The sequence below is a fragment of the Crocodylus siamensis genome, chromosome 1 (genome assembly GCF_052110815.1).
Source record: "Crocodylus siamensis isolate JL-2025a chromosome 1, ASM5211081v1, whole genome shotgun sequence".
Taxonomy (NCBI): Eukaryota; Metazoa; Chordata; order Crocodylia; family Crocodylidae; genus Crocodylus; species Crocodylus siamensis.
Window position 1 is genome coordinate 169,446,764 of NC_143395.1, and position 121,962 is coordinate 169,568,725.

Below are 121,962 nucleotides of genomic sequence, written 5' to 3' on the forward strand. Positions count from 1 at the left end.
ACCGTACACACATACACATGCATGCAATGAACAGACAATCCTAAAACCCTTTTGGCCTAAAAAGGGGCTTAGAAAATGGAGTTGTACTGATGTGGTATTTTGCTTTGCATATCCAAAAATATGTGACACAAACATAAAGAGACAAACCTTTTGGTCTATAGAAGAACTAACTTTAGCTGAGAATCCAACTGCTGTTGAAAAGTAGGTAGGATCCTTTTTTTAAGTGTGGCAAATATAGTAAGTACTGCTGTACTTAGTATGCACAGTGTAACAAAGTAGCAACTCTGAGACATAGTGGGAATTCCAAGATGATACTTCGGCAGTGGATTGTGTACACATTTCAGTCCATGGTTCTGCATAATGTTCTTTACTATCTTCCATACCTGTTGTTACCATTGCACGTAAGGAAAGAATTAAGAACATTAAAACTCAAAAGGCATAGTAGTTAATAACAACAATGCCTTTGCACTTATAAACAACTTGAATGCCTTTACAAATATTCATTAAGTAAATCTCAGAATGCTACACAACATTCCAGCAAATGCCTCTCAGGCAGACTACTAAAGTAAAGCAAAGAGTCACATGCATTCATAGGTGAGTTCTATATACTTCATTTTGTGTCTCTATTTCTTTTGGAATGTTGCTGGAAATAGTGACACTAAACATTAGGATATATTAAAAAAAGATAAGTAAAACATGTATCTGATTGTGCTGGAATAGTTTGGAAAAAGCAACAAATGGAATTACTGAAACACAGTTTCAGTGCCAGTATGAAAATTATACTTAAATCATTTTACTTTAAATCTTAATGACACTGGCGGGGCTAGCAACATCAATTATGGTACACACCATTGCCCAATGAATCAGCGAACACACTTGCCCTACACAAAGCACAGCATTCTGTATGTCATGAAACTACCTGTAAAACAAACATAGGAATAATTACGTGAGTGTGTTTGCATGTTTGAGGTACTTGCTCCACATGACACAAGCAACTTAATAGCACAGGTTTATTAGTACCACTGCATGTGAACTTTATAGTGGGTGGCAGGCAATCTGGAAGATAATTAAGCAAAGAGCTGTTCTTCCACTCAGCTTTAACTGATGACTGAATTCCAAAGGCAAAGTATGGAAAAGCATTTAGATACAATTTGCTGAAAGAACTACAAGGTATCTCAGTGCACACATAAGGACTATGTTGACATGGAAGAATAGCTGACCATTAGTCTGAGTAAACTATTACATAACAGCTAAGCTATAATAAAACCACGATTCCAAATCAAATAAGTCTCCCAGACTGCTTCAAATGAGTCACCAACAGCTTTATAAACATACAAAATACTTGACAAGGAAGTCTCTGATAATTTTTTAGTAATTATGTCTGTGAATTGTTCTCTGTTGACATCACTATTAGAAATGGTTTCCCATAAGTTTGCATTGCCTGTTAACATCTGCTCATTAATCACCAAAGCTTTGAATATTTCTTTCATTACAAATTTATTAGAATTTACTTGATTCTCAAGCTGGCTGCTCAGAGCAATTTTTAATTAGCACAGAAACAATGGTTGAGGACATGTTCTTTGTGTGTAGATGTTGCATGATTTGAATAGCTTCACAAATTTCACAGGACAGGGAAATGGTACAATTGCTATATCTCAGAAATGAGCAGAGAACAGAAAATATTGTGGGGGTGTGGGGGTGAGGGGGTGTGTAAGGCATTTTAAATCCATGCTCATAATTTAATTCCAGTCTTGGGCAAAACTATTCTAAGTTTTGCCTCAGTGTATGATTTGGAAGCAAATTCAGAGCCAATCTTAAATGTTAAATAGTAATTTCTTAATATGGTTTGGCACAACTGACAAGAGAAAAGAAGACAGCAACAATGAGTAGAATAAAGGAAGAGAACGGTCAGGGCCTGAGGAAATGGATTCATCCTGGGAGATGTGAATTTAGGGACGGGGTGTGGTACAATGTCTGGGAAGCAGGAAAGCCCTGAGTTTAAAGGAAGATTGAAGCATCATCACAGGCAAGTCACTTGAGCTTTTTTTCTACCTCAGTCAGCCCAACAGTAAAACTGGACTCCACTGAAAAGCAAAGACATATGTTGCTTCTGAATGGAAGTATCCTGAATAAAAAATGACAAGAAAAGCTCAATATTTTTTAAAATATTTTAGTCGGGCATTACTAAATGATGTTACTAATGATAGATGAATGAGGAGTATCAGGGATTGTTGCATTTGTACAAACTTCAGCAAGAGATACTACCTTAAATAAATAGAGACGGAAAATACAAAATGAATCGCAATGTAATTTGAACAAACTAACAAACAAAGCCACTCATGAAGCAATTGCTGAGGTAGAAACAAAATATGCTTTTAAATAAGAAAATATTGTGGCCACACTTAGTGAACTGCATTGACCAAGACAGCAGATGATACATAAGTAAAAGAAATCCTGCACCATCCATCTGTAATAGGCAGAACTGGCGTGACTCAGCAACAAAACTATGTAAAGAAGCTTTTTTTTTCTACCAGCACCAACTAAGCACTCACACTACTGAACTGTCAACAAAAAGGCAGATGCCAACGTGTTCAGTGAACAGAAGATCAAAAAGACTCATTGGAAACAACCCATGAGAAGACAAATGGGGAAAAACACTGACTATGTCTAGAGCTAAGATTATATCCCAGGGGACCTTCATATTGTTAGAGTAAAAGGCCATTTGGGTTATGTGCTGATAGTCCATTTAGTACTGCATTTAATCGTCTGTCTTTCATGCCATCTTACAAAGGGAATAACAGCAGCGCAAATGGGGAACCCCTGGAAGAACCCTGGAAACATGTTGCAATACCATGCCCCAGCAAGTTCGTATCTAAAAGTTCAGGGTATTTTCCCCCTCTGCACTTGTAGACATGCACTCTGGATCAGGATGTGGCAATGTGATACACAAGCCCCAGGAAGCCCTGCAGAGGATTCCCAAGGCATTCCCAAGACATGCTTTGTCCTGGGTCAGAGCATGGTACTTGGGGCAGTTGTCCCTCAAGCCCAAGGAGCAGCATGGGCCTGAGCCCATAGGACAATAGCAACATCTGTTCTTACTGATCAATTAGATCTTCAGTGCTGGTATACATCCTGACAGCTGATGCTGCAACAAAAACAATATCTCATTTTAGCCTTGTTTAGCTAATCTATAAAGTGCATATCCACCCTCCCTTTCTTACCTCCTTTCCATACCCCAAACAAAAGACAGAAAGAGAGAGAGAGAGAACAGAAAAAGAAGATCAGGAAAATAAAAGGTCAGCAAAAAACAATTGCAGATAATATATTTAAATAAGCCATTAATGTTACAAGTGAAATATTCTGGTAAATTAACTGTACCACCTAGAGCCATAGAACATACCAATGCATAACACTATGAAAACCCTGCATTACGAGGATATTTTGTGGAAATAATAAGTGAAATCCTGGCCCTTGAAGGAATTATCAAGACTTTGATTGACTTCTAAAAAGCCAAGATTGCATGCAGCCAATATATTTTTAGGTACATTTTATGCTCTAGTATAAATCAGCTGCATGGGAAAGTGGAGAGGATTAAAGGTCCCTTGCCCAATATGTCCTTGGCATATTAGGTCTGTCAGAATTGTGGCTCCAGGCACAAGGGGAGACAGAGGTTGCCTGAGTGAGACTTCCTTTGGAGAACAAGTTTTCAAGGAGGCTTGAGGATAGATGAGCAGAAGGTATGGCTGGAAGCATGGAGTTAGGAAGAATACATTGCAGACTATAAAGGGCTGTAACAGATTACTCCTACCCTCCTCAAAGCAACAGGGACCCAACAAAGGAACAGCTGATCCTCACAGGGATTTCTGAGAGACAGTGCTTTCTGAGGCACATGAGTCCTGGGGCAGAGACACATGTATCACTCTTTTCTGTAGGCTGTGTTTATGGGCTCGGCCTTATCCCTCTAAACATTTACAGAAGAAGGAAGAAAGCACGGAATGGTGGATTCTGATCCTATAGACTTCACTGAGCCATCAAATGTAACAGAACTGAGCTTTTATGAGTCTCTCTCAAGCACCAATGTCTGTCTTAAATGACCTTTCACTACCCTTACTCTTGAAATACGTCCATGAAGTGGCTTTTACTGTCATAGGTGCTACTTCGTGGGGACATCTACACAAGATGCTACTGAACAGTTTTTACTGAGTATATATTTACTACTTGTATAATCAGTGGATTATTATACAACTACTAAATAAATGTGCAATAACTGGAGTTACTGAGCAGTAACACTGGCAAATGCCTTTTTAGTGATGCTACTGAGCAGTAGCCTAACGATACTGTGCAGTAGCATATTAGCACTGTTAATGATGTGATGGGCTACTGCACAGTATTATTCGGCTACTGTGCAGTTAGTGTCTCATGTAGATGTGCTCACTATAAATCTGGCCCACTGCTTCTAATGCCATTTTTCTTCTGACACTCCTGTATTTTCAGCAAGTTTTGAAGCACTAAGCAGAATAGTACTAGTTAATTTAGGACAGGTTACTACACATTGGGCACGTCTACATGTGCTGGTATGTCGTCATTGCAATGAGCTACATCACTGTAGCTCATTGCTATGGCAACATAGCATTGGCGGGTACAAACCATGATGCTGATGCTACTGCGCAGTAGCAATGAGCTACTGCACAGTAGTGTGGGAAAAAACCCATGTGGCATTGGGACTGTGCAGTCATTTTGTGCTTGCTTAAGCAACTCTTCAATAACAACTGTACAGTTTGGGGCACGTGTAGACGTTCCCATTGCGTTGGGACTAACTACAGCATTTATATCTTCCTTCTATACAAGCTAGCTTAGTTTGAAAACATTCTCTAGTAAGGAACTGGGATTTTGCTATTTTTTATTACCTGCAAAATGCTAGGAATGTTTAAAAGTAACAGTAACCAAAGTAACAGGGAATAGGAAATAAAAGAGACATTTATCCCCTTAGAAACAGCTTTATTCCCCTCACATTTCCACAGAAGCATAGATGTTTTCTGTCTGCTTTGGCACTGAAAGATATTAAAACAACTTTTTCAAACATCAGGAATTTTCTGCCTTTTACAAGAGTTGCATATACTGGACATGAGAGCAAGAAAATAGAGTTCAGCCTTAGAATATTTTACTTCTGCTACCAGCAAGAAAATGTAACAAGTTTGAAATTTTGGATCATAGTACAGATTAAATCAGGAAGTATATAACACCAGACATCCATCAAAACCTTTTTTTAGTGAGTAAAATAGTCCATACTTAACATTATAGCCTGCCTCCTAATAGCTGTTTTCAAAGTTTTTGAGCAATGTAACATAGTTCTAACATACCACTACTACTCTCCTTTTGTCCCTTTCTGGTATTGGAATATAGGCAACTTAGTAGTAACAGTGATCCAATAAGTCAGTCACTTGTGACCAGATTCAAAGCACAATAAAATCAGTAGAAGTCTTTCAAGTGACTTCCGTAGGCTTTAAATCTGGCCCTAATACCTCTCCTAGAATCCACCATGATTTTTAAGACAAGATTAGCACAAAGCAACATACATACACACTGGCCATGTCTACATGAGTGGCAGACTGCACAGTTGTTACTGTGCAGTAGTGTTGGGGAAAAAATGTGCAAGGATGGTACTGCGCAGTAATGCTGGTTACTGCGCAGTCATTTAGTACTTGCAAGTAAAGTCCTCACATTAACACCTGAAACTAGTTTTAAGCACTCAGCTCAAAGCTGCCCCACTCCAGGGCAGGGTTATCTCTTGATTTGTGTTTCACAGCTCAATTTACATAAGGTGCAGGCATCTCCAGGCTACACTTTAATGTAAACACCCCACCTGCCCGTCTCCCCCACTGGCTCGGATGAGGCCCGCTACCTCTCCTGCCCTACCGAGCACCCAATATTCCTGCTCACTGCCTTCCTTTCCCCACCCCGCTCCCCTGCTAACTTTTGGCTGCCCATGAGGAAAGTTAACCTTCCCTGCCTACCACCACTGCCCAGCCACCACAGCCACTGCTGTCCTCTGGGTGGGCTCAGCCAGCAGCCCAGCAGGGGTGGTGGCTATGGCCAGGAAGGCAGATTAACTCTTCCCTGCCTGCTCCCCTGGAACAGACAACATGGGCAGGCACAAGTAAGCAGGGGCGGGGGGAGCCCTGGGGGCTAGGGAGGCGGGCAGGGGGAGCCCTGAGACGTAGGGGGTAAAGAGGAAAGCTCAGAATGAGAGGGAAGGGTGGGATTCTTCTTTTCAGTCCTGCTCCAACTTGAGCTAACACTCCTCCTCAACATTTGTGCAGCTTATAGTGCTATGTATAACAAGGCCCTTAGGTTATAGAGACACCTATGCATATGTCATTAGTGAATTATGTTACAAGCTGCTGCAATCTGATTGCAATATCCGCTCAAGTCTGGAGTGATACAAGTGTAGCAAAATCACTACAATTTAACTCTATTTCATTCAGGAGCAAGTTAGGGCTATTTTGCTAACTGGCATCTTTACAGCCTCACGCACATGTACCAGGTCATAACAGCTGAGATGCCTCATGAGCAACAGCCCACTCTCCTCACCCCCATTTAATGAGGCTAAAACATATAGTTGCCCACACCCTCAGTAGTAATAATTATAATAATTATAATTACAGTTTACTCATTGCAAGATCAAGGTTTTGAACTGCACATTTTTTCAGGCAGGAACATGTATTCAGAATTACCTGTAAAATGTTGTGTACTTAGTGTCACAGAAATATATACACATAATAGAATATTGTGTTATGCTCTCCCCAATTAAGTTAAGTCTCCAATACAAGAGTAGCAATGATTTACAATGCCTGACCATGATGGATTCCCTTCCTTGGCTGCAAGATCTCAGCTAATAAACTCTAATGTAATGTACCCCTTCCCCTCTGCCACCTTTCCTGAATTTGGCCCAGTGAAGATAATGTCGAACTGGAATTCAAAATGAATGGAAACCAAATAAAATCATTCGGGGCCAAAGGCTTATGTGGATCCACTTCTTTATATGTGTGAGAAAATGGGCAGCAGCTTGCTGCATGTTGCGGAGCACAAAAAGATGAAATGTAGGGAAGCTGCAAAACAAGATGATTCAATAGAGTCTTCCCCAAATGCAGGGACTACTGAAGTTGATGGAAACACTCCTAATGAGTTTTGGATCTTGTCCCTGATGAATTGTAACTGTGCTCCCTGGATAAGAAAGAGCCTCTCTTCGCCAGCTGAACAATGTACGGCGGTAAGTGAGAGCTGGCCTAAGCAATCCTGAAATGTTATTTATTATTATTGTTATTGTTGTTTTTATTGAAAGGACTATTGCACAGCAGCTAAAAGCAGCTACAATGATGACTCACTTGCACCACTGATCTACACAAATAGCATGTGCTACGATTACCATCTGGTATAGCAATCTCCATCACAAGACTCCACATTTCCTGTTACCCAGGGTAAGTAAATTTCAAGTGTGAGGGAAAATTTTAGCAAGTTTCCCGAAGTACCTTTGCAGAGGGGGGGGGGGGGGGGGAAGAAAGGGAAATTATGAGGTAAACGTTATTCCTCTCCCCCCCTCCTCACCTCAGAAGAAGAAAAACATATCAAGTTTGCAGTTCTCATTTCTATCGTATTTTAAGAAGTCAAATCTGTGTAATGAATACCTGCCTGGAGGGAGTCCAGCAGGATACTGACAGCCAGGCTTTCTGGACACTGTTTGAAAGGGATGGTGTACATTTCACTCTCCCTTTTTTACCATGAAGGCAGTATCACGTGCAACAATGATATAAGCAACTTTAGACGCTGAAAGAATTAATTAGTTTACGTTCGATGTTCCCTCACCGGACTACACTGGACTTAGCCTGGCCCTGAGGGAGAGAGCGGCCACCTTGTAGCAGAGCTGCTCTGCAAATGGGAGCAGCATTGCTCCCTACCAGCACCTTGTTGTAGTCCGGCTACAGGTGAAGATAGCTGCACGTCTAGATTGCTGTGTATAGTACAACCTCATTATAAAATACCCTATTTATAACAAAACCCCCATTTTTAAATAATCTCAACAGCAGGAACTTTTTTTTTTCATTACTATAGTGAACAACTCCTTTTAACGAACTTGGGATGGAGGGTGCAGATAGTGGAGGAGGCCTTGGCTCTAATGAAGCTACGCTCTACATGTAGATGGCAAAGCTAGCTGTGGGTGATAGCCAACCAGCTGGAGAAGTTTGAGGAATGTAGCCGTAGAAGAAGCAGATATTTCTATCCAAAAGCTCAGGTGCTGTAAATCAGCATCCCTCTATTGCCTTTGGTGTATTTATAGTAGCTGAGGGTCTGGCTCAGTCTAGTTCTGTATCATCTATATTGCATATATCTGAATAAAATGGTATGCACATGGATATAAAGGGTATTTTTATAATTATAGTCAATATGCAGAATGCTTTTGGGTACCTCTTATTCAGAGCAAAGCTTCTCAAAGCCTCACGATACTATTATTATATTTCCTTACACGTCCTCCCAATTGTGTCTCCCCACAGTCCTCTTTTGGAATGGGATCTAGGGGCCTAGGGGCCATTTGTGTGAAGCTGTGATATTGTTATGTGATGTCTCAGTGTTGCACTTTTAAACTTCTCACCTAGAATCAGTCTTACAACACCTCTAGCCAGAACGCCCCTGTCCCTCCATTGTATCTGCACTGCCCTTGGTCCAAGGATCAGAACTGGCCTCCAACACAGCCAGAGGAGAGCAAACACATTGCTCTGAGATTTGGCTGGAGCTGGAAGGAGGACCTTAATTTGTGAAGAAAAGCAGAGAAATCTTAGTTAGACCAAAAAAAAAAAAAAAAGGGAAAGAGAGAGAGAGATAAATAATCAAAATAAAAAATGAACAAGTTACTGAATGCCAGACATTGTGTACACAAATAAGGTGGCTAGGAAACCCACTGGGATTCTGGCAAACATCTTGCTTGTCTCAAGAGGTTGAAGAAGTCTTTCATTGTGACTCAGTGCAGCTCAACAAAGACAAGATGCTGAGGGAAAAAAATAGATATTCCATCTACTATACACATTTAAGCCAAATCTGACATTAAGGGGAATCATTCTTTATGGAGGCTGACAGAGCCACCCTTGAAGTCTAGTTCACAATGGAAATATCAGAATGCAAACAGATGGAGTAAAGTATTTTAGCACAGAAAAATCAGGGGTGGATGGATGGGAAGTGTCCTGTCAGTACTGTTCATTCTCCCGTGCTATCCTCTGGATTGGCTACCCAGATGATCCTTTTCACATTTCTCCTCCCCTCATAAGTCACTTCTTCAGAACCCAAACCACTGAGCCAGCCCCCTTATCAAAAATGCTGACACCAATCATGGCATAAAGAGAGAATATGGTAATCTCCCAGTCAGTAGAAATTGTCACAGCCCCAGCAAAGTCCATGGCCAGAGGAGACTTAGCCCATTTAAAGGCAACAGACCTTTGAAAATGTATACCAGTGGAGCTGTATAAAAAGGGGATGGTAATCAAAAGGTCATGAGGTGAAATCCTCCTTAACTTGTCTGATGATCACTTTAATAAACTCTGTTGTAAATGGAGCTATAAGGCTAGGATCATGATGCAAACACTGTGTACCCAAAGACAACTGCTCAGTAATTGCAGGAATGAGATTTTCTTTGTTATGCATGGGTCCACCTACTCTAACAAGGTGCTATTGATGTGGCTTTGAAGAAAGAAGGGAATTAGTGCATGTTGAAAAAATCTAATGTGATCAACTAAACTGCGAAGGGCCAAAATTTTTCTACTTTTTGATTTAAGGCACTCTTTATAGAAGCTTCAAAGAGCTTAGAGTCAAGAGCAGGCACTCACTCCCATGAGGCAACAACATTATATGGCTTCTCTGTGATATGTATCAGCTACCACATCTATGCTGAAATACAGGAAAAGTTTATCAGCCCAGTAGTTAATACTGAGGCAAAGCCAAGGCTATTCTTATTTCTTATGCTGTGTCAGCCAGCCCTGGTTCAGCATTTATCCTTAGGCTGGTGTAAATCAGGAATACATCTAGTGATATTACTGGAATTATGCAGATTACATGCTACTGTTCTAAGACAAAAAGAGCTTTTTTTTTATTTTCATATATAAAATGAACACCAACTTGTCTTCCTGAAGCTTCATTGCATTTCAATTCAGAGAGTGAGGGAGGGATGCTAGGGCTGTCATGTTCGGATTCTAACCTCCTATTGTTTTATACATTTGTGATGCACATGATAGATATTTTACACATTTTCCTACTTTGCAACAAATATTCTGCCACACTCTCTTCCTAGACCCTGCTCTGAAAAGTCAAAAAGCTCAGTTCCAGGAGTCCAGCCTCTATTAGCCACCCTACAATAATAAAGCAATGTGAGCTCTGCACCCTACAATAAATGAGCCATTGTCCAGAGCCCTGCAGTCCTTGAGCAGCTGTACCACAGACAATCAATGACAGAATGAAGAAAGGCACTGAGCTGAACAGACTTTGGTGTCAAGATACTAGGCAATTCTTTTATATTTTAAAAACAAACAGAAGTTGGGGAAAAACTTTGAAAGTCTTAGCACATTCTGGAATATCACTTTTAATAGTTCTACAGCACCTTTTTATTTATAGCAAAAAAATGAAAAAGGCAGTCTCCCTCAAGTCTCATGGCCTTTCAGGCTATGAGAAAACAAAGCATGATCAGAGTAACAACATTGTTCCCAGACTATATAAATGTCTAGTGCATTAAGCACATTTGTATCATCTATATGAGTGTCATATTTTAGTTAAGAGCTTGTTTGGTGTGGAGAGGACAATGAATTGTGTTCAGTGAATTTTTGTTTTTGTTTTGCTGATCTACTTTTCTGATCTACTTTGACACCATGAAATTATTCTTGACTTCAGGTTTTGTTCCCACATCAGTGAGAGTCATTCCACTGAGTAGGAACAGAAGCTGCAGCAGATGCATGGATCAAAATTTTTCAAAAGTCACTAATGATTTTATATGCCTTAATCTTTAGGTGACCAACTTGAGACACTTGAAAGAGGCCTGATTTTCAGAAAGTAATTCATATTTTTTCCTATGTAAATCACATTTTTAAACAAATCATAGTTAGACATCAGGCATCACTAGTCATTTTTGGAAATCTTGGCGTTCGGTATTCAAGTCTTGCTACACTCTGACAGGCATTCTGGAAGCCTTTTAGTTATTGCTATGGTAAATGACTTTATCACCATTGTATCTTTAGCCTTTAAAAACTTTGTACAGAGTAAATAAATACTCTCCTCTTACTAATATCATTTTGTATGAGAGCAAGCAGGAAATTGCCACATAAAGGGGCATTTAAGGATATGAAAAATTGTAAAGCCCTCGAGTTAGCTTGTGAGCAATCAGAATTATTCACATACATATCCAACCAGTAGAAAAAGGAGAGCAGGGGCCAACAGCTGGAGAGTTCGCTCTTCTATTTGTGGTCTCCAGGCCTTTCTGATTCCATACCCCTCCATTTTGTGAGGTTTCTTGCAAAACATATCAGTCCAAGTATGAAATCTTTGATTCCCATGGAGAATTACATTTCAAAATGATGCTCCGTGTTAGTAAGTAATATTTTTTTCTGGCCTTCCACATATGGCAGTATTTATCTTCAAAGTTTTCCTCCTTGGCTCTTAGACTGGTTTGTAAACCAGATGGTCTTGTGTGGCCTAATTGTAAGATGATTTGTTGTGTGATTCAGTAGCATTGTTTATTTGTACAGTGGTTTGATGGAATTTGTAAACTGCATAATATTGTTTTACAGTGTTTTCATTTATGGAAGAGTCACATTTTGCTCTAGCAGTTGTGGTTCCCAAGATACTTTGATCTTTGTCCGCTTACTATAGTAACTAGTGAGATTAAAGGAGAAAGGTTCTTATATAAGCAGGGAACTGGTGTTGAGTTTGAAGACTGAGTGAAATGCACCAAGTTTTATATTACAAAAACATTTATCAGACATATAAGGTGCGAATCTTCATGGTGGACATTTGATGGCTTGCTTCATGTTTCTCTAAATCTGGGGGTGGTACTTTAGTTGTCCTTATGGCAAACATCTCTTGTTTCTTCAGGTATATGCTTTTTGTCTTTCAGGACACTGATAGCTTTGTCTTATTGGAACGATTATTACATAATATGTAGCTATGAGTGTTCTTGTGAATATTTAGGTATGAATATAGGCTGCCAAGCCTATGAAAATTCTAAGAGCTTTTTGACCCTTGCACTCAATTTCCATCATTAAAGTTGCCTTTAGGAGTTTGATTTTCTAGTGAGCAGATTTCTGCCGGTCTGTCATGAATGTAAATTCAGGAAATGCTTTGAAAAACTTGGATTCCAAAGTCTCACTCAGGAGATTGGGATGGTCCTCTCACTTTTAGGTCATTGGACTGAATCCAGCCCACTTCACCAAGTCGGTGAACCTTGTGCATATTGGTAGGCTGTGAGATTGCCTGACAGTCTCAGTTCAATTCCTCTTAGACTGATTTCCACATCAAACACCAAAACCACATCATCACAACTAGCACATTTGCAGACAATCTCAGTAGAAAGCCCATAAACTGAATATACCTGAGGATTGGATTACTGTCTTACTTTCTCAAAGTGGTTCCCTTCAAATATTGGCAGAGTGGTTTGTATGGGGGGCTGGCTTTGCTGCCAGGCCCCTGGGATCATTTCTGTGAATAAAAGAATGACATCTATTTTCCCAACTCTTTTCACCCTCACTACATTTTTTCAAAAGTAAAATTTGCAGCACAGTTGAGCATTACATGGGATCCTGAGGGAGCTCTCCACTGAAGATTAGTGTCATTCCCAGTGTACTATGTCACTTTTTCAAAGGTTGCACTTGAGATGTGTTCCTTTGTTATGAAGTGTTTGTGGGGAACAGAGGGAAACTGATAAAAGATGGACTAATTCATAAAGGCCAGTTGCTTTTTCATAGGGTAGAAGAATCTACAGCCTTTGCTAAGCGTTTTATAGTAGAATTGAGTACAAGTAACACAATCTCTGTCTTCCAGATTTATGCTGTAATGATTCCAGCAGGAAATATGGGTGCACTGGTGATTCATACAGAAATGCTACCAAAGAGTCTGGCTGGCCTTTCATTTTTATTTGGTCATAAGCTGTTTTTCATCTCAGTGCTCAAGCAGGTACTGTGAGAGATTAACTTTGGCAGAGTTTCAAAAGAATATATCAAGACAAAGGGATAGGAGCACATAGGTGAATAACCCAAATCCATGGTGCAGTTTAACCTGAACTATGCAATTAAGCTACTTCTCCATAGTCTTCAGACAGGCTACCCTAGCTGGAATGCGCCTTGTCATCTTTTACTGCCTGGAGAGAAATATTTTTGCTTTACATTTCTCCATACAGATTCTCTTTTTTACACAGCAGTTTTTCCTCTGCAATATTTTTAATGAAAGCTATTTTTATTATTAACTAATTGATTTCTACTCTGGGAATTTGGAGACTCTCATTCCATTCCTAGCTCTACTAGCGGCCTTCTTTTTGCAAGGCATGGGTCTCTCTGCCTCAGTTATCCAGTCTGTAAAATAGAGACAATGTTATCCCTTGTAAAGCAGTATGAGATCTAAAGGTAAAAATGCTGCATCTCAATATGGTTAGTAGTAGCAATAGGAGAGATGGGTCCAAGTCACAAAATTTGTATACAAATTTAGAGCCATACTTTCACTCAAGTTGAAGGTGAATTTAATTCAGAGGTTTTGATCTGGTACAACAGGGTTCTAAGAGAAACTGGGCTTAATTTCCTGGCCTTAGTCCCATGACATGGATTAACTTTACAAAAGGACTTGTTGCTATCACATGGCATAGGTCAGTATCCACTATTTTTGTTTTTTGAAATCCCATGCAGATGAAACATTAGCTCCCCTTCTTCCCTCCCACAAACAATGAGTGCATCCAATGAGCAAAACACACAAACAGAAATGTCTCAGGTGGGGATCAGTGTGGATGACCGGGATCTTTATAATGCGGGGAGAGGTTAACAGATATTTAACAATTGTTATCTCTGAATCCCAAAGTTGTTCTTTCATATCACTGGTTCTTAGAGTATATCAAGCAGAACTAAGGAGACAGTTTCACCCCTATCTATAGCATTGGTGACACAATTACTGGATTATTACATCCAATTCAAATGTCCATATTTCAAAAAGGGCACTGAAAAATTAGAAAGCATTGGGAAAAGAGCTATAATAACAATTTTTGGTCTGATATGCCTGCCTTAAAATGAGAGAGGAAAGAGAATCAGTCTTTTGAGTTTCTCAAACAGAAGGTTCAGTGGTGACCTGTAAGTACGTATGTGAAAAGAAGATATCTGACACTGAAAGGTTCATCTATGAAGTGAAGGGACCTGGAATTTGAAGCTAGACAAATTAAAAACTGGAAATATAAGGAACAAGTTTTTAACAGAGATGGCCATTATCAATTGGAACAATTTACCAAAGAATGTGCTAGACTCTCCAGCACTTTGCAGACTCTGAATCACTACTGCATGTCTTTCTAAAGATAGGCTGTACTTCAGAAGCCATGGCATGCATTATGTAGGAGGTCAGGTTCAATCTTCTATGAGATCTGTATAATGATTCCTTTGATATTTAAACTGAAAACAGTTCATTCTGAAGCATCCTTTTGGACCATCTGCCTAGAATTGGAGTTTGCAGCCCCTTGAGCTTTTCATTGTCATTTATTACCTAGGTACATGCAAAGTTAGCCAATTTCTTTCAAGCCTGGCTCTTCCCATAGACTTTGTAGTCCAAACTTCAACACAATTTTCTAATCAATTCACTTGATTAAGACAATTGGATTAAGGCAATCTAGTGCCATAGGTCAGTGGAGTTCAAACTTTTTGGATCAGTGTGCCCCTGGTGGCGGGACACGGAGCAGTGTACCCCCGGCGCCAGATGTAGAGGGGGGCAGGCATGGCATGAGGCCAGACGCTGAGCATGCGAGCTTCCCCTGTCCCCAGCACCTGGCTGGGCAGGCAGCACCTCCGTGGCAGTGCAGGATGGTGCATGGCAGTGCTCCATCCCCGCCCACTTGCACAACCTCCCTAAGGCATTCTCAAGTGCCCCTGGGGGTACATACACCCCCAATTGACAGCCCCTGTCATAGGTCCATCTGGATACACAGGCTCCCAATGGCTCCACTCCTGTGAAACAGCTGAAGTCCTCCTCTACTTCTCTCTCCCCAAAAAGCAAGAGCTATGGCAAGGTGCCACTGGTAGCCCTATCCCCAAGAAGTGAATTGATTTCAAATTGTGTTGTAGCTTGGACTATGAAATCTAAGGGAAGAGCCAGGCTTGAAGGAAACTGACTTGACTTTGCATGTACCTAAGCAATAAATGACAATGAAAAACTCAACAGGCGTGTCCACACGAGCACACACATGCCTCTTGTGCAGCACCTCAAACCCCTGCAAGACACCCATGTGGGAACAAAAACCATTTCCTGCACTGCATATTTGCAGCGCGGGGGCAGAATTTGACACCTGGATATCCAAGTATCTAAAAATACCCTGGGAGAAAAAAAGCAGGGCAGGGCATGGTCCCGGACTGTGCCCTGAGGCAACCGGAGGCTCGGTCCTCCACAGAGATGCTCTGGTAGCCAGCCAGAGAGTCTCTATGGCTGGATCTTTTCTCGGTGCAGAAGCGAGCTGCCTGCTCCAGCTGCAGATCTGGAAGGCGCTGGGCAGGGTTATTTTGCTCCAAGTAGCACAATTTGCCCTACACCAAGGTGCATGCCTGAGTGCATGCACTGATGCAAAAAGCCCTAGCTCAAATTTGTGCCACTTCTACTTGAGCTGCTGCAAGCGCACATGCCTGCAGGTGTGGACACACCGAAGGAGCTGAAGCACCCATCTCTGCTGAAGAAAGATATGAGTTACGGTAATTTTCCACCAGCAGGCTGAGTATTTTGGGTGGGCAAATTAAGTTTGCTGCAGTCGTCTCCTTCTCCATGGACAGGGTTACCATACATCTGGGTATGTCCTCCTTTTTGGTCCCCTGTCCTCGTGTCCAGGTGGGTTTTTAAAATGAGAGCAAATAACCAGGTTTTTGCTGTTCCTCTGCTTTCCCAGGCTGACTGCTTGGGGCTGGGAGTACCGGGCAAGGTGATTGGTGTTCCCCATACAGGCCCTGACAAGCCACTCCCAGCTAAACAGACACTCTGTTTAGCTGGGAGTATGCACATGCTGCATGGCCAACAGGGCTGAGGGGGGCAAGGGGCCACAGGTCGGGAGTAAAGGGCACCAGCAGGACTGGGGGGCAGGGGACTGTGGGTTGGGAGTGGGGAGAGGCTGGCAGGGCTGGGGGGGCAGGGGCTTAGGAGTGAGGGGCAGAGGCAGGGCACGGGCATTTCACTGCCCCCCCACAATCATATGCTTCCCCCACCTCTCCTCTCCCCCTCCCCTGTCCCCCTCACTGGAAGTGTGGTAGCCCTATGACCACGGAAGCCTCTGCTGGGATGCGGTGGAAGAACCCCCACAGCAATGCATGTGTAAGTGATACCCTACAAAGATGGTCAGCAAGAATTAAATCAGTTTTATTTCTTCAGAAGTTTTCTTCAACAAAATCTGAGCACCCAACCACTTTCCACTTCTGTTTGAATATTTTTATTACTGAAAATGGAAACCAGAAATGGATGTTAAGGAATCAGGAATTTTCAAAAAAGAAATTGAACAAAAATCCAGTTTTGATGCAAAACCCCCCCAAAAGTATTTTGATTTAACATAGAGAATGACTTTATCATGTTATAATCTACCTGATACTTCCTAGCCACTACACTTCACGAGTGGTAACAACCCTTCTGAACAGTCTTTTACACAAGGTACTTACTTCTCTCCAGAGGCCTGAGGAAGGATACTATGATAACAGAAAGCTTGCTTATATCTATCCCAACTATGCAGTTGGTCCAATAAAAGATATCACCTACAAACATTCTTGCCTCTTGCATATTTGGATTGAAACATTTCAAACAACCCTAGTTCTTGCTCTTCAGAACTCTTGTTTCAGCCTCTCTACAGACTCAAACAGATGCCACTGTGTCACTTTTGTTCAGTTCATATTTTCAAGACTCTTTGTTTATGCTGCAAGGGCTAGGAACTTATGTTTTGTTTAAAATTAACACAGCCACTGAAATAATCATATAACCACAGAAACCCAGAAAAGCACAGGCATTGTAAGACTTTACCCTCACTGCTGCTTTCCTTTTGAATGATGATTTCACACTGTTTCTGATTGGATCACTTATTTATATTCTCTGAAGTTAAAGATGCCTGAACAAATTTTGCTAAAAGTTTGCCTATAAATTTATCGTTGGGTTCAAATATGGAAAAATTCAGCCTGAAAGCAATTTGAGAAAGTAATACTAATGAGCAACTGAAACGTGTGAAGGACTAATAGTCAACACTAGCATTAATATAACCTGTAGTACTCAGGTGCTCTATAGCTAACATACTAGATTAGAAGACAGTAGCTTTTATTTTCAACACTGTTGAATGCAAATAAGGTGTTATTGGCACCTACAACAGTTTCTAAAATGTTCCCTGGGGATGAAATTCTTTTCTTTCTTCAGCTCATCAGGGCCATTAGCACATAATTCAGATGCAGACCTTCCTGTAAGATAATGAAAAAGGACTGATTTTTCTTTTGTTTGTACCATCATTGTAAATCAGAACTAACTCTGATGAAATCAGTAGACTTCCATGAGGCAAGGACTGATGTAAGTGAGATTGGAACATGGACAAGCAATTCAGCATCCTATAGAAATTTGGGGTTCAGCACCACACAATTGCAATAGCAGCTTGTCTACTGCTAAAGCAAACCAAAAGGAATTTATCCTTTGTCATTTCCCATTTTTGTTGCCATATAAGCAATCCATACAAATGATGATGTGGAGTTGCTTTGGTGCTACAATCAGTGATAAGCCACAGATAGAGAGATAGAATTACAAATATACTTCAAACATTACAATGAAGTGCAGCTTTTGGGGAAGTCATGCTCTGGTCTCTCTTTGTTTGCATGTAGTAACATAGTAGGGTGCCAAGCATATGACCCACGGGCCAGTTCTGGCCTGTGGAGCTAGGTTATCCACCCTGTGGAGTGTCTCACAGTCTAGAAGTCCCATCTCTGGATCTGACCTGCAGGGCCAGAAGTTCAGCAGCAGGATGATTGGCAACAGTGTTACTTCCCAGGGCTGCCATTACTGCTGTGTTGTCAGCACCCAGTCAGCAACTGGAGGATGAACACTGCTGCTACCCATCCTGCTGCTGAATGTCTAGGTTGAGAACCTTGTTGGGGGCACACTTCCATGGCAGAAAGAATGAGCAGTGATAGTGTTAATCCCCAGGGTGCCAGAGCTGCTGTGTCACCAGTGCCAGAACGTAGTAGGTTAATGCCACCATTGATTGCCCTGCTACCAGAGGTGGCCATGTGGCCTGGAAGAGGCCCCATGGTTTGGATCTGGCCAGGGCTGACACAGGGTTGAACGTGTTTGTCACACTAGCTCTACACACATTCATGTACTCAGGCAATATATACACCCAGGCAAGTGCATCAAGCACAGTTACTTCCTGTGGTGATGCATATTTACAAATATGGGTTTCATACTTGCAAAATATTGCAATTTATTTTTGCATATGTAACGCCATGGGCAACAATTTGTAATGTCCTCCTGTACAGCAGATAAGAGATACTGATTCCATTTGTATTGCTTTACAAGGGAGGAGGAGGACATGCATCATATAATTCATCCAAGATGCCATCTCTCAGGCATTAGGATCCCTTGCCTCCATCATGTAGCAGCAAAGGTGAAAACAGGGACATTATTTTCTCTCTTCACTTTCACTGAATCATTCACAGAGCATCATTTGCAAGGCATGGGCACCTGGGCCTCATACTCAGCTTCCCAGTCGCAGGCCCCCCCACTACACTGTATCTGTATGGGCACCCTGGGCCATGGGCTTTGCTGGTGCCATAGGCTGTGCTGTGCCACCCTACCCCATGAGGCAGGGGCAAGAAATGGAAGCTGGAGGAGAGAGGGGGAGCCCTGGAGACCCCAGTTATAGGGGAGCTGTAGTGATGGGGAAGTCACAGCTGGTCGGGAGCCAGGGGCTGCAAATTAATCCCATGGGGGTTGTGGCTGTCAGTTGGACTGCCCTGTATTACAACATCATGTATAACACACATTAAGCTGTAGAAACTCATGCTTTCAGCTGTCAAGTTCTCCAAGTTAGTCTCATGTGTTAGCTAATACGGCAGATGTCACATAAGCATCCACTAGTACACCAAAAAAGGAAGTGTTACTAATCTGGGACTAAGAGCCTGAGGTTGGAGGGGCAATGTAATAACCAGAGAAGGTCCTTTGTAAAGCTTTTGGGATTTAGCAAGTCTCATAAAAGTTCCTTTGTGCTAAATCTATACATATTTGGCAACTTTTAAGATATTGGAACATACTTGTGATTTCAGCGATCCTTGAGTAAATTCTTACTTCCCTAAAAGTGTCTCTATCCCAAGGCAAAGGCATGGGAATTTGAAACAGCCAGAGGCAGGTTTAATAAATTGCATAGCAAAGACAGAAGCATAAATTGATACAATTAATTTATGCCTTGGTTCAAATTATAGTGTTTCACATTTACAGAGTTAATTTTCCATGCAAATCTTCCTTCTGCACCCTCATTGTTCTGCTTGATGTACGCCTGCCTCTTCCCACCTGAACTGACCAAAGACCTAGTGTGATTTGTGATCTATATTGCATAAATAGCTGGAGAATGGTGGAGAAAAAAATATTGGCTTAATATATTTTGGAAAAAAAAATTTAAATTCTGTCACAAAGCTGAAGGAAACAGCATATTCCATAATCTATCTGAAACAAGACATAACTCCCAAATTACATCGATCCAGACCACCTCTAAGAAAGCAGGTTACACACCACAATGGAATGCATACCTTGCCCATGAACTGCTGCATACTTTTCCTTCATAATAACACTTTTCTAAATGGGTGAGATAAATCTGTATATCCTTGGACTCTGCTGATACTGCCAACAGCTTTACACTAGAAACTAGAAGCCATCAGTTCATTTCATAGGGTTCTGTCTGATAGCAGTGACATTATCAGATAAGTACTAGACTGAGGGACTTTCAGTCTTTTCTTAGTGAGGTGACTTACAAGCCGATTAATGAGGTGACCTAGAAGCTCAGTATCTTACCACCAGTTATCCAGAAGTGCCATTATAGCAAATGGTTATTAGACAGGTAGATTGCTGTGCATCAAGAAAAACAAAAGGGGCCCTACATGGGATGTGGCACAGGAGAAGTTAGTTATTCAAGTGGGTCCAGAGGCCAGAGAAATGCTGGAGACTCACTGCAGTCACTCATTTAGTCTCACATAGCATTGGGGGAGCTTTCTGCACGGAAGCAAATTTCACCTACTGTAAATGGCTGCAACTAAGTCAGCAGAGTGGTGCCTGCACATTCCAGCAGTGACTTGCTGCTTATAAATCAGGCTACAAATGGGCGTCACATTTATCCTGAGAGAAGTTGTTTTATCCTGGGGCAAAGTGCAACTGTTTAGACATCCATTTCCAATGTCGCCAGACAAACCCTAAAAAGATTCATGGGATAAGTGGTGCTAACTGTTTGTCCCAGGACATCACAAAATATGTCTGAAGGGTTGTCCTGGGATTACATCATTGAATTAATGGCAAAAAAGTGGCAGTGCATTCAGCCGCTCGCTAAAACCTGATTGAATGGGTGATGTGTATACATGCCAATCCTGGGACTTCTCTATTCTAGGACAGGCACAGCGTGTCACAGGACACATGTAGCATCTGTTTCTAGTGTCAGTTTTAGAGACTGGCTCTGACCAAATGCCCCAAAATCTGGGAAAGTGTGGATTCAGATTTGAACATTACTTCCAACTGACCCCAGACTTGGAAAAAATTGTACCCTCATGCAAACTTTCTGACATGGACCATTTCTAACCCACGCTGTATTTCAAAGCATAACAAATTTGAAGCTCAGCTTGCCATTTGCATCTAAGTCTGTTCCTTTTCTTATGGCAAACATTTTAGGTGAAAGGCACAGGGATTGTTTAATTGGGTTCAGTATACAGTGTGTGCAACTAGTAGAGACCCAGGGCTCAGGGATCACTGACCCCCTCCCCTGCCTGTCAGCATCTTAGTTTGGTTTTAAATCACCCCATTCAAAGGCCACATTAGTTTCTTGGACCACCACAATATGTTTTAAGAAAGGTTTATGCCCATGGGGTGCTGTATTAGATTCCAACAGGTTACTTCATTAAACGAGCATATCAAATTTGATTGGGAGTTCTCATCAGTTTTCTGTTCCATTTAATATTATTTTCATACAGATGAAGAAATTACTGTTACACCCATACCCACTGACAAGCCAACTACATTACTTCACATCTACTTTATAACCACATATAATTACATAACCTCTCGGTTTATTTTCTTCCAGAACTCATGGCTCCTCATAGAATCTGTTCTGTCTGATCTAAGAGGCAGTTCTTGGCTGAAAAACTGATTTTCAAGACATTTACATGGTTTGGGTTTTTCCTATATTGAATATTCCACATTTATTAACCACAGCTTGATTCAAGCACAGCAGCAGGAGTTTCACTGATAGAGTTTGGAGAGGCTGTGTTAGTGAAGGGAAAAGACAGGTCCAACACAGAAATACTCTGCATGAAGTGTCTACTTTTAATTATGCATAGCTGTTTGATTACATCTCTTTATCATGGGACAGTGCTCATATTTTCAGCCCCACCTCATAAAATCTTTCCCCAGCACATTCTGTTCCCTCTATTCCATTTCTATCTAATGATATGAACCACAATGATTTTTCTAACTAAAAATCCCTACCAACATTTACCTCCTCCCAGCCCCAGTTAAACTTCCATTACATGTAAAAAATACAGGAACTAGGACTTCAAAGTGTTTTGACAAGTAGGTGCCTGACATGCAAAAATGTTCAAGGATTATCAATGGTATGAATGTGGTTGCATGGTCACATTGTTCACACTTTTATGTCCAAAGGCAGCGCCCCTTAGCAAGCCTTCTTTAAAATGGTTACAATGACAGTTGAAGGCCTAATAACCTTGCATTACCTCATTTTTATGCTGGCATAACTCTCCTTAAAATAAATGAAGATGAACCAGTGTAAAACTGGAGTAATGTAGTGAAGTGGGCCATAAGTTTATTTTTAGCATCGATAAATTGTCAGATATTTATTTTAAAAGATATTCACAAATTAATAAAATTGACTTAATAACTGTGCATAAACAGATGTTCCTTTCATTCCAAGTATAGTATGTACCTTTAATTTCCACTGAAACCAACGGGAATTACAATGGTCAGTACTTCCGTGGATCAGGGCCTGTTTTTGGAAGGCTTTTAACACAATATTTTCATCTTGGCATGTGTTGGTCCAACTTTCTGCAACCCTCCCTTACAGGAGTTATGTTTAGTTATGTGGCAATAGCTACAGAAGGTCTAGCCAGTAAAAGTTACAGTATTGATCTCCTTATTTGTTTGGATGATGTAGTTGTAAACTGCAGAACGGGGTTAGAAAACCTCTTTTCGTAACCAAAAAATTGGCATCCAATTGCTTGTCCAAAAGTCCATGAATTACTTCTTGAATGCTGTCAAACAAATATACATATATGGCGGTTTGCAGGTACAGTATCACACACGCTTAACCAACAAGTTATAGAAGTATTGGCCAGCAGAACTGTGACCTCTTAATGGGGCTATGTGGGAAATTGCACAAGACTTCACAAGGATTATGAAGTTCATGTTTGCCAGCATTGTCTGATTTCACTGCATTCCATCTGAGGTCGAGAAGAGCATTGCCCATGTGCACAGCTCTCCTTTGAGAACTGGATGCAGGTCACCCTTTCACTTCACATAGCAATACTGAACAGAATAAAGATGAAAATTACACTCAGGAACGACCAAACTGAACTTGTCTGGATTTCAAATCTGCAGTCTTGAAAGGAAGCCCACACATTTGTATCCTTGATGACATTCTCTGTAACAAATCTTTGGCCTGATTGTGCCTGGTACAAGTGATGAGGTGGTGTTAGAGCAGTTTGCAGTGCCAGTGCCTATGCTGTAAATGCTCTGTGCATACAGAGGACTTTGTTCTTCAGGACAGTCAATCCAGAACACATTTCACTGGCACTATGTTCATTTGAAAGAGCTTTCTGGGGATCAATATGCCTAGACTTATACTATAATGGAAGTGTGTGTGTGGGGGGGGAGCAGTGCTTAGATTATATAACATTTTCACTAAAACAGAAAGCAGAATATTAATATTGAGGACAGTTTTTCTTAGGCTGAGCCACCCAGAGTACAATATCAAGGTCAAGCACACAAAACCTGCTTTGTAAGACATTCTCAGGTTAGGCTGAGCACTGCACTAATTTCCTCTGCCAGAATACTGCCACATGAAAGCAACATCAGCATATAATTGAAATAATTTATTTACCACTAGAGCACCACAAAAACAGACATACAATGTGTTAAAATACAGAGTAATCGGTCACCAAAATACAACACAGCTGTTCTTAGGTTCCTTTTCGTTTTTAACCATGCCATCTATACAGTTGTATTGTTGCTAAATACAAAAATGCTGTCCTAACCCACCCAGCTAAATGCTAAGATTCTCCCTCAGCCCCACCTTTGGGTCTGACCTTTTGAGGTGCTGAACATCTCCTGTCAAGTGCTGAATGTCCTCGGTTCCCAATGACCTCACTGAGAAAAGAGTGGGATCAGCGGCTCACAGGGTGGCCTCACAATTCAAGGCCTTTGTATCACTATGTCCTACTTCCACCTCATTGTGAGGATTTACAGTGGACATAAGTGGTGCCCAGGTCTCATACCAACCCTCTGCAGAGAGGTGATTTTCACCCAGAAGGAGCTCTGCACTTTGTAGGATTGAGCCCAAGGTCCTTATCAATAAAAATGGAAATACATGCCTAATAAGCCAAAAAGGAAAAGGACGTTGGAGATTTAAAATAGAGTTTTTCAAATACTATCAGTGCCTTTCTGAGGGGGAAAAAACAGAAAAAAACCCCTAAAACTTTAACCAATTTGGAGAAAAATACCTATGGGTATTATACACAGACTTGCCAAATATATGGAAAAACCCAAACTCAAGCTTCTGGCTGCGTCCAGCGCATGATGAGTGTATTGGGATGCAAAGTGCATATGATCATATCCCATTCTTTCAAATCATCAAACTAGAAAATCAGTTTTTTGGGATATATTTAAATTGAAAATAATTTCAAGCATTACTTTTTAATGCTGCTTACTTTTGTTCCATTACCCTCCTTCCCTGCCCCCCGCCCCAAAAAAGTGTTTGTATTTAAGCTAATAAGAGAGATTAAGGCCATGTGAGACAAACACTAGCAGCTACAGTACTTCCTACCCAGAGGAATTTCTTTAATTTTAATGGATCTCTCCAATATGGCCCCTGAGAGTGTCTGTAGGATTGGCCCCTTAATTTGTTAAACTTTAGTTCACTAATTTAAAAAACAAAACAAAACACAACAATGCATGTACCTCCTCTGCATTGAGAAAAATGGGTGGGATTAGATTTTTCATAGGGCTATATTTTGGTCTTGGTAATAAATCGGGGACTCCAAATGAAATCCATAGAAGCTGTCTGTGCCAACAAAGAGAAAGAACCCACATCTTGGGCCTGCTTCTTGATTACGTTGCTTGCATTTTACACAGGTGTTACTCCACCAACACCAAAGCAGTTCCACTGAAGTTAACATAGTGGAAGATCAGTAACCTAATGTTTAACTGTAAGGCCCAAGTCATCTTCCTGTGTTGTAAGAGGGAGATGCGGTCTTCTTCCAATTACCGTATTTCTTTGCATAGATTTCTAGGTCTGCCAGTCAGAAGAGTTTATAATAGAAAATAAATTGAACTACTTACTTCACATGCTTTTACATACACCTGTCTAAAAATCTTTTTAATAATGTGTAGGATGCTGATATTTCTTGTTCTCTTTAGAAAATTATCAAAATTATTAGAGCCAAAGGGCATTTCCTAGTAGCCTGTTTCTTTGTTTTAAAAGATATGACAAAAACTGTTTTCCATGAAAAGAAGGTTTAAACAAAATTCAGCAGAACTCACAAATGTAGGGCCTGCCCCTGCAAATCTTTATGCACATCAAGACCCAAAAGGAGTTTAATTTGCTGTCATAGGAATCAATAGCAAAACTTCTCTAGACCTCAGTGGGGACAGGATCAGCCCCACAGGTCAACAATAGATCAGTCATTCATGTGCAAGAGGTCCAACACAAGACTTATACACTTGTGAAGTTCCACTCTAGTCTTGTGGGCTTCTGTGGTGCATACAGTTTGTACCAGTCCTTTACATGGTGGTAAATACTGCTTTTTAAAGGGTTTGCCTTCTGTCAATCAGACTGTGAAACCGTGTTCTATTTTTTTTTTAAAATCTAGCTCCCTAACCATCTGTTGGACTGTCTTTAGCCAGTATACAAACTGGGTTTAAAATTTTGCAAATGTGGATAAACTAGGGAGGGAAAAAAAAAGAGAATAGGTTAATCCATCCTCTTTGTAAAACAGAACAAAAAAACCCAAAACAAATGGAGTCAGGTAGCTTATGTCATAATGATGAACAATATACAAAGCACATGTATAGCAAATATTATAAAACATGTATTTGTAGTGCAAGTCAAAATATAGGGACTCTACTCATACTGGCCAGCTGGAGGGAAGCACATGATTCTGAGTGATAAAAAAGAGCCCCAAATTCAAATTCCAACTCAAGAGAGTTGACAGTATTACAGAATACAAAAATATGGTGAAAATTTACATATTACACATAAAGTACTTATTTTTTAATAGTTTACAATAGAGATCTACAGATATGTTTCCAATTAAGCTGGTTTGTACTACCCACCTATTGTAATACTCTAGGTATGGTTACATATACCAAAAGAACAAAAAATCCCATAGCATAGCTATACAGCAACATATTAAGGTCTGAAGATTAGACCAGTACATGTTAAATATTCCACTGGTTTACTAAACTGACATTTAAATCATTTACAGTAAAAAAAAATCTTAAACACTTGTCTTTGAGACTGAAACAGAATGTCCTTTATTAGTAAGTTTTCAGTATTTAAAACAAGGGTTTGAGACCTTACAAGAAGCCTCCCTAGGCAGCTGGCATGTAAAATATGGCAAATTTTGTCAAAAATGCAATAACTGACTTCTATTTTAATTGAACTAAACTAATTATATTTTCAGGACTTCTTGAGCTCCAGTTTCCTAAGCATTAAACATATTTCTGGCAGTTTGTTTGGTCTCCACTTTGTCCACTCCCCTGCCCCCCACCCCCAAGGGCAATGAAATGTTCGCTGGATTGTTTTTTTGTTTTTTGTTTTTTTTATACACAAATAAATAATGCACTGTTAGCTCTAAAACTAAAAAAGGAATGGGTAGGATGCCTATCATGTAACAATACAGAGAGATCAAGTAAGGCATGGGACAGATACAGCAACACCACTTAATAGGATTTTCCTGTTTTTTTCCTTTCACATAGTAACACTAACAAATTCTTCCAGTGTTTATTTTTTAAAAGGTTTTTTTTCTTTTTTTGCTTCTTGTCTATCTCACTAACTGAGTAGATGAAATGTAAGATAAAGGCCTTCAACGTTTTGCTTCAGATGCCAGTTTAACAAAACAAAACAAACTTTCAAACAGTTCAGACTAGTACCGCTTTTTTTCTTCTTTTTTTTTTTTTTTTTTTTTTTTTTAACACTGATGAACCTAGGTTTTCTTTTTTTTCCTTTTCTCTCTCCCTTTTTCTTTTATCCTTGGTTGGTTTTTTTTAATACACACACATCATGCCATTTCAGGGGTATCTTTTAGCTGCATTTGCATGACTTCACAATCATGTTGGAAAGCTGTTCAATTTTTGGTGTTTTGCCAATGTAGTACAGGATGGTGAGGGGTTCCAAATCTTGGGATACACAACATGGAGAGGCAGAGGCTTCTGGATTTATCGTATTATATAAACTCAGTACCTAAAAAGAGAAAGTGAAATAGTGAGATGAATATATTGATCTTTAACTTCCTAGCCTTCCACAAATCAATGTTTTACTCAAACCTCCAGCATCAGTTGTTCCAAAGATCAAAAACCAATTGAAGTCAATGGAAAGCCTTTCATTTATTTGTTAAAAGCTATATTGCAACTGCACATAATATATGTATCAGTAAAACTTTCCAAATAATCTGCCCCCTTTGCCAGCTCCCCATGCCTTCAACTTCACTTCCCCAAGATCTTTCATTTGTATATCTGACAGTATATGCTAAGATTCTAAAAACCTATTCCCTGATGCTCACTGTCTATCAATAGGACACCTCACTATTTGGTATTGTTCTGAAATTCTATCACTTTGTGCATTCTTGGCACAGATCATTTGCTCTACAATGTTATTCTATGTAATTTCAGGGCCACACAAAATGTATTTTATTAATTCATTAATTACAATTAGTGCTAATGCTCAGCATTCTTTAATTTTGGGGGTCTTACATATCCTTGATATATTAAGCCCTCTACCTACATTATTAACTTCATCCAATAAAGATCTCATCTTTTGGACTGCTTAAGATCCAGTGCAAGAAATGGTGCGTAACAAGCAAATATCACGTGTAACAAGCTAACAAGAAAGCCTTTTTTATTTTATTTTATTTTTTTTTCTTTTCCCCATCAAAACTTGGGTGAATGCTTTACACTTTACAATGCTTTAAAATGTCAGTAATATATAGTTAACGTCTAGAGAGAAAGGTATGATTCTTAAATAAGGTCCCAGCACGTAACTAAGAGAGGAAATTATATTTTCAGTTACTTATTTTTTGCCTATGAAATGATCTGATTTGAGCATGCATATTTTTTCAGGGTACAGAGGACATGAAGGTTCATTCACGGACACTATATTGAAAATTCAGTCCTCTAAATCAATGCAGAGGGGGCTGAAAGAGCGATATTTATCCTTTCAGATTTCAGGTCACTGGCTTTCAAAATGCATTAAAGAAAGGAAAGAGCCCATCAATGAACTAGCCATTCCTTTGCTTGTGCCCCATGCTGCTCCTTAGTTTAGTTCATTATTGCTGCCCTGTTATAAGGAGGACGTTGACAGCAAAATTCTTGTTGGGAATCAGCAAAAGAAAAGTTTGCGACTCTACAGTTTTCACACCAAATTAAATCCATGTGCAGAATGGTTTTCTCTAAGGGAAATATGTAGGTTGCCCACTGATGATACACAGGTATTTCTGAGGATGCCATTAATGTGTTAGTTAAACACTAAGTGACCTTTTTCCTAGAGCTTCAGCAGAGCGTTTTCAGCTGAAAGACAGAAGATCTGTTCAGCACAGCAACACTAGCTACTTTATTAAGCAATCTCTGACTTCTTGGGTTGCTGTCCAAACCACATATTTGTGACCATGACAGTTATTCTTCCTTGTTCCTTGAAAAACAAGTGCTGCTCCAAACTGTGCATACTACTAATGTGCATCACTGATGGAATTTATGTTCCTCTTTTGCAGCTAGGTCTTGTTGACATCACTGGTACATTATTGACAAGCCTGCCACCTACATAAAGAACATCTATACCAAATTGCTGGTGTCCTAGATGAACAGAGGATTCTATTTTTTTCTCATACTAGAAGAAAAATATTTATTTAATGTGCTGATACCAAATACCCAATGCCAATCTGATAAGTTAAAGAAGGTCTGAGGAACAGGAGCCATCATGCTTAGTGCGAATCCAGATGCTGACCACAGTGCTCCAGATCCACCAATTTGCAAAGAAGTTCCATTTTTTTTATTCTTCTGGAACTTGCAAGTAGATCAAGAGAGGGAATAAAATCTTTGATCATTTTTCATGGAACTTGCCATATTAATGAAGTAACAGATCTATACAACATTGGAAGCCAAAGTCCACTATAGACCAGGCAAAGTTCATGAAGTGGCAGTCTAAGATTCCTTCCCCTGTCTTGTGGGTAGAAAAAAAGAAAAGCCTTAGCAGAAGGACTTTCTCCAGTAGGCTTTCAACACTGATATATACTAGCTTCTGAAAAACATGGGGCTAGGCTTATCTTGTCAGCTGGACTAGGGGCCAGTCTCAGGCACTCTCCTCTTTGTAAGTGTGGAATATGTGTAACAGGTCATTTTCACTTGAAGTTATTAAAATAGCGAGTACCTCACCCAATGGAAGTTTTTGACATTTAATGGTGACAACAGCTCTGGAAATACCATTCAACATTCCTCTCCCCCTCCACCCCTTGTTCTAAACACAGGTACGCTAATTTAAAATCTAAAGTGTCAAAAGGTAGATCTTACTCTGCTGTGCTGAGTATCAGAGCTCCATAAATACGGGCAGGCTCCTGCACAGAAATTAGCATGGTACCCTTTGGGTTCATGAATCCATTTCCAGCCAAGATCCCTCTTGAAGTCAATATAAAGTGGACGCAAGCAGCAATTATCCTGCACATTTCTGGAAATAAAAAGAAACACAAATGTATCAATCCATCCAGGAAGCAGAGGGGGCAAAATCCATATGATTGCTTTCTGCTTTGCAACCTCAGAGTCCCAACAGGACTAAAGCCATGACTTCATTTCTGAGTACCAAGGGCAAGATTCTCACCCCATGAAGTCAGTGGGAGATTTCAAAGTCTTTCTCTTAGATGTCTCACTACTAATGTGTTCCCTGATTTGAAATATTATCCTATTTAAGGAGTAAGTACTAATTTAATTACCACACTATGTCAAAGCAGAGACATATTTTTTGAGAAACTAATCTACAAATTCCACCTGTACTGAACCAATAGTGTTCGGAAGATGTAAGATTTTATGAAAACGGGGAAATGTGGAAAAATAAGCAACTTCCATGTCACAAGAATCACTGTGACTAAGTAATTCTTTATCCCACGAGACACTGACCAAATCTTCAGTCGTGGGATACAGAAAGAAAGATGACTACTTGGCAACCAGATTACATATGCAGAGCTAACTGTTTGCCAGGTTTCGAATCAAGAAGGATTTTTTTTCCTCAGGTCATAGTCCAGGGACCTTGCCAGGGTGACTACCATCTGGGCTTGGATCAAATAAACCACAGATGGATGATCTTTTGCCTTTGATTATGCAACTGGTAGTGTTACTCATGAAGTAACAAGCAACTTTCATTAACTTCAAAGGGAATGATGAGCGTTCAAGCGGTGTAAGGTAAGGTTTTCATGTGTACATAGACCTTTCAATTTTAATTGCCACCAATGCAATATAGCTGTGAATGAGGGACAGAGTTTTAGGCTAGCACCTAGTAAAAAAGAAATATCAAATCATGTTGTAAATCACCAAATTACACTTTAAAGGGTTTAGACTTATATGAATACATATTTACATATATAAGCACATTGTGCATGTATGCGTATATACATTAGTATTTGTATTTACCTAAAACAATAGGCAGCATCTAGAGCACGCTTCTTCCGCCGACTGGGCTGTTGCGACTCAAGTCTGTAGGAGGGTAATAACATTAGCAGAAGATGTGGGGTCTTCCCACTGTATTTTTTCTTATTGGACTTTAAAGCTTTCACATCACCACTGGAATATGTGTAGGAGTCATCAATACCTTCAAAAAATACATTTTGGTGATAAGCATTATGTTGCTTTTTCTACACAAATTATAAAACCATCTCTTTAAAAACCCGCATCTCTTAGAAAATATGTGATGATGACATCACCTGAATATGTCATGGAGGGAAAAAATCCTAGTCTGAGATCTGCCCAATAAGACATTTATGGTCCTCTTGCTTGACATCATATTGGATCCCCAAATTATTGCCCATCTAAATGACTTGACAGTGTTATTAATGGAACCAAAGAAATATGTTAGAGAATGATAATTTAGTGATTTTAACGATCAAAGAGATAATGCTTTTGTTGCTTTTCTTTAGAGACTATTGCATACCTCCTTCCACAGACTGGTAATTTTTAAAGGACAAAAAGGTACCCTTAGGTCTGTTCTTGATATTTAATCCACATTTTCCTTAATTAATCCCTTTATCCCTATTTTGCCCTATTATACCACATAGGAAAATTCTTCTTCCTTATCATATTTACACCTCTTCAAATGCTTTTAAATGCTCTTATTTCCCACAGTCTTCCACTTCATTAACCAATATGGATCATTTCCTTTTACTGATTTTCCTTCATTATTTTGGCGCCTTAATTTGCACCTGATAATAAGAATTCTAAAATCCTCCAAGAGCAGATTTATTAAAGCATAATATTCTCTTGGAAGCCTTTCAAAATTAATTTAAAATCACTATGACTCTTTTTACTCTGGCAACACATTAATACAAAGGACCACAGCTATTACACCTTTCTTGAACTACACTTGCCCATATAACGTTTTTAGTAAAGAATCTTTAAAATTAACTGTCCTGCCTTATTTAATGTTTTCAAAATTATTTTTTCCTTGTATATTTCATGAGTGCAATGATCAATAACTACACTTGCAAATTGGACTTTATAATATAAAGGATACCATTTTTTAAACGTGATAAATACTTCTAAAGTCTTTTAATTAGTATAAACAATACAGCAAGCTACTTAGAATGAAATTTGAAACCAGTGATACAGGAGTTAAAATTATAATACTTGAAAAGGAATAAGGCACAGATCCCATTATAACAAGTGGGACAAATCTTCAATTGATGTATCTGGACAAATGAGAATTAACGAATACTAAAGAGGGAAACATCTGGTTTGGCTCAAAGACCTTTAAACATGAACTACAGACCCTTATTTTTAGTAAAAAAAAAAAAGGAAACAAACCCCGTAATTCATTTTGATAATGAAACATCAGGGGCTAGAAAGACCAGAGCAAGCAGAGTTCTGTCTCACCCCTGTTCGGAGGTTATCTAATTACAGCGTCTATTAACTAACTTGAGTATGCAAAACACATATACACACACATGCAAATGCATACACATGTACTGGTATTACTCAGCTTTTGGACAGTTTTTACCCCAGTAATTAATTTTATATTCATAATTGGTTATAGACATTAAAAAAGCCTGTGTGAAATCAATACGGTTCTTTGTGTGAATGATACTGTGATGCTTCAAAGATCAACTATTCTTAAGTGATACAGGTCTACGGACTTCCACTGAGAATCGGACAAATTATATTAGACTGCAGGAACAATTAGGCAATTTCTGTCCCTAGCACTCACAAGAAGTCATTGCATTGGATTTAAAGAATGCTGACATGTTATCTGGGAGCATGCAGATCCATTAGTATTGCTCAAATAACTGGTATTCACAAACTGTGGGATTTGGTAAAGCATTACCATCATTTGCAGAATCGTCACCATTCAAAAACAACCACTTGAGACCAGCCAAACTGTTTGGTGTCCCAGCACTCTTTACGTTTTGTGAGTGGCTCTTTTGGGAATGTTGCCCTTCAAAGTCAAGATGATATATTTCTCATTTGTTGGAGGAAGCTGGCAAGCAGAACAGTTGGCTATTGCCTTGTCTGTACTCGAAAAATCTGCCATGCTAAGAACTTCTTGTCCCTCTTGCACACTTGTAAAACACATTATGTTCACATAGATATGCTGCAAAAACAATTTATGTGTATGCCAAATACCATCTAGATTAGATTAGATTTACCTACAGCAGGGCTAAAAAAACTATCTAGCTTGAATTCTCAAAGCTGCACCATTTTAATGCCAGTGGGCGTGTCTACATGAGATGCTAGGCTGCCATAGTGATGAGCTATGGTGACGTAGCGTTACTGGGCAAGAACCATGATACTATCACTATTGCACAGTAGCAACAAACTATGACATGGTAGTTTGTTGCTAATGGGCAGCAGGATTGGAAACGACATGTGCAGTGACGGGACTGTGCAGTACCAGCAGTTTCTGCACAGTCATTTAGTACTAGCTAAGTAGCAACTGCACAGTCGGCTGTATGTGTAGATGCAGCCAGTGTGAACAACTACATTTTAGACTGAAACTGTTCAGTCTTCTCACTTATTGTCCCATACTGCACTGGTGACTTCTCAAGTTCTCCTAGAATTCAACATTTTTTGGAACCTGTGCTATGAACTCAAAGAGAGAAGCTAATAGAGCTTTGGGTTTAAAATGCTAGGCTAGGAGTGGATCAGCTGAACCATTAGTGCTCATATCAATGTAATCTTACTAGTTCAGTTTTGGAACAGGTCAAATAACATGGTTTGCAAACATGTCCTTAACATTATCTTTTTCTATCAATATGGAGACAAGGCTTTGTAGTTCTTCATCAAGCTTTAAAATTTGCTAAGTTTTTAATATTTTATAGACTGTTAAAAAGTGAATTATTCCATCTTTAATTAGCAAATATCACAGTTGTTTGTGCAGAAAAACAATACATTACTCTTGTTACCTGCAAATCTTGCTTCAAGCTCTTCACTTTTATTCGGGATGATATAATTATTTGAAGGCACAAAGGTACAGCATGGACAGTGTAAACTTATCTTAAATCCAAGATTCCTGTCTGCAAAACATGAAAGGAAAGAGAATCGTTTTCACACATAGTATGAACCTGAAACAATTCAGAGGTAATGGAAAAATAGATGAGATAGGAAGATGAAGAGGAAGAGCATTAGTCATCACCTCTGTGATGGAGCCATTCGTGCACAGCATCAGTGACATCAAAAGATAGCCATTCCCCTTCAGCTCTTGTTTTAACTACCTTGCTATCAATGTAGCGCTGTCCTGGTGATGGTAATTCTTTGGATTTAACAACCTGAAAAAAATAACAGTTGAGTCAAGGTGGCCTGTAGGTTACAATTTATCAAATTGGCCAACCTAAAAAGAAGTGATATTTAAACAAATAATCGCAACAATCTACGCCTATACACTAAAATATACACATTTGGGTAGTCTGCCAAATACCCAAATATATACTATTTTACCCTGCACCAATGAAAGCCTTTAGCAAGTGATTTCAGTCTGCACAAAAAACATGGATTAATTCATTTTACTATCGCAATCGAAGTAAAATTAAAGGTATTTTGCCAGCTGTGCTTTCTATTATTTGTTTCAGAACAAATGGTACAAATGATTTCTAAACAGTCTAGTTATTCCATAGCTCTCTGCTGTCCTGCTAGTATTCAGTCATGTCCCTAGCTCGACTGATCCAGCTTCTAATATACCTGATACTTCAAAAATGGATGATGAATTACCATTATCACATGTAGTCTTCCACAGAATTTTTTCACAGGCACATGGGAAAGCATTAAAGCAATCAGCTTATTTTCTGAAGCAAAAGGATTGTCTTCTATGTCATTTTCCAAGGGAAATCATACAGAAATAAGAGGAACAAAATCCTCTCCTGCACTAGAATACTGGAGAAGTGGTGGAGCAATCATATAAACTCCAACATTAAATGGAGTTAAAGAGGGCGTTCTACCAATGGTCATACTATGCATGTTGGATAAATCAACACATATACACCTGATCCTAAAGGAAAGCCTGTTTGTGCTTTGTACACTGACATACATTGTGCAAAGTAGTTCTTCTGAACATAAAAATTCCTTGCTAGTGCTGCCAGTGTCTACTCTGACTTCAGCTTACTGGCCAAATGAATGTTAATTACATATTTATAGCTTTCTGGGAGAAGATGCAACTCGAACAGCTCCTTTTTATGGGAGCAGTCACATAAACTGTTGCAAATCTCAGTTGCGTATGTGTTGTTTTTGTATTAGAGTGTTTTTTGTCAGCTAAGATTTATCAACTCACTTACAAGGCATAAGCACAACATTTCTTATCAAGAATATTCTTTTTTTTTTTTTCCCCCAAAGACGACACAGCAGCACCTTTTCGGATTCTCAAGTACAATTTCTCCATTAAATAATCACTTCGTTACATGGTTCTCACTGTGTCTAGGAATAAAGTGTTGGACCTCTGGCTAGCTATAACTGGATTCCAGTTTTCTGGCATTAACTCATTGATAGTCTTATGATGCAGAGAGCTGGAACCCCATGGCATGTTAAATACACTTTAATCAAGAATTAAAGATAACATCAATTTGGAACTGCAGATATGCCACCTCCATGAGTCTGCAATATTTTTTTTACGGGCCAAATCATCTCTAAATGAGTAACTAACAGATATGTCCCATTCTTCCCTCCTACATTTGCAATCAAGCCCACCATTGAATCTTTTAGAAAGCTCTGCTGCTATATAATCAGTAAATGGTGCAACTAAAAAAAACCCCAAGCATGGAAACATGCCATGTGCTTAAAATAGATTCTTTATGGTGAAAGCTGGGAGATCTTGTCCCAGATAAAGTTTCCTTACTGACTTTAGTGAAATCCCTGCATGCATCATAACTGGATTTAGATCTCTCTGCTGTCAAATCAGATCTCATGCAGACATTTAATTCTTGATAAGCAGCTTTGATTCCAAGGAAGAATCACATTTTCTTGCTGGGCCAGATAAACACCAAAGGGCTAGGAGAACAGGGAAACAGAAGATGTTTTTAAGTCAATGTGCACATTTTTAGAAGGGGTGAACTCAACGGAAACTGAGGGCACTGTGCACCTATCAGGTTTGGGGCCTCTTTTTTATGATGGATTCTTCAAACAAAGTACTCATAAACTTATTAGCAAGAGAGAAGAAAGGAAGGAAAGGAACACCCATTCTTTAACAGTGCCACAGGGGTTGAGGGAATCAGCATCTGCTGCTGAGAAAATCCCACAGACACACAAATATAATGTAGAATTCCCTTTTATCTTTACGAGGTCAAGGCAAGTGTTTCTGAGAAAGCAACAGAGCTGTTGTACTGCATGGATGAGTCTCAGACAGAAAGAGAGAGGGCCTAGCATTCCATTTCACTTCCTTCTCTCTGAGAAATCACACCTTCCAAAAGCACCCACATACCACACATTTCACATCAGGGTGGGTCTTCCATATTGCTCATCACATGAGCCTAAGGTACGTAACATGGGCAAGAAGTGATCTGCTCATGCACATAGATGTAATATGGTGGGTCTGAGATAGATTCAGCAGGGCTGTGGAAGCACAGAAGGGACTGGACTCAACTGTATTAATCTCATAAAAGCATGCCTTCCTGCCCTTTTTCTTCCCATCCTTTCCCCATGACATTCTGTTGGCTAGAGGAATGCTGAGAAAGGCATGGGTCAGAGACTGTCAGCATGTACCAGGCATGAGAAACAGTGTGTGCTTCATTCAGTTGGCGTATGCAGCAGTGCATGGAATGCTCTACAAACGGAAAGTATTAAAAGCATGTCCTTGCGTGGAAACAGTCGAACAGGACTGATTTGGTGCACATTATAAGGGTATGAGTTATACGACCATGATTACAATATCTGAATAGGAAATATAGCTCCATGTTGGATTTACAACATACAGAGGAAAAGGAGAAAGCGATGCTGCTTCAGACTAGGTTATAAAGTCACAAACAAGGCAGTATCTAGCTAACCCTCTGTAGTCACTATTTTAGGTTAAACCCTTGGACTCAAGTGATACTCAAGGAGAGTCTGCTAAGCACTACATTAAACATAACCGGTGAACCTGATGGTGTTCCTCACTTCCCTCAAGGCTGAGATTAGGATGACTAATCCTATTTTTGTTCGCAAGATGAGGGGTGTAGCCCAAGGGTATAGTCAAATGCTAGACTGAGCAGTTGTAGTCTATTTAATTGTTCCTATAGTTTCATCTGGTTAAAGCATTCTTCACTTCTGTTCTTACATTACAATATGGTACAGTACGTTGCTGGGCACTGTGAAGCAGCCAGTGTCACTTCATCCCTGTAGTAAAGGAAGCTATATCTCTTGTGAGATAGCGCTTTGCAACAGGGGTATGCGAAACAGCCTTTATTCAATTTGGATTCAGCCCAAATTGGGGGCAGTGATTAGATTAATTGATTTGGATCACTGTCCCCGATTTGATTCGGCCGAATCCGAATCTGAAGATTCGATGCCAATTTGGAGAATCAGTGATTTGGCCACAGACACAGCTTTAAATGTTTTTTCTACATACCTCAAGGTAGAAGGCACAGCTCATGAACTCTGAATGCTGGGGTGGATGAAGCATCCCACAGGAGAATAGGGCCACCCTCCATGTGCTTGGAGGCGAACTCGGAAGTGGAACAGAAGTACTTCCAGTCCGCTTCTGGGTCCACCGCTGAATGCGTGCCCCCTCTCCCCCTGCATTTGACCTTGGATGCCCCCCCAGACCCAGGCGGCACCAGTCGCTGGGTCGGGGGTGCATGCGCTTGGTGGCAAACCTAGAAGTGGACCAGAAGTGCTTCTGGTCCATTTCCAGGTCTGCCATTGAGCACACTGGGGAGCCTCCTACACTCCTGTGGGATGCACCTCAGCATCTCAGCATTCATGAGCCACCTGGTACCTTGAGGTACGTAGAAAAAGCTGTATCTATATCCAAATCGCCGAATCTTTCCAAATCAATTTGGAAGGTTCCAATTCTACTTAAAGAGATTAAAGGGTCTCCTGATTTGATTAGGAGATTCAGCCACCGAACTGGGCCGAATCGAATCAGGGACCGAAGCATCACATAGCCCTACTTTGCAATATGTACAGATGACAGTTGTACATGTAGACTGTATTACTATGTATATGTGTAATAAGATAACAATGGGAAACAGAAGTCAAAAGAGTCATCTGGAGCCGAACCCATGTTTGTTTTTGTGCATTATCACCTCCATGTAAAAGTGACAGATTCCAGTCATGTGCATAATCAGAATTTATTTCAAGCCAATCCATTCCAATTCACGCAGATGTCTACCAAGTAATCCACATCTACTAGTGCACCTCCAATCACCTGCACATACAGGTAGTTGAAGATGCATAAAAAGTGCACGCGTGCACTCACGCACATATGGTAATGTCCTACTTAATCCAATCATAAGGAAAAGCTCTGAAACTCTAATCCAGGATGTATGTAGGGAAGATGTTCAAATAAAAAAAATGCATAAAACTAGGCTTTGAAGGGACCTAAGAAGGTCACCAATCACCCCTGCTCAAGTACACAGGAGCCCTCTTTGGTTCAGTTGAGGGGAATCAGACAGCAATGTGATCTTTTAAAAAGGCAGTGAAAACTAAGAGCTAATATTTTCTGAGGGGTATCTTGAATTTCTCTAGGAGTACCTTGAGTATTAAAAGATTGAGAACCACTGACAGAAATGGTCTCTTGCCCCACTGTACATGATTTATATGATGTATGCTCATACACTGTCAGCACTCCGTGAAAGAAACACAGATGCTTTGTACTTAACTTGCAGTGAAGGGCTCATGAAGTAGCACACACAGAAACAATGGATAGTGTTGTTTGGATCAGTAGCGAACATAACACACATTTGCTCTTTGGTGGTGGGGGACAAATCTTAGACTGGGTTCTGCCATTTTTAAACCAATCTGTGTGTGCCAAATTTCTGTTCTGTTACAGGTATAGACTCATTTTGTGTGCTGAACTTCTGTCGTTATGGGCATCGACTGGCTTCTGCTCATTTATACCGGTAAAAGTGTAATGTCTATACCTGGCCAGACAGAGGTCCTTATCTGCCTGCAACTGTCAAGCATGCTTCATGAACCTTATTCTCACAATGATGAGGACTCATAGTAGACCCAGTGAATCCCCTGGGATTACTCATATGAATTACTCATGGATGCATACTCACAAATACCAGTAAAGAGTTCTACTCTTTGCACCTTTGCAGGTTATAAGAGCATAATTTCCTGCCTTCACATATTATACCCAAAGCATTTAAAAACAAATGGAAGTTGCACAGTTTACCTACTACAGTCCACAGCTATCATACCTTAGACCAAAATCTTCTGATGGTACCAACAACCCTAATTTTCCCTAGTATTCTTATCCATTTTCCCTCTCACCTAATCCTGTACTAATCCTAAAAAAAGGCTTCAAGCAACATTTCAATGAACCCTGAAATTTTAAAAAACTGTGGGTTCTCTGCTCAACAAGTGTGGGTTTATATTTTAATTTCCCCATCCATCATGAAGTGACTAGGCCCTTCTAAGAACCTAGACCTAGGACCCAATCAGTCGTGAAGAACAGACAGGTTATTAAATGGAGTAATGGGTTAAAATTTGATCATAAATAAAAATCAAAAGAAACTAGATATTTATGGTACAGACCACATTCTCAATTGATGTTGCAGCCGGTTATGCTTTATTTTCATAAAAGTCATAGTTCATTATAACAGTAAGGAAAACAAGTCAATTGTTTGCAAGCGTCATTAAGCTCTTGGGGAAAAACGTGTGTGTGTGTGTGTGTGTGTGTGTGTGTGTGTGTGTGTGTGTGTGTGTGTGTGTGTGTGTGTGTGTGTGTGTGTGTGTGTGTGTGTGTGTGTGTGTGTGTGTGTGTGTGTGTGTGTGTGTGTGTGTGTGTGTGTGTGTGTGTGTGTGTGTGTGTGTACACACATCTCTAGTTCCAAGAGAACACTGCATTTTTCAGTAAATAACAAAAAAGAAACAGATCAGATACTGGTACAAAAATTAAGGGGTGAGGACTGTTCGATTCTGTGTTTTCCAAAACATTGTACATTTAACTTACTGTGTAGTTAGTGGCAATAAACAATACTGGAAATTTTCTGATAGTAGCAGAAATATGACACTTTGTTCAAGATGGGCCAGATCCTAAGCTAATGCAAGTCAGGGTGGCTATTTTGCTTCACTGGAATGATGCTAAAGATCTAATTTTTCATTTTTTCATTAATAAAAACACAGAAATGCCATGCTTAGCCTTTTCAAATGGGCTATTTACCTTCTCATACAACTAACAGGGATGTATGAATGTGTAAATTCTAAGACAATAACCTTCCAAGACAGTACTTTTCTGTTCCTGCCCCTCATCACACATGTGAAAGGTGAAAATCCTACAGAATGATGCAAGCCCTCTTCAGATGACAGCAATTCAAACATTAACTTTGTCAGAGCAAACACAGTTAAGCTGCATACTAGACCCTTATCCTGCAAACACCTGCTCATTCGAGTAACTGTGCAAATATAGGCCATCTTATTAAGTTCAGTTGGACTGTATGAGCATGTAATATTATCTAAATGCACACATTTGTTCCGGACTGAGGACTCAGTGTAATCCAGGTTTGGTGGCTTGGCCAATAGCTATTGGTTTTCTTGCAGCTCCCACATTAAGAAATTACAAGACAAAAAAAAAAAAAAAAATGACAAACAAACATTCTAGGAACCTTGTAATTTACTGGTAGGTAGTTCTGACCGATGATCTCCTTAGAAAACAAACAAACAAAATTATTTGCAATTCAGCAATGACCACACGCAAACGCAGGCCCATATTTCACTGATGTACATGCATTAGAGCCAAGAAAACCCTAGGCACACATCAAAGACCAAATTTCAGCAATAATGAGGGCATTTTATAACAGGGGCTGAAAATTACAGTCATTAAGTATTAGGAAACATTTTTTGGCAAGTTACCCTTTCTTAAAAAAAAAAAAAGAAAGAAAGAAAGAGTTGAATGATTTTCAAAACACAGTAAAAGTGAAATGTACACTTCATTGCCATCACATTCAAAGTAGTAACCATAATCAATTAATGTGGGGTTTACAACAGTATTTATAGTGTTATCTTGCAAATGCTTGCCAATAATCTGTCTCTTGCCTCAGTCACGCTGGGCTCCCTGATCTTCTCCCTTCAGATACCCTTGGCTCCATAGTAAGTCTCTTCCTTCCATCCTATCCTCTGTCACTTGAGACCTCCTTAATTCTTTTGTATTACAGCCTCTCAGCAAACTCACTAATCCTTCCTTCACTTGCCAATTATTATCTACATCTCTACTAAGACTTCCTTGGAGGGCTTCTATCAATAATGAAAGTAACCTTTCCTTCTGCTTTTTAACTTCTGAACTGAAAAATCCAATGGCATATTATGTGCTGGTGTGGATCAAGGGAAGAGCATTAGAGTAGAAAGTGTGTGTGTTTTGTTTCAAATCAGTTCTGAATTCTATTGGGGAAAGCCGAATACTCAAGTTCCAAATTTTGACAGAGCAGAACTCAATCATTCAAGTCTGTGTGGCTTTATCACCATGCAAATATCCTCCCTCCCAAACCTATTGGTCTGGGGCTTCGGATACTCCCCAAATCCTAGGTGCAAGCCCCAAGCCTGGAAGCTCACAGGGGTCAGTGCACCTAGCGTGCAAGGACAGGCCTCACCCTATAACTACACTTGATCAGCTGAGAGGATCATGGCATCTCCCTTACCAGGGAAGAGCATTAAGAGTAGATATAAAATCACTATAACACAATGTCATGGCTGAAAATGGTTATTAAGGACAATTTCTTTTATAGTTCACCTGATGACAGTAGGTGAATTGACAAGATGTCATTACATGCTGTACAATATAACAGACACTATCATGTTTGGGTATATACAGTTTTAGGTTTCAATGAACTGTGTTGTTCTGTCTATGGAAGAAGATGTGTTCCTTGCCAAATCACAGAAGTTCACTAATTTCAGATAAGCCTCTCCAACTTCACGCAGCCCTTTCCAGGGATTAAGGTAGAAAAACAGATCTCCAGGTTAGCCCCCAACTTCTCCTCCTTCCACTGCTAAGTTCAGGAACTCAGATCAGATTCTTTTAATTTTAACAACCAAAAGAATCTGTATATTTGTTGAAAACCACCACAATCTTCCTTTCTCTTCAAAAGGCTTTGGATCAGGCTTTAGCTGAGGGCAGAATCTGATTCTCAGAAACTAATATATGAGGCTCAGAGTTCTTGCCAAAATACAAAGGTACACAGCCCTTGCCAAAATATATTAAAATACATAGCTCTATGATCCATTTGCTTAAAACTTGCCAGGCACGTTCTTCATGTAAACTTGCAAATAAAGGAACATACTGCACACAGAGCCCAGCCCACTTATATCAGGATGGGAGGTAGCTGCAATAGGCACAATTAATGCCTAGCTCCAGACTGCTACTATAGATATGGGGAAGAGGGAGGGCTAATGCGGATCAAACCTCTTCTTGTTGGAAGTGGTCATAATGGTAAGTCACTAACCATGTAACAGCACTGAATCATCATGTGGTGATAGGATAAGGCATGGGAAAAAGAGAAGGACTCCTGGTCCCCCAAAGAGGACCCTAGTCAATCATGTGAAGGTTTGTACAGGGGTGAGTGCATTGTAAACTGGGGAGAAATGCTGGGGGCTACTTGGATTCTGTTCTATACATGCATGATTCATACTTAACTTGGTGGGGAGAGTCTATGTTGTATAAACAACAGACAAGGATGTACAGGGGGTGGGGAGAAGGGAAGAAAGCCCCTTCTGTGGGATTTTAATATATATTGTATCATAAGAAAAATCTTGTGCAAAATGAAGCAAACAAAGAAACCATGTAAATTTACCTAGTATTTAACTATAACTGGCCAGCAGCAAGCTATGTTTTATTAAAATATTAACAAATGGGAGCCAAAGTCAATAAAACTAGAGCTGGTTTTCTACTCTCCTACCCTGTTTCTCAAAATCCTGGTGGGCCCTGTGTTCATCTCCCATCTAAGATCAGGTCTTTTCATTCCCTTTGTACTCAGCTGCCCCCTGATATCTGTATCTCACATTTACATGCCTTTTAGTGCACAGATTCATAGATGTTAGGGTCACAAGGGACCTCAGCAGGTTGAGTCTAACCCCCTGCCTTCGGCAGGAAGGAGTGCTGGGGTCAGAGGACCTCAAGCTAGGTGCATGTCACACCCAAAGCAAGAATCATACCCCTAGACCAACAAGCCATGTAGTGCCTTGCACCAAACTTTCTATCCAGTTTAAAATGTTTTGACTTATTGCATCCCCCAAGATGCTACCTTCCTCTCCAAAAATCTCTCTCAACTTGCCATGCACCAGCTTCCTTGCTCTGCACTGTCTTCAAATTCTCCTGCCTGGGAAGGATTCACTACACCAGTCAGACAGTGAGGAAGTGAGAGGAAAAGGATCTGTGCTCCCCACATCAGCAAAAAACTGGGAGCACTCTCTCTTTTCCCTTAGCAAGGGGCAAGTGTGCCCTCCTGCACACCTCCATTTATTTCTGCCCATACCTGGGACTGCTTGGAAATTAACAGCTTCATAGAAGCATAAACTTGTGTAGATAACAGGCTACTTCATCACATGCTTTCATTTGGTGTCCTGAATGGAGTAGTGTGGCAAAAGAAGTCATGTGTGAATCAAACAAAGCAAAAGACATCAGCTCCTTTTACCAAAGACCTTCAACATAGTCATTATTACCTAAAAGGCTCCATAACATGGCAGTCATTTTCCTAGTTCAGGACTTATTCAACAATCTTTCAACTTCAGACTGCTCTTTAATCAACCAAAGGACCATACTCCCTTCTCCACAGTACTCTCAGCCCCTGCCAGTTTGGAAACAAAGCCAAGCCAATAGTATGCAGGATCCCTAGATCCCGGAATTCATCCAAATACCATACAATATCTCTTGGTGCTTTTTGCATTCAAATGTATACATATCATTGACTACAGTAAAACTCAAATTAATGCTTCTATGCTCAGTAGTGTTTAGTTGTGAATACAGGCAGTCCTCGACTTGCAATGTTTTGAGTTACAATGTTTCGCACTTATGTTTGTAACTCGACACCTTGTTTCAACTTTATGACATCAGTCTCAACTTTACAATGATGCAACACCACGCCAGAGAACAAGTTCGCTGCATCATTCATCTCCCTGGAGAACATCTATCCAAACTTCCTTGGACACTTTCTTTAAGAAAGCAGACGAGACTCCAGAAAAGCCTGCAGCCAAGACTCCTGAGAAGACTCCAGCCAAAAACCCCTCAAATCAGGTACCGTTCAAAAAGTCCAGCAAAGTCACCTTGAAGAAGTTCTTCCAAATAAATATGATTGCTATTTACAATATAAATACATTAATGTAGCAATATTGCTCATCTATAATTGATCGAGAACAAAATTCTGGGGGTTTTTTGGGTGAAAACAGGGTATCAGGCCTTGGTTCAGGAACCAATCCCCCATTTATAACATTGTTTCTTATGAGAAAATTGGTACCAAGTTACAACATTTCAACTTAAGATCCAGTTTTCAAGAACCAGTTGTGTCGTAAGTCCAAGGACTGTCTGTATATTTTTGTGTGTGTCAATTTATTAATTTGGCATCATGTGTTTTTTAAGATTTTGTCCTCAACCCCTTCTGTGTTACAGCCAAGAGCTGTCTGTACTTCATTAGTAGATGACATAAGTTCCCAATGATCCATGTATACGGAATACAGAGACAATTTTTTTTCTTTTTCTTTTTTTAAGTATTTGCTAGAAGTACTCTTTATAGGAACTTGTGTGTACTAAACTTTGCAGAACAATTGTTACTTGAAAGAAAACGGCATTCTGGTACTAATAGAAAGTATTAGAGAGAAATACACTTCAAATACTTTTATACCAGCTTCTTACAGACGTACCAATTCTCTCTTTTTGTAATATTAATATTTGAAGATAGACTTCTGCAGTTTGCAGTTTCAGATTCTTCAGTATATTTGGCACAGTGTAGCCTAGATTTCATATCACCAGAGTATGACTCTGAAAACTGTTATATACATTGTGAGAACTATCAAAATAAGCTATTTTTTAATCTTACAAGACTAAGCACATATGAAATCAACACAGTGACATGCAGAGCCTCCAGTGATGCTTATATTTCAGACAGATTGCCCTGGTCTCAGACTCTCAAGTCCCGTTCTTCTGACCAGTACATACCATGGCCGAAAAAACAATCCTCAGAAAGCCTGTTTCATCAGTACTGTCACTCAAAAAAAGGAGAGGCCCAGATCTGCTCTCCATTATTCTGTGATGAAACAGAAGTAGCTCTATCCAAATCAGTTGAATTATTTCATATTGACACCAGCACAAATCAACCCAAGCTTTCAGTATCTTAACCTAGTCCCTTAACAGAAAAACAAGACAAAATCCTGTCTGAATGCTATGTGAGGTATTTGAAAGATGGACCGTGGTTTAAGTTTAAATCCCACTCATAACTGGGTAATATATTCCATGGCCTTCTGTACCTCAAAGGGATGAAGAAGGCCCTTAAAAAAAACCCCAAACCTTTGGGTGACTTTATTTGAAATGTGCACTCTTCTGTTTAGCTCTTACAGCCTGATCCAATGCCACAGAAGCCTTGGATTGGGCCCTCAGACACCAAGGGCCAAAACTCTGCTCCCAGTTTTTTCAAATTTTTCCCTGTAATCTGATATCCCACTTGGCCCCTAACCTGGTGCAGTGAGTTTTCCTCAGCTCAACTCTTTCTTCCTCTAATGTTTCATGTGGTGCATTCCTCAGTTCCACCAGCCTATCAGGTACCCATATATGTAGTGGCCTCAGATAACAACCGCAATAAAAACCAGCATTTAAGCTGCATTTTTCATGATGCTTTATGATGTGTTACCAAAACATGGCACTGTTTCCATAGGAAGTTATTTAAACATGTTATTGTTTGACAGTCTGTACCTAATAAAGCTACCTTAAAAACAATACCACAGCAACCTCTCTGTACAACTGGAATGGATAGGATTTTGCCTTGCTGTGCTTTTCACTTGTCCTGTTCTGCTAAGGTGCCTTTTTAATTTTGGAATGCTTATTTATAAAAGTCAGGCCTTTTCTGAAGGGTGCAAGGTATTTATTCATGAATACAGAAGCACCTTAATAAAAGAAAGATGTGCTGAAGCCTTCAAAGCAGACAAGAGCACTGATGAACAAAGACATTCATATAACATTTGAGCTTTATCTGATCAAATTCCAATAAAGCCTGCATTTGGCATAAATCTTTAAAAACATAGCAAGAGCCACTGGAAGATGCTAAAACTTGTTTATTCAAACTTCTTCCTTCTCCCTCCCCGCAAGTGCTTTATCCTCTCTATATTATCTGAAGCCTTGGTGTACATGAGAATGTGCATTGCATGAGTGTTCATAGATGAGAGGGCAGGGAAGGAGCAGGGTAGGGAGCATTCTCTTTGTTTGTGGCCAGGCTGGTTCATTTTTTTTCCTAGCTGCCTACCTTGCAGAGCACTGATGTTCAGTAAATACCATTAACAAAATGGCATTTTCTGTAAGAACAAACATTATGGAGTTTAAGTCTCTGTGGGTCTATCTATGACAGAAAGGGAAGACAGTAGGATTCCCAGAATGGAAGAATGCCTGGTTCCTGCTCCTGACAGCCTTCCATGGGTAACGCTCAAATGCTGTAGTTAGCATCTATGAAATGCTTCCTACTGTCCTACTAGGCAAATATTGGGCTCTACTGGGGCTGTGTGGGCATCTACTAGCTGATCCCTAGAACCCCAGTAGGAGGCTGGTAAATATTATCGCATCCCTTTGACTGATGGGAGCACAAACCTGATTCTGACCTCAGTTAAACTACTCAGTCATTGAACTTCAGTAGACTTGCTCTAAATCCAGTAGAAAGATACCAGGTCACCTGTTTAGAATCCCCCAGAAAGCTTATGATAGAGCAAAGGCCATGTTACCTTTAGTGGCCCTATAATTTCCTAAGGAAGAAGGAAAACTGGCTCTCATCCTAACAATCCTTAATCTAATTCAGGATTAGGCCTAGGCACTGTAAACTGGTAACAAGGGCCTAACTCTTGGAGTCATATTATTACATAAGAAATAAATTTTAACACTGTTTTGAACGTAATGTGTTTGCAAAGAAAACCTGGAAGACTGGTTCCTGATTTAAATAGCAAACTGGCATCTCTATGAGTCTGGAGAAAGACAGAAACTAAGTGCTTTATTCACCTTGATAGGGTGTTAACTCCAGGGCCTGTTCCCTTGAGTTCCTGCTAACATCATCCCAAGAGGATGTTGTGTTATAGGAGAACAATGCAGCAGACCTGGGTGACTTGTTCAAATGGCTACACCTTAGCTACTGGGGTAAATACAAATAGGCAGAGTTGCAACCAAGGCAGCCTATCTGGGTTTGAGAAGAGAGAAACCCTGAAAGAAGGGAGACACCTTATCCTGCTCTGAGGTTGAAAAGAGGGCTACACAACATTCATTAACACTCTCTGGGAAAGAAAAAAGAACACTAACAGTGCTACTGCAAACAGGGGATAGAGCCATGGGGAATTCATCTTCTAGTGTGATTCGGGGCCATCTTAATCTAAAACTGGAGTCAACACCATTTCTGGGCTTTAACAAAAAACAGTGCATGCCTCTTCTTCTGCAGAAGAAATAAGTAGGCCTTGTCTACAACACAACGTTTGCAGAAGCCCTCTCGATCAAGGAATGGGAAAGACAGGAAGTCACAAACAAAGTTTCTTATGACAAACCCCATTCATCAACCTGCTGGCTTTGAACCACCATGGCAAGAGTGATCCCTGCTAAACAGGTTCAAGACAGGCCAAGGCTCCTGCACAGCCAACCTTCACCACTGGGGTCTCACTGTTAACCGATTGTGCACTTGTGGAGAGATACAAACAATGCTTCACATCACTGAGGAGTGTCCCCTCCACAAACTAAGAGGTGGATTAATAACTTTGAACTCAGTTAATAAGGAGGCTATTGCTTGTCTTCACAGATTTGCATTTGCTAAATAAATAAATACTCTACAAGAGAGTGTAAGGGAACAAACTTGCTGCCTTCTACCTTTCCATTTTGAAGGAGTAGTTCTGAAAGACCAGGGGCCCATGTACAGGGAAAACCATAATTAGAATACAAAGCTGTTAACTGTGACAGTGACAGGTGTTAATTTCCTAGTCTCCTTGTCCATTTAGTCTTTATATTTTTGGCTGCAATTCTTCCTCCAGATGGAAAAACACTAAACTTTCAGATACCAGGATTCAGTCTTGCCATGCATGCTCTATTTATTTCTGGTTTCATATTAGAAAGTATGCCAAGTACCTCTGTCTCCTCTGGATCAATTACAACTCAGATAATTTTCTCTCTGATCCTATTATAAGACCCACTGAAAGGCAAAGTTAACAGACCTCTTAGTATTTAATGGTAGCTATCTCCTCCTTGAAGAAGCATTAGGGAAATTCCCCATCCCCTTGAACTGGCATCCTGCCTTTCTCTCTGGTTACCTCCACAGAGGAAGCAAGGGGGCTGGAGAAGCAACTCATTCCCTGAAACTGATGGAAGTGGGACTAATTTTAAAAATGAACAGAATCTCATAAATGTAATGAAACCCCATACATCCACCCCTGAAATCAGTGGGAGCAGGAGGCCAACAATAAAATAAAATAGTGCTTATGTTGGATATAAAGCCACATTGTTCCTTCTAGGCATGCTAGCACAGGTAAGCCCAGCATTCATCTCTCACAGAAAGGTAGGAAGTTAAGCTTGCATGGGGAGGAAATAAGATATGTGCAGGCCAACCCTACCAGCAGCCCTGCTGCTTTTGGGTGAAGCTTGCTGCCCATACATGAGATGCTGTCCTAGAAACAGTGACAGCTGCTAGCTGAAGACTGTTCTTCAAATAGTAACTTTCTTTTTTTGTTGCATTCTCCCCTCCTTCCTCTATTAAACCAAGGGATTTGAATACATGCCTGGCCACTATTTTACCTCCCCCATGCTGCTGCTTTCTTCACTGCTGGAAGCTTCTAGCTATAATGTCAGTCACTTCACAGATCCATGGTTCTACTCAAGTTCTTCCGTTCCTTTTGTTTCCATAAGCCCTACCTCTAACTGCCTCAGGTTCTCCCTGCCTCTGCCCCAACTTTCACTTCTGGTCAAAAAAAAAAAAAATCATGAGTGTGGAGGATCCTCAGATCTTTCCCCTTTGAGGAAGCCTCCAGATTCCCCCTATTTTACTACGTTCTCTCTGTTGGATGTGCAAGGTTTATGGTGGTGAAAAGCAGACATTTGAGATGTTGGTGCTCATACAGGGAGAGCCACTATTACAGATATCTTATAGGCCAGAGTCATTAACACATCTATGTGAATAACTGTGGCAAACTTTTGTTGATAAATGCATACATAAATCAGTAGAAAGAACATTAAGAGACATCAGAGGGAAAACTGACCATAAATATATAACAGAACTCCAGAAGCTTGTAAGTGAATTGGAAAAAAATCACTTCCACACCAGCTGGCCACACAAAGACAACTACGTGCACTGCAGGGAAACGTTGCAAAGTTCTCTCACACAGAAGACCTAACATTATATTAGGTTCAAATCCAGTGCTTGATCAATAAGAAGGAACCCAATTTTCACATCTAAAAAGGACCAGCTAGCTTTGGTCTATAGCTTCTTTGTGAAGAAATGATTTGATCTATTGCTGATGTGAAACCTCCCCTCTGTTGCTCTCCATGTTCCTCAGAAAAAATATAACCCTTCACAACACCAGTATATAAAGGCCAGAGTATCTGCCTTCTCCCAGGTATCTATAACTTACTAGGGCATACGTCTGCTCAAGGCTATGCTCTACTATAACGAGCTACAGCTGGCCATAATTACCAGGCAGGTACTCAGAGAAGCAAAGACACTTTCTACCCAGCTCTACGTTTTGAACCCTGTGTGTGCTTAGTTGGCCAAATGGGGAAATTCAATAGGTTTAGCCTTAGGATCCTTTTCAGGTGCCTGATTACCTACATGCAGAAGCACAAAATGATGATTGTTTTTTGGAGGAACACTAAACTGTCTTTCATCCTGTTAACTGTTCACTAGGCCTGAGAACAACAATCTGTCATATGCAAATCAAAAATGGTCAAATTTTGGAAGCTCTCTCTAACACTGCAAACCCAACTTTATGATGTCTGAGGCTTCATTTTCAGAGGTACTCAACACATTACACATCTGACCGATTTCAACTGATGTTGCTTTTATGCTGGGCATCCAAAATTAATAGCTACTTGTGAAAATGTGAATCTCCAATGCTTTTTGCCTGAGTTTGTTCACTTTCTTAAGTGTGTTTAATAATAATACTTGTTTACTTTGGAGAGTTGTTGCAGGAATCAATAGATTAGTATTTATGAAGCACTTTGAGGTCTTAAAATGAAAGGTGATACAAAAGTGTAAAGCTGTAGTATAATTGCTATGATGAAACTTGAAATTCGTTTTACAAATCGATAAGAATCTTATTATATGAAGCCTGATTTTCTCTTCACTTCCATGTGTGTAAATCAGGAGTATTTCCACCACAGTAAATGGAATCACATCAACATATGTCAGAGGAGAATCGGGCACATGGTATGTTATCATAAAGATTTGGTGCAAAAATCCAGAGTAAAAGCCAGAGCTTTACCTGATACAGTTCTATTCGTTGCTCAGATACCCGTGCCTTTGAATTCTGCAAACGGAAGACTCTAAACTCTGCCTTCACCAAGTTGGAAGCATTTTTCTCCATCGCTGAGACATCAAATCTTACAATTCTGTAGTAAAGGCTGTAATAGCTTGGTGGGATGGCATCTGCAAGAAGTTAGTGTAATCTTTTAAAATGATAAAATACATTGTTCTCTCAAATACCACAATGCAAGACAGTCTCAAAAACTAGTAAGGGAAATGTCTGTAGCATGATTCAGTTTCCAATGGCCAATTTAACATCATTAACAATTTAACCAGAAAAATAAACACATGTGTTTGATTATAGAAATAGCAGATTAATAGAGATTAACAAACCATTTCCAACTCTATTCTGGGCATGCTTTTAACCTTGTTGTTTAAAAGTAATGGTGGAAAATTCTGGATGCTCATAAACTGGAAGAAACTCATGACAATTGGATATTTGGAAAATGCCTTCATACTTTCATACACTTAATCATATTTGCCAAGAAAATAGACTTTAAATATAAGCAATTTGTCCTGTATACTACTCCTACCCTTCCCAAGTACAGAGTAAAATATTCAGCTCTGTAAAACATGTTTTCTCTTTAAAATGTCATGAAACTGAAAAAAGAATAAGAGAGGAAAAAGCAATAGACAAGTACATACAAAACTAGAATTGCATATACTATGATCAGTAACAAGAAATAACCAGTAACACATATTCATTTGAACCCTTGTTTTACACTAGTGAAGGGCAGGCACAGACATGGTAGCTATTTTAAGATTCAGATACGCTGAACTTGAAATTTTCAATAATAGTGTTAAAAGAAAAAAAAGATTTTGAAAGGGCCCCTGTTCCTACTGTAAATTTTGACTGAGTTTAACACACAAAGTACTTGCACATAATTCCAAATATGTATCCTCAAGGGTTTTGTGATCATCTTAGACTGTTCTACCTCATTTTGGCCACAAGCATAAATAGCAGACCATGTGTAGTGCCTCTGAACACACTCTGTATGTGTGACATTCTCCACACCCTCATGTCTGGCAAGAGGTTCCTCAAGTTGCAGAGTGGGCAAACAAGCCAAATTCTGAGATGAATCAAAGTGAATCTGAGGGCCCTATCCAATTCTTATTAATGCTAATGGAAAGTCTTTTTTTCTATATTTTTGAAACTGAAAACTCTACAGAAGAGGAACAAAGAAGAAACACACATCATCACAGGAAAAAAGACTCAAAAATGGACAAAGTGGACCCTGTAGATTTCATCATACTGACAGAGAACACCAGGCAACATTTTAAAAATGCAACATTCTCTCTCGCCCTTATCCAAGTTAGTACTTGTTATGCAATGGAAGCAGAGAGCACCCAGTATATTAGGACTGGGCCCCTAGAAAAAAAAATAGCCCAAGTCCGTATCCCACAGTTTCTTAAAAGACCTAGGGCAGCCTCTTGCACAATAAACAGCCTTTTCCAGCCGTATACAGATATATGGGACATTAATCCACTCTGCTATTGACTGAATAAAGACCTTCCTTCTGTAAACTTTTAATCACAATCTGGCTATTGCTGTGGAAACTCCAGTACCCATGGTTTTATTTTAAAGCCAGGAATAATGGAAGATAACTGAGACAAATAATTAACAATGAAAATCTATAGACAAAAACTATGTTGCATATAACAATGTTTTTAGGGTGCTTGTTTACAGCTGGCAGAACTTTAGAAAAGTCCTGTGGCTCTAACCATATGTAAGAAGTCAGCATTTTGAATTTTACATTTAACATCTCTGTAGCTGTTCTTTGCATCCATTTTATGCATTTATTCTGGGTTCAAATACAATAAAGAACAACTGTAAGTAATAGTAATGACCCATCAAAGAAAAGAACAGAAGCAGCAAAAACAAGAAATAACATATTTCTTCTATTCTTATAACTTTCACAACCCATTTCCTTTGGAAAAATGACCCGAAGTCTCATTAAAAAAGTGGTGAAAGTAGATGCTCTCTTTTAAGTAATCCTTGATAAACTTTCAGATAACAAAGAAACAATCTAGGCACTCTAGAACTCTGGATTCACTATACATGAAAGGTAACAATTTCTTGAAATATTTACTAGCACCTATGGGTATGGGTAGATGAAACGGGGGCCCTAAATTGAAGCAGTGGGTTTTTAAAAATACCGCTTCAATTTCAGGCCAATTAAACCCCTGTGTCCAGGACACGCCCGACTTACTTGCCTCTCCAGCACTGGGGAGGGGAAGGTGAGCTGCTGGTAGGCAGAGCGGTCCCTGGGCCATGGGGGCAGGGGGGCTGGTGCTTCCCTCCACGGCAGCGGCACCCCCCTCCTTACCCCCCCCAGGCAGCACCCACCCACAGGCATGCACTAGGCCCTTGCACAGCTCAGGCAGGCAGGCTCCCGGGAGGAAAAAAAAAGATCATGCTTACCGCTTTGCTTTTTTCCCCCCCCCCCCCTTCTCTTGGGCAGAGCCTGCCTTCCCCGGCTGCTGCCAGGCTGCCTGCAGGGCTTCCTGCAGAGCCCCTGAGCTGCATGGAGCCCCATACTTTGCTCAGTGGCTGGTAGGGCAGCAAACTAAAACTCTTCAGAGGAGTTTAAGTTTGCTGCACCCCAAGTTATTTAAGGTGCATTACGCTGCCGAATTTGCTAGTGGCTGTAATTAATGCACAATATGCCGCTGAGGCATGCAAACAGCGACACTATTAAAGCAGTGCAAAAGCATTTAGCCTGCTTTAAAGTATCATGTACATATGCCTGTTGTTCTGTCTACATATGGCCTGATTCAACATGGCAGAATACTTTCTTTCCAATCGTCTTTACTGATCCCATTAATAAAAAAAGACTACTCCAAGTTAGCAGATGTAATGTGCTATAGAACAAATCCTGAATGATCCTTAAGATGGGTGATATCCTTGCCATTCTGCTGGCACAATTTTTGCTATAATCTTAAAAACAGAATTCAAATGGGAAATTGGTCTCTAAAGCTTAGACAACGGGACAATTCTTATCTTACGAAAGTACTAAAGTAAGAACAATCTCTCCAAGTACCAGGAAATTGCCTTCTGCTAAGTTTCCCTAAACATATTGAACAACTTAGTCTTGATACATTTAAAAGTAAAAGGAAGCTGCCTGTGTCAAGGATTATATCCCCATTTGAGTAGAAACAGCCATTTCTTTTTCTGCTATGGAACACCCCAGCACTATTACTTGTTACTCAGCCAAACCTCATCCTATCAGGAAAAGAGAATCCTCAGTGTATCCCTTAGATTTCACATCATCAGGGGAACAGAATTTGCCCTAGCAATACATAATGGCATTACTGATGCATTCAGGATGAAATGCAAGATATCCTCCCTTGTCATTTATTTGATGCATCAGCCTACAATTAGAGAATCCCAAAACTATTACTTGTTCCTTAGCCAAACCTTATCCTGCTAGGAGAAGAGAATGCTCAATTTCACATCATTAGAGGAATATAATTTAGGATAATACTATGTAAATGTACGACTGGTGTGTCCAGGATGAGATGGAAGTTGTCTTCCCCTATCATTTATTTGAAGTACCAGCCTATAATTTTGTTCCCTGTGGAGAAGCCAAACTATGAGAGGACTATTCTTTTGGCTGCATACACACATCCTGTTCATGCACTTTATCTGACATATGTAAGATCCTGGTTCATCCCCCTGTGTCAGAATTAAAATTACATTCTAAACAATTTCCACCTTGTGCTTCTTCCATTTTTAACCAAATACAATCTGTTTGTTCACACTTTTTATCCCTTTTCTGTTTCTTATTACAGCTACAGTCTATCACTAATCTATGTGTGTATCTGAAAAATCTCACAGGGCTTCCTGGATTCACTTCTTCTCTATGTGTGTATACCTGTGCACACGCATTTTTTTCTCTTTACGGACAGATTGTATTTCACCTATCAAGCTTGTAAATGGACTTCAGCACCTGCTTGAGACCACAGTAAGCTGGGGCGTCTTCACCACTTTTTTGTGACTCCATCTTATGCCTAAGATGTTGGCATGCTCCAAAAATAGATGCACAACTCAAATAGGGTAGAATGGAATCACACTAAGGTGCCTACATCCACTTAAATGCCCATATGGAATGGAATCTGGTCCTATTTCTATTTCTCTCTACATTTTTTTACATAGATTTCACCTCTTTAAAAAAAAATGTAAGCACAGTTTTAGTATCTTACAACTTCTTAGATAACGTACCTGATTTACTCCTTCCCCACCATTTACTCTACTCCACTCCACCATCAGGAGTTCTACAGTCAGTCAATTTCAAAAGTGTAAAGTCATGGACAGCAGAACAAAATCAGCTCTTTACTGCCAGAGGCCCCCATCCTATAACTGACACCACATGGAACAGACAGAAGAATCAGGACCTAAATACAAACGCATCAGTCTTTAGGCTTTATAACTACAAAAAGTATCTCATGGACTTTAAAAGGAGTTGGGGCTGGGCCCCAAATGAATCTAAGATTCTGTAATTCTGGCCCCCCACCTTAGCCTATGATTTGCATCTGTCTAGACTCACTTGGGTTCCCTGGGATACCCCTCTCATTTTGGCCCAATGGATTCATTGTATGGATAGAATAAATCTGGATCGTTTGTTCTGTAAGCAATATTGTTGCTAAAATTTATGGGCCAAGTATTCTGTGAAAGAGAAGAATAAATGGGTGAATTCAACTAATTCAATATTGAAGGCAGGGTAGAGATGCACCTCACATACTAGCTAAATCAAAGAGATGTATAAGCTTTTGAGCCCATGCTCACTTACTTCATCAGATGCTATCCTGGTATTACAGCAAGAGCGGGATGATATTTTTTTCTTATCAGTGGTAAATTCACTGAAAAAATGTGGTTTTGGTTGTCTTGAAATTATTCCTGAATTTGACGCAAATCTGCAGGATAGTTTCAGAGGCAGGTAAAACTGGGGGGCTTGATTCACAAAAGCAAGGCAAAGGAGGTGAGAGCAGTGCCTTGCTTTTGCCCAGTAGCTCAATCATTAGGGCACACACCCAGCTTGTAGGAGATTACTCTCATTTAATGACTCCTTTTAACGAAGAGAATTGAAACCAGGTACTCCACTCCCCAGGAAATAGCACTCACTACTGAACTAGTATTTGGGGTGTTCTCAATCTCTCCTGTCAACCCGGTAGCATTTCATATAAATGATTACTCATTGGAGTAAATTCTGGAACTGAAGGGTCTCACTCACTTCCCAGGTAAGTGTTCTATGCTATAAATTCACTTTTCTCCACTGGCTCAGGAACTTTTTTAGTAGTTCATGTGAGGTGGAACAGCTCCAACAGGAGAGACCAAAAGAACATCTCAAAAATACCCTCCAGCCTGATGGCTGACACAACTAAATTTCAGTCCTAGCTCCAATGAATAGTTAGTTAATTATAGGAAGTAGAAGATGTAGATTACACTCTCCCCATAATACCCATTAGTCTGATGATTAGAGATCTCCTGAGGAAGAGGTATGCTCAAGTCCTCCCAAACTGAGGAGGGAACCGAGTCTGAATGTTGCACCTTCTGGGTGAGTGACCTTACCCAAGGGTATTGGAAAAGAAAAGAAGACCTCTCCTGGATGTGTTTTGTTAATCTAGCCCCTGATTTTTATTTGCTTTTCATACAACTGGCAAGAATGATGCAAACCCCAAAAGTGTTTCATTTAGGCTGACAGGAATGCTCTTTTTGATATATACATGTTTTGGTTTTTCATTTTGGTGAGAAAAAACACAACATTTAAAAATTTTATTTTTTCCCTCCCCAATTACTCTGTTCAGCTGCCGGACCAAGCATTCAATTATTCACACAGTCCTAGTTAGGAAACATAAACAACTTTTCTTTTCTCGTTGGTAGAAGCCAGACAGGCTGAATTCACACATACACCCACACTGGAAAGGCTGAGAGCTTCAATCTAATCCTTCCATGAAGGGCTTGTAATAAATACTCCAAAGATTTATTTTTATTCCCTTTTGTGTTTATTAAACTTTGGAGGGTTTCCTTTTTTCTTTTTTTTTCTGGTGCTTTGCCCATACTGTATTACAATAGCTACCAAACATGGAGTCCCCCCTTTTTTTCCTGTTCTTTTTCTTCCCTTTAGCAGATTTACATGAATGGCCATGTAGTAGACTTTGAAGTAGTATATGCAAATATTTATAAGAGTAGCATGAATGTTATTAAATGCAGTTGTTATGCTTTCTATGCTCTGGTGAGTTTCCCTAACCTGACGATTAGAACCATTTAGGCTGTTTAGATTTCAGCTTAATGATAGCAAAAACCTATAGAGAGAAAAAGAGAGAGAGATTAATATGCAGCAGTCACCTTGTGTAACAGGGCAGTGTTTCTTCCCACCTCCAGTTTATATTTTATTCCGTCTACATATGGGTTCCTGTCCATGGCATCTCCTCTTTAATAACAATGAAACATGACAACCAAAGCAGTATGTATTAAGAGGTGGAGAGGACGGCAACTCATAACACACATTTTCAGCACGCTTCTATCCTATCAGGCACATTCAGGTTACAAGTCCTCCCCCTATTCCATTAGAAATCTCTCCAAGAAACAAGAAACTTGCCTAACATCTGGATTAAAAAACCTCATGGCTAATTACTCTACTCACCCATGATGACCCTGACATGCCTGGAGAATCCTGCTGGAAGCACATTTTCCAGAATGCGGTTGGAATACACACACACATATATACACATGGGCCAAACTGGCCTGTGCAAACTCTGGCTACAGTCAGGTACTGTGAGTGGCCTAAATGGATGGTTCAAGTATATATCATCACTTTATGGTTGTTTGCTTCTTTTCTAGAGAAACCTGCTCCTGCTCTGATACTAGATGTTGAAGGCATCCACCTGTTGAAGGGGCCTTGAACTGAACTTGTTTTTCTGGCAGTGGTTTCACAAAGGCTGAATTATACCAGCACCCCAGATGCTGCACTCATTCCATGTCTAAGACTGGGTCTTCTTTAACATCCTGGTTTTTACCTGGCTCCCTCAGCAATCAGTCTGGTTCTGCAATCCTCTGATAACAATACTATCAACAAGGATTGTAGTTGATGAAGCCTAGGGGGAAATCCTTGAAAGTAGGGAGAAATCAGTTTAATGCTGTGGGCTCATGGTTATGGAATACCTTTCCCTGCAGATAAATGTGTGTCTTGTGCCTGTTTGCAGCTACTGTTATCAAGGAGGAGCTTGAACAAAATGGCTGGGCACCCAGATGCCTTCCATAGAATAATCTTTTGTTATGAACCTAATGATATAAGCTGAATAGATGGCCCATCCTTGACACTCTGAAGTCTTGCACATGGCATATATATACATAGAAATGCACGGATTAAATCTAAGCAGAAAGACAGGCAAAGAGATAGGAAGAGAAGGATTCCCTTAACATAAAGGCAACAAGGCAGAGAACAGGCTTGGGACCGGATTACTGAGACAGTGGAATAAATAGGGCCTGATGAAAATGGAAATCAAATCCAGCTAGAACTGTTGGCACAGTAGAATGGAGAAGGCCCAGTATGCCACCATTAAGAAGATGGTTTGTAAAGTCCTGGGAAATATTGCTATGGAACGCCCCCCCCCGCCTCCCCTCAACAACTTGTCCTAGATAAATCTTCTACTCTAATTACCTAAAACCCTGGCTTGCTTTCATCAGTTATACTAACACAAACCAATCATGAGTTTTGCTAACATGAACCAATCCTGAAGTGTTTTTTTTCCTTATATAATTAACTTATTGTTGTATGACTAAGATAATGAACTTTCTTTTACATGAAGAGCCTATATGCCTAATGTGCACCCAGCTGGGAATTTGCATATGTAATTTTCTTAATATTTTTATGAACTGATTTCTAGAACTCAGTGTAGGTCACATATCCTGTGATAGCTGCTGGCTAATAAAAAGTCTTAGCTCCAGTGGCTCATAGATCTATGCTGCTAGCCATACTATCTCTGGGAAGCTCAAGGTATCCACACCTTTTAAGCAAAAGTTTTAAGTAGCCAGATGTATAGTTACCTGATTTTGTTCTGAATGTTCTACTGTTGCACTGATAGTAAATTTTAACAATGTATAAACCAGTCTATGACAAAATAAGAAAAGAAAAAGATAAGTTTTCTTCCGTGGTCAAAACCCCACCCGTGCTGCAGAGCAGGGAACACCTGCATGTTTGGCATGTGTGGCATCACAGACAGATCTTCAGTGCTACATATGGTGTGTCTGTGCTCATTTGGATGCACCTGGTGTGTGCATCTACATGTGAAATTAAGGCGGAGCAATAAACTCCAGCGTAGTTCGCACCTTCTGGGAGTAGCGTATACACATGTGCCTGGAACCACAGCACTTTGAGCCAAGGTGGAGTAACCCCAGGCTGGTAGGGGGTACCAGGGGTCAGCTCTGGGCTCCAGGTGGCAGCATCAGGCCGGAGAAGGGCTGGCTGGGGCACAAGGGTGCTAAAATGTGGGGCTAGGTGGCAGGCAGCCCCTGCACTTTAACACCCTCATGCCCCAGAGCCAGTCCCTGTCACCACCTACACGAAGTGCAGTGCACTTAATGACCCCACCGTTAATTAATCTACTGCACCCTAATACCAGTGCATGTGTAGATGGTGATGCTTTACTGTAGAAATTTTTAGTCAACCCTGCAGTAAAGCACGTGTGAAGATGCATCCAATTAGACAAAGATTTAATTTACTGAGGGCATGAAAAGGCATATCTCATAATCTTTACATAAAAGGTTAGCCAAGAATTTCCTAATCACCAGCTACTAATGTTGATGCTTTGGCTCAGAGAAGTCTTTAGGTGCTTGTTCAAGCTCTGAGACCAGGAGAACTGTATCCTGAGTCATTTGGCTTCCAGTTAGCCTTCCAGTTATCAGAGTTACCAATTCATTTGCAAGCTATTCCCAATATTCTGGGGCTTCCACAGACTTTTGACACTGGGAACTATAGCTCTGTTTTGAATTCTTGCTTTCCACTTTCAATCAAAACATTCTGAACTTGTCTACAGGTTCAGCAGAAGACAGGCAACTAATGCAGCAGTAAAACAATTTAAGATTAGTTTATATTTGCAGAGACAGAAAACCACACAAATAATGACAACAACAACGTAATCTCATTCAGGAGTTGTCGTTTCCTGGCATTTATCTTGGCATATTAGCACAAGATATCATTTATCCATCAAACCTAGAGCTGTTCTGTGAAGTTAAGGATTCAATGCAATTCTTTTAAGAAGTTAACTGAGGATCAGTTTTTCAGTGGTTGTCATTTGACAGAGTGAATTCAATAAAGGTGTCTCAGTTTAAAGGAGATAAAGGTCTGGCCATGGGAATGTCACTTATCAGTGCCTCCCTTGAGTTTTCACTAAAGCTCAAGAGTGTTGCCGATTTTTTCTTGTAAACCTGTTCCAGGGGAATTCAAGATGAGTATCTGTCTTTGCCAGATAGGTCATCCTGAGGAGACAATGAGGCTAGCATGCACCCTGACACTCAGGAACTGTTTTCCTCAAGCACAGTGGACTTGGATACTGGCATTATCCCACACAGTTTTAAACCCTCTTATGGAAGTTTAATGTAATCCTATTTATGGGTTCTAACAGTACCAATTTGAACAAGCTATTTTAGAACCGTACTGAAAAAATAATGTGTTCTGCTTGAGTTTGGCCAAATCATGTTATAGCCTAACCTAAACTGTTTTTAGATGCTGCAACTGGAATTATCTTTAAATGGTGCTTCTTAACTTGGTTTGAAGCCCAGGGTAGAAAGACCTTAAATTTTGCTATGTGACAACAAACTATGTGATTAAGTTGAACCTGATAATCAAGCCCAACATTTCATTTTTCTTTTATTGTGTATATTTGTTCTGTCTCCTTTTCACTGCCATTCTTGTGATGCTACTAGTTCTTGCAGTCTCAGCTTGAAACATAATTCACTCTGGAAAACAACCAAGGCTGTGCACCCACTCTGTCTATACAGGACTCTCACATGCTGTGAAGGCCCAAGTCTGAGATAAAATAGTGCAACTCTACAGCTGATGCTTCTGTTATACAGGTCAGTGAGGTACTGCCCAGGCAAAGACCACCTCCGGAAGAATCCCACAACAATATTAACTGCAACCCCCAAGAAAAAGAGTTATATAACTTCATACAGTCAAAATGGCTCTTTCTTCTCTCCTCAGTTCCAACTTCCAGCTGATGAAAGACTGCTGTACCAAGAAGACAGGGCTGAAAGAATATCCATTTTCTGCAATAACAGTTAGCAGCCCCATGTCGCACTGATTTCCCAAAACATCTCGGCCTTAAATCCCAGGAGGAGATGGTGCAAAAGGAACTTCACTCCTCCAAATGCACAGAAGGATAGCAAAAGTAAATACCAAAGACTAAAGCTACAGGGATCAGGCACATATTTCTAGTTTATCTGAACAGATGCCCTGTGTCTGGTGATGGCCAACCACTGCAGACACAGCCAACATTATAATCCCTTTATCAAGAGATGCAAGCACTTGTCTGATATTCTGTAGTTAACAGCAAGTTAATACAAGCTTAGAACCCATGCCAGCATGCAGAGACTCAGGTCAATTTGCAAACTCTGTAATTAATGCTAACATGGTGTTGACAGAGAGGATCAACACTTGCTGGCACTTAAGCCAAGACTATAAAGACCAGACTTTAGTGTTCAGCAATCACCAAACAAGATAGGTTTGTAAAAAAGCTCAACTCCAAGAAAGAGAATGGAACAAGAGTTAGAGCTTCCAAAGATCTCAGGAACCAACAGTTACTACTGTGGTATTTTGGACCTGATTTTCAAAACAGCTCATTATGGTCTGTGTTCTTTTGAAAATCAGGCACATGTTTTAATGCTGAAATGGAATCAGAGCTCTTTTGAAAGTCTGGCCCCAATTGTAGGGTCAGATTTTCAGTAGGCCTTAGCAACCACATCTCCATTACTCCATGGCTCATTTCATGTCAAATGCCTAAAGCAAAACCTTGTTCCCAGGCCTTACAGATTGGATAATGGTATTAAAAATGCAGCAAGCAGACAAACTCCAAGAACACGCTAATTGTAAAAATGCATTGGACAGATCAGAAAGCTATCTAGGGGACTACCAAGAAATACAATAAATGAAAAGACAAAAAGTGTTAAGAAAAACCATGCATATACCCTCTCTTCCTTATCCTTCACCCGATACTGCTTCTTAGCCAAGCCTTGTCGCAACAAAAACATTAGTTAATATATCAGTGGGATGCTGAACAGCATGGTTGGGTTCCCATCTCTTCCTCTTTCTGGCCACTGAATGAACCATTTTAGGGGTAGGAGGGTGGGAAAGCTAAGCTCTGTCAAAGGAAAAATGAGCAAGAACAAAATAGTTTCGAGAAAGGAAACAGATATTGCTCATGCTTGTTTCCTTCCAGTCCACCAGTACCCACTGCCAATATCCACTGCTGAAGAATTTTACAAAAATACAGTAGAAAGCAATATTGAAAGGATCTGGGTAGCTGGAGGGCAAGGTGATATCAGAAGACCACATTTTATGAAAGATGGCCATCTTTAATGCTAATATCCATGAACAGCTACTTCTACAACAGCTATAATTGCTTTTCAGAGGCTGATCAACTCTGAGACAATTGCCTGTACTAAGTATGCCCCTAAGACATGTTTTCTGAACTGTAAAACTTAAGTCTTTGACATTAAGTAAAAGCCAAGAGGCTGATAATTTCAGAAAGAAACAAATTCCCAGAACAAGCAAGAACACCATTTTTTAAGTGAGAGGAACTGTGGGCATTTCAGCACTTTCACCCATTTAATTGTAGCCTAAAAAATTACCATAGGGTCACCCCTTTGCAAAACTGAATGAATAATGAGAGTCTGGTTGCCATTCAAGGAAGACAGCGAGACTAAGAACTCAAGATGCATTCTCACCAGTATGACATCCTCCCACGAACAAAAAAGAAACGGTTTCAAAAAGAGTTACGGTATAAGAGAGAGTCATTCTGAAAAGGAAATGTTCAATGAGTGTAGTGATAGAGTTGGGGTAACAGGTTAAGGACTGGTGTAAGTACAGTATTTGGAAACCGATTCAAATCTATAACGCAACAAAGTTCAGTGCACATAAAGTACTTTTAAAATGCCTGAAACTGGTTTAAAATAAACCTGGATGGATATGGTATCAGACTTAACTGATTTAGGTTAATTGGTTTATGAAGCCTCAGGCTTTTTGACTGTCTGTATTTAGTCTCACAGACAGGACATTAGCCATCAGAACTAAGCACAGATAGTCTAAAGTCTGAGGCTGAGTCAATTCAGTCTTCACATGTTGATCTAAGCTGCATAGATTGAACCAATAAACAAGTGAACAGACATTCATTTTTTGATGTCAGAAATGAAGCCACAAGCCTGCAGTGGCTCAGGCCAGAAGCTGAGGGGTGCTACAGCATACCTCCCTGCTCAGCTGCAGCAGACAGCTTGGGCCAAGGCTAACCCACCCACTGGGGGGTGGGATATTGCAGGTGATTTGCAAAGCATCCCAGGATGTTGGGGGGGACTGTAAGTTAACATGACTCTGGAGGGGATCTGGAACAGAAGTTCAATAAACCAGTTTACTCTAAACCAGTTAAGTCTGATAATTTGATCCATCCAGGTTTATCTTAAACTGGTTTTGGCCATTTGGAAAGTAGTTTATATGCAATGAACTTCTGTTGTGGTACAGATTTTAACTAGTTTCCGATCACTTATACCGGTTTGTGTAATTTCTATCCCTAGCCCAGGTGTGCATGCATAAACATACATTGTAGTGATTTAGCATACAGATTGCAAAGAACTTTTAACGTGTTATTACTTCACAGCCAAACACTGCCACTCAAGTAAATGCTAGACATGATCCTGGCCATTTATAATTGCTCTGGTCTTACGAGTGCATTCCACTGAATAAGACTGAGTTCCTGTGAAAATTACACTCCTCTCCTGCACAAGAGATGGAATTTTAAAGTGCCAAAGCCATACAGAACACTCCTACTATAAAAGAATTCATCGGTATTCACTACAACCCTTTTAGTGTGCAAGGGCTAAACAGAAAATCTTGAAGAAAAATCTTGGATCCAAATGTTCTTGAATGTTGGAAGTGTTCATAAGCCAGACTCAAACTGTTGAAACTTTTGGCTAGAATAAGAGGGGGAAACTGTTTGGTATCCTCTAGAAAAAACAGTGTTTCTGTCCCTGCAGTATCCATGTTTCAGTGTACACTCAGAACTCATCTTTCTTCACTTCTGTGCTAGACTACTATATTTGCTGTGTGAGTGATGTATAATATTACATCTCTGGGATTATAAAATGATTAATGAAGTTATATATTCCTGCCCAGCATACAAATGGGACCAAGCAATCACTGCTAGTGGCACTGGGACAGACTGGAGAAAGACTTAGTGTGACCAGCATTGAATACTTCACTTTTAAAAAAAATGAACATGAAGAATCTGCACATTATGAATCTGCTCCTCTAAATTACATTTCTCAGGATGAAACAGAACAGGCAGCACAAGAATGAAGAGAAATAACAATTACTTTCTCACTCTCTTTCTCTGTATAAAATCAGCCAGCTACTCCCTTGCAAAAATAAAGTAAAATAAAATAAAAAGAGGGCCAGCCAGCAAACAGCACATTAAAACCTGCACGTTTTTCAAAGATGTGTGGTGCTTTGCTATATGCCTTCTGCTGCTGCCTCTCAGATTACTTGGAAATGAATCTACTGAAGAAAAATTCAACAGCAAAAATTAACTCATCTCTTCTTTTCCTACTGCTTTCAACAAAAACTTCTTCACAGTTAGGGTAGAATAAACTCTCTCCAGAGGTGGTGCAGTCACCTACTCTAGAAATCTTCAAGAGACTGGATGATCGCCTTGCTGGGGTCACCTGACCACAGTTGTCTTTCCTGCCTAGTGCAGGGGGACTGGATCTGATGACCAGCTCCTTATAATCTATGAATCAATGAATTCAGTGCCTTGCTGTTGTTTTTCCTCTTCCATGCTGAAGCTGCAAGGCCCAGCACTGATGACAAAACTTGGTATCCCTGAAAAAAGCTATATTCAGATCATATATTGGGCTGGCAAATGATGTCTTGCATTACTTGAAGCTGTAATTCAGCTGCCTAAGATTAACTGGGTATTTGGTTTTCCTATCCTGGCCCAACTTTATGGCCTACAAAGATGTTGATAGTATTAAAAACAGCTAAAAGCTGATCTTCATTAACACTAACACCTTTATACACCACTGTGGAAGAGTAATGTGGCCTTAAATATAGGGCAAGTGAGAAACAGGGTCTTTATTTACTTTTTTAATTCCAGAGAGGCACCTTAATCTTTGAGGGTTAATACGTACAAGAAAAATTGAGAGATAAGTAAGTGAGTGGCGTGTGTGTATTTCAAAGCTTAAAGGGGGCTGTGCATCAAACTGTACTATGGTAATACTTCTCCTTGGGGTATTATAACATCTTTTTAAGGGTGCTGTGCAAAATTATCACTGTTAGGTTTGCAAACATCAACACGATTCACAAGATAAATCCAGAGATTTCAAACAGGAATCCATAATGCCAAAAATATTCTGACCTGTTGTGGCCTTTCACAGTTCTTGACAACAGAAGAATTGCTCTACTATTTGTCTATTGTCGTTAAACAAATAAAAGCTAAGAGCTGGCATTTTCTGAAGGGTGCCTTAAAAGGCTGCGAAACAATGGTCTAACAAAGCTGACAAACAATAAATTGCATACTACATTTATGACAGAGATGCAACCAAAAAACCAAACCCTTGGCTGATAAACTTACAATTAAGCTTTACTTGCTGTTGCTTTGTGATAAAATATTATTTTTCCCCATATGTAATGCTATTTAAAGGTGCAACATATTAAAAAGAAGGTGGCTGCAGTCATAATCTGGGGATCAGAGCAAGCCATGCAGTTTTTAAAGCCTCTAAAAGCTCTACGTAAAATTTTGGCCCCACGAGAATCAATGACAAAGCTTGCACTCACAGCAGTAGGACCAGGATTTCACTTCAGTTGCTCAGAAAACTAGCATTAGAATGGAAGGGTTTTTTTCAGTACAAGATGACAGTCTTCAGTCTCTCTGCTTCATGTTCTCTATTGAATTCGGTTGCCAACAAAAGGTCCTTCAAACTTTCAGCAGTTATTTTCTGAATATTCAAGGAAGACAAACCCCTTCCAATTCACCATCATGATCCTTTGAATGAAATCCCAGGTTATCATGTATCACCACTGAAATCAAATATGTAAATAGATGTATGTTGTGTTTGGAAAATTCTCAGGTATGCACTTTGCTATTCTGCTTACACTGGAATGCAAGAAAAAATACCCAGAATGGCTTTCATCTCTATCCATGAAGTGGTCTTCTTTCAGCTAAAATTTATAAGCAAGAATCACAGAAAAACTCCTTGCTCTCCTTAAGAAAATGATGAGGGAATAAAAGGAGACCCTTTTCCCTGGCAAAGTTGAGACCCTCTAACTTTGCTGAACTGGAGAGTTTGAGTCTGCCAATGTCCAAAACATACCACATGAATCTTCCCTACTGCTTACAATGTTGACCACAGTCATCTTCATTACAAGGCCTTTTCTTCTTTTCTTTCCCAACTTTTTTCTGGGTTGCAGACAGCTTAAATGATGTTTTCAAAGGGATCTGTAACAAGAGACATCCCCACTGGCAGAGTGAATCAGCAGGTACAATGCCGGCTGTATTACTTGTAAATCATATGGCTTTATAAGCAGACTACGTGGAGGTGGTGATAAAAAAAAAACTTGAGTGTTTTTTCCCCCCCTGAAAGACCATGTTTTTCTTTCTCTTATCAACAGCAGATTAGGTATGGTGCTAAGTTTTCATGTGCGTTTATTGTTATTATTTTAAATCTAGCCTTTCTTTGGCACCTGCCTCATAAATTTCATTTATACTGACAGCCTGGCCAGCAGGATTAAAATTGGCTCTGGGATGTTATCTCAGTGCCAATTTACTAATGAGCTATACTTAAAAAAAAAAAAAAAAATAAAAAAATACCATGCAGACAGTTTTACTGACTCCATCAGACTCCTTGAAAACATTACTTCTGTTATAAATCTATTCTTTTCTTCAGTATACGAGCCTCTTGGCAAATCTACGTATAGCTTTGTATGCTGTATATATCCCTTGCTTCACAGCTCTAAAAATTCTGAAGGGATTGGAGCCGCGGCCTAGGGTCAGAGACAGGCACGTGGGAATCATGGAATCTTAACAACTTCAATGGGAACCTGCCACAGACGGACAGGATGCACCTGCACTTGGAGACAGTGGTCTGATGCCAATATGGCTGCACAGGCCGGCTCCGAGGCAGCAAGAATGCCGTTCTCAACATACTACACCAAGTGCTAAAAGGATTTGTCACCACTGCTTGTTAATAAACTAAATACTAGAAATATAAAGTCAGGGGAAGAAAGTAATGCTCTTTCAGCTCAGTCTAAAGCCCATACTGGAGAGCTGGTGATATGTTTCAATGACCTCAATAGGCTCAGTGCTTGATGCACTGAGATGGCCTTAATGTTGTCAGATGCCTCTGTGGAGCAATTTTTTCCTACACCCCTATCAAATATAAATAATTTCCCTGTACACTGCTCATAGACAGCACTATGCTCAGGAAGGGCCAGAGAGCCGATTCTGTGGGGAACCTCAATGTGAATAAGACTATTTTATAAGAAAAGAGTCTGGAAGACAACATTATGCTGTTTTCCACTGGAGTAGTAGAGCCTCACTGTTCATGCTAGAGTTGAAACATTTTGAGTTATTTCTCATAGGGCAATTCTCTGAAGGAGCTTAGAGTCTAGGATGTGTAGGTCCCTGGTCCTGGATATTACCCCAGTCTCTAAAGAGGACACTTCACATTCCCTCCTGTCACCCACCAGCTGGCTCAGCTCTCGCTGAATTCCTATCTTAGCTAAGCTCACTGGGAATCTGGTACATTTAGTGCATGCAGAATCATACTCTAATGAACAATCCATATGCAAAAGAGATATGGAAATAAGTATTATTACTTCCACTCTGCAGACAGAACTACGGAACTAGGGGTGGTTAAATTATGTGACTGTGGCCAGCCTAAACTCACTGTTACTCAGTTTAGACTGCAGAAATCCTCAGGCTTATTCTTTTTAACGACATAGCCGTTAATGGTGCGTGCTGAGGTAGCCAGTCTCCAAGGAAACCTCAGATGCCACACTGTCATCATCTGTAACTCATGAGGCTCCATTACCCTCTGCCAAAAACTGGTTTGTGGTCCTCTCAGAACTGGAGAGATCCAGGCATGTTTGAGTTTTTTAGGGCCATCAAGGCGAGTCCTGATACAGGGATTGTTAGAATAATCCATGATTTTCAGAGAATAACCAAGGCACAAATTTTCAATGTCAGAAACAGCCTGGTAGATTTTTAAGACCATCTCCCCAAGGAAAAGTGGAAGTAGAAACTTCTTTCAATGTAAGCTCTAGTTAGCTTTGATACTTCTAAGTCCCTAAAATCTGTCCAGGGCTCAAGAAGCGAAGAAAAACCTTACAACTCTGGCAACATACAGGCAAACCCATTACCAATTGTGCAAGCAGCTGAGTTCTGCTTTTCAATGGCAAATTAACAAGACAGTGTTTTACCTCTCTTAACACATTTTAATACATATTTTAATTGCCTTTGTGAAAGGGCTTGTAAGTGCAAGTTCTGTTATGCAACTGAAGACAATGGCTGGAACCCCCTAGGATAAATCCTCAATATTATACATTGGCAGAGTGAATCAATGCTAACAGACGGCTCTCACAGCACAAAAATATGCCACTGCTGAACCAAGCTATGCTAGAGGGGAAAAGAAATTGGAAACAGTTTGAACCATTTAAGGAACTATTAGGAAAAGTTTCCTTACATCCTGTTTTCTCCAACAGTATAACAAGCACCCCAAAGCCATCATACAGGAGAAACGTGGTGCTGAATTCAGGGGAGTGGCAGTGAAACGACATTCTCAGGCAACTTCACAACTTAGTTTAAGTATTTCAGACTGTAGTATTTATGAACCCCCACACCTAGAAAAAGGTAATTTAAATATAGACATTTCTCTTTTTTTCACAGATTTTTTGTTTTCAGGTCCAAGATTGTATTTTCCCTTTACTAATTTGCAGGAAGATTAAGCTAACTGGAAATGTTCAAGTGTAGGATAAAAGATTAGTCTGTATCTTTTGTAAAGCACTAAGAGACAGAAGGCCTGTAGCTCTGGTTCAGAAAAATACCTAAGCATGTGCTGAACCTTAAACTTATCACCCACTAAAATTAAGAGTTTTCATGAATAGGGACAAACTCAGACATGTGTTTAACAACTCTTCTAAATGAACTCCACAAACTAAGAAAAAATGGTATAAATTTAAAGCTCATGGAAGTGACTAATAGCCCTTAGGACTTCTGATGCTTGCTGTTTGAATTTCTTCTAATGCCTTGCCATCTCATCTAATTCCTATGAGACCATCAGTTCTGGGACAGGTAAACCTTCCTATATACTTTAGTCTTACCCCCTCTAAGAGTCTCAAATAAGGGATAAGAATTAGGGACAACGATGGAGGGGTATTCTGTGTTGTAGAAATTTAGCTACTAGAATGAGCTAGCCACATTAATTTCAAACAGGCTAATGAACTGCTGGTAATCTGATGGTAATCTGATGGTAACCAGACAGTAAAGCTGGTGGTTTTTAACCCCTTCCCATCTGGATTTGATTTCAGTCTAAATGAAGCCACCTAGTCCCATGTAAACATCTAACTTTGAAATGTGAAGTGAAGGTTTTAAAACTCAAAAAGAGAGTATTGTGTTAACTGTCAAAATTAGTCTGTGGACAAATGCAGAGATCCCATTAATGCTCATACATAAGAATCCATAAAGAGATTTATACTAGAATGTCTGTGTCATTGGGATATCCTCTGTATTGTACTTTTCTATCTACTTTCCCCATATCTCTCATTCCATGTACTGTTATGGGTCTTACACCACAGTTGTGACTATTTCACTAACATGACTCTCCATTATCAGTGGGGGTCCTTGACCTGGAGCTCTCTTCTTCTTCCCTTTCTTCTGGCCACTGAGTCATTTCCCTTAAATCTTCCCTTTCTTTCTAAGCCTATGATTTATTACTTCAGTAAACAGTTTTATGATGCCCTCCATGAAGGACAACATAAAATTAGGGGGAACCCCCCCAAATGTACAGTCATATTCTGCATAGCAGGGTATATACTTCAGTAGGTAACAGAAATGGAGCATGATGCAAGACTGATGAAGACACTTGAGTTTCAGAATCTTTTGGAAAGCAAAAAAGAGTAAAATTAAATTCATGACTGAAAGAAATGCAAAGTTAAATGGGTTTCTGCAAAGTAAGTTGCCTAAGAAAGTATTTTCCAGAGCTGTGGTTTTAATGACTATGTAAATGAGTGGAAAATAGGATTAAAGGTTTTGCCTAATTGTAACGCATCATATTCGGAATTGCAGGGTTTTTTTCAGTTGCAAAGGCATGTAAAAACCAATCAAATGAAGTCTAATTAAACGGGATCCAGCTGCTTCTTAATATTCCATGTTACTAGACAGCATTTGAAATCATTCTCCACTGGCACCTCAGATAGGCTTATTTGGAATACATACATAGAGGATTTTACACTCCTATTTCCACTTTGTCATCTGCTCAGCTGAAAAATATTATTAGAGTCATTCCCTGAAACAGTTCAGCTCTCTTATTAATTAGCTCCGTTTATAAACAAGAAGGTTTCAAGAACTGAGAGACTGACCGAGATTCCCTCTAAGAGGAATCTTGTGGCCAGACAAAAATCTGGCTTGATACAAAAGTAAAGCTGATATAGGGATAACAATGTTAAAACTGTTGTTGTGGTATCATAAGAGCCCATTTACATTTGCAAACGGAATAAAACCCAAAGCTTGCTAAGAGGTTAGCTACTTCCAGAAACTCCAAAGTTCTTTTCATTCACAGCTAGAATGGTTCTTTAATTTTCTTCTTCCCTTTTCTTTCTTTATTTTTATTTTTTAACTTTCAGGCACAGAGATTTTATCTTGAATAAACTGCCCAGTGAGTGACTGTTCTTTACAATGTCTTCACAAAGTCAGTTACCCAATAAGAATTTAGCAAGCAGTACCAGCTCATTCAAGCTTTTCCTCCTCAAGCTCAAAATCTCTTTAATTCCCCCTCCTCCACAGGTCTGCTCTTCATCTTCTGCTGAACTGAAATCTGGTAAATATTACACTTACAAGGTAACAGGTTTGGAATGTCAAGCATCTAAAGCTCAACATAGTCTCTTCTTGGCACCTAAATGGATATAATTTGTTGCCTAGTGCCAGATTGTATTCAACTGGCTTCATACAATTCAAATAACAATATGGCCTATGCAAACATTGAGAATATTTATCAATCAAAACTTATAAGAAATGCTTCCCTAAGGGAAACAAGCAAGTGCTACTTAGCTTTTTTAGCATCCATACCAATTCTAGTATTTTGAATAAACCTGTCAGCTTGGGATACAGGAAGAAACATTTATATCCTTTTGGTATCATCTTCATAAATATATGACAAATAGAGAAAGAAAAATCAGGGCTGCTTTGCTCATTCCCTTGATGTGCCCATTCCCTTCCATAAAATCTTTCCCCACATCATCATCAGGACATGGAGTAGTGAAGACCAGAGGGTGCAGGAGTACTTGACATTTTTGAATGAAGCTCCTGGGAAAGTATTTTAAGCCAAGTAAAGGTTTTTCTCCAAGAAGGAGATGTAAAACATCTGACTACCACCCTGCTCATACAAAATTAGCCCTAGCGCTGTGCAAAGTGTGGTCCTTAATTAATTAGAAGAGCCATATTGGAAACATTTGCCTACAGTATCTCCCTGTAGCTGAAAATGTGTTATTTGGATGCATTAACCAGGCCTCTGCTGGCTGCCTAGGAGACAGTGTTGGTGCCACAGGGTGAAAATAGAAGCCTAGTGCAGCAGGCAGCTTCAGATACCTTCTTTTTATAAGCAAGCATTACCGAGAGGCAAACAGAATATTATATCAGCTGCATTCTGTATTGCACCATATGGCTTGCCTGGAAGGACCCTCATATCAGGCTATCAAAAAGCACATTCTTATATACAAATTTACAGCCAAGACTTGAGAAGTGCTAAGCACATGCAGTTCCCTTAGGCTTCACTTGAAATTGCCGGTCCTCCAAGAGCACTCAGAATAATCTGTGAATTTAGTCTATATGCATAAGATATAATTTCTTATATCCAGCACAGAAACAGGAATGGATTGGACTTTCAACTTAGAGTATTCCTCTGTTTCACATGAATGACACACTAAAAGTTCCATTTACATATATTATACAAACCACTAAAACCTATACACATTGTGTTGTTGGAGTATATTTTAGATGCAGTGCAGAAAAATCCAGAATGACAAAGAACTCAAACAACAGATAAAAATATATACTGTCCTCTCTTTTCCATAGCAGTCAATAGGCTCAGCACTTTCTCATTGGCACTGTAATCGTACTATAAGAGAATTATGCTGTTATTGTGGATTATAGAATCTTGCTGTGGAATGGTGGAGAAAATTGTAACACTATCCAAATGGTGTGTTTACGAAAAGAAGAAACATTAAACTATGTTAAGTTCCGTTACTTCTACAATCTAGTCGATGATAACCTTGTTGCAAAAAAACCCAACATCATAGTGAGTTGTATCAACACAGGGATGACTGGCAAAACAAGGGAAATGAACTTCCTACTTTATAGGCGCATCCCCACAGGCATGCATGTGCAGGGGTGTGTGTTTCCTGCAGGACATATAGCAACAGCACATATTTGTGATGCTACTATTTGTCCACAGGTGCACCCCTGCATGTCCACTCCAGCATGCAGCAAAGGCACCTGGGTGGGGGTAGGGGAGGCTGGGGCCAGCTTCTGTGCTGGCCCCTGCAGCTTTACCTGGTGGCCTGAGGGCCTCCTGAGGCAGCAGTGGTGCTGGGCCAGCCACTAGAAGCCTGGCTGGCAGCCAGTGTGGCTCTGACCAGCCAGGCTCCAGTTTCTGGCAGCACACATGGCTTTGCGGCACCGCAAACTGCACGTGCATGCTCATGGGGACGTGCCCTATGAGGCTTCACCTGAAGTACTGTGTCCAGCTTTGGGGCACACACCTAAGGAAAGATGTAGGCAAATTAGAAGTCCAACAGAGTGACAGAAATAATTAGGAAGCTGGGAAAGATGATTTATGAAGAAGGGCAGAAAGAACTAGGATTATTTAGTTTAGAGAAGAGACTGGGGGGGTGTGGATTTGATAACAATCTTCAAATATCTGAAGGACAGTAATAAAGTGGATGGAAATAATTTATTCTCTGTTCCTATAGGGAACAGGACTAGGAGCAATGACCTCAAACTGCAGTGGAGGAAATTTAGGTTGGAGATGAAGAAGAACTGTCTCACTATGAGGCTGATTAAATTTTGGAACAAGCTACCAACAGAAATTCTGTAATCTCTATTCATGGATTTTTTTCAAGGGCTGGTTAGATACTTCATGGGAATGGCCAAATCAGGGATGAACCTGCCTTGAGTAGGGGGCTGGATTAGATGATGTCTTGAGGCCCCTTCTAGCCCTACTTTTCTGCAATTCTACCATAAAACTTGATTTAGCCACCTAAAAATAAACAACAAAACGTTCCTTAACATCATATACCTATATAGTATCAATGTTTAGATAGCAGTCACATATCTTGAATTAAAGGGCAAATAATTTAATAACTTTACCACTTTAGGAATTTCTAAACATAAACCCAATCCCACCTAAAAAAAAAAAAAAAATTACACTGAACTGTGGTTAATTCACCACTCCAAATGAAATGCAAATGGTGAATTACCCACCAGCGGCCAGTTTTCAAGAGTTGTTAGGAGGTAGGGATGTGTACTGGAAGGGAATCAGATAAATGCTGACTAAAATCCTAAGCACTGTGGCAGGAGCTGCCCAGCTACAGCTTCCCCCCTGCCCAGAGCAGTGCAGCAGGAGGAGCCACTGGAGGTGGAGGGGAACTGAGCAGTACCTGGGTAGCTGAAGCTGCACTGGGAGCAGCTTTGCCTAGAAACTATGCACTGGCTGGGGCTGGATGGCATGTGTGAGTGTAGTGTGGACTGCCCCAGATGGGGCTCGGCTGTATCTTGCCTATTCCTGCCATAGGTGAATTAACCAGAGTTTAGGCCTGAAAAAGACCTGTCTGTCATCTGGAGGGAAGAGTATTTTTTAATCAAAATTGAAGAAAGAGACTACCCTGTAAAGATGTGGGTGTGAGAGGTCAACTTAATTTTGAGGCTTCTTTTGTTCTGAATACTAAGCAAGACTCTAAACACTGTTAGGCTTGAATATCCAAAAATGTTACATCTAAGAAGCTCTTGAAGCAACTACAAAGGAGTTGTGCATGGTAGCCCAAAAGAGCCATTATCTTGCTGTGGCCTGGAACAAACAGTCAGTATGAAGCAGTGCAAAAAGATTGTGTGGTCTTGGGTCTATACAGAACTTAGAAACAGCTGATGGGATTGTTGCACTATATAGTATGTAATTCTAGGCTACACAACTAAAGTAGCCTGGCCATCTGTTAGATTTTTTCATAGTTTCTATACTCAATATCCATTTGTTGAAAGATGAAAAGGCAAATCTCCTTCAAGATAGTCACTGAAAAACCACTGTGATTTTAACATATCTGTGAGAAGCTGACACAAGGCCAATTTGTCTGTGTGTTTCAATTCAGGGTTAAACATAAGGGAAATACAGAATACCTTTAATTAACTGCTGTGTTTTACTCTGCCCTCATTTGCAGCAATAGATCAACAGATCTGTCCAGAGAATGGTGAGTGTGGAATTCAGCTTTCACCATACAAAATAGAAATGAAATCACCTTGAATCCAAAGGAGGAAACTCCTCCTAATAGTAAGCACAGACATTTTTAGGAGCTTTTGTTTAAGTCTACTGCATTTTGTAAACAACCCCTAGAAATGCTGCGAATACTAACTATAAGTAAGCAATTTATAATTCCTTCTTGGCTTCCACTAAAACAAAACACATTTTCAATATTTTGGTCTAAATAATTCCTTTGTTTCAGAAATAGATTTGGAAAGAGCCTTATATATCCAAGAATCTAAACTATGTCTATACCGGCTCTGTGGCAATATCAAGCCTATTGCCAAGAAACAAACTCCTCCCATTAGTTCCTGTTCCTCATGGTCATCTTACAGAAAACGTCATATTCTTCTTGCAGACTGCTCTCAGAAGCTGAGTCTTGGGAATGCTCTTGGGCATGATCCTCAAGAGTTGAATATGCAGCTCTTAAGCACCAGGCTGAATATGCAGAAGCATCCAGCTGAATATGTAGAAGCATCTCTTTAATGGCAAATACCACAATACATGAGCAAAAACACGTTCATTTTAATGGAAGAATACAGAATAAGAGATACTAAAATATACCGTCATTTGCATGGCAACATTCTAGCTGTCTTTTATCAGAAAGGTCTATTAAGAACAACTAAGAGCTTGCCCAAAATTCTTTAAACTGGGAATAAAGTAAAGTAAAATAAAATAAAATAAAGAGACTTCTTCCACAAACACAGGATTCAGTGTTTGAACTTTTCAAACCCTAACATGTTTATTTTTCTATTGTCCTATACAATACTATTCTTTTTTAAATTTGAAAAACCACTCTTTTTTCTGAGATATTTCTGTCTAGTCCAGTGTACTGTGCACTTGATCGCCCTTTAAGGCTTAAAATTGCCCTTTTAATACTATTTACTGTATACCTGGAAAGATGCTTGACTGGAGTAAAATCACATAGAGCTTGAAAAAAACCCCACCTCTGTAGACACAGGCCATCACAGCAGCCTGCTACTCTGCAGTGTGGCTGCTCTTCAGTGGAATTAGTTACCAAAGTGAATTAACTTAAGGGTAGATTGCCAAATTAACTCTACCGAAGAAACAAATTCTTGTCCATGTTACTCCTGGTGTTTCCAGTATAGATTGAGCTTTCTGTTTTACAAGGCTAGCCTTGGTTTTCCCTGGATGCTACTGAAGCAGGTGAATGGAGCCAACTGGAACAAACTGAAACATATGACAAATGTCTTTTTCTGAGACATGCTCACTTCCATCACTTACACAGAAAGCTACTATCTGCTTCATGTTCATGGACAGGAAGTTAGTTTCTTGGTGACTTTCGGAGTGGGGGGGGGGGGAGGAGGAGCGGCGAAGGGCACAAAGAGGATTTAAATCATTCTCCCAAAACCCAAGGTTGTGGTTTCAGATTTTTAGAGCACAATTGAAAACCTCCAGTGTTCTGGTCCTACAACCAGAATGGTTCTCCAATGCTGAAAGCAAGCTGTAGCAATAGCAACAGGTCTGATGGGAAAAATCACAGACTCCACTATAGAAGGTACCTCAGAAATCCAATGATATTGAAATGACATCCACGCTTAATGACAGATCATCAAAACAAATAGAAATGCTGTTAAGGCTTGCAGGAAGAAAGCTAAGTTTTGACTGATTGCTTTTTAGTCCATTAACTGTCCCTGAAGTTCCACCTGTTTTGTTTTGTTACCCAGTCTGTTCTTTTCCTAAAAATAACACTGAAGTAAATGATCCTTGAAGCAACACTGGATTCACTTCTTTTTCAAAAAAGCTATTCTCCTGGACAAATATGAACTATTAAGACAAGAAGCAATGAAGAAATAAGGCAAACACACACACACAAAACAAACAATAAAATAATATATGCTTAAAACTAGAGATGAGATCCAGCTAAGTATTAGAAAAAGATGGTCTGACCATTTATGGATTCAGAGGGATCCAAAACTAACCCAGACTCCAGACTGTGGACAGAGCTCATATTCAACAAAAAATCTCCACAAATTGCATCATGTAACATAAAAGTGATTCCGAAAATGCAGATGTACAGCAATATGTGAAACTTTGTTTTTTAACATTAAAATAGACTTGCAAAGCACCTGTTGTTGCTAAGAATACGTCCTGGTGCTGATTATTTATAAATGTACACGTACCAAGCAAAACAACCAGAATGAAGGCTTTCCAGAGCAAGTTGTCTGATTCCTGTTATCAGTAGGGTAGTTCAGCGCTATGTAGTTGATTGGAGTCTAAAGAATCCGGACTGCAAGTAATCTTACTTCAGTCATATGATTCTGGCACAAGTTTCACAGGATACTGAAGGCTATTAAATACAGTATATGGTGTTTAAATTGGCAAGGGGTTTACAGAAAATAGGGAACGCCTCTCTGTAAACTAGGCTGTGAAACATGGAACTGTACCAGAGATTAGAAAAATGACTGGCCATGTTCCCTTTAGGAAAACAGTCCTGCATTTCTCCGTCCTGAAATGGAAGCATATGTAATTTTATAATTGTGAAGCATTGTGGATATCTACATAAAACAAAATATGTTGCAGAGCTGCCCAAAATTTGCCCACGTGAGGGTTGTTGTCATATCAAATGGAAAGGTGCACTCTCCAAGAACTGTACATCTGTACTGAAACGGAAGCCAGTACATACAGCAGAATTCCAACATGTACGTTTGGTTGGGAAATGCAATATATTCAGGTTGAGGTATCTGACATGCAACATTGCTGAATGATGCTTTCAAACAGGACAATAAGATGACTCATAATAAACCTGAGATTCTGTAAATACCCAAGCAAGCGATTATGTGAGAAGCAAGGACATCACCCTAATACTAAGTAAGGGTTTATGATCAATTTGCATAAATATTTCAGGAGGTTTTCATACACATCCCTACAATGAAAAAAGTTATGGGAACCTAATGAGAGTAAAATTCTGACTGATAATTAACAATGAGCATGAACTGTGATGAATCTGGGGAGAGATCATCCAAACTACTGATATTCGGTAGTTTAATGTAATCATGGTTACCAGTTTAATGATGTTATACCCCCATTATGTGAAGTACTGGAGGGAGAAGCCTGGGAAAGAGTAAGAGAGACAGCACTGAGAGTGGGCAGGATATCAGAGGTGAATTCTCAATGTGGCATTGGAGCAGGAAAAATACTACCCTCAGAGGCATCAGAGCACAGAACAAAAAGGGAACAGTCCTTTTCTGTGTGAACCAACTGTGATCCACCAAGAACTCTTCCATTCAGTTCCAGGATATCTTTACAAGAAATGTACTACTCAAATTGGAAAGAATTCAGAGAAGAGCAGCAAATGATTAGACAACTGGAGGATCTGGATTGTGAAGATGACGAGAACTAAAGGGCTTATCTGGGACACAGTACCATTGTTATCTGAAAACATCCCTCCCCACCAAGCAGCTGGTTGGCGGAGAACAGGGTAAAAAAACAAAACAAAAAAACCAATCATTCTCTGGGGGCTGGAAGCCTCCCAGGGCTCCAGGATGGCTCCCGCACCAAGCCCAGCTGCATCTTGTTCCCCACACTCCTCCAGGTTGACTTGGAGGAGTGCAGAGGATGGTGGTGGGGGGGGGGGGGGGGAATGGGGTCACCCTGCACAGTGACAACCCTCCTGGAGACCTTGATCCAGATGCCTCCCCCACCACCTCCTCTGGGCTGACCTGGAGTATGGCACAGAGCAGGGGCTATTCTCCTGCAGCAGTAACTGAGAGCGCTCCTACTGGGGGAGAAAGTGCACCCTGCTCCCATCCTGTCAATCAGCTGACTGGTGGGATGGGGCTGCATTCACCTGCAGCCTGAACCTTCCCAGGGCTGCCAACTACCTAGTAACAGCCTACCCACCCAGCTTATTCTTCCAGGTAGGAAAGATAAGCTGTCAATCAATGGGCTCCTAAAAAGGAGGCAGGCGGGTGGAGGGATGACCCAAGGAACAGCCCCTCTACTCTAGTGCTCCATGACAACTCATCTGTTTCAATGTTCAGCCAAGAGGCTGGAATGCTTGAACTCCCAGGCAATTTTCCTAGTGCTAAGAAGTGAACAGCCCAACGCTCCTTAATTATTTTAAATAAAAAAATAGTCATCAGTATTGTTTCACTACCATGACTTCACTCCTGACTAAGGAAGAGCAGAAAACTGAAAACAAGCAAATATCACCATGTATGTTATAGAATTATCTTGGTTTGAGAGATGCTATCAGATGCAGAAGATGATGCACTAGAGGTTAAGGACACTGACTTAGAGAACAATTAGAAAATTGTTCCCTGTACTTCTAGAAAGTGCTTATATATTTTATTTAGAGTTTCTTTTATCTTAACAATACCTTTTGCTGATTAGAAATGACCCAGGAACATTCTACTGGGGAAAAAAACCCCTAAAAACAAAATTCAAGAAATGTACCGTAAATAGGGTCCTTTCATGATTTAACTATAAATCTTGGTTGTCACTTAAGTGCCATACATATTTCAAGTACCTCAATGCACAGTTTGTCAGAAGGGGCCAAATTAAGTCTTGCTTCCTTGTCTCACACAGCTAAAATAATTATCAACATAGCATTCCTGATTTGTCTGAAGAAACTATGTATGCCCTTTGTAAAGAAAGATGTGACAACAGTAATTGAGACAGAAAAAGAACTCAAACTCCCCTTGAGGTGAGAAATGGAAGGCAAAATATAGCAGGCCCCAAATTGGGTAGGAGCAAGATGTGGAGACATGGAGTCAGGGAATGTCCTGGGCCCTCCCTTCATGGTTGACTCAAGGTTAATATTTCAGGGCTATGCTTCTGGGTAGTTCAAGCCACTCCTAATAGGCTGTTAGACTCTACTAAGTCAACAGCTGGCATTTCAAACAGCTGCTGTATTTGGTCTGGTCTCCTTGAAATAATATCAAAGCTGCACCATTTGTGCTGCTGCAAGGGTAAATGTGGACCTCAAATAAACATGTAAAACCCCCTGGATTCAAGTGAAAGTTATGCCCACTTACTTGAAGGGGCAAATTGGCCCACAGTTAGGTGCTAACACTTCCATATTAATAATTTCGGGTCTTCTGGGGTTAGAATTATGTTGGGCATATTCACCTTCATGTAAATATGACATACCTACCCCTGAGACTTAACACTTTTAAAAATAACCGCTTAGCAACTGATTTAGAGGAATAGAAAAGATATGGAGAAATGCAATCTAAATACATATGAACCAGCTTCTCATCTGGCATAAAGCAGCACTGAATTGACTGCAACTACTCCAGTTCTTGCCAGATAAGTATCTGGTTCAGAAGCCTGCTATTTCATTTCAAAATAAAGTGTCAATTTACTAACACTAAAAAGTTAGGCAAACAATGCATATGCCTGAATATGCCAGATCTAGATATGCCCCCTTGTCTCAACCATTCTAAATCTCTCTTCTCCCATTTTGCAGCCTCTGTCTCCCCTGCTCCATCCCCCACATCTGTTAAAGAATGAGAAGGGCTGGTGAGAGGTAGCAGTAGCACGTGCTTTAGAAAAAGAAAAGGAGGAAGAGATGAGGAGTGGGATAGGAGAGAGACAGAAGAAGGGAGGAGGAAAGATTATTAGCAAATTAATATAATGGCATGAAATGTAGAGAGATAATGAAAAGAAAAATTAATGAAATGGTACTTTAGCAATAGCTGCATTATTAGTACAATTATGTAATTATTTGAATTACGCCAGTTCTGGAGGCCTGAACCATAATATACCCTAGTACAACAGTTGGCAGCCTTTTGTGACTGTGGGCCGATTTGACCCACTTTGGGTCAGAAGTGGACAGGTGGGCGGCCACTAGGAGCCAGCCACCACCCCTGCCATTTTCTCCCCTGAAAGTGAGAGGAAAATGCCTGCAGCTAGTGCTTTTTCCCCCACAGCAGCACAGGAAAGTAACTGCAAAGTCACCCCCACCCCAGTTGCTGCCAAAAGCCCATGATTGCAAGCCAGATCAAATGGGTCTGAGGGTAGATCCAGCCTGCGGGCTGTAGGCTGCCAATCCCTGCCCTTGTAAATTGTGCAAACATATAAATGAGACAGTCCCCGCCTACAGAACAAAGTCCTGTGAAGATGGCCATTAGCATCTCTGCTAAGCCTTATTGATATGATTTAGTATGGTAATTCTTTGCCAGTCCTGAAGATGTTGCGGCTTGACTTTGATTTCTTGAAGACTGAAAAAATAGTTACTCTGGCCATTTCAAGGTCAGAGGCATGGGGAGGGGAAAAGAACTTGACCAAGGCTGAGTGGCTTTCAAACAGACCTTTAACTCCTGTGAGGGGAATTCACAAGTTTGTTTAAATCTATGGCAATCATGCAGTTGGTCCAATAAAAGATATCACCCACAAAAACCCTTGCCCCTGTAACTCCTAAATAGCTTCAGATTTTTTGAGCAGATATTTACCAGTTCCTAATATCATATCAGAAGAAACAATAGTAAAATTACAAAGTGGGGAGTGAGAGCTGTGGTCTGTTCTCCTCTCTGTTGATAGCTTCCTGCATGTGCCTCTGAAGTAGTTTGAGACCCTTGGACAAAAGACACAGAAGAAGTGCTAAGTGTTGCACTGTGGATTTATGTTTAAAACAAAAATGATGACGATCAGATTATTTACACTTGAAATAAGATACTGAACAGCAGCCAATCATGGTCAGTAACTTACTCCATTTCACTTGGTGCCCTGTATCTCTTTACAGGGGGATCTTTGTGCAGATGGGCTGACAGGCAATGGTTTAGTTGTGTGGGGGTAATCAGGGCAGGACACAGAAAGCCCACAGAAAGCAGCTGAGCTGAGAGAGGCAGGGGAACAGGGCACAGCCAGGAAATTTGCAGATTATTCAGCTCTACCAATCAGACGTACCTCTCTTGGGATATTGTATATCAGATGCAGAGGATGGTGCAGCATTAGAGGGTTAGAATGCTCAATTAGGGAACAATTAGAATATTGTTCCCTGTAATGTCTGTGCTCCTAAAATGTGCTTATATATTTTATTTAGAAGTTCTTGCTCTTAAGAAAATCTTTTGCTGAGTAGAGATGACCCAAGAAAATGCTGCTTGAGGGAATAAAACAAATGAACAAAAACAAAATTGAAGAAATGTACCTTAAATAGGGTCCTTTCATAATTTATCTATAATAAAAAAGAACATTTAGAAGCACTGTAGAGGCCATGGAGCAGGCTGGGTTTAGAAGGCATTTTGTTCCCTTTGACAACCGTTGCATAAATCTCCATTAGTCAGGCTTTGTATAGGGGCAAAGTTTGTCATCTCCTCATTGCTTCAGAATGCCTTGTATTAGTCCTAATGGGAATTACCCTAACACACTGAGAGAAGAATGTGTTTTTAAATAAGACTGCGGAAGTTACAGGAGATAAGGATACTTAATGCATAGATTATATGTACATACTTATACATACCTCACTTTTTAAATAATATTTTATAGCAGCAATTATTTAGCCAGGTATATGCACGCTGTATGTTTAAAAAGTTATTCTCATATAGATGTGTGAATATGCGAATTTGAGCATGAGGATGGACAACATGACCTCCTGAGGTTCCTTCCAACCCTAATTTTCTATGATTAGATATAGGTAGATATATAGGTATAGGTATAAGGCTAGGTTCTCAGTCAGAGCAAGCCAATATAACTTTACTGACTTTAATGGAGTCCAGCAAAGGATCTGACCTAATATCTAGCAGGTTAATAAATTTCTATTAAGGTCCAGGTGCTTTACAGAGACAAGAGGACTCTGGCACTGTTTTGTTTGCGTTATTCAATGTACATATTAGAAGCTACCAAGAGAAAGATGCATCTTTAAAGTATTCACAGTTTCCTGGGTAAACAAATCACTTTAAATAAAATCCATCAGTACTTAAGTAACTAATAAACTATAATAGCTTGTTAGATTAAAAAGATGCAAAAAACACTAAGACAGACAGAATGAATAATATGACATCCACTTTTTATGTTGCATCATATACATGTAGAATGTTTCCATTTCTCAATTAAGTTTTCCATTAATATAGAGAAATAATGAATCCCCACAAAAAATAATGTAGAAAAATCTACATTGAAACATTTGTATAAAGGCAACATAATGTCAAATTGACTGGTGTCCCACTCTAAAGCACACCATTCTGTCTTCATGCCAAGCACTACTTCCCTCCATAAGCAGGACTGCTTGTAGAGTAAGGTTATGCTCAAAATGAGTGATGGTGGCAGAGTTTCAGTGAGTTCATTATATTTTATGCTTTTTCACTCTTGGGGAGTTATTTCATCCTAGCTTTGAATTTCCTGTTTGCTGGTCTGCTATTACAAGCTTAAAAAGTAGAATATTTAAGCAGCTCAAACCAAAAGTTTGGCCAGCACTACAACTGTTACAGCAAATGTCCCACTATAGTGATGAGAAATAATAATTACTAAAGATGCGTATGGTGATAATTAAAGTGGTGCTTTACAAAAAGTGGTAACACTGAATGGTAAGTGAAACTTTTACCACACAGTTCCCCATCTGAGCTGTATGAGCAGTTACTAGGTAAGTATATGAGACAAGGACAGTCCGCAGAATGAACACTGTTGCCATAAAGAAATCTGTTAGCTGGTATTACAGTTCAGAGGATTGCCCAACAGGCAACTCATAGGTTGCACCTGTCCCATGAGGGGTTAACATGCAACTCACAGGCTGCCACCCAGCTGCTACTTCCCCCATTGGTCCTGTTGCTGTGGTGGAAGCTGGAGTCTCTGGGGCAGGGCAGCATGGTGGGAGCCAGTGTGCTTCTTGTACAATGGCAAAGTTGGGAGGCAAGGAATGGGGGTATGTTGTAAGGCTCTTGCAGCAAAGGTGGGGAGATTTATGCTGTCCTTGGCATGGTGGATGGCTCATGAAGTTTTCAGAGCTTGCATCCCCAAGCAGTTCAGAAAATGGACAGCCCTGGTTTAGAGTATACTTGTTTTTCTTACAATTTAACTGATATATCATGGAGCACTCGTTACCTGGCTCATCAGATTAGACTGTAAACTCTTCATTCAGAGCAGGGGTGGTCTCTTACCAACATCATGACACTGCCCAACCCAACTAGTCCTGATTTGAGGTCTGTAATATACACATTAAAGGAATTTTTCACTTTGTATCCTAAAACATCTGTCAGATAGCACTTGTAGATGGAGTCTGTGTACTCCTATCAAGAAGTCAGCTGCATTTAGGTCTGGTATGAAATGATCTCTATAAACACATAGCCAACATCTGACTGACATTCGGTTGTGCACATCAAACAATCCTCAGCCAAAAGATGAAATGCAGCATTGCAATCAGTTGTTTCCATTTTGGCCCATCTGAACTGGCAAACAGGAGATTCTCTGTGACACGGGCTATTGGAGGAAGTCTGCATACTCCCTCCCACAGTAGTAACTGATTATTCCTCTCCATTCTTCACTCTGTTAGTGGTTACATATAACCCACATCATTGGGAATCTTAATGAAGACCATAAATATCCAGAAAAAAAGTTGTTGTTTTTTTTCAATACATTTGTTTGGGACAGAGAAGTATGACTATTTGTAGAGAAGTTTAGATTTTTTCCCTGTGTTGATTAAGAGCATCAACCCTTAAACACTGATCTAAGTACTGTCAGGTTTGAGCTAAGTCTGACCCCTTCTGGCTAGGGGTTTCACAGACAAAGCCATGCTACTAAGGCCTTGTTCTCCTTTCCTGACTGTCAGCATCTGGGACCACCCAGTTCTACCATCCCTGCAAAATTAGGGTACGTATCCTAGCATTATAATCAGGGAAGCTAATTAAGTCTCTAAGGTTAAAAATAGACATTGCCTAATGAAGTAGATCAGCTAGGCTGGGATGTGTCCTGGCACAGCTGATCCACTTTGTTGGACGCAGCACATGCTGCCTGTAGCCCCATCTGTTGATCTTCTAGGATAGCGAGCAACACGTTCCCTGCTTCCAAAGAAGTGTCCCCAGCAGTCTCTGAGGTTTCCAAAGCTGATTGGCAGTCTCAACCCTGGGACTGCACTGGAGTGAGTTTGACTCTGGTGTGCCTCAAAGCTGGGCCACGAATCAGCTGATTGGCAAGCCCCAGTCCTGAGACCACATTAGAGGTCCCAGCTTTCCCCACTTCCAGAGATGGGCCCTGGAGATTGGCAGGGGCACATCTCTGAAAGTGAGGAAAATCAGGCAGTCACTCCCAGGGGTGAAGGGGCCTGAACCTGTGCCAGAATTTCCAGGGCATGAAGGACCAACCCCTATACGCCAGGATTGCCTGCCCAGACTGGCAGGAAGTCAGAGCTTTCCTTCCCAGCATTGAAGTGGGAAAGTCAGACCTTCCTTTCCTGCCTCCCCCCACCAAAAAAAAAGTAAAAGGACCACCACCGCAATAAAGCAGAAAATATTATTACTGCCTTTTGTTGCAACCATACTGTGCCACAACAAAAGGTGTGGACCTCTATTTGCTGTTGCTTTGTGCTGCCATAAAAAAAAATTTCTGGAAGCACAAAAGGTGATGTCCGTTTCCATTCTCAGACAAACGGGTCCCAGTCTAAGTGTCTTCTAGATTAGGACCACATACTCAAGAGCTTGGCACTGAAGCAAATGGGAAGAAAAGTAAGTAAAATTTGTCAAAGCACAGATAGAATGTGTCTGCACTCAGTATTTTTACTTGCAAGACATGCTGTTCTATGTCTTTTTGTAGCGGTTGTGTTCAACCAAAGGAGAATCTGTTGCAGTTGCCCAGCCTGGAGATGTCGAAAGCCTGACTCCCTGTGGTCAGGTCCTGACCCAGCATGTGTGGGTCAGTAAAAACAAAGGAGTTTTTTTTCCTTTACTACTGTAGCAGGGGAAGAGTGAGTCTTCTAGCTATCCCCCAGAGCTTCATAATGTCTTGACAATCAAAAACTATATATTCACGGTCACTGGAAGTGCCAGTGTATTGGTTAGTTGCTCCAAAGTGCTCCCAACTACCTACAGGCCTTAAGCTTGAGCCAACAACTCCTCATCCTTTTGTAGATTTCAGCTAAATGTTCAAGCACTTCAGTGACCTCAAAAGCTGAATCACCGTTCAGAGAGCTCTAGGGATGTCATGGACTTAAATCCATGTCATAAGTCTATGGCATCCATAGATCTCTCCTAACAGTCTTAGAAAAGAAGTTAAAATGTGTTGAACCGCTAAGGGATCTAATTATAAAGGCATCAAAGCCACTTTTATACTGTACCTACAATATGCTTGCAGAAGACTATAAAAATCATGAAGCATCAGCACCAGGAGCACGGGGTCATGATGAACATTGATGGGACTAAAGCAGGGGTGAGCAAAATGGCAGATCCGCCTGGCAGTGTACTCCATTTCCCAGTAGCTCCTGCCCACATCACTGCGTCTGATGTCCATGGAGACCCCAGCATCAGTGGCGCTGTGACAGTGTGGGGCTGGAGTTTCCATGGAGACTGGCCCCAGCACCGCTGGTAGGGCACACACCTGGGTGGGGAGCTGCTCCAGGGCTAGGACTGGGATCTTGCAGTAGTGACAGCATGGTCCAGAGCTGGGGCATGCAGGCAGCAGAGCGTGGATCTGCCCTGGCGCCAGACCATGCTGCCATTCCTGCAAGATCCCAGTCCCAAGCAGCACCCCACCTACTTGCGTGCCCTACCAGCACTGCTGGGGCTGGTCTCCACAGAAACCCCAGTCCCGTGATGCCATGGATCCACAGTTGCCGGGGTCTCGATGGAAACTGGCAACAGCAATGTGGGATGGGGCTGCTGGGAAATGGAGTCCACCATGGGTCTGATCCAAACCAACAAAACCAAATTTGCCCTGAACTTTGTGATAAAAGAAAAAAAAACAAAAAACCCAACAGGAATCTAAATTGTAGGGCCCACCAATAAACACAGTGAAGACAGCCTTGTTCATATTACAATAATTATGACCATATATATGAGAGATGATTTGGGTCTCGCCAGGTGATGGTACTGGTAAAGCTCACTTTCCCTTCAAAGCATTCAAAAATCACCCTCAATGTGGAGACACGTACTCCTACACAGGATGCCTACCCCTAGCACAAACCAGCTTATATTTTTACTACACTGCTATTTTTAAGAGCAGGTTGTTTTCTTTAAAAGAGAGGGCCCTGCTGCCTTGAAGTTTAAAAGTAGTCAGGAAATTTCAGCATTGATTTGTAGACAGAGGAGGAGATGAAAGTGAGTCCCACAGCATAGATCCTGTTCCTGTAGCCCCATCTCTGCCAGGAAGAGTTCCTGCTTCTCTGGCAAGATGTGGAGCTGGCTGGTTTCTGATGCTTCGCCAGGGGTCCAGGGAACAGAATTTCCAAACTATTCCCTGGCTGGAGAAGGAAATGAAAGCAAGTAATTTTAAGAAAAGCAGGTTGGACTGTCCAACCTTTTTCACTCAAGGGACAAAAAAAAAAAGAATAGGAAATATGCAAGGCAAAAATAGTAGAATAAAGAAGGGAGGGGAAAAAGTCAAAAGCAAGTAAGATCTTTTTATTTTTGTATTGCAGTGAAGTAGTAATACATGGACTCTAAGTGCAAATCATACATTTAAAAAGCTGAAAATGGAGATAAGGGCTAATAGGTAAGTATCAGACAGGAAGTCCAAGATGGTAGCTGCATTCAAATCCTGATGTTGCTAATTGTAGTTATTAAGGTGAGACATGAAAGTGAGGCTTATAAATTAGGAAATGATACAAAGAATGAATTGCCCTACAAGAAAGAAACTCAGAAGAAACTACTGTATAAAATGAATATTAGCTGTCGAATTAGTGGTATTCTTTACAGATCTCAAGCTCCAATAATCAGATGCCTTTCAAGTATAGCAAATGTGTTATTGAAAGTGTTAAACACAGACTTTCAAGTAGGCACTAGTCTATTATCTAATGGTACTATAATGAGAAGCCATTTATTCAGTCAAGGAAATAATGATCAAACCATTACAGAGCTAAGATTGATGAAGTACAGTTATTATTTGTGATGTCTAAGAAATTCTGAATTAAGCATAGGCATTCTAATTGTTGGCTTCTTCCCATCTTTTGTTGCATCTGAAGACATAGTCAGTTTGCAGATCAAATAATCAACACTCAACAATCAATTTGAAGTGTGGAGGTCTGGCCCATGTGGTCAAGAATGACTGGCCCAAGGGCAATCTCAGGACAAATCAACAGAAGCAAAACCAAAATCCAACTTTGGTTAATGTTAAGTATGTGTGACATGGGTAGCATATAAAACTCCATCCAATCTTACTCCCAATTAAAAGTCCCATAAAAGTGAATAAAACCAGGATTTTAGAACGTACCCAAGGTATTTGCCAGCCACTTTTAGGCCCCACTGAAAATCCTACCTAAAACATTACTTTAAAAACATATAGTAGTGGAAAGGGAATAATATCTAGCAAATTAAACAAATGTGCAGAATTCTAGTGATTTAGTAGTTGCTATTGCAGCCACTATGCAGAGAGGTAGTTAACCACGTTAGTCTGAAGTCTGGAGGAAACAGGAGTAGAAACACACCTTATCAGTTACCTAGATCAGAGGTGCATAAAGCTTTTGTGCGCCCAAGCTCACCGCATCCCAATGAAGTGAACTCTGGCTCCCAAAAGGATAAAAGAACCTCTGCTTAGAGGGATTCCCTACACCTCAAACAACAGGTCTGAGCCTACCCATTGTAGAATTGTGGTTGACAATAGGGCTGTGCAAAATTTCACTGTTTCATTTGAAACTGTTTCGACTCATTTTAAGCTTGAAACAGCAAAATCAAAATTAAATGAAGGCCTTCGAAACAGCCTTGAAATGAAACGAGGGTAGTCGAAACATTTCGAGTTTCGAAGCTGAAGCTGGGCTTGCCTGCAGGGAAACAAAAAGTAACAAGAGGGAGGGGCAAAAGGAGAGATGGCCTCCACCTCTCTCCCCTGGGGAGGAGGCTCTTCTCAGCCGGACTGGCTGACCTGCTCCACCAGGCTTTAAACTAAGCCCGTTGGGGGACGGGGGGACTACCACCACTGCTGGCCCACTGAGCGACCCTTACAAAGCCAGCAAGGCACTTAAGGGAGCCCACCCTGCCCCAGCCCTGGTACAATCTATGGGCAAGGCAAGAGCCCCCAAGAGGCCACCTGCCTGCCTGTACACAAATGCCAGGAGCTTGGGGAATAAGCAGGAAGAGCTCGTCCTCCTGCTCAGTGCAAATAATTATGATGTCATTGGGATAACGGAGACCTGGTGGGACTCCACCCATGACTGGACCATGGGTATAGATGGCTATACCCTGTACAGGAGGGATCATGTAGATAAAAGGGGTGGGGATGTAGCTCTCTCTGTTAGGGAAAAGCTACGCATCCCTGCAAGATGATCTTGGCAAACAGGGTGAACGACTGGAGACCCTCTGGGTTAAAATCTGTGGGGAACACGGCACAGGGGACACAATGGTGGGAGTCCACTACAGACCTCCCACCCAAAGTCCTGAGCTTGACCAGGAGTTCGCCCGGGAACTGGCTGAGGCCGCTTGCTCCAGGACCATGGTTGTCATGGGTGACTTCAATTACCCAGACATCTAGTGGGAGGATCACTCAGCAAAATCCGAGCAGTAACAAAGCTTCCTCTCATGCGTGGATGACCTCTACCTGACTCAAGAAGCCTATGGGCCAACGAGAGGCAAAGCGGTACTTGACCTGGTACTGGCTACTGGCGATGACCTAACTGGCGACCTAGTGATCGATGGGAAGCTGGGTGACAGCGACCACGAGCTGATCACCTTCACCATCTGCTGTAAATCTGGCAAGTCAGTCAGCAACACGGAAGTTCAGGAAAGCCGACTTTGACAAGCTCAGGAGGCTGGTCAGTGAGGCCCTAAGGAACCACGACTCCAGGGGGAGGGGAGTTCAGGAAGAGTGGTTGCTCCTCAAGGGAGCGATCCTCAATGCACAAGCTAATTCTATTCCATCTGGGAGGAAAGGCAGCAAGAAGGCACAGCAGCCCCCCTGGCTCTCCAGGGACCTAGCAGACCTCCTGAGGCTAAAAAGAAAGGCCTACAAAGGTTGGAGGATGGGATTCACCTCCAAGGAGGATTATTCTGCACTGGTCCAGTCTTGCACGGAGCAAACCAAGAAAGCCAAGGCTGCAACTGAACTCCAAATAGCTTTGAGCATCAAGGACAATAAAAAGTCCTTTTTCAGATATGTGGGGAGCAGGAGGAAAAGCAAGGGCAACACTGGACCCCTGCTGAACCAGATCGGGCAACTGACAACTGACGCCCAGGAAAAAGCCAACCTAATAAATGGGTACTTTGCATCTGTCTTTCATCAGTCCCATGGGACGCCCATTCCCACTACGGGACAGGGAGGTCCGGGTGAGGGAGATCCCCTGCCCTCCATTAATGCTGACCTCATGAAGGACCTTGACAGGCTAGATACCTTCAAGTCAGCTGGCCCTAACAATCTACACCCCAGGGTACTCAAGGAGCTGGCAAGTATCATAGCCCAGCCCCTCGCATGGGTCTTTGAAAACTCCTGGCGCTCTGGTGTAGTGCCTGAAGACTGGAAGAAGGCCAATGTGGTGCCTATCTTCAAGAAAGGGAGGAAAGTGGATCCAGCTAACTATAGGCCCATCAGCCTGACTTTTATCCCAGGGAAGATCTTAGAAAAGTTTATTAAAAGAGGCCATCCTTATTGGATTGGCCAATGCCAACATCCTGGAGGGATAGCCAGCATGGGTTTGTTGTGGATAGGTCTTGCTTGACCAATCTCATTTCCTTCTATAACCAGGTGACCTATCACCTGGACAAGGGAGAAGAGATTGATGTCGTATATCTTGACTTCAAAAGAGCCTTTGATCTGGTATCCCATGATCACCTCTTGGCGAAATTGGCCAATTGTGGCCTCATGAGCCGCTGGGTGGGAAATTGGCTCCGTGGTCAGACCCAGAGGGTAGTAATTGATGGCAGTCACTCATCGTGGTGCCCTGTGACCAGTGGGGTCCCTCAGGGCTCTGTCCTTGGACCCATATTGTTCAACATCTTCATTAATGATGTGGACACTGGAGTCAGAAGTGGACTTGCCAAGTTCACCAATGACACCAAACTTTGGGGCAAAGCATCCATACCAGAAGACAGGAGGGTGATCTAGGCTGACCTAAACAGGCTCAGCAAATGGGCGGACAAGAACCTGATGGTGTTTAACACCGAAAAATGCAAAGTTCTCCACCTTGCAAGAAAAACCTGCAGCATTCTTATAGGCTCGGCAGTGCTACGCTGACTAGCACTACAGAAGAAAGAGACTTGGAGGTCATCATTGACCACAAGATGAACATGAGCCTGCAATGCGAGGCTGCGGCTAGTAAAACGACCAAAATGCTGGCTTTCATCCACAGATGCTTCTCAAGCAAATCCTGGGACATCATTCTCCCCCTGTACTCAGCTTTGGTGAGGCCACAGCTGGAGTACTGCATCCAGTTTTGGACACCACAATTCAAAAAGGATGTTGAGAAGCTTGAGAGAGTTCAGAGAAGAGCCACACGCATGAGGTCAGGAAAACAGACCTTCCGACAACAGGCTGAGAGCCATAGGGCTCTTCAGCCTGGAAAAACACAGGCTCAGGGGTGATCTGATGGCCACCTATAAGTTTAGCAGGGGTGACCACCAGGATCTGAAGGAACGTTTGTTCACCAGAGTGCCCCAAGGGATGATGAGATCGAATGGTTATAAACTCCTGCAAGACCGTTTCAGGCTGGACATAAGGAAGAATTTCTTTACTGTCCGAGCCCCCAAGGTCTGGAATAGCCTGCCATCGGAGGTGGTTCAAGCACCTACATTGAACACCTTCAAGAGCAAATTGGATGCTTATGACCCCAACTGACTTCCTGCCCTTTGGGCGGGGGGCTGGACTTGATCTTCCGAGGTTCCTTCCAGCCTAATGTTTATGAAATCTATGAAATGGCGAAACAGAAGTCAAAATGAAATGGTGCTGTTTCACACAGCCCTAGTTGGCAACTTTCTCAAGCTACAGGCTGGAATGACCCAGCTCACATAGGCAGGCACTAGGACCTGGCTGCTGCAGCAAGGGGAAGCACATGCCATTATCACTTCTCCCCACTGCATCATGAAAGAAGACATCCATTGCCAAAGCCCCACATCCATGGGCCGGAGCCAGTGTCTCCTCAGGACAAATCCAGCCTACAGGACTTAGGTTGCCAACTCTTGTTATCAAAAGCATAGCAGGATAAATCAAAATTTCTCTTTCATTCTGTTCTGCAAATAAACTGGAGGGCAAAAATCCTAGAATGACTTGGTTGGGCACTAGGAGCTGAACCTAGATCAGTAAATTTGACTGGCTTTATGTTAATAAATTCAACTAAAAATTAGTCATCATCAGGGATCCAGGTTTTCCATTCCCCATAGAAAAATGGAAAAAAAATCCACAGATTTTTCCTTCTAATTGAGAAAAACATGGATTTTTCATTTTAACTGAGAAACAGGTAGACTTTCCACTTTTGCAAAAAGTTCTCTGCAGGCTGTCAGAGTCCCAGCCTGCATGGGGAGTGGGAAGAGGGCAGGCAGGCAGGCTGCCAGGCAGCTTGGAGAGCAGCTCATGCAGGTAAGTATGGTGGGTGGGGAGGGAAGGAAGGGGGGAGGGAGGGTGGGGATTGAGGCCCCCGTAGGGAGGGAGGGAGTTGGGCAGGGCTACCCAAACTGGGTGCTGCATGGGCCTCAGCACCCAGGGTCATGTGCGACTGCAGGGCTCAGGCAGGCAGTGGGACAGAGCCGTGGGCAACTGGCCGGGGGGGGGGGGGAAGTGTTGGTTCCCCATGGCTGCGTGCACCCCCAGGGGGAAAATGGAGGGCATATGCCCCCCAGATCTGTGCACAGGGCAGAGGTGGGCTGCCCGATGTGGGCTTGGGATCCCTGCTCTGCTGCCCTCCCCCTGGGGCCTCCACAGCCTGCGACTGGGAGCCGGCACAGCAGGGCAGAGTGGGACCAACCAGAGAAGCTCCTTGCCACTGGGAGCTCCATGCTACCATGGCAAGGTGCCCTCTGCCCACCTGGCAGAAGCTAGGGTGGCAGCACGGAGTTGTGACCCTCACTGCTGTTGAGCAGGCAGGGGGTGCCTCGCCATGGTGGCACAGAACTTCCAGTGACAGCCACAAGCTTCCCCACTTCTGCTCTGCCATGCCAAGTCCTGCCCATTGGGCCACAGAGACCCCAGGGGGAGGGCAGCATGGTGGGAAGCCCAAGCTTGGGAAGCCCAAGCCCACAGTGGGCAGCCCAACTCCCCCTGCCCTAACCCCACAAGCTCCACTCCAGCTGTGCTGCTTATCGGGGAGGGGAAGCTGGGTTCCATGCTCCACTCTGCTATAGAAGCCGCTGCCTCCCATGGGTAGCAGTCAAGGCTCAGGTGCTGCTCAGGGAGGCAAGGGGTGGCAGATCTGGGTCCCTGGCAGCTGTGGGTCTCCTCTGGCAGGACTGGAGTGGATGGGGAGTGAGGGTACCAGCAGGACCAGAGGGCTTTGGGTGGGGAGTCAGGGGCCTGGACCTGCATTCTGGTGAACTAAGGGGACAGTGGGAACTCTGATTTTCCATGATATAGAAACCCAAACTCAAATACCAAAATTTATAGGTACTTAGAATTAATTTTATTATAGCGATTGAGGCACTGGTAAGCTTCCAAATTGCTTTAAAATTGTAAATATATCAATAAAACATTGTATTCAATTGATATACATAGTGGTGTTTCATTTTAATTACAGATCTGGGGGGTTTAAGCAGAGAATTTGCCATTTTTATCAGAGAATTTGAAATTTTTAAACAAAACCAGGATCCCTGCTTCGTTTAGGTGCAAATGATCATAAGATTCCATTTATTGTGTGCAAAGACAACAACATCCAAACTGAGTTTTAAAAGCGTAATTGCAAAAAGATGAAAAATTATCAGCCAAATCAGTTGAGAGAAAAAAAATTACGTTGAAGCATGTGAAAAATAACCGGGAACCATTTAACGCTATTTTACTAGATATGCTATGCCGCAATCAAAAAAAGAGAACGGAACACCGGTGGGAAAAAAGGGGCTACTTGAAAAAGAGAAAGCAATTGTAATAAACAGATTTAAAACTAAAATAAATGAAAAAATCCCTTATAGGTAAGAAGTAGAAAAAAAGAAAAAAGTGATCACAATGGACATAAATCAGGAGTTAGGACTGAAGAAAACTGATACAGAAAGTAAAAGAGCACAAGGGGCGCATCTACACGTGCATTAATATGCTTTAGTTATTGTACATTAAATCTAGTACCTCCGTTGGTAACTACTAGGAAAACGTGCAATAGCATTCCTTAATGTACATTAACTAAAAAGCATGGTTTGTATGTAATGCTTAATGTGCATCAGTTTATTTTAATGCACAACAACTAAAAGCACATTTTTAGTGATGCTTTAATGTGCACTAAAATAGGTTACTGCACATTAAAGCGCACATGTAGACATGCCCAAGAAGAAATCTGTCACTAGCACGCTGAAGTACAAGTAGGAGTATTACCAAATGTATTTAACAACTAAAAGCATTATAACTAAAGTAGTGAAATGGCAAAATTGTCAAAAATAATATAGAAGCATTCAATATATATTTGTTCTTTTTTCTTTTAAGAAAAGGATAGCCATGTGTTGCATTTAATAATAAAAAGGTAAAGAAGAAAACAGCAAGACATACAGCCCTGTCATCTTATAATATCACTCAGAGAAACTCAAGATGATTTTAACATGTGAAGCAACAGTTACTAAAGGCACACATTTCTAAATTATCAGAAGCAGAGAGCTTTCATTCAAGAGTTTCAAAAGAGCTAGCCCAGAAGGAATATGGACTGTAATACTGATTTCCTTTAAGTCTTGGAACACTGGGAAATTTGCCAAAGTTTAAAAAGGCTGAGTAGTTTGACCCAGATAATTATAGGCCTGTCATCCTGACATCAATTCCAAAAAAATAATGAAACACCTCATATTGTTTTCAACTTGTAAGGACTTAAAAGATGTTAATATAAATTACGAAAATAAACAAGAGTGTAGGGAAAACAAAACCTGTGAAACTAACCTGGTATCTTTTTGATGAGATTACAAGTTTCGTTGAGAAAGGAAATTGGTGTTGTATGCTTTGGTTACTGCTGGCAAGTCTACATGTGAATATTAATGTGACACAATAAAATCCATCATGTTGTGCCAGAGATTATTGCTCCCAGGCACAGCATTTACACATGCGCCTGAAACTGTAGCACATCGAGTCAAGGCAGTGCAGCCTCAGCTGACAGAAGCCCATGTGACAGAGGGGCTGACTGGTGCATGAGAGTGCTACACCGTGAAGCTAGTCAGCAGGCAGTCCAGCATTGCAGCACCCTCCTGCCCCACCTATCCCTGCTCACTGTCTTCACATGCCTTGTGGCACAGTAAATAACTCCTCCATAAGATAGTATTTGTGTTAAACTAAATCTACTGTAGGTTAGTATTGTCCATTCCAGCCTAGTAGCTCCACACATGTAAACAGAGACACTGTACTATGGAGCTACTTAAGCAACTCCACAATAAACATCTTGTGTAGATGCCCCCTATAAGACATTTGGCTCGGTACTGTATTTGGATTAAGAAACTTGAACAATACAAAAAATCAACATGGTAAATATTAAATGGATTAAAACTGGCTGATGGATCAAAATGAAATTGCAAACAGTTTTATTGAGTTTTAGTGAAGTCCCACAGGCTTTAATTCTTGGCTCAACACTATTTAACTTTTGTATCAATGACATGAAAGGAAACATTAAGGACAAAATCCAGATCAACCCCCTTAGGCACCCCAAACTTAGGCTTCAGCATACTTAAAAATTAGACACCTGCCCCCCAAGAGGACAATTCAGAGAAATTGGGTTACTAGCCAATGCTGCATAAAAAGACAATGGAAAGAGATGCCTCCAACTCAGATTCAGAGAGTCTAGATATTGAACAGGGAGCTACCTGGAACTAGCCAACAGGAAACAATAAGTACTGTGTAAGTCTGTACACTTCCCTCTCTTGTCAGCTTAGGCACTTAACTCAGGACTGCTCATTAGCTGCCTCCATGTACTGAGACTTCAGAAACCAGATCCTCTTCAGGACTTAAATGCTTAAATAAGCTGGGTGGCATGGCAGTGTCTTCTTTTTAATGGCAGGTTGAAACAAGCCCCATTCATTTTTGAGCCTGGTGGCTGCTGAAACTTCAATACCTCTTTCTACTCATAAAAAATAATCAATATACTGTGTCCTGGCCATCATTTCCAGTACATACAATAGATAACCCTCTTTCCTGATCCATCCCATCCATCTATCTACTGCCTTTGGCTACAGTTTTCAATGGGGCCTAAAAAAACTAAATCTCATTGAAATCCAGCAGAAACTGGTCTCCTGCCTCCCTTAAGCTCCTTTAAAACTCCAGCTGCACTGACTATTCTCTTTGCCCCAACAATCACTAAACAGATTCCAATCTCCAAGACACTAGTAAAAATCTAGAGTGACTTCACCGATTTAAATGAAGCTACTCCAAGTTTTCATCCACGTAACTGAGATCAGAACGTACCTCCAAAAACTTAACTCACTCCTTTGTCAGACACTGAGAGACATGAAATCAGAGACACTATATAAAGCTGCATTCACTCCACCCTATTAAAAAAAGGTTCTATTCCTAAACTGCTTTGCTTTCCATCTTATAAATTCAGTTTATGTTGTGCAACTAGCTGACTGTTAGCAGTTGCTCTCCTGGTTCCAGCTCCATTCAGAGCTGGCTTGAAGATTTGTTGATAATATAAAAAGACCATGTTGGCTTAGCCCTGACCTTTCTTCCTAATCCATTGCTTGGAGATTTGCCACATTCATATTTGCAGCCTTTGGAGTCTTTTATGCTATGTCTATTGAGGTTCAATTTTACACTTGTTCGCTGATAGGCTTTTAAATGTGGTGCCCTTTGCTTTTAAACTAACACTGGCTTTGGGGAAGATGATAGAGATAGGTTACAATATGTTTATTTGCAAGGTCTTCACAGCTAGATTGTTGTTTATTTTAGGCACAGAGATGTGGAATACCTGAGAGGTACAGGGCATTAACTCATGCCTATTTCTCTGCATTCTGTAAGCCCCTGCTTGTGCCGTATTGCTCCCATATGTTGTTACCAGATGACATCCTCTATCAAATGCAGCTACCAATGAGCTACCATGCTGTTTATTTTTAAAGCCTTTTACAAAGCATAGCACTGAAGAACGTCTTTGACAGCAATTCATCATTATTAAAACATGTCCCCAAATACCTGGCAAAAAGTGGTGCATTTTTTAAAGAGGGCAAGGCACCAAAGACCTTATCCACAGTCTTTTGTAATCAAAAGGAAGCTTACTAATAATTTCTGTGAACTTTGGTCAGGCTCTAAATCAGTAGAATGCACTCTCAGCGTAAGTCATGTGGAGGCAGAATTGTTCAGGGCCCAGGCTGCATTACATGTGCAGCTGCTCTGATGGTCAGTTGGACTCCGCAGATCCTTTCTAGCCTCTACTACAACAGATACAGGACCAGCTAAAGGAACAAAAAAACCCACAGGCCATAAATTTCCCAATAACACAGGTAAATAATAGGACTCCAATTTGGAAAGGCATAACTTGCCTGAGAAGCTCAGCCACTTTATCTTTACAGATATCTCTTTGTCTGGATCCTGTGAAGTTCTTCTCTCTTCAGTGAAGGAAGGGGATCTCACAGCGCCCTAGGTGCATGGGCACACTGGTTAAGACTCACCAATCTAGTCCCTAGTCTCTACTGATTCCACTAACTGTATATACATTAAGGACTTTAAGGCAGAGTTATTAAGTCAGCAGAAGCCATCTCCAGTAAGTAAGAGAATTTGCCATTAAGATACAAAGGAAACAGCTGACTTTGCGTTTACTACACTACAGGGCTGCAATGCCGACTCTGAGCTTTGCTCATCTTGCCCATTCTTGTGTTCAAGTAGTATTTGGAAATGGATAAGTAGCCTGCCCCAAGCTTCTGTTACTCTGGGCCAGCATTTCAACCCTGCTGCATCTAAAAAAGGGAGATTTGCTTTTTAATATTTGTGTGGCACTCAAAAGACATAATCTGTTGCAAATTGCTAAATATTAATATTCCATGTGGTTTGGCAATTTCAGACTGGCCCTTAGAGACAGTTCCTCCAGAGCACAAAAACATAAATTAATACAGCACATTAGGAAATATATGTACAGGAGAGATCAGACTCTAAAATGGAAAGAGCTGTTGTAGGTCAGTCCTGGGATGCCTTAGCAGAAAGGTTAAAGCAGCCCACTGGTAGAGAAAGGAAGTCTGATTACTATAATTTAGCATTCATATGGAAGTAGTACCTTCAGGCCTCAGTCAAGACCAAGGACGCATTGAGCTTGAGGCTGTTCAAAGGTAGAGGAAGACAGAGTACAATTATTTTTTTGAGAGCTAAGTTTATCCCTTATGCTGTTTAAAGGGAAAAGAGGGGGATAAAAGAGTTTTATTCCTATCTCTCAGAGAGCTCTCTAAGAAAGATAAACGATACCAACTCTCTTGTTTTAACTGAGCTAGCTTCTGAATTTCAAATGCTAACTGTAAATGCAAACAAATATGGGAAGGAAACTTGCAGCAGCACTTAGCTTGCCTTTTAAAATTCAAGGCAGGGGTTTCAAGAGAGAAAGCCAGTGAAAACACTAGAAACTGACACAGCCCAACAAGGGAAAATAACACATTTATAGACGTGAAAAACTGAAATGGAAAGAATGACAGATTTACTGCTGCATTTGGTGTGCATATAATGATCACTGATAGGCTTTCCCCAGGAAGCGTTGAAATTATCATCACTGAAATGAATCCAGCATTTAAAAATTAAATTTTCTTTCCCAGAACATTCCAATTTGGGCTTTGGCAACAACAGATGTTTTAATGCTCTTAAATATATTTACGTATTTTTTTAAAGCACAGTATCCTCTTTCAAGCAAGACCTCCCTCTTGGTTTCTGCAAAGTCAGACTGGACTTGTGGTTGTTTTGCAGGGCCCTTTTTTTTCAAAGCCGATATTCAAATTCACAATCATCATATTAAGCAACAGATAGGGATTCTTACGACAGCTCTGAGTTATGAATGAATGGTTATTTGTGAACTAGTCTGTCAAGACAGATGCAGTATTTGTCAGCGTAGTGTGGGTTAGATATGGTGGGAAGGAGCCAAATAAACAGAGCCAAGGTCAAAGGCGCAACATTTTCCCTTTGCCTAGAATGATGCTACAGTGTTTGCTGAAATATAATACACCAGTCAATACTTTTGATCAGCCAACCATGTTTTTTCTCTGCATTTTTGCATCATTGGAGTTTTGGTCACAATGATTATGTAACAGCATGGATGTCAGAGACAGCTTTGGGGGGAGTTGTTTCAAGAGGAAATGTATCCACTTTAAGCCAGACCATCTCAGGAAGAGAGCTGATAGTCATGTTGCAGTTAAGCACCTACTTGTGGATATCATAGATTAAAAAAGAAACAAACAACAGCTTGTGGTTGTAGGCAGGATGCTAACATTCTCTAAACAAATGACTGAAGCAAACTTTTTAGTCTAAACAAATCTGTTGAAGCATCCATAACATATTATTAAATTAAAATAATACCTGGAGAACATATCATTCCCAGGCTAAAAACTGCTTGTTTAAAAATGTATAGCCATATGGTTTCAGGATAGGAATGGAAACATTTGCGTTGTCATCACTAATGACTTGTTTTGTCATGATGCATTGGGAGTCTCCTCTTAATCTGTATTCCGGAAACATTTTTAGCAAAGAGACACTGCATAGGCTAAGGAAACAAGCTGTTGAACTGGAACAGACTCTTTGGAATAACCAATATCAAAGAGAAAGCTTGCCCCCTCCCCCATAAAAAAGAAAGATTTTTCTTTATGCAAGTTCTGATGTTTAGCATTGCATTCTCAAAGCATCAGGAGGGATTTGAGTTGCCTGGCTGTTAAACTGTATTTACTTCTGTAAATGGCCAATAAAATTAGGCCTCAGTTCAGCAAGCTACTTGTGCACATGTGTAACCATGATTGTTATTAGGATTATTCACATGCTTAAAGCTATACATGTTTTAGCACCTTGCTGAATATATCCTGGAGTCCTCTTTTTTTTTTTTACCCCCAAAGTAAGACTCCCAAATTTAAAGGGATACCATTAACCTTAAGAAAATACAATCCACAAACTGAAAATTACTTACTGGATAGTCACCTGCTGTTTTAGGAAAAACAAATTCTTTCCAGTTATTTTTCAATATATTTACCCTGTGCATTTCACATCATTTTCCTTTACAACTATTCAGGTCTGATACTGCAAATAACTTCAGTCAGTGAAATTCTATGTGGCTGTGCTGGGTCCCACCTGTACACACTCAGTTGTAGTCCTCAGACTGAGTTTTCTTTGCCACTTAGCCTTGCTATCTAGTCTTTCATTCAGTAGCAGAAGACAGAAAAACATTTAAAAAAAGGTATCTGTGATTATAAATTCTCTAGACTGGTAGGTAATTGCAAGGAGGGATGGTATAGGTTTAGTAATGGAAAGTTAACTATTATTTAATTACAAGACTCTAAGATAATGGTGTCTTTTTTATAATAGACTTCAATAGGAGATTTACCTGAATAGGGACAGAGAAAAAGCTGCAAGTTTTGCTCCTACATTTTTTTTGTCATAGAGGGTCATCAGACCCTTCTCAGTACCTAATAGGTGCCTTCTGTTTTCCCTTTCCTTTCTCTCAAGAAACACAATCACATAATGATTTGACCGGCAAGGTAAATTCTGAGTTTCTCCTACCCAAACTAGTGCCTTACTTCTGGATCTTTCCAATAACTCAATGCTCCACAAAAGTAAAAAACCATAATGCAGTCTCATAATGTACCATAATGTACATAAGAAAATCCGTAATGTACACAGTGTTGGGAGGAGGGAATTTCCTTCCAAACTCCTCTGGTGATTGGTTTATAAACTGAAGAGTGGCACTTGATTATGCCTCTTCACATATGACAACTAAAAATAATACCATTGTTCAGATAACTACCCTGCCCCTTTTTAAGTCCATCTATCAATTCTTGGCTCTTTATCACCATGTCAAAAGGAGAGGACTCTCAGAAATCCAGTCATGTTTAAGCACCACCAAGCCATTCCCTGTAATTCTACCCTAGCAAAGTCAGTGCAGAACTCCAAACCCCTTGTAGCAAGTGAATACCTATGTCTGGAGAGTCTAACTTTAGCCCTCCTACAGGGTAGTGAGCTGAGCCCTACCAGCAGGCCACAGGGTCAACACAGTTAGGAGGGTTTAAAATAATATAGTTCTTTTGAGAATGCTTCCATATTTTTCACAAAATAGGAAATCCTAAAAGATTAAATTCTCTGCTCTGCTAAATTCAAACACAAGTGAGCTTCACAGCAGTAGCTGTTAACATTTGGTAATGATGCAATCAGTGCAGGCGAGGCATACTGCTTAGCCACTTCTGTATTAGTAACCCAATTACTCTGAAGACAAGGAGCCCACATGCATATAACCACTGCTAAATCAACTCCTTGTTGGTAAAGTAGAAGCATGCCATTGTACCCAGCCAATTTATAATGTTTTCTTTCATTAGGCAAGTCTTCAGTAATATGACAGTCTTATGTAAAGCAATATTCATTCAACAGAGTTCCTAGAAAGATAAATCATACCAATGAGTCTCATAAAACTGATGTGTAGCCTACAGCTTTACTTCATGAGAGGTTGTTCTGCATTAAATTAGCTTAACGTTCATGTGAAACTATGACAAAAAATGAAAATAATTAATTCCTTAGACTGTTAGCCCCATAAAAACCATCAAAGAAAACTCAAAAAGATCATTTACTTGCAATGTCATTTGTTACTAACTCACTATCATGGGAGTTTTGCCTGAAACAAGAAATAAGACAGACATAACTGGGCCCCTTATGTGCTAACCATAAATATGCTTTCCAGTCCCTGAAAATGTACATTGTTAATTTGCTTTATAAGGAGTGGCCCACATACACAGTAGTACGATTCGCAAGCTACAAGTCTATTGATATTTTTATCTGTAAACTATCAATGTAATGCTGATCATCACTAAGCTTGATATAAACAACCATTTTAAATATCAGAACCTGCCCATTCATCAACTTTATCAGCAACAGATTAAACTTTTCATATAACCCACATTTAGCAAAACTAGTGCTTTGCAACTGCAAAGATAATGGTTTCTGTAGTCACAGTTTTCATGCATTTTAACAACCTGTGTCTTTGGATTTCATATTCAATTTCCTTTTTTTGTCTGTAAAACAATTACTGAAGGTGGACTAGATTTAACATTAGGTTTAGATTTTCATTATCTAATTTGAGTAGGGATTGCTGCGCTAACAAATATTCTAGTGCTTTTGGTTTTTCAAAACTTCTTGGTAATATGTTCCTGCCACTAAATTTTGCAAATCTATTGTTTATGGATCTAGTTTTCTGTGACTCACTGAATTTCCACATATATTCTAACCTGATGTGTCATTAAACCTTAGATGGACTGTCAAGCAGCAGCCAGATGCCCCTCATCCCCTCAGTGCAAACTATCAGTAAACCTTAGCATAACTTTACTTTGAGCCTTAAACTAACAGCACGTGAAAAGATTAATATGAATAAATTCAAAACGAATCAGATCCCTTCTTTAAATGTTGACACAGTATTATTTATATCCCATAAATACCTTCTTGACTAAAATTCATCCCAGGAGATTGGCATCTTGCCAGTTCTATTCATATTTACTGTATTTTTATAGTACAGTTGGCCAAGGATAATATTTAAGACAAAATATGCCTCAGGGTATATACAATATCTCTTATAGTTTTCCTTTTAAATCTCCTCATCGCTAAAAATATTTAGTCTGAACTTTATAAAATGCCCCACAAAGACCTATCCGAAATCTGTAGTGATATATAGCTGACTATGAGTATAATTAGAGCATATTTGTAATACTTGGGCTATAGTGAGTTACTGAATGCTAACAATGTTGTGGTAAAAAATAAAAAAAACGAAAAACGGAATCACTGATCTTTCCCATGCCTTCAATCTCAGCTGCTTTTGACCTTCGCAGCATTCAAATTGATCTCCTTCTCCTTTCTTATCACCGGCTTCCCAACCAGATCAGGAAATGCAGAGTTAAAAAAAACCCAAAAACCTCAGAGTGAAGCCTAGGAGAAAGTGTATAGAGCTGCCAAAGCTGCGCTTTCAATTTGTTTCTTTAAAATATGGTGGAGCAATTTCTTTCTTTCTGTCTTTTTTGGAAAGGTTCATTCAATCCAGTATAACTAGAGAGCAGTGGAAAAATAGTTAACCTACTTACTCTGATGCTAGCAACAGCACTCGCACAGTAGTACTGGATCTGCTAAATGGCCTTCTGATCCCAAACTTCTGATGCACTCTGTTGGTAGATACCTGCAATCTACTTTATCCCTCCAAAACCTCCGATACCATAGCGCACAGCCAGTCAGTATTTTAAAAACAGAACCTCGTTTTGTCAACATGAGTCACCTCACACACCTCAGATATTTTAATTTGCTGGAAAGTGTGAGGCTTATTTAGTAGTAGTACTCCTCTGTACGCTCGTCTGTAGGGGGAGAAGAGTCTGATTCGCAGTCAGGATCCACTGCGCTTTACCTTCAAAGACCCTCTGTTACAGGGTCACATCTATGTGTCAAGGAGTTACTCTGTACCATCTTTGTTTGTAAAAGCTTGCTACCGTGTTCAGGGCACGACTTACTGGGTCTCAAAGCAAAGTGCTGACTTTCGCCAAAATACCATCAAGAGCTTTCTGTGTGGGTTGAAAGGAAACTTCTGTCTCCACATTATTCTCCAAATTACACTGAACCTCTCCCGCATACCCACTTAGCTCCAACATACATTAAAAAAAGCCTCTCTTCCCTGAGGGGAACAAGGGTGGAGTGTATTTATCATCGCTCTTATGGATGGTGCCATAATTACAATAATAAAATGGCTCTGGCTGCCAGGGTGTCCTGTACCTGATGCTGTCATTTAACAATAAAAGAAGAAAGGCAGCTGCAGTGAGTGGGGTTCAGACACTTTGGCTGCCATCCTGGGACTATCGCATGCAAGACGCAGCAAGCCCCAGTGCTACAACTTGTTAAACTAAAAATAAATGAAAAGTAAATGCAATTAGAAACTCTAGGATAAAGTTACTAAGATGGCTGCATTATCTATTTAAGCAAGACATATGTGCTTTACGGAAACAAAGTATAAGGCATCGAGGAGTAGGGGGGAGGGAGGAAGAGGGAGGGAAATGAAGAGTGGAACTGAGTTTTGGACAGAGTCATGGTGAAGTTATTTTTTTCTTCCTTTTGGTATTTAACCTTCCTTGGCATGACAGTCTAGATTTTTTTAAAGGAGTCCAATGCTTTTTTTCGAAACGCTCAACTCCACACCAAGACACAGGGGCATGCTGTTATGATTATTATTCATCCTAACTGGAGTCTGTGAGATACGGGCGCAGAACATTTATTCCCTGTTAACTGTGCACAATGTAGTATGTATCATCAGGGAGTCATTAAAAAAACAAAAAAAAAAAACCAACAGCAGAGGGATGGAGAGGGCTTCCAAGAAGTGAGACTTTAGCAGGGAGGGGAAAAAAAGCTGGGGGGAGGGGGCGGGGAGTGTGGGGGGTTGTACCTGCAATGAAATTCAGCATTAACTAGAAGGGACCTCTGCTCCACTGGTGAGATGTCCCTGCATCTGTCCTTTCCTAGGGTACCAGTTTAAGCTGCAGTCTTCAAACAGATGTGCTGGGAGGGGTGAGGGCAGGCAGAGGCAGTCAAAGCAGCTAGGGAATGTTATGCCTTTATATTCTGGTTTTCTTTTCTTTCCCTTAAGCGTAGAGGGAGATGGAAACCTGCCCGATCCAGACACACTAAGAGAAACAACAGCAGCGGAAAGACACTGGGATCGGGCTGGAGACATCGGGAAAGGGGAAGGGGGGGGGGAAGGGGAGGGGGTTGGAGGTTGGGGAGTGACAAGATCACCCTGGCACAGGGAGGCTTTGCTTGCTCGGGTACAGGAGGGGCTGAGTTTGAGCAAGCGGGGGGAGGAAGTGATGAAACTGAGCCCATGTGGAAGGGGCCAAAGTCCCTGCGGAGGGGGGGGAAGGAGCCTGCACAACTTGAGGGAAGAGCTGGGGAGGAGGATGAGAGCCACAGAGACAGACCTGGGAGGCATGGGGCAGTGGAGGGGTGGGACTGGACACATGAGAGGCACGCGTACACACACACACATATATATGCACTTACTTTCGGGGTAAAACGGCAGCATGTCAATTTTGTAAACCTCTTTAGCATAATACTCCTCCTCGCTGCGCTCCCGCTCGCAAGTGGCGGCTCGGTGGTTGGCTTTCTCCTGCAGCAGGTCCCGGGTGCTGTTGTAGATGGAGATGACCTCCGGCGGCACCTCCTCGGGCTCGGGGTACTCGTCCGGGGGGCTGGTGAGCTTCAGCTTGCTCAGGATCTGGCCCCGGATCGCCTCGATCCGCTTGCGCATGAACTGATCCATGTCGAGGGTGCTGCAGGTCGACAGGCTCAGCGCCACGGCCGCCAGGTCCAGGCTGAGGAGCACGCTCAGGAGGTAGCAGTGCATGGTCGGGGCTCGCCGCGGCGTCCGCCCCACCGCCTCCTGCCCCGCCGGGGCCGACAGGGGGCTCCCCAGCAAGCCGCCGAGGAGGGGGCAGCAGCGAGGCGCGGGAGCGCGGAGGGCTGCGAGGCGCCGCCGCTGCGAGGCTCAGCCGCAGCTGTCAAGGGCCGAGCGGCAGCAGCTCCCCTGGCCCCGCGCTCCGCCGCCGGCCGGCCGAGCGCCCACGTGCCCCGCTGCTGCTGCTGCGCCCCGGGCAGGGCGGGGGGGAACAACAACAAAATTAAATAAATAAAATATTAAAAAAAAAAAAAAACTTGGGCTGTTTTCTCCTTTTCTTTTTCTCGCCTTTTTCTGTCCAACTCCCTCCTCTTCCGACAGCCGCGGGGGAGCTCCCCCAGCGCCCTGCCACTGCCACCCCCGCGCCCTCCTCCTTCTCCTTTTTCCCCCCACCGGCTTGGCGCCTCCCGGAGCGGAGCGGTCCTGCCCTGCCCTCCTCCCTGTGCCGCGCTCCCCTCTGGCTGCGCTCACGCCGGGGAGGGGGCTCGGGGGGGCCCGGTGCCAGCAGATAACATCACGGGCTCGGCGGCGAGAGGGAGATTTATAAGGGCTCCCTCCCCGCCCCACGTGCTCGCCTCCCGGCTCCGTGACGTGGTGGGATGGCAGGGGAAGGAGGATTCCTCCTGGCTTCTTTATTTATTTATTTAGGGTTTTTTTTTCCTTCCCCTCCTCCTCCTTTCTCCTCCCCTCCCCTCCAGTGGGCCCGGAGCGAGGGGGACAGTCCCCCCTGCAGGAAAAATTTTAAAAAAGGCCCCCTGCTCAGGCTGCGGCAGGGCTTTTCCTGCCGCCTCAACCCTTGCGGAAAGGCGGCGGAGCCCGGCTCGCTCCAGAAGGGGGCTCCTCTTCCCCTCCACCTTCGGGAAAAGCCGCAGAGGTTTCTCCGCTCCCCTGGAGCTGGCTGCTAGCACAGCATGTGCCACAGGGTGAAGTACCACATGCCCTGCTAGCAGCCAGCTCAAGGGCAACACAGGGGGCCACGTGCCCGCTCGGAGGCTGCGCTGCCCCTCAGCTTCATCCCGCCGCATGGCCTTCGAGGCCGGGCTGCCTCCCTAATTTTAGCCCACCCGTGTCGACTTCAAAGCTGGGCTGCCCCTCAGCTTCATCCCACCGCTGTTGGCTTCTGCCCTTTGCAGCAGTACCCAGAGGGGAGATGGTGCAGACTGGCACCTTTTTTTTTTTTTTTGCCCCTTCCACATGGGCTGAGTTTCATGTCTTCTCCCCCTGCTCTAACTCGGCCCCACCTGTACCCAAGCAAGCAACACCTCCCTGTGCCAGGGTGATCCTGTCACTCCCCAACCTCCAACTGCCCCCTCCCTTACCCTTTCCCAAATTGCCCTTTTAGCGATGCCCTCCTGTCTCTCCACCGGTGTGCCCAGCTCCCAGCCAGGTTCCTGGACTGAAAACAGGGCCGGGGGGAGGGGGGGCACCTCACCACCTGGGGTGACCACCTTTTCCAAATGCAAAAGTGGGACACATGCCATTAAAAAAAAAGGGGGGGGGTATTGTACCAGGGGTGATATAGGGCACTGGCAAGGGGTGGCTGGAGGAGTTGGGAGCTCCCAACCCCCGAGTCCTGCACAGTAAGGTGGGGGTGAGCACTGCTTTCCCCTGGGGGATGCTCTAAGGGTAGGTTCATCCTTCTGCAGTGCACTGGGGGCCAGGGCTGTGGACCTGGTGCCATCTCTGAATGACATGTGCAGCCAGGGGACAGAGCCCCAGGGGCTGGGGGGGAGGGAGAGGCAACACATGGGAACTGTGTTTAGGGGAATCTGGGTCAAATATAGTCCCAGAGTCATTCAGCCCTGGACCAGGGCTTGGTCTTTACATGTTGGGACTGTGTTGTCCCATCCCCCCACCCCCCAGTTAGAGAGAATCCAGGGTGACCACCCCTCCCTAAGAGGCTTCTCCTTGGACAAGACCAGGCACAAATTAAAGCATTAGCTTCCCCTGTTCCTAACTACTTTGTCCCTAATTGGACATATTTCTTCTAGCCACCACAGTATTGCTGCCTAGACTTACCTACATGCCAGAAGTGTTTTATATATACACAACAAAACCATTTCATGACCTAGTCTACTTCTGCCCCAGTGCTTGGTCATTGCCTATTTGTGGCTGATGGTTGACTGACTTTATTTACTTAAAATATCTCTAGTTGAGGGGTTCCCATCTCCTCCCTTGAGAAATGATTCCACATTCCTTAATAGATCTCGCTCTTAACTTAATCCTATAACACTTTTCTTTTTCTTCCACAGTCCATTTATCACTTCTGTACACCAACATTAACTTCATGAAGTGATGAAGTAGCCTTTTTCCTTAACACCAGCCATTCTATCCCTAAATCCCCTTAAGAATTAAGTTGTCATAATTTTTCACATGCTAGGTTAAGACACAGAATCACTTGGCTTGGATGGAGCCTCTACTCCTCCTCTCATGCACAAGTAACAAATCTCTTTCTAAACCATGCCATTATCCTTCAAGAAAGAGGTGTACAAATGCTCAGTGTAGTATGTAGGAAAGATGGCCCAAGACCCAGAAGCAGGACCACAGCTAAATCATTCCTAATTGTATTATGTTCAAAGGAAGCCAGGTAAGGCCTCTGTAGATGATGTAAGTCAACACAGAACTACTGACATTGAAGGAGTTATACTGATTTACACCAGATGAGAATCCAGACTTAGAAGCAAAAATTACCATTTCTAAGAAGCATTAGAACATTTTCTAAGACCTGCAAATGGCTTGAGAATGGTAGCTTCAGGATTAAAAGCAAGATTTTCCTTCTCAGTTTGTCTGCAAGGAAAACAGCTTCCTCGTAGCAGCTAGAGCTAAGTTGAGGAAGATAAAGGGGCCTAGCACTATTGAACTACTGCATGCTGTTTGCATTGGCAGGGCTCCACTGTAGGGAATCTTGCATCAATGCTGCCAGCTAACCTACCGTTGCTGTGGATACAAGGAAGAGCCTTCTTAATGGATGAAGGAGCTGAAAATAAGAAATATATATATACACACATATATTGTAAGTTACTGGGGTTTTAAGTCTTAAAAAAAACCCAAAAAAAACCCCCAGTGTCCACATAACTAATGATACATCAATCAGTCTTGAACTTCATATGCAATGGCACTGTTCATTTAAAAATCTCTTTGAATTCCTACCCGTACTATGCTGGACTAAATATTTAGTATTATGCTGCCCTAAATATTTCAGTGCCACACTATCACATGTTTATTATTGCCTGTATCACTGTCTTACCTGAAAGCCATTTGACCTGAAAGTCATAGCTCCAGTGACTATGATTTTGGAAGTATTATTCTCTCTCATAGAAGGGAAAATAAAATGGAATCAGTAGACTCATTTGCTTTTAATTCTTTGAGGGTCCTGTTTAAAAGCAAATGGTCAGAACGTTGACTGGTGTAAGTCAGCTTTGCTCCACTTTACTGACCAGATACTGACCCTGCAACCTACCATACCTCAAGGGTAGATATATCTGACTCAAAGTTTATGATATTTCTTCCCAAAGTTATATATGAAAGCATGAGGAAATATCCTGTAATAAACCCAGGACTGCTGAAGACTACCCAGAACTTCACTGAAGTTAGGCAGAGGGCAGGGTAGGTTGGCAACTTATAGAGTACCTCGCTTAGAGGCATCTGGTGAAATAGGTCTACTAGAGCTGGTGCCTCTGAACTAGTTAGTCCACAAGGCACCACCATGCTCTCTTTTCTGCAAAACTTCATAGTAGCCACAGAGAGCTGAGTCTTCTGCTCTAAAAGCACAGGACCATACTATCTGGGCTAAAGAAAATTCTGCTTTAGCTATCAGCACTTACAAGCATGGCTTCCTAGGAACAGACAATTCCATAGAGGATTTTAGTATTTCAAGATTTGTTTTTGCTCCGCCTAAGAACAAAACCCAAGCATTTCAACATTCTCGGCAGAAAGGGACTGGAGCCCTGGTTTGCAGGCAGTCTACCTGGTGAACTGTCTCAGACCACAGACTCTGACAGTTCCCAATTCCAAGGTAGTCTTTTGCCACAAATGTTAGAAGTCCTTAGGTCCTCAGCTCCAGGACAGTCCACATGGCTGGCTGTCCCAGAGCCATGGACTCTGGAAACCAGGCTCCCCACCCAGCCATGGATTGTGTTGCTGAAGGGCCAGGCAAGTGAGGCAATAGGAAACAGGCAGGTCTCCAAAGCTGCTTGGGCTTCCAACAGAACTGCAGTGAAAACCATATTTATGAAACATGTCGATTCAACCATGTTGCATTGCAAAGTTTTCTGATTAGCTCCTGTTTTAAGTATAGAAAGCATACAGTAGGGTTGTTCTTATTCGGTCCCTTAGTTGGGCACATCATCCTTAATGTCTGGGGTTCACTAACATTCAGATCTTAGTATTGCATCTTACTGCCATTCAGAACTCAGGAACAGCAGGGAAAAGGGCTTAGATTTTCCTCTTGCAAAAACACAGAGCCCTGCCGCTTGAGCCAAATCCTTGACAGCTGTATGCAAGTCCATCAAACACATCTGAGCTGTTTTGCTTCTCACCAGTAGAGGACACTAACCAAACTAACCAATTCATTGCAGTGTATACAAAAAAAAAAAAAGCGCACCAACTTTCCACTTTGCAAATGAAAAATGAATGAATTTCTCTCACGATTAAATGCTTGATCCAACTTTCCACCCAAGACTCTTGCTCCCACATATTTCTATTTAGATATACAAATAATTCAGTACTGGCTTCTAAACATCTAAGGCAAGAATTGGCCCAGTACTTTATTTATTGAGAAGGCATTGAGATTCATTTTTTGCCATGTTAATGTACATAGTCAAATACTATCCCACTGGATAAAGTGTCATAAACTAAACATGGTTTCAGAATTAAACAACTACATGCCTTCCAACACAGGTAATTCAGTTTCTGAATTAAATGTTTATTTTTACCCTTTAGACATCTAACAGGCTAAAACTATCATAATTACAGCCTTGTATTTTATTTTATAAAGATTTCATTTGTATTTACCAATTCCATCCCATTATTGAATGGTATGATAAGCATTTACTAAAATACAAATGGTATTAAACTTTATCTTCTCTCTTATGTGAACCCCATCTGTAATGATGTCAACAGAACTTCTGTACTAAAGAAATCAGTATTTGGCCCCGAGCATACACACAAACACAGACACACAGAGAAAGAACAGAACTTACCTGTTCTCATTCAATACAATGTTTCTTTTATTTATATATATTAATAAAACACTATTTTTTACAAAAACAGGGACACCTGGAAAGTTACTTCACTGAAGTTAAGGGTTTCATGTTTCCTATTAACCTAAGCATTATGTGGTCAGGCTTTTACAATTTGTGGTTTCTTTTTAGATTGTTTTGGTTATACGCAAATGTGCTGTGCGTAATACAAAGGCAATATAATCTTTTCTAAAACTGTTGACGACCCAGTCGTTAAGTAAGGTGGCTGGCCACATTTCATAAACTAAAGGACATTGTTGGACAGCTAACTTCTAGAACTTAAGCAGTGCCATTTGTAAAGCTGCATATTGATGATGAGTGTCAGACGATTGCACAATTAATTCTTTGTGGTGTGCATGTAAATTTGCAGCAGTGACTGTGCTCCGTAGAAGCCTAGCTATTTTGATGTAGCACACCAGTCAAGAAGCTTTTGGTTTTCTCTTTTTTTTTTTTTTTTTTAACCCATTCATATAGGAGCTCAATTTCTGAACAAAGATGGCACCTAATAAAAGGCAAGGTAAAGAAATGATGACAAGGTGAAAAAAGCAGTTACACACACACACAAAAATAGTAAATTCTAGGATTTTACTATTTAGCATCTTTGGGGCAGTAGGAAGTACAAATATTCTGTATTTCTATGATGTTCACTTCATTAGTGATGAGTATTTAAAAATAAATTCCGCTAACCTTACTTATGCAGGATACAGAGGCATAACAGGGCAGGCCAGCTGCCAGGTACCAGATGTGCTTATTGTGTAGTGTGGATATGTTATGAAGTATATATGCTACACCTTTAAAAACTGTTTCCAATATCTAGTTCTCCTTAAAGTCAGCCAGAACATGTTTCAAAAGGACAATTTAAATGACAGCAAGAAAGGCTTTACAATTCATATGCTCCCACTTGTTTGGCCAGAAAAGGAGGCTTCTTTAATCTGAACACCTGAGGTTTTAGTCACTGGACTCACTCCTGTTACCACTGAAATCACTGAGAGTTGCCAGTAAGAGGTTTAAGGTAAATATCAATGGGAATTGCATCACGTCCATCAACAAAAAAAATAGGTTACTGTATTTGAAATGCCCAGGTCCAGTAGTTCATGTGCTATAGGACACTGGACTCCTGCTTACCCTGTGACTTGCTCATGCCTCCTGTAAAACAATCCCTTTAATCTGAATGGTTGAAGTCTGACTTTTGCCTCCTGCTTTTTTTTTTACAAAGTTTCGTGGCCATGTTTAGAGACATGACTTTGGTTGTGCTTCAGTAAATAAAATAAGACAAATTATCATTTTAAGAAATGGTTTGTAGTTCTAGCAGAGCATCTATATGAGTATATTAAGGAAATTAAATTATGTGGTACTTCTGGTGGCTTTTTTAAGAGGGTTGTTTACACAGCAAGATCAAGTAGTAGCAGGCTCAAAAATGGGCCTGTAGAAATGTAGTATCTTAAGCTAGGCAGGCAAAGTTCTTTGGGTAAATCTGGTATCTTTTATTAGACCAACTAAAAGATATCAGATTTACCCAAAGAACCTTGTCTGCCTATGTCCTTAGCCCAACACAACTACAACCTACACCCCTATATCTTAAGCTTTGCATTGCAGCTGCACAGGAACAGAGATACCCTTCAGCCCAGGGGTGGGCAATTATTTTGGGTGGAAGGCTGCTTACTGAGTTTTGACAAGCCATTGAGGGCCACATGACAGGCAGCAAGGGGCAGATAAATATTAGTTTTCTAAATTTGGGGGGGGGGGGGGGCCCGTGGGCTGGAGAGAATGGCCTGGTGGGCCGCATTTTGCCCACCCCTGCTTCAGCCCATAATAACTATAGAGTTCTTGCTTCTCCGACAACCTGCTGGTGCAGCTCATAAGGCTGGTGTAAGCCTTAAATAAAACAAAGCCATTTCAAAAGAGTGAAACATTTTCAAAGCAATTCCTACTTAAAGGCAACAGGAAAGAAAAACACTAATAAGAGTTTATAGAATAGGATTTATTTATTTACACATATAAACTGACTCAGTGGAAAGGCCATACTTTTTAGGTTTTGTGCTGCTTGTAGAGACTGAACCACTTCCCAGGGAGGGGGATGGAAAGGGGCGCAGGGAGAAGAGTACTTCTGCTTTTACTTCTTGGTGATGGATTGAAATTCCATTAGCCTGGGGCTCTATTCCACCGTTTTATTTTGGGGGAAGAGGTTGTGCTACTAAAGTCATTAAGAGCTCTACACAAGAAGGGCTGGTAGAATCGGACCCTTTCATAATGATGTACCAAGCAGAAAACATAGCTTCAAATGAAAGAACCTAAAATTCATCTTCGTGCAGAGTGCCTACAGAAGGCATTTAAGTTATCTGTAGGGCTTTTAAGCAACCTTTTTTTTTTTGACGTACCTCTTCCCCCAATAAACCATGCGCCTTATGTTTGGAAGGCAAAACGTAGAAAAAAAAAGATTCTCTCGGAGTCATGGGAAGCTGTGATGAAGAATATTTCCTCCTGGAAACACAAAGTGCCCAGGACGTGTGGCATCCTAGAAGGCAGCAGGAACTTTGTTGTGTGGCAGACAGCAACAAAGCCAGGCCCCAAACCTTATGAGGGCAGTAGTAAGACTGTCATTTCTTTATCATAAGTAGGTCTTTATATAAAAGTTCCTGTAAATAACACCAGAAATCCCATCAAGATGCATGTAGCGGCTCGCTCCAAAAGCTACTGCCCACTGGCAGTTGTGAGAAGTTTAACACTGGCCCTGCTCTTTGCAACCTCAGGGAGAAAAAGCAACCATTTCTACAACTAGGAGTCAGTTTCTGGTTGCTCTATCCTACTGCACTTCTATTCCAGCAAGGGAAAAAAAAACAAAAAACCCCCAAAAACCAGCTTCCCTTCTTGCATCCACATTTAGAAAGCTGATTTTTTTTTTTTTGGGGGGGGGGGGGAGGGAGGAGAGGAGGCATGATGCATGTGGTATGTGAATAAATGTAGTATTAAATCAACCTTGTGTGACTGCTACACACAGAAGCCAATTTAATCTCTAGTGAACAAAACTATCCACAAAACGCACAAAAGTCTTTGCCTCTACTACTCCTTCCAGCATTAATCTTTCTATAGAGAACTGAAGAAAAAGTGGCCTCCCATTTAGAACTAGAACTGGGGGTTTTATTCATTAATGAACATGGTAGGTCAGCAGTTGGAAACATTTTCTGGTTAAGGAATTACTCAGCTTGGGCCTAAATTGGGCCAGTGCTAAGATCTGGCTGCTGCTTCTTCCCACCTCAGGTAAAACCCCCACTATGTACATCAACAAACCACCCTGTGACATCGTGAGCTGAATCCAGCCCATGGACCATAGGCTCCCTCTCTTTTCCAGTTTGGTATTGTACATGTTTGGGCTGTTTCAACATATATAGAGACCACAGAAAGAATTTCCATCCTTGCAAGTCACATTCTTGCATTTATCTAATGGCATGAAGTATATCCCCTAACCTTGAAGCTATCACCTATACAACGTAAGTAGGTAGTTCAGTATCTTTGCCCCTTCTGGCATTTGTCTCGATACAAACTACAAACAAAAAGTATCAGCTGAGCCAATTATCAAGCCCTTGAGCCATCCAGTTTCCCTGCTCATTTTCTATATATACCCTCAGTGATGTCCTTAAAGTATTTGCTAACTGGGAGATGTTATTTTGCCCTACTGTCTCATGCAGAGGGCAAACTGGTCAACCCAAAGAGCTTTTGACTTGATGCATCAAAATCAGCTCAGGATCAGACACACCCTCTTATGCAGGGCTATAATCTTACACTTGCAGGAGAGAAAAAGCTTACTGATGTTGGAGGATTTTTCAAGCCCCAAAAATACAAAACGTGCTTACATTTCCATAAATTACTTGAAATTCATTCTCTCCTGTATAGATAATTTGAAGACTCCACAGCTGCAAATCTCCTCACTTCTATTCAGCTGTTCAATTTATTCATTTAGAGCCAACCCCCCGACCCTGCAAGACTATGGAAGACTATTCTATAGCATTCAAAAGTAAGCCAGATTTGGGGTGGATTAACAGTTGCTAGGGCCACCCACACGCAGGGACATCTCTCAGCTGCTCCTCTCTCTAAACCAACACTTACCATGCTGCCATATAAATTTGGTGCTGCCACTTTTATTGCAGTAAACAAATTACTTCATAAAATCAGAATGAACAATGGTTACAAAAATGTTATTTTCATTCACATAAGAAAGTGTAGGATGCAAACACTTCTTTGTTTTCAAAGTTCCCATTGACTTCAATGGGAGCAGGAATGGCCCTTATATGTATTTGTCCTGTGTTTAAACAAATATTTGTGTGTCTTGACAGGAGAACGTAACTTTCAACTTCTATGGAACCAGGCAACTATCCATTACCACGGGATTATCCCCATTTCAATGAGGGACAGACATAAAGAACATGGTGGCAGGCCCCACACGAGTACCTAAACTTGGGGAGATATGGAGAAAAGATAACAGGCCACCAGAAAAGTCCACTCTCCTTGCACAGCTGCAAGCCACAAATCCAGTCCTCTGAGTTTTGTCTCCTTACTCCTCCGATACCTAATAACAACTGGAAGGGAAGAGCATGGAGATTTCATACTGCAGCTTATAAAAAAGATGTATAAACTTCTACAGGTGACCACTTACGAGGAACATCTCTACCCAAAAGGCATGAGAACCAAGTAAGAAAAAATGCCCTCGGGTGACTCTTGCTTCCCTCTTGCAAGGTCCCTCTTCAACCCACCAAATCAGGTCATAGCTTAAGGACAGAATTAATTATTTTTTTTAAAAGCAATACAATTGCTAATTGATCTGAATGTTTCAAACCTTCTATTGAAAAAAAATTGCACGCAAGAGAAGCTCTGTGCCAACTGGACTACAAGAACACCAGATTCTGGGCCACAGACCACTATAAACAAGAGGCTTGACTCTCTTGCTCTAATAAATACAAGGGATTAGCTCTTTAGATGCTATTTAGGTAGTATTTAATTATTGGAACTTTTCTCCCTCCCACCCAGTACCATTTCTGATCAATTTTATAGAAAATTTACACACAAGAAAAATCCATAACCTTATTCAGGTATCTTGTCATGGCAGTCACCTTTTATCATCTTTCTCTTTGGTACATTCATCATTATATACACACATATAACTGCATGTCTAAAATTGCTCAGAATTTTCTTTGTTTCAATTTTTTTTAAAATTTCACTAAAATCTTGGCCCAAATTCTATTCAGTATCTCCTTCCTGTTCATCTTGTGCTCAAGTGAAATATCAGGAAGGTGTAGCTTTTGTTAACAAATGTACACCAAGGAACTTTATAATAAAACAGAAATAACTTGGAGAAGCAGATCAAGTTGTTAGGCATGCTCCAGGTTTTGTTATGAAATTTAAATGGCTAAATTGACAGGAGATTTAGATTAGAACTCGTTATTGCTTACATTGCAATGTACTGCTTTCAAATGCTTTTCCTCCCTCTCCGTGATGCTTGATAATATTGAACTAGGCAATATATCAATTTTTAACCAGCTCTAGGTCACTAGCTTAAAGGCAACTCAAGATGATATACTAATTTAGCTGCCAATAGCTGTTTAAGTATCACAAGTATAATGAGGTTAAAAGCCTGAATGCCCATATATACTAGTTATCATTTGGGTACTGGCCACCATAACAGAGAGCTATCATCCACATTCAGGCTGAGAGTAAACTGGCAAGGCAGTGTAACAGAATCCTGCTTTAGCATGCTTAGTGCTGATGAATAGAGGACTTAAATCAACAAACCTGAGACTTCAGCATCTTTCAAGACATAAATTCTCTTTGCCAGGTGCCTCTCTCTTCATTCACCTCAATATTGATTTGAATAAGAGATTTGTTAAAGATACCTTTAGTATAGTGTGGTATAGTGTAATCAACATTTTCAGCCAGATTTTTAAACTGCAATAGATCTGTGAAATTCCATAATCCTTTACAACTCTGAACATGCATTAGCTGTATAAGAAAAACAAGGCACAGGAATGAAGTGACAGTAATTTCCAGTATAAGTGCACGTTATCCATCACAAAAGACTATTCCATTAGTGAAGGTCACTGGAAGACTCATGTTATGTGACTTGAATGTGGGGTATACCACTCACCAGCAGCTCAGATTAGTTGTACATGTCTAGCTTTCAGAGAGCTAATCTGTATCTTTTATTCTGAGATAATCAGCAAGAATCACAGAGTCACCTACCAAAATCTGAACTGGGGGAAGAAAGGAGATGACTGCATGCCAGCACGCAGGCCTGGGGCAGTGATCTTTGTGGCCAAGCACCTTGAACCCCATCACAAATCAGTCTTTTTTTCAAAGTAATATATATAAATAAACAAAATTATGATACTTTAACTTAGATGCCAGTTTTGAAAGCATGTTCTACGTATACTCCTCTCCCCTCCCACCACACATTTCAATGTCACGCAGTAAGTGGCAGAACTGGGAATTTGGAGATTTATTCCCAACATGTATTTCTAACCCCTCTGGCAACACTTTTCAAGTTTATCATTACTCAGAGTGCTTGAACAACTACGTATACATCTTACTAAAAACAAACTGTTCATCTCATGAATTGAAATTACTTTGTAGGATTTATTTTACCTAAAATTCATTATGCTCTTTGAGAAATTCAAACATTCCAGGCAATAAGTGAAAGCAATCTTAATTTAACTGGATGACACAATACACAGTACCCTTCGCAAGAAGGACAGCAGAAATAATTCAAAGCATTCTGACCCACAGCTATCCTGTGAATTTATCGATGGAGATAACAGAACTGCAGTTGAAGAGAAAGTACTAACTCTTTCAAGAACCAAGGTTCAGTAGCCATACTTAGGAAAAACCTTCTGTAACTTTAATATTTTAATAAATGGTTAGAGATGTCAATAGGTCAGTAGGATACATGCAGCTATGGCACCCACAACACCTTTTATTAGTGTACTTGTAACCATCTGTGATGTCTTCCTCAGGTCTGTAACATGATTATAAGATTTGTTGACAGTTGCACATATTCTGGAAACTAAGCATTAAATACAAAGTGCATCTAGTACATCCCTTAGGTGAGCTATTTTTGCCACTGGAGGCATGATCCAGCCTAGACTCCTGCAAGTGATGCCAGTAAGAAGCAGCCCTAAATGACATCTTTGCTGATTAAGCCTGATCTGATTGCAGAATTCCTAAAATCCCTAGTTCTGTTTTCAGCAATGTTCTGCATAGCGATGCACAAAACTTTCCTCCCTGTGCACTAGGAGGAAGGGGCTATGGGTCATCTTACTTGAATACCAGAAACACCACGCTATACTTTTTTGCCAGGAGATTTCCAAATACTGACACAATTTGGAAGCCCAATGAAAGTCATGACATGAACGAGGTTATACATAGGTTTGAACGATCAAAATCCTTCTAAAGATTAAAGCATTCTGTAGAGACAAAAACAAAAAGTGTTTTCTAGTGCTGGAACCACATACTTCAAACTTAGTTTTATTCAGTCAATATACCTGAAGAGAGTTTAAAAGAAAAAAAAAAAAAGTTAGAAGTAAATGTCTGGTCTACAAAATAAGAAACTCCGGTGTCTTCAAGTTAACCTTCTGGTACAGTGTTCGTCCCGTGGCATTATTTATTAAACTATTATTCCAAACGCTTAAGGCATCTCTCTAAAATGATAAGGAGACAGGGAAACGAAGTCACCAAGTTTTCCTTTTCCTTTTTGGAAAAGAATGTATTGCCCGGTAGCATTGTCCCCATTAGCTGAATGACTAGTACTTTACATGTCTGTTGCTTGTGAGCAAGTTTAAGGTGTGACAGTGATTAACCACTTAAAAAAAATCTCCCCCTTGTATGCTTAACAGCTTGTTTGGTCTCTGGATATTGGATCCATGGCTGATCAATTCTAACAAGATCTGAAAGTTCACTAAAATGTCAAGTCTTCCTCCCTCAGCCCCACCCCACACATCTCTTATCTAGAAGCAAATCCTGGATGAGTAACTGAGCAATTTGTAAAGAAGCAAGCTTATGACTGCTCCGTGTGAATAGTAAAGATGCCAGGAATCATTTCATAAGAGTAGGAACTGGTCCTTCTTCTAACTTATACAGAGCACTGCAGGCCAGATGCTACTGCTTTCTTCTTTGGACAGGGCTACAGTGCCAGCTCTAAGCAGGTGAAGCTCATGCATATACATAGGCACTCTGTTCTAGAAGCATCAAGTCTACTCATAACACTTAGATGACCCAGAGCAGTTATTTCTGCTGCCACCAGAAAGCCAGCAGTCACCAGCCCATAGCCTCCCACTGAAGAAATGCTTAGTTCATCATGCTCTTCACAGTCAGACAGACAACCTGTCTGAACACAGAAACCAACAGCCGGTGAGAACCGCCACACCCAAAACTCCCACAGAAGACCCCCCCCCCAGAACATCCCATCCCAAACAGACCTCCTTGCACAGAGTTAGACTGGAAGCTGTGCTGTTCCTTTCTCCACACAGATCAAATCATGCTTCTGCTTCTGAAGATGAGGCTACAAGTAACAGATTAAGGGAAACTGGGCAAGGGGAAAGCAAGGAAAGCTTAACAGTGGCAGCTTTGTGCCCTCCCTCCAAAAATGCAGGCTTGTTTATTATTAATCTGCAATCATGGAAAAGCATACTTCTCCAGCTGTGCACATTACAGAACCTGCTAGGAGCTCAACAAGCTTTGAACCAACTGGGTTTAGGTGGTCCCATTATTTATTTATTTTGAATAGAAAGGTGTGATGTAAGTGTGATCATTAATCCCTCCCGTGGAAGGAGATATGGCAGCACAGCTTTCTGAAGCATGGATATTTATGGGAGCAACACTTAAGAACAAACCTCCGATCCTTTCTCTAATGCAGTAATGGTATGCTGCTAGAGGTGGCTGATAAGCTGCTCCTGTGCATAAAACAATGGACTAGCAAATAGGACTTTTCCATTCCATTCCAATTCTGGCTCTCCTTTACAACACTTCCTTTGTGATTCTGGCCTGTCACACATGTAGGTTCAGGGTAGACATCCATCCCAGAGCTAATTTATCCCCATAGATGCCCAACATTTATAGCTCCCACTCACCTTCGGGTTCTAAGCATACTTTTCACTTCCATAAAGCAAGTCGCTCTCTCATTATTACCCATCTAAAGCTTCAAATTAGACTTTATCTAAAGATTAACCTATATAATGAAATAAGGTACTTGATTAACGTGATGGCGGAGGCAGCAAGTGCGTGCATGGGGGTGAAGGGACTGGGAAGGGAAAGAACATTCCCAAGGGATCCGTTTTAGATAAAGCATTACAATATTTAAGTATTTGCATGCTCTATTATTTCAGGCTTTCTTAAAGAAAAGAAAAAAGCCACCCACTCAAAATCTTACTGGTTAACAGAGTCCTAAAAAATAAAATAAAACCATACAACTTTAGTTCACACGTACCAAATTTACTGCATCTTGGACAATAGGGTTGTCAGTAATTTACTAATTCAAACACTCTTGAGATGAGCTGATCTTTCTATATTTCATTTCAAATAAGAGGAATTTAAACCAGTAAATGGGTATGGCACCACATTTTAATCAGTACTCATCTGTGATCTTAAAAAAGAAAAACCAACAGTTGCTCTTGGGACACACTGTTTATGAAATCTCTGTCTGTTTTTCTTAATGCTAATTTACACCTACCGCAATGCTTTGGTCACAATTTCAACCCAAAAGCTAAATGCATGCAAACAAATTTTGCAATCTGGCAAAAGATTATGGAAGTATGAGAAAGTTTACAGTTATTTCAAATGATACAGCAGTTTCTAAGGCAACTTTCTGGTAGGAAAAGTAATCTTTTTCAAGAATCTGATTTCAACACAGCACTGATCAGAGCCAGATCCTGTTGATATCAAACAGGTCTTTGTTGTACATCAATATCAGGCCTTGAGAAAAGAAAATTCTAACAACTTTCCTCTAATAAAGTAATAGATTTAACGTCACCATGCAGGCTTTGCAAGCAACTAAACTCTATGGAAGCAGAGAAATACCATGCAAGACTAACAGCATTTATACAATTCAAAATACATTACCTCTTAGAGTATATTTTTGTATAGCACTAATGAGATGCCAATTCTACTAGTTTGACAGAACTGTTTAATCATTATACAGATATCTAATCCTTAGAATTTGGGATAAATTTCTCAAACTTTTGTGGTTTTGCCACTTGATATTTTTGGGTGTATGCCTTCATTTGTGATAATAAATATCAGGCCACAAACTAATGTCTCTTTAGATATCTAATATGCTTAACACTCAAACCAGCTTGAAAATGTAAACATTTTTGCTGTTAGCAGTGAGCTCTCAAAGAGTTATGCTACAGTTATACCAGATGAACATGCTACGGGATAACAGAACAACTGACACAGCTTAGGGAGCTTATTTATGTATACTGTGTTTTTATTCTGTAATACACACATACCCCCTCCCCCCGATTACTTTAAGAAAATCTAACCCCGTGGTCAAATATAACATTTGTAGATTGCTTATGTCACATCAGTGAAGCTCTTTCTTATTTCACCTAGCTGTTGAATAGTCAAATATTAAAATATATATTTTAGTTTAGTGAAGGCACGCCTCAGAAAGTCCTACATGTACCAAGATACAAAAATGGCTCTGTGAATGAGAAATCCACAGCAACAGACCTGCTACTATAAATTAAAAGGTAAAATATCAGTGAACTTAGGCTTAATGGCCATGAAGGGTGATCTGTTTTACAAATGGGGAAACAAAGACAGTGACACAACCTGAACAAGGCAAGTCTGAAGTGGGAGGCAACAGAATTCAGTCCCCTGGCTCTTCCTTCAAATTCAGTAGCCACGAGGCTCATTCCTCTACATATGCACTGTACCTACTGCCTGTTAAGAGTCAAATTATCAGCTAGTGTGAATTGATACAGCTGAAGAGAAGCCAGAGATAAAAATGCTTATGCCAGCAGAGAATCTGGCCTTCAACTACAAACAATATAGAGAGAAAGGGCTCTTCTTTGACATGTTTTGATGCAATATACACAGATAGCACTTTATAAATACCAGTTAAATCAAGAACTAAGTTCATCCCCAAAACTACAATGACCTCATAGGTCCGACTCCTTTCTGAGATGAAGATATCAATACATCAAGTCAAGTAATTTTACTCACTAAAACTCTATATGATTGTTAAAAAAGTAGAAAGAGTAATTTTGCTTTCCCTGTCTAATACTGAAATTAACTTCAGCCTTACCGAAAGAGGGAAAATATAAAAAGGTGTAACATCAATCAATAGGGATGAATCTTTCTTTTTAAAAAAAAAATTAAGTTTCTATTGGTCTCCCCAGTCAACTCAATTCTCAGAAAAAAAGATGATCACATTAATAGTTACTTTTCTTTGTTATTTACAAAACATTTCCTAGGTAACATAATATAGAGTCTGTAAGAGACTGATAATTTCACAATAAACACAAAAATGCT

The 121,962-nt window shown here is 40.9% G+C and overlaps 1 protein-coding gene across 2 annotated transcripts; it reads right to left on the reverse strand.

The window, feature by feature from the left end:
• Window positions 1-23,549: 23,549 nt before the first annotated feature.
• Window positions 23,550-105,781, reverse strand: TGFB2 (transforming growth factor beta 2). Of its 2 annotated transcripts, XM_090048801.1 has the most exons (8): window positions 104,812-105,781; window positions 50,416-50,579; window positions 40,395-40,433; window positions 33,797-33,929; window positions 33,567-33,677; window positions 30,586-30,763; window positions 29,476-29,629; window positions 23,550-27,157 (listed from the first exon to the last, which is right to left on the reverse strand). In XM_090048801.1, the coding sequence occupies exons 1-8, from the start codon at window positions 105,152-105,154 to the stop codon at window positions 26,999-27,001; spliced, it is 1,281 nt and encodes a 426-aa protein (XP_089904927.1). In that variant the 5' UTR covers window positions 105,155-105,781; the 3' UTR covers window positions 23,550-26,998. The 2 variants fall into 2 exon arrangements, with proteins under 2 accessions (XP_089904927.1, XP_089904936.1); XM_090048810.1 differs by lacking the exon at window positions 40,395-40,433 and having other exon boundaries at window positions 104,812-105,771.
• Between the last annotated feature and the right edge of the window lie 16,181 nt (window positions 105,782-121,962).

What these genes read in the sequence shown, in the direction of transcription:
- TGFB2 (XM_090048801.1), bottom strand. Translation starts at nt 105,154, where the DNA reads ATGCACTGCTACCTCCTGAGCGTGCTCCTCAGCCTGGACCTGGCGGCC. An exon ending in CGAATGGCTCCATCACAGAG is followed by an intron (nt 33,678 to 33,796) that starts GTGATGACTAAT and finishes CATGTTTTGCAG; the next exon opens with ACAGGAATCTTGGATTTAAG. An exon ending in GATGCTGCCTATTGTTTTAG is followed by an intron (nt 29,630 to 30,585) that starts GTAAATACAAAT and finishes TTTTATTTCCAG; the next exon opens with AAATGTGCAGGATAATTGCT.